Source organism: Sceloporus occidentalis, unplaced genomic scaffold (assembly GCF_023333645.1).
Source record: "Sceloporus occidentalis isolate IW3139 unplaced genomic scaffold, rSceOcc1.0.p SCAF_16, whole genome shotgun sequence".
NCBI classification, from domain to species: domain Eukaryota; kingdom Metazoa; phylum Chordata; class Lepidosauria; order Squamata; family Phrynosomatidae; genus Sceloporus; species Sceloporus occidentalis.
The window spans coordinates 1,980,041-2,118,406 of NW_028316996.1; the positions used below are offsets into that span (position 1 = coordinate 1,980,041).

General features: G+C 37.7%; 1 protein-coding gene across 1 annotated transcript; it reads left to right on the forward strand.

Annotated features, from left to right (window-relative positions):
- The first annotated feature begins 3,591 nt into the window (after positions 1 to 3,591).
- On the forward strand, positions 3,592 to 108,544 carry LOC149302936 (fibrillin-2-like). Its single transcript, XM_089481712.1, has 64 exons — positions 3,592 to 3,667; positions 8,093 to 8,191; positions 8,278 to 8,373; positions 17,750 to 17,845; positions 28,147 to 28,344; positions 38,134 to 38,259; positions 44,538 to 44,663; positions 51,363 to 51,515; positions 52,472 to 52,651; positions 53,057 to 53,194; positions 54,166 to 54,285; positions 55,371 to 55,496; positions 57,229 to 57,351; positions 57,646 to 57,768; positions 58,160 to 58,312; positions 58,615 to 58,668; positions 59,603 to 59,728; positions 62,471 to 62,596; positions 64,672 to 64,791; positions 64,931 to 65,068; positions 65,332 to 65,382; positions 66,739 to 66,864; positions 67,179 to 67,406; positions 68,552 to 68,677; positions 69,346 to 69,474; positions 69,938 to 70,063; positions 70,845 to 70,970; positions 71,556 to 71,678; positions 72,458 to 72,583; positions 75,769 to 75,894; positions 76,841 to 76,963; positions 77,727 to 77,849; positions 79,030 to 79,155; positions 79,329 to 79,451; positions 80,811 to 80,933; positions 81,843 to 82,004; positions 82,244 to 82,312; positions 83,021 to 83,146; positions 83,261 to 83,386; positions 84,644 to 84,796; positions 86,691 to 86,759; positions 86,978 to 87,103; positions 87,923 to 88,048; positions 88,841 to 88,966; positions 89,480 to 89,596; positions 90,555 to 90,683; positions 91,708 to 91,827; positions 93,299 to 93,424; positions 93,970 to 94,122; positions 94,953 to 95,018; positions 95,194 to 95,319; positions 95,460 to 95,579; positions 96,405 to 96,527; positions 96,641 to 96,772; positions 97,153 to 97,278; positions 100,197 to 100,403; positions 100,849 to 100,974; positions 101,540 to 101,662; positions 102,608 to 102,724; positions 104,051 to 104,179; positions 105,017 to 105,136; positions 106,213 to 106,444; positions 107,618 to 107,789; positions 108,173 to 108,544. Exons 2-64 carry the CDS (start codon positions 8,140 to 8,142, stop codon positions 108,542 to 108,544), a joined length of 8,298 nt encoding a protein of 2,765 aa, XP_089337838.1. The 5' UTR covers positions 3,592 to 3,667; positions 8,093 to 8,139.
- Positions 108,545 to 138,366: the final 29,822 nt, after the last annotated feature.

Below are 138,366 nucleotides of genomic sequence, written 5' to 3' on the forward strand. Positions count from 1 at the left end.
TCTGGGGAGCGGGTTTGCATGCAGGATGTCTTTTGTGCGTATGTGTGTGTGTGAGTATGGCCATGGCCAAACACCGCTCCCCTGCTAGGAGATATAAGAGTGTCCTGGGGAAGCACTGCTTCATCCAACAATAGTGAGTAAAACTCATAGCGTTCCCAGGTATGCACATGGATTTAAGAAGTATTTCATATATCTGTATACCATGATCACTGATTTGAAAAGTGGGGGAAGTGATAGTTTGAGGCACACAACAACTTGCTCCTTCCTGCTAGCCAAAGTTATCTGAGTCTCTGTATATTTCCAGCCTCCTTCCATATAGGTATGATTATGGAGCCTCAAATTATTCTGACACAAAGTCCTCTGCAGCTTAATTAAGTATCTAACTTAAGCCAACACATTGATTTAAAGGTTTATTAACCAGCAAGAATGTTGTAACGGTGCTGGAATTGCAATTTAACACGCTACCTGGATAACAATTAGATACAAATTGTTTCTATATGAAAACACGTTCAATAACAATGTGGTAGTTTCCATAATTTAGTTTATCCTTTTCTGCAGGATAGGGGAAGAAAATAATATTTTTTTTATTCTTTAAGAGCACATCTGGAGCTCATTCAGAAGTCTGATGGTAATTGGAAACGAGAATTTAAAAAAGCGTAAATCCCCGTTGCAGATATATGTAAACGCTTATCTTATCTTCCATCAAGGAATAGTTCATTAAATTTGACAGTAAATAAGAGGCATTTGGTCCATCTGATTTGCCTTTTTTACCTACCGTAAGGTTTCAAACTATAATCACTGAGGCTGTGTTGAAAAGTGGGTTAAATGCTTGATATGATAATTCCCAGGTAAAATCTAGGAATGGCCAGTACTTAATTGGATATCACTTTGGTCTAGCACCATACTCAACAGACTACAGTATGCATATGAGCTTACTCCAGGCTCCAGCTATCCAGGGCCTCCATTTTCAAGAAGTGGGTAGGCAGTCCCACTGAAGACAGTGGGCGGTCCCACTGATGTCAGTTGTCGGTCAGAGGAAAACTGGCTGTGATTGGAGGGAAAGTGGGCAAGGAGTAGGACGTGCCACAATGCCGCTTCAGCAAGGAGATTCTCTGTAGTCTCTGGGTAAAACCCAAAAGTTTCTAGGTATAAATACTAGACTAGGCTAAGTTCAATAGCAAACTCCTTTTATCTTATGTAAATTACGTACAATATGATCCCATACAATATAGGGATCTAGTTAGTGGCTGTCTATGAGGTGAGTCTGTCGGGTTGCGGCATATTACATAAAATTGTTTAATTGCAGGAACCAAGAACTATTGGGTCATCCATGGTAGAGTTCAAGCATTGCTTGTAAATGAATGTTAGATGAGTATAAATTGTTTCTCAACCATTTAAAAAAAACAGCTATTATCATAAATCACATTTGTGTCCAAATTTCTAATCTTGGTACAATTGTTTGTCTAAATAAATACCTCTAAGCTCTTCCCTACCAAATATCTTAGTATGTGACACCTGTCATTTCTATGTTTCACTTAATCATGTTTTCCCATGATCCTCTGCTATTTTGAGAAGCTAATTCTAACAATTTGAAACCTTCCTGAAGATCAGAACATGGCACGTGATGCAGGGCACAACATAATCATGTGAATATTTATGATGCAAATGGCGTCAAACGCCTTTATGCAAGCCACACGTTGTCACAAAAACAACAAAACTCAAGTTTCATGTGCAGTGGTTCTTGGAGCAGGGGTCTCCAAACTTTTCAGTATAAGGGCCACCTTGTATATTTTACACATTTTTGTGGGCCAAAGAAAAAAGTTTTCTAAATTAATGAATATGTTTTATTTGGATCAGCTGAAAAACACATGCAAATTCTGCTTTGCGGGTGTAGATCAAATAAAGACCACATGGAAACAGAGCTCAGCTGAATATCACATGCAAACCCCGCATTGTGTGTATAGATCAAATGAAAACCACATAGAGATCAACTGGGTATCTTGTGCAAACTCTGCATTGTGTGTATGGATCAAATGAGAACCACATGGAAACATAGAGATCAACTAAATAACATGTGCAAACCCTGCATCGTGTGTATAGATCAAATGAGAACCACATGGAAACATAGAGATCAACCGAACAACATGTGCAAACCCTGCATTGCAGGTTTAGATCAACCTAGAAACATAGATTAAAAGAAATGCCTACATTTAAAAAACAAATATCTTAATATGTGTGTGTGCATATATATAACCACCATATTCATACCTCCCACCATCATCATCATATTCCTCCCTACCATCATTATCACCCAGTATTTCACCAAAGTCATCCCCCTTCATCTCTATACTGAGCCTTATTTGCCCTTCATACCCTCAAGACCAGCCCCAAGTGAAATGGCCTACTGGCTATCGAGGTAGCCCAGTTGCTGCAGGCCGCATAAAAACTTGTGGCTGGCCGGATGTGGCCCTCAGGCTGTACTTTTGAGACTCCTGTCTTGGAATATGAAGTCATAGTAGGAAATGTGACACATCTGTAGCAAAACTGACTGTACTGCATTTAAATCACACTGGGAAAACAATAACTAATTAACTCCCAGACAAAATATTATGTAAGTTGCCTCAAGCTACAAAAACCTCCTTAGCACACATTGCTAGGGACCCTACTTACAAAATAAGTATGCTACATACAATGAGGGCATAAATGTTGTAGTACATTTTGTAAAGTATAAGAAAAGCATCAAAGCAAGGGGACACGTGGCACAAAAAGAAAATACTAATAAATCCTCCCTCCAGGGCTAAGATTTATTCCCTTAGAGACTGCCACCCAACGACATCACTTATGAGAGAGTTTACCATAGAGCAGAATAAAGGCTAATGTGTCTGCCCCATAGGCTAGACGGTACATTTTATACACAGTAGAGAATTATTTCAGCAGACTTAAAGCAGTTCTGTTGTGCTAGTTAAGTACTGATCCTTTGGGGTATACATGAGCTCATATATCTGTTATAAAGGGCAGGAGTCATTTAATGTTCTACCACTATGAACCATGAGTGAACATATGGACTTTGACTTAAAGAGCTCTGGGTTGGAAATGCACCTGGCTCTGTTTTCCTTTATTTCATTGGGGATGGGGGTTCAATGTGCTGACATTGTTATAGAGGCAAAATAAACTATATCTCATTTCAAATATATTCTCCTATAGATCGTAACTTATGTCTTCATCGGACTTGAATCTAATTGACTTCTAATGTTTCAGCAGGGCCCTCCTTACCTGTTGTTTCTGTAAGTCAAATTGTTATGTTATATACTACTTGTTTACCCATTGTACAGAGCTACGGAATATGATGCCACTATATAAAACAATACATAATAATAATGGTGCTGTAAGTCAATAAATAATACTAATAGCTAGTCATACACTTTTTAGAAGTGATTGCAAATGCATTTCCCAATACTTTTTTCTTGCCCATCTCTGGGTACAAATTGGAAACCACAAATCGTTCCATTTCATTTTAAATTGATATCACTGCTAATTAATTTAATTAATAGATGTTATTTCATAGCTGTGTTTGTTTTCAAAAGGCCAAATGTATGTGGATCGAGATTCCAGTCCTTTTGTTGCCCTGGATGGAAAACACTACCTGGAGGAAACCAGTGCATTGTCCGTAAGTGAATGTTTTCTTCCACATCTTGCTTTCTCTGTCTCTGCTAAAGCAATTAAATGTTACACTTGAAATCCAACTCCCTATTAATACTTATTTGTGCAAATCAAATGAGGAACATGTAAAAGAATGACTTCTTTTTTAAAGGTGGTGTTACACTAGTATGTTAAGCAAATAAACCTTAGCATATCTGTCATTTTATTCTTCTTTGAATTTTTAATCACAAAAATCTTTTTGGCTTCTATGGCAACAATCACTGCCATCTTTTGAGTCGCATGACAAGTGTTCCCAGCAAAAATGATGAATGAAACAAAAGTACTTAATTATTTTAAGTGTTTCGGTATGCAACATTAGAAATGAATGGGCATGAACTCATAGACAGATTCCCATCCACATGGAAGATTTAGCATGCCTCTTGTGTATATATATATATATATATATATATATATATACACACATACAATAAGATTTAAATATATGTGTTGGGTTTAAATAAGCCAGGAGCCTAGACATCGAGTTAATGCAGGTATTGAGAGGAAAGGCATATTAAATATATTGATTTGTTATGGGTTTTAGCTGTTATGACCATCCCCTGGGGAAGTTCTTGCTGTCCCCTTTTCTCTTACCCTGTCTGCCATGCTGCAGGCATACAACAGGAATCCTCTGTGCAGATTTTCAGTAGAATTACATTGCCTGTAGTTCTGAGAAGCATGCATGCGCGTGCTACTCATTAGCATTAAAAGCAACAAACCACCTGCTTTATATTTTAAATGGGTACTCATGCTTAGTTTTAATTGATGGGTGTGTACTTCCTTTCCCTTAAATATCCGCACTGTTCTTGTAGCCATTTCCCATGCAAGGGCCGTTTATACTCTCTGCATGTGATTCTCTGATATTACCTTGTTCTGAGTCCTGCACCAGTTTAAAGTTTGCCTTGCCTTGACCAGAAGTTTGCCTTATCCTATGGTACTGTTGCCTTTGGATCTTGAACTATGACACAAACCTCTGCTTGAACTTCACCTTAGTTCAGGGGCATAATTAGAAATTACAGGGCACTGGTGTGAAAATTGCCCGGGGGCACCCAACCTCAACAACTGGTCTGTACCATCATTTCCCCCAAACAACTTGTCTGTGCCTTCTTTGCCCCTTGCCCCCCTTACAACATACACTCTGGCACACACACAAATTACACACACGTACACATTCATTCTACACGTTCACATACAATTACACAATTGTGTTCACTCTCACACACAATTACACCTCCATTCTCACACACACACAATTACACATCCATGCTCACATACATACATATACACAAACACACATACATACCCCTCGCCCCTGCTTATCTCTTAACTCTCTAGCAGCTTCCTGTCCGGCTGCTCGCACACTGTGGGGTCACCACAGGGGTCATGTGACATAACGTGGCCCTGATACATTCTTGTCTCCCCATGCTGGTTCAAAATTGTTTAAAAAGGGCCCTACTTACCTGGACCCCCCCTGTAGTCACGCCACTGACTTTGTTCCTGCCTTATCCCTGTATCCTGATGACTTAAGACCTACTCCGGTATACTTGACCTTGGCCTGCCTTGACTACGATCCTGTTATTTCTGAGCTCTGTATCAGGTGATACCAACTCTGCATTATGGATCCTTATTCTGGCAGCTATACTTGGTGTGACATTAGCATAGCATAATCATACTTTATATTTAAATATCCCTTCCTAAGTGAATTAGGGATTGTGTATTTATTCCTGAGTTGTTTATATAATCTATAGGAGAAGCAATATACATGGAAGAGCAAATAGAGAAATATATTGCTACCATAACTAGTGGCAGTTATTACTTTTTGGCTTATGCAAACGATCCTTTAATTAGATAACTTTCATAAATCATAGATAAGTATCTTCACAATCCTCTGATGGAATCAAGAAAGCCCCCTACTGGTCGTGAACACACAGCACTTGTGTAGTGTGGTTAGCTAATGTTACACTGCAGAATAGCTTATTCATTATGGTTTATTAAAACAAACATTTCAGTTCCACTTAGGAACAAATGCCTAGAAGCACACTTTGCAACCCAAATCTATGTGTTCATTTAATCAGGGAAATCACTTAGTAATGCACTGCACTGGGGTCAAAGCTATGAGGCTTGAAATGTGTACACACACACACACACACACATATATATATATATATATATATATATATATATATATATATATATGTTTATATACACCGATCAGCAAATAAAATTAGGACCACTGAAATAAATAACACAAATAATCTTGTTATCATGGCATCTGTCAGCGGGTGGGATAATTTGGGCATCAAGTGAACATTTCATCATCAAAGTTGATGTGTTACAAGTAGGAAAAATGGACAAGCGTAAGGATCTGAGCGACTTTGACAAGGGCCAAATTGTGATGGCAAGACGACTGGGTCAGAGCATCTCCAAAACTGCTAAAAGCACCTACAATGGGCACATGAGCATAAGAAGTGGACCAAGGAGCAATGGAAGAAGGCTGCCTGCTCTGATGCATCACGTTTTCTTTTACATCACATGAATTGTCTGGTGTGTGTGCTGCTTACCTGGAGAACACATATCACAGGATGCATCCATGGAGGCCCGCCTTGCAACTTACAGGTCTTAAAGGATCTGCTGCTAATGTCTTGGTTCCAGATACCACAGCACACCTTCAGAGGTCTAGTGAAGTCCATATCTCAAATATTAGGCAGGTGGTCATAATGTTATGGCTCTTCTGTGTATGTATATGTGTGTATGTATACATATTTCTGAATTTCTGCGCATTAATCTAGTAGAGCATTTGTCAGCACAGATGTTGGACGAGGCCTGGCTCACTTTCCCACAAAGTGGGAAGCATAGCATTGTCTCAAATGACTTGGTATGCTCAGGCATTAAGATTTCCCTTCACTGTAAGTAAGGAGCCCAACCTCTGAAAAACAGCCCCATACCATTATCCCGCCTGCACCAAACTTTACACAATGCAGTCAGGCAGGTAATGTTCTCCTGGCATCCGCCCATCAGACAGATACCAAACAGAGAATTGTGATTTGTCACTCCACGAAACACGTTTCCGCTGCTTCAGAGTTCAGTGGCGGCGTGCTTTACACCACTGTTTGGGATTGTACTTGGTGATGTGCGGCTTGAATGCAGGTGCTTGGCCATGGAAACCCATCCCATGAAGCTCCCACAGCACAGTTTTTGTGGTGATATTAATGCTAGTGGAAGTTTGGAACGCTTCAGCTTGGAATCATCAGAGCATTGGTGACTTATACGCAGCATGCACTTGTCTATGCCGCTCTGGGACTTTGCGTGTTCTTCCGCTAAGTTGCTGAGTTTCGTTAACGGTTCCACTTTAAAATAACCACTTACAGTTGACTGGAAAATCTGTAAGGATAAAATTTCATGAACTACCTTATTGCAAAGGTGGCATCCTATCACAGTACCACACTTGAATTCATTGAACTCTTCAGAATTAACCATTTTTTCCTCACAAATGGTTGTAAATGCAGATTGATTTTATACACAGGTCTGATTGAAACACACAAATTCAAAAAATATATATATTAGTAAATATTAATTCACAAGTAAACTATTTTTTCATATTAAATAAAAACTATGATTGAGAAAAAATATTTTTTTGTTTTTATTTCCTTTTATTTGCTACTCTGCCCCCAGTTACGCACATCTGCCCCCCCCAGATATACCTTATAACCCCCTATATGCCACTCTCCTTGATATGCCTTTTAACCCCCTATTTGCCACTCTGGCCACCTTGATATGCCTTAAACACCCCTATATGCCACTCTGCCTCCCTGACATGCCTTTTAACCCCTTATTTGCCACTATGCCCCCCCCCGATATCCCTTACAGCCTTATATGCCACTCAGCCTCACTTATATGCCTTTTAACGACCAATAGAGTCGCTTGTACGGACTTTTAACTCGTGGAGTGGGGACACCATGGTCTCCCCAGGCCAAGTTCCCCGTCAGGAGTTAAAGGGCCGTGCAAGCTACTCTATTGGTCGCCTGCAGGGGCCTCCTCTGGCATCAACCAATTGGTTGATGCCAGAGGAAGCCCCTGCAGGCGACCAACAGACTCACTCGCACAGCCCTTTAACTCCTGATGGCGCAATTTGGCCAATATGTATAGGCATTGCCTGCTTACCCTTAAGTCCTCATAAATTATTACTCCAAAAGCTATATTTTGCCTTTGGATTTAACACAAGTGTGTATTCAATTTATCAACAGTAAACTGCAGCCCTCACTCTTTCGACCATTTTTTCTAATAAGCCATTAAGTTTTTTCGATCAGGAATGTCTGTCCTTAGATATTTGTGTCTGCAAAAAGAATTGGTCAAAAAGCATGTCTTGTAGTAAATGCTCCTCATTTTTTTTTCTCAGCAATTTGTAGAAATAGTTGTGGCGATGGATTCTGTTCACGCCCGAACATGTGCACGTGTTCCAGTGGACAAATATCCCCAACCTGTGGCGCTAAAAGCGGTAAGTTTCTCCTTTTCCGTTTCCTTTTTAGGAGTTGTGAGAGTGTCCAACACAATTTAACATTCAATCCTGACATTTTCTTACAGGACAGCAGTGTAGCATCCGTTGTATGAATGGAGGAACATGTGTTGAGGAACATTGTCAGTGCCAAAAAGGTTATGTCGGAGCACACTGTGGACAACGTGAGTATAAACACCATGTCTATCGCTTTATGTTTTGTTTTATTTGCAATAACTTTTACAAATAGATCGCCGAATTAACTACAATGAGGTAAAAAAAAATTGATGTGACGGTTATTACTACTTATTATAAATCATCTCAAAACCACAGTAACTACACCATTGTTAATTAGACTTTAACTTTTATTGCCTTTAACACTTCTATCCTCTTCATTATCTCTGTTAGCAATGTTGTCATTTTCTTTTGCTGTTGGCCAAGCTTTTGATCTGAATGTAACCTGGCATGTAAAATGTAAATCCTTTTACAGGGGCCTTCTCCAAAAGAAGCAGATGCAGGGGGGTCACAACCTTCATATATCTACATATGTTTCCATTACTGTGTAATACGTATGTGTGAAACTGGGCTCTTCCTAACCTTTTTACTACACGTGAAGTACTTAGATTTCTCAACAAGGGCTTAGCTTAGTATGAAAGACTTTTTTTGGCACTGTGACACTTTAACTGGCCTGTACCAAAGGCCCCCTGCCTTTAACATGCTCACTCTTACAATTCAGTTAATCTGTCTTCTCTATGTATTTCACCATCACTTTTTAAAAACATCTGGATAGACTTTCATATTATTTACAATGGGCTATAAATTTGGTTGATTCTTAAATTGCAGGCACTTTTAGTGACTCGAACAGCTTTTGTATTTAGTGATCTGAAATAATAATGCTAACTAATAAGAAACATTGTAAATACTGATAAAATAAGGAGCACATGCACAATATGGTAAATGTAAATATCGGTACTAAAAATAATTGCATTTATTGGATACTTGCTATAATAAATAAAACTTCCATGGAAATAACTCATATTTATTAGGTAGGTTGAAGTTCCATTGTATAGAAAAAAAGGAACCAGTGTAATCAAAATATAAAAATATGATTATTTCATTATTTTCATTCATGATGGCTTCACATTCTGTATCAAACTTTAGGAATGTGATTTATTCTTCTATGAATATATTATATATCTGACTAATGGGGCAGTGTGTTGGTTTCCTCAATGGCAATTCAAGTTTGGAATTCAGCCCAGAAACATTTCCCAAGAATGAGGGTTCATGTTCATGTCTTTGTCAGGCAGAATAATTTTAACATGCAAAGCAAATTAGAATGTATGGCATATGTGGGTCCATCTAACTATGCCTATTTATTTCCATGCAAATTCACTTTATACTTACAACATAAGTCCTTACTCTAAGTACACTATGTCAGCATAGAACTATAAAGGAAAACCTATGCCAAGAGAGGTAATTATCTGTGGAATCTTTACACTCTTCTATAACAGAGTGCAGGAATCATTTGAAGATTATTGGGTCCATTCACTTGAAGTTAAGTGTTCATTCGAGATAGGGGTTAACTTGACTGACCACTCTCTGTTGAGGTTAAATGCCATCGCAATGCAAATTGTTTGTGTATACATGAGAGTTTAAGGGGAGGGAATGCAAGTTAACTAAAATTTTGCATATTCTCTTATTAAACTCACTAAATTTGCTAACATCATCTGCCTTGTAATCTTCATTTTTCTATGTTTAGTGTCCCCACAATGTTTTTTTTCTCAAGGACATATATAGCTTTCTTGATACCATTTTTAAAGGTATAGTCCATCATTTAGTATGAATAATAATGTATAAAAATAAAAAAAAGGACAAATTAAAAACCCTAGCTTAGGCTATTTTACTGTTGATGGGAGATCCTAGGTTGTGTTATGACCCTAGGTATGTGTTTGCTCTCCCATGTTATGACAACAAGCCCCCCCCCTTTGCAAAAAGATGGCATACTATTTCTTTCATCGAAGGTAGTGTTCACATTAAGCAAAATATGAATTTTGCTCTTCTGCATGTTACATAACTAAATCAGTGTGGATTTGTCATTGTTCTCTTTTCTATTAAGATTTAATCACAATCAACATTTTAAGACACATTTTCATTTGCTATCAACAACCTATCACTTTTTACTACCAAATATATAGATTTATAAGGAACAATGTTTAAGAAAGGAATGTGGCATGTTTAGAGGACAGGATCTCTTTAATAGTAGGAAAATAAAAAATAAAAACTTATGAGAAGACCCTAGTACACATTTGCAGGGTTTACAATATATACGGCAATTAGAGTTTACAGTATTAATACATAGAAAAGGACACAGTGTTAATTGGTTATACTTGGTTTTGGTCTTTTAGCTTGAACCAATTTATGAAACAGCATGTGTATCATATTACCTTCTACTTTTGATGTAGTTATGAGCCAAGGCGCCTGTACAGACACAGACTTGGCTGGAGATTGTTTTGGTCTATTGGAGACCCAAACTTGTATTGGGGACATTCCTTTTAGTTACAATCATGGATACACTCATGAAAGGGTAGTCTGTCTTTAGTCTATACCTGCCCTAGATAGGAACCTAATGATCATGGCCACCTATTCAATACTATTCAGGAGACACTGCTGCAAATATGATTTACAATTTAGTCCCTGAATTGAAATAATAGACATTTTAACACATGCAAGCAGTTTGCCATAAACTTGAAGATTATCCTCTAGACAGATTTTAGAAACATAGAATTTGATGGCAGATAAGAACCATTCTGCCCATCTGATCTGTCATCAGGAAAAAAGAACTGTGCAAGACACTTTTTGTCATAAATGATATACAGTCCTTCTTCATAATATTCTATATTGAGTTACATTTATACACGTGAGTGAAACAGAATTTGTCTACAAACATTCTAGTTTGACCATTTTTTCCTGATTTAACGAGTCAAACCTTTATAAGTTATTGGTCTTATCTTAGATTCAGAATAGCCATATGTATATACCATTCCTTTTTACATTCCCTCGCTTTATTAGTCACTACCACTTCTGTTGGGAGGCTGTTCCATTTATCTAACACCCTCTCATTCTTACATCACATCTGGCCCATCTTGCTCCATTTAACTGAAAACATCTATTGTTGACTATTTGTCAGTAACAACTTGACAATGACCTAGTCAGGTTCACCTGTAGCAGGTAAAGTTAGTACAGGCATTATTTGTCTGTATATGAGTAATGCATATGTGTGTGTTAGGGCAGTGTAAGTGTATATGTGTCTGTGTAAGCAGGCATGTGTAAGGGCATTGTATGTGTATATGTGTGTGTATGGGCAGGCAATTGTAGGGCAATGTATGTGTATGTGTGTGTATGGGCAGTGTATGTATTTGTGTATATGGGCAGTGTATGTGTGTGTAGAGGCAAATGTGTGTGTATATGTGTGTATGGGCAGGCATGTGTAAAGGCAGTGTATATGTGTGTATGTATGGGCAGGCGTGTGTAGGGTCCATTCATATGTGTGTGCATTGGCAGGCATGTGTAAGGGCAATGTATGTGTATTTGTGTGTATGGGCAGGTGTTTGTAAGGGCAGCGTACGTGTATATGTTTTTATGGGTAGGCATTTGTAAGGGCAGTGTATATGTGTGTGTATAGGCAGGTGTCTGTAATGGCAGTGTATATCTGTGTGTATGGGCAGTACATATGGGTGTATATGGCAGACATGTGTAGGGGCAGTGTATGTGTATACGTGTGTGTATGGGCAGGCATTTGTAAGGGCATTGGATATGTACATGTCTATGGGTAGGCCTTTGTAAGGGCAGTGTATGCGGATATGTGTGTGTAAGGGCAGTGTAAGTATATGTGTGTATGGGCAGTGCATATGTGTGTATGGGCAGGCATTTGTAAGGGCAGTGTATGTATATATATATATATATATATATATATGTCTATGTGTGTGGGTATAGGCAGGCATGTGTAAGGACAGTGTATGTGTATATGTGTGTGTATGGGCAGGTGTGTGTGTAAGGGCAGTGTATTGTATTTTATATGTGTGTGTAAATGCAGTGTACTGTATATGTATATGTGTGTTTATGGATAGATGTGTGTAAGGCCAATGTACTGTATGTTTATATGTGTGTGTATGGGCAGGCATCTGTAAGGCAGTGTATGTGTATATGTATGTGTATGGGCATCCACTGTGTGACATCATATCCTTGCCTGCCAGACTGAAAGAAGCTAGTCCACCCACCATATATATATATATATATATATATATATATATATATGCATTTTTTATTGGGGTAGGGGCCCGAGTGCATTATCGAGGCAGAGGTTCTACTTTAGTTGTCTAAGGTAAAGACAAATAAGTCGATGGGGCCTGATGGGATACACCCCCAAGTTATTAAAAGAGCTTGGTGATGTACTAGCAAAACCGTTAAATGATTTATTTAACGAATCATTGGTAACCGGAATCGTCCCAGGGGATTGGAAATTAGCGAATTGTTGTGCCCATTCACAAAAAAGGCAGTAGGGAGGAGTCAAGCAAATACAGGCCAGTAAGTATTACATCTGTAGTATGGAAATTAATGAAACAATGTTAAATGACAGGATTGTTGAACATCTAAAGTCACATGGGTTTCAAGATCAAAAACGTAGGGGTATGTAGAAGCATTATTAAACACTCATCTACAAACACCGGACAAGCCAGAAGGCTTGTTGTTCCCTCAGAAATCTCATGGTGCTGCCACAACCACAAGGGATTCTGGGTAGGCGCATGCAAATAAGGTGAAGATTTATCACCTTTTCCCTCTATAAGATCAAACACAACATGGGTTTTCCTCAGGAAGATCATGCCAAACGAATCTTATTGATTTTTTTGATTGGGTGACTAAAGTTATTGATCAAGGTGGTGCAGTAGACATTGCGTATTTGGATTTCAGTAAGGCCTTTGACACTGTCCCACATAGAAGACTTATAAATAAACTGCAATCTCTGGGTTTAGATCCCAATGTTGTTGAATGGATTAGGGAGTGGCTGAGTGACAGACAACAGAGGGTTGTAGTGAATGGCGTATATTCAGAACAAGGTCTTGTTACCAGTGGGATACCTCAGGGATCTGTACTTGGACCCATTCCCTAATATTTTTATTAGTGATATTTCAGAAGATGGTAAGATATGTCTATTTGCTGATGATATGAAAATTTGCAACAGGGTTGATGTTCCTGTAGGGAGAAGCCAAATAGCAGGGGGGGTATGATAGAAACATTTAAATACTTAAAGGGAATCAACAAGATAAAGGAAGAGAGTTTATTTAAAAGGAGAAATACTACCACAAGAAGAGTACATAGTCATAAGCTAGAGGGGCAAATGTTTAATGGTAACATCAGGAAATATTACTTCAGAAAGGGTAGTGGACACATGGAATAGCCTTCCAACAGAAGTGGTAGATGTTAATACAGTAAAGACATTTAAGCAAGCATGGGATAGGCATAAGGCCAAGCTAGATATAGGATAAGGTACAAAGGAAATTACTCAGAGGTTGGGCAGACTGGATGGGCCTAATGGTTCTTACCTGCCGTCACTTTTAATGTTTTTTTTAAGGTCCTTTCCCAGGGCCTACAATGTTATTAAAACAGCCCTGTGCAGGTCCATAGGTTAAGGCTAATGATGCTTTGACATTAATTAATACATTTGGACTTTTACTACATTTTCATATAGAACAGTGTGTGTGCTTTTTGCTTCCAGCCCAGTTCAGGATAGAGTGAATTGTAGCCATATGAAAAAAAATATCATTCAAGATTAGGTTCGTTAAGTATAAGATTAAAGTCTATCCGCTCATGTTGTCTATCTGTAGTGCATTGTTATAATGTATGCACACACACAAATGTTTCAACTACTTTTTTTTGCAGCACAATTACACACTAAAACAAAACACATTGAACTTGGTCCTTGTAAGCTGATATTTCCTTTGAAATTATGGAATCTCAATAAAAATGTTTCATGGCTAAGAGATACACAGAGCTGTAGACATAAACATATGTGTTGCATTCACATATCATGCAGGTGACCTCACTGTCTAATAATACATAAACATATGTTTACAGTGTTTGCCAATTTGGTAGCTTAGAGACGGTTGAACCCTCTTCCAAATTGAGAGCATATAGATAAAAGACCTGACCAATATATAAACAGAAATAACTGTTGTATTGAAATTAAATGTACATTAATTTCATTTCATGTAATATTTGATAGCCACACGCTTGTCAATAGCTCTACGGGCGGAGTAGTTAAGGCCTTCTTTTTCTGATGACCATTATAAGTCAGATGCTCAAGGTAGGGAATCATGGTCTAGCCAGCCTTTAGATAAGCTGAGCACTACATACAGACTCATGTCTTTCATGAGCAAAAGAACCCTTAGCTATCTACTCAATTTCCTCTAACTCTAGAGATAGGTCCCCTTATTCTATAAAATAGTAAAGCAAAGAATAAAGCAATATTCCAAAAGAGTCACCAAGAGTGAAACTTTTAATCTCGTGGTTCCTATACTCATACATGAGAACTTCCTAGTTGTGCTCCCCTGGGCCAACCCCATGCTTTATATAAGCATGATTTTGTCAGGGTAGAGCAAATGGTTGAATATTGGGTAGATATGCCAATATATCCCTAACATTCAGAATGACGGAAAGTGATCTTGTCTTCCCATTTGTGGGCAGAATTACTATATTTCATATAATTTTATGGTACTTTAAAGAAACTTCGCCTCCCCCAGTATGTTTTTCAGCTTTCAGAATTTATGTCGTTTTTAACACTTAGTTTACGTGGGGAAAAAAAGAACAGAAGTAGGTATAGGTACAATTTACAGTATAGCTCTTTCAAAGGGGCTGTGTTTCTCTGCATCAAGAAACATATTAATGAAAAAGCAGTTTGCGAAGGATAGCTGTTATAAATACATCATAGCCTACATATGGCTTTCAGACTGAAGTGCACCATATGTCATAATAAACCTGGACCTAATATAGATGACTTTCCATTGTTTAGACACTTCTTTTGTAGACATCCCTATGCTAAATACAGCTGGAAACTAACCTTCTCTCTGTGTTTAATACATTCGATGACTAAATGTTTACAGTGCCTTCTTGTACTCACTTTTTCTCAGAGATAGAACAGAAGAACCATGTTTTGCCTATATGCACAAACATTTTTGGCAACATCCATATGTATATGTTTTCAACATTATACATTGGATAATTCTAAATGTTTGAAATGGCTCTTGTGTTCCATGAAGCCAGGTGAAGCATTTCTCCTTCACACCCTTTCCTTCCTGCTGTATAATTCATCAGTTTACTCTTCAGTTAGTAGACTACTCTTAGCAAAGGCTAGCACGTATAGAAATTCTAAGTTATCTGAAATTGTTGCCACGTCTGAGACATAAAGATATCTATCAATTTAACAAAACTGCTCTTTCATAGAGGATAAGCCTGTGTTTTAGGATATGTTTCCCTTTAGGGACAACAGGGTGTGCTATATATAATAAAAGCACATGAGTATGGCTTATACTATTAACTATGCAGTCTGTGCCAGCATGGAAACTAATGGCTAGACACGCCAGTCTTGTGGATTCCTGGGTTTGCTACAAGTTGGCACAGGACCTTTGGCATGCTGGAATCTGTTCATTTATACATTTACTACATTTCATACAGAACAACGTGTGTGCTTTTTGTTTCCAGCACAGTACAGGACGAGACATATTTTTCACTGAATTGTAGCCACATGGCTGTTTAACAAAGCTATTTGATGCCATGCCATAGATCTTAACATTGCTGTTCGCAATGATATATGCTCAGCAGAGAAGAAGCTAAAAGGAGACACAGTTATTAGAGTTTCCAGCTAGAGAATAGTGCATATCACCTAAAAACTCCATGTATGTAGGTAGTGTGTACCGTGCATTGTAAACCCGATACCATTTAACCCACCAAATAACGACACGGAGACAATTTTATTATAAACCATAAAACACTGTGTTGGCCCAAAACACCATAAACCAATAACAAGAATATACAATAACCGATAAATAATAAATACAAATATACAAATATACATAACACATTACCATAACATGTTCAAACATAACCAACACAGGAATCGAATTAACCCCGTCCTTTCCGGCCTCTCACACTGCACAATCCAGACCACAGGTACTCACCTCCCCCCTCATCCAAACAAAATTGACAGCTACCTTTCGCTGTCCCACCACCAATGCTAACCACCAGCCGTCCACAAGCTCGGTGGGCACGTCCAATAAAACACCAGAGGTTAGGGGAGGATTGAGCCTTCCATTACACCATCATCCAAACTCCATCACTTACCAAAACCAGACCGGCAAGGACACACAAACCGCCAGCTGTGACAAAAGAAAGAAAGTTAGTACACAAGAAATAGGGAGGGAGGGTGGGAAGCAGGTAAGACTGTTGGCCGTGTCTGTAAAAAAGGGACAGTGACCGGGGTCACCCATAGGGCACCTTATATCACCTAGGGTCTCCCGCCCCTCAATTAACATACCCCAATCAAAACACGGACATGCCCTGAGCATGCCATAACCCACACACATACATGCTCCCTGTCCATTTAGCTACGCTGATTCCCAGGGGCCTTCTCTCCTGTACATTAAATGCGCTGAAAAAAATCCAATATATGTCACTAGCTTATTAACATTAGCCACTGAATACCAACTGATGGGTAATGTTTCCTCTACTGTCATAGAGGTGTGATAAAAACATTATTTGTCAGCTTGAATATGAGTATTCTTAGGATAATAGAGTTTTTGTTTCTATCTTTTCTTTTTTTTGGAAAACCTGATCTACAAATTGAGTAAAGTCTCCCATTTCCGTTCTATGAATAAGACTTCAGTCCCCATTGGTTACAATTCGCATGAACATTGTGGGAACTGTAGCCTACATCAGTAGGAGTGCCACAGACTGCTTTATTCATGGAACGGTTAAATGTCATATTCATTATATATATATCTTTATATATATAGTTAGAGATATATCTATCTATATATATATATATATATATATATATATATATATATATATATATATATGTATATGTATATTCCTGTATGATATTTCAGTACCAAATATTTTGGGGGGCTTTTGTACATAAATCTCGAGATTATTGACTCATAGAAACATGCCCATTCTCCTGCTTTTTTAATAATGCTCTGTTGCAAAGTAATAAAAAAGGCAATAAAAAAAAAACTAATAAGCCTATTTAGTTAAGTTTTTACGCTGGGCAAATGCATAGGGGTATTCTGATGTATCTGCCATGTATTTTACATGTATTTGCAAAGATGTGGCATTCATTTAATCACATTAAAATGCAGATGGTGGCTGGGGTGTCCTTTTAGTAAGAAACCTATTGTTTTTGTTTCTGCTGAATGGGTTTGAGTTGAATATCTATAATAGAGTAGGATTTTATTTTACTTGATAACCCAAAGATGTTTTAAAAAAAATTTTTTTTCTTGTTGACAGCTGTGTGTGAAAATGGCTGCCAGAATGGAGGACGCTGCATTGGACCTAATCGATGCATGTGTGTGTACGGCTTTACTGGCCCACAGTGCGAAAGAGGTAAGTGGGTTTATATATAAATAAAAAATTATGCTTCTTGTAACAAAGCAACCTGGAAGATTTTCTACTGAAGATCATGAATTCCAATTTATATTAGGGCAAGCAGAGCCTTGGTTAAAAAAAACCCAAAAAAACCCAAACCCCCGACTTGGAATCTGCTATACCAGCCTCAACTATCCTTTGAATACATGCATCATCAAGCTAAGCATTCAATAAACTGGAACAAGGGCTACTTAATGTATTTTTTGAAACTTGGGGACATTTAGCCTTTGTCCCTTATATGGCTGTAATCTGATCTTTAAAAGCACATGGTATGGTTCTGTTTGACCTAAGAAAGATTACTTTGCAATATATTTGAAGGCACAAGTGAAAGGCGATGTGTTCCTAAAATATTGTGTACAACAGAACAAATATGATTGGTCGACGTATGACACATTCAAGAAGGTTGTATAGAACAAAACAATGATGTGATCTGAAGTTTATGTGCATATGTGCAATATAATGTATTTCATTAGTGGATACTATGTAGTACAGATCAGGGTTCAGCATCTTCAACCTTACAATTCATTCAGCCAACATCTAGCTAAGGTAAATTAAGTGGCAGTCCAACGTTGACTAGAGTGCCACATACTCCCCTATGCTTGCTATAAATTGACTAGTGACTGGAAACTTATATTAAAACTAACATTAGGTTAGAGTGTGTGGTCCTATAACTGAGCCATGAAGCTTGTTTAATGTGATAATGAGTTCAACAGTAGTGAAAACATATGCCAAATAGCAGTCATTATTGCCGCTAAATGATTTGGGCAACACACAAAGAAAATAAAACCATCACAAGAAGTATACTATGTACCAAATGGTTCTGGATACAAATTACCTAGAGTAAACTGTAAATGTAGGGGTCATTTGCTGAAGAAGTGCTGTATTAATAGCATAAAAATATTCTTGTAACTGCTGATTTATCATTAGAGTCTACTATCACCTTAAGACAGCAGAAACCATTTCTCTGCTGAGAGTATCTAAGACAAAAGTTGTAGCTTGATAAGTAGACATGTGGTTGTTCGAAATTGGGTCAAGATGGGTTCCTGATACATTCGGAAGTCACTAAACTCTACCTCTGAACTTCACAGGAACTGATCTGACAAGTTGTGCTAGGCAGCAGTCAGTGGACAACTTTGCAGAACTTTGACAGTTAAGTCTAGAGTTAGATCTCCTTTTTATATATTAAAGTTGATAAGCTTACTGGGTTGTTAACAACATTTGAAAATTGTGTTAATTCATACGAATGTCCAAAATTAAGAGGGACTCCCAATGAAAAAAACGGAAATGAAGAAGAGATATCCTAATTTTCATTTGCATTTCATGTTTTTTTCATTCTCACGCTCTTACACTCTCTCTCAATGTCTCCCTAACTTCTCTGCCAAATGCTTCAGCGTCCCTGTCTCCTTTTCCTCAGCACTGCTTTTTGTGTTTCTTCTTCTTGTTCTTCTGTATTTTGTCTTCTTTCTTGATCCACTTTGCCCCGCTATCTGTTCGGTTAACCTGGCCTCCTGGAGAACTTTTGATTGGCCCTGTTAACGAAGTACTACACCAGATCATGTGTTTCTACCGTTCTCTTTCTCTGCTGATCCGTCTGCATTATCGTGATCTCTTGGAGTACTTCCGGAAAAGTGCCGAATCCCTCTGTAGGCCTAGATAACTCAGTGGATAGTGCAAAAAGTGAACCAAGGAAGAGGGCAGAAGACAGAAAATGTGAAGAACAAGAGAAGGCTAGACAAGAAACAGCTGTGGAAAACAAGATGGGGACACTGAAGCGTTTGGCAGAGAAGTTAGGAAGAGATTCAAAGAGACAGTGAGAGAGAATGTGAGAGAGTAAATGAGGGTGAGCGACAACAAATTTTAATTTCAAAATTGGAAAAGCCATCTGAATTTAATCTGAACTGAAAGGGCAGGAAATACAAATTGTTATACTCTATCAAGCATACTATAAGCGAAAATCTAAGTTAATTACCATTTAAAGTGTAATACATTAAGACTAGAAGTTGTAATGCATTAGATAAGGTGTTTGCATTATAAATACACGTTTGCCCCTAAATTATTATTTTGTAAACTATTACGGCTATATATACAATTGCCAAGAAAAATTACATACACTTAATAAATGAATAATATTTCTTCCAATATTTCTTTATAACTGCACATCATAATATGGCCCTCTATGTTCTAAATCATAGACATGTTCATACAACTTACATGCAAATGAGAAATGACTTTTGGTGAACACACAGCACTCTAAGCCATCATGAGTATAATCCATAATGTCCTAAATGTTACCTGTATCATAATGCAGAGAGGCATTTATTGATGGATTGATTCTCCATATGTCAGTGTGATGGCTACCACATAAATGAGTCGCTGACCTATGCTTAAATATTGTATTCCTGTAATTTGCTGTACTATATAAATGACATCACCTGCATAGTTCTGTACATTGAATTGTCTAATCCGCACCTCTTAAACATAGTAATTTTCTTTAATTTTGAACACATGTAGCTTTCCTTTAGTTGGCCTCTCGTGCTTAACTGTATGATAAATCCTGACTAGTTCTTCAGCTATCTGAAGGTCTCGCAGACTAATTTCCGGCCTGGAGACAGAGAAATGAACAGTAACTAATCACTGGCGGGATTACAGGCGCTTGTAGTCTTACTTCTGTTGTACTTGAAAACAGTATATCTTTTTAAACTTTGACTCTATCTCACTGGCCTGCATAAGTATGTATTTAATTTGGATCTTGCTTATATAAAAGGATGCCAGGTGATATTAATTATATATAAACATTTGTGTAGTTTAAAGTCAAGAAACTCCTTTTGTTACCCTTCTTCCATAACATATATATTTCTAAGCAAATACCTGTTTGACTTCCTTTAAAATGGAATTTTGATTTTAAATTAGTATGTTCCATTAATCTCCATGGTCTTCTATAGCAGGCAAACCCGAAATATTTTGTTCAGTGTTATTGCTGCATAGGTGTGATAAAATTGACCACAGATATAGATAGATATTGATGGATGAGCTCTATTTTAAGTGCATTAAGTGTATGTCTGGGCCACCATATTGGTAGGGCATTTGGAAATGTTCTCATAGGAACCATAAAGGTTTTGGGAACAAATATTTGTATCCTAATATTTAGATTTAACTGTTTACTAGCCACAAGTGATCACATTGACCTTTTTTTTTCTTTTCTAATTACTGAAAGTACCCACAATGGCCAGTTTGGAATTAAAACTATTTTTACAAAATAAAGTATGAAGCCTCTTGTTTGTTGTAATGTTGTAAAGCAATAGTTTTATGATGCTTGGTAAATATAAAGAATGACATTTTTAGGGCTAGTGTAGCTTCTCTAGAGTATCTCATGACATGTTAAAAGTTAGGAGCTCTTATGAATTCTTAACTCCTGGACCTATTCTCAGTGACTCCTGACTCACGATCACCTTAGTATTAATATGATTATAAAACGGCAATTTTGATCCTCTAAAGTGTGCCACGGTATATATGTGTAAGCCCTTTAAGAGGGGATCGATATAATGCTTGGCTATCTGGTGATGTGAGAAGGAATGTCCTCCTTTTCCAGGATTTTCTTGCAGTTAATATGTGGTGAGTCACTTTTAGCTTTGCGGCATATGAATTTGAAGACCTTACCATCTGTGGAAAAATGCTGGTGTGGTGGTTAGGGATAAATGTATTAGGAAAAGCTTTGGGTGTGGGGCTGAAAACCTGGATAAGTCATGGAAATAAATGTTCTGAAAGAAAAGTCAATTTTATTTTCGAGGAATTCATCATTCATTACTAATATTACAAAAAATAGTTTCACTTTCAGGATGAGTGGTTAGAGTGAATTAATGTACTTGTTCATAGTCCACACGTATACACCGATCAGCCATAACATTAAGACGCACACGCACCTGGCTATCCACGTGATGTAAAAGAAAATGTGATTCGACAGACCAGGCCACTTTCTTCCATTGCTCCGTGGTCCAGTTCTTATGGTCATGTGCCCATTGTAGGCACTTTCGCCAGTGGACAGGGGTCAGCATGGGCACTGTGTGTTCTGACACCTTTCTATAAGAACCAGCATTCGGTTTTTCAGCAATTTGAGCTACAGTAGCTTGTCTGTTAGATTTGACCACACGGTCCACCCTTTGCCCCCACGTGAATTGAGCCCTGTTCTGGAGCCTCGTTTAAAGCACTTTAGTTATGTTAAAATGGCTCTGCTAACTACACTTACCTCCAATTTACAGTTGTATAATTAAACACTATTGTGACAGTCATTAAGTTTCTCCAATGAACACAAAATAAACATGGTTCTATTACCTTATTTACCCTTTCAGGACTAGAGTTGTGACCAAAACCTTGAATAATACTTCACCTGACCATTAACTTTGAATGACCTTATACATTAAGTGACTTTACTGAAATAATATGCGCCCCACGCCAGAGTAACAAGCCTTGGCTGGTACTTCATAATACATTTTAAAACCAGTGAGGTACATTTTGTGCATATGTCAGGCTAATTAATATATGGAATCCTCAATATTTATGCTTACAATATTTTGATGCTTTTAATTTGCTGCATGTCCAGTTATTTCTTGCTTTGTTGTATGGGGTTATTATTATTTATTGTTTTATATACAATTATCATATTCTGTAGCGCTCATATAGCCAAGCAGGGGCGTTGCTAGGTCTCCAAAAGATCCTGGTCTAGAGGCCACAGCAGACTGCATAGCAGTGGAGTCCGCTTTGGGAGCGGTCAATATTATGATTTCTTCATTTCTAACAACCTCTGTGAAATATGCTACAGAGTGCTTTAGACATCTGAGTCTCTCCTCTATTCTTTACCTCTCTCCCTTCTTTTTGATTCCCTTTTTCGTCTCTTTAGCTCTCGTTTCTATCTTGTCCATTTCTGTTTATTTCTTTCCTTTCTTTTTATCAAATCACCTTTCTCTTTATCATTCTTCCTTTTTCTCTTTTTACCTCACTTGTTTCCTATCTCTCGCCTTTATGTATATCTCCCCTCCTCTTCTTCTCTATTTCATACTTTTCTCACCCCTCTTCTTTCTCTCGTCCCTTTCTCTTTTAATTCCCCCCTTTCCTTTGACCTCCTTTCTCATTTCTACTTATCTAATCTCTTCCATTCCTCTTCATCTCTTCTCTGATTTCACTTTATACCTCCCTCTTCTCTCTGTTTTCACCACTTCTCATTAGCTCTTCCATTCTCAATACCCTTCCTACTTCCATTTCTCCGCCTCCATCTCATTATCTCTTTTATTTCTCCCTTTCTCTCCTCTTATTCATTATTATATTTGCATCTCATATCTTTTCTTTGCCTCTGCCCCAGTAACTTACATATGTAGTGGCATACATTTTTTACACACACTCTCACATGTGAACAGACACAATCATGCCAATACACATGCACACCTGCTCACTAACACTCACTTATATAAACACATCCATGGTCACACACACTTACACATACACATCCATGCTCACATATACATATACACATCTGTACTCACACATACACATCCATGCTCACACACATCCACACTCTGTTCCTGGCCCATGAGTCAGGAACAGATTGTAGTGAAGGTGTGATTGGCACCCTGGGTGTACCGCCCCCTTGGCTTAAACGGCTGTTGCAGAGCTCCAGGATATGGCATTATGCCCCAGCCCTCGGCTTTAGCCCCAGAGTCGCGGGGCTTCAGCCCCAGCAGTCCCCTAGGTGATGCCCCTGTTGCCAAGGTAAAAAAATGGGAAGGTATGTTTGCAACAGGTCAATTCATATTTTTAGTATAATAGGGAGTGAAATCATAGTTTAAAAACTGTATTCGTAATGGAAGGACTACCACATGAAACAGATGTATTAGTTTTCCATTTAACTCAATCCTGTAGTACATTTTCTTGGCAGCATATGAGGATGGATCTCTAGCTTGTAGCAGATTAAGTGCAATTTACTTGCGATTAAGGGCCATTTGCTTTGTGATCTTCTAGGTAATCCATCTATCTTAAGAGTGTTCTGTATATGGGTATGTTTGGATATATAGAAGAAATGCTATGAACATGACGCCTAGAAAGGGCATAGTGGAAATGTTAGTTGCCTGATTTGCTCACGTGTGTATATATATATATATATATATATATAATGGATTTCATGTTTTTGAAAACACACGAAAATAATATTTAAAAAAAATGCTCAAAACTGCATGATGACGGCAATGTATAAATGGTACAATTTTCTAGTATTCCTCAGTCACGCCGAAAAGCAAATCTGTTAACTGTGCCTTAGGAAAACTAACCATAAAAATATAATTCTTTTTATTTACCAAGCATTGTAAAACTATTGCTTTACAACATTTCAATAAGAGGCTTCATACTTTATTTTGTAAAAATGCCTTTAAACACGTACAGGGCCAGTTGAATTAATCCTTCACTATCTTAATTTTTAAGTTGACTCATATGGAAGAAAACAACGGAAGACAGAATAGCCGCCAATAAATATAAAACTATCCTGACCCCAACTATGACCTTTTGGAAAAACAAAAAAATACGGCTCTGGTGATGTACTACCTTTGTCCTAGTAATCCAAAGACTAGATTGTAATATTATTTGAGGATATATCTACCACATGATCTAATATCAATTTTATAATATCGGTCTTAAGAATAGTGAGCTCTTTACAGGTGAAAAATGTTGCATGGAGTAGCATATAAAAAACAAAATTATTTTAAATTGCCCAAGAACAAGTACAAATTCTTCCATTTGGAAGCCATAAATTATGGAAAACACAAAAATCATAGTATGGGAGTATATATTATATAACTTGGTTTACATGTATAGAATGTCAGCAGATTACATAGGACTATTGCAATCAGGGAGATTGCAAAAGTAGCAATAACATTATGTGTGACAACATATAAAATTAACACTAACATGCATAATAAAGTAACACTAAATTTAAACTTTTTTAATTTAATTTTTTATGTTTCAATCATAATTTAAAAAAAGCTGTTCCACTGAAATAAGTGTGAGAGCTTTCTGTACATGTGAACAAGGGGGTTCATTCCAGCACTGGAGATCAATAATGATTAGTAAACCATGTGTCAGACGATGTGTTTGAATGAACATATCTCCTGCATGGCAGACAGCTGGGGAGTGTGAAGAGGGGGGATTCATGCATTTGCAAGGGGTCACCAAGTAAACTTAAATAGTCTTTTACATTATCGTAGCTTGAATGTCCCTTTAAAAGTTTGCAATGTATTGATGTGACAAAAAGCAAAGTGTGTTTGCTTAATATCCTAGAAAGCTCAAATAATGTTTCAAAATGTAATTGTTTTATTGATTAAATAATAAAAGACTGGCTTCGTGAACAGTATAACAATTTAACTATATTTTTTGTTCTTGTTATGATATAAAACATTGGAAGTGTTATGTACTATGTAGGGTGACCGCATCAGCCATGTTTTCCAGGACACACATCATTTGTACATATTGCTGACCAGCAAATGCTGCCCTGAAATATGGAGGATGTATAAGTGACTAATGGGTGTCCTTCTGTAAGTCTCTACACCCCCATACTGCAGGGCAGCATTTTATCTGGGCTGGTATATGTAAAAATTATGTGTCCTGGAAAACATGGCTGATGTGGTCAACCTGGTACTATGATTCAGTAATACTGGACCAGTTAACAATTTGTAAATGCAATCCAGTAATACTTGACCAGTTAACAATTTGATTAACTCTAACCATTAATCTATCTTTTGGGTTTCAGGTGACAAGAGGGCGTATTTTACCACTTGAATTTCTACTATTCTTAACTTAAACAGAATTCAGTGGGATAATCATGTTTCTGTTATTTCAGTTTTGGTTTGCTTAATGTGCACATTTGCCTTGAAACGTATAACTTTCAACAATAAACTTCTGAGAAAGTTATACATCTGAAAGAGAATGTTTCTAATGACAAATACAGAACTTGAACATTATGTCAAGCAAGTTATAAACAGTATAAGTCGAAAAGGTTATATAATATACTTCACATAACTATATTATATGTGATGTAAAAATATTAATGTGTAGATGTGGTATGGTTATCCTAGACAGAAGGAAGTAAAAAGCTTGTGTGGTGGCAGAAGGGATGGATCAAGGTCAGAGAGGCCCTAGGTCAACACTGTTACAAGGGGCCCCTTCCAGAATAAATGATACATAATATAATACTATATAAAGTATAACAGATACTTTATATCTGCCTGTTTGATGGCTATTTTCTGCTCTATACTACCGGTAATTCCAGAAGCAAGAGAGCACATTAGAATTTTTTAGACATTGTATACATATTTTAGTTGAAATTTATCTTACAAAACTTCTTCTATTGAGAAATAAAGAGAAAATGTTTCCGTTACTATATATTGCTAGTTGATCCAATGCTGGAATAATTGCTTGGATATGATACATATCTGGATTAAAACATAATGAATTAGTATAAAACAAAGATGGTGGAATATTTTTTTAATAAGTGTAATGTCTTTGTAGAGTATAGATGCCTTTATTGGTGCCTTTATTCATTATGTCTTGAATGAATAATTAGTTTTTTTTAATTTACGTTAAAACACATTTGTATTTGGGTTCTATACAATGCATCATTTCGATTAAATGCATTTATAAATCTGGTGCCTTAAATATCCGTATAGTTTCTGTTGTGTCCCTTTAATATTACATTCTTGTCCAGTGTGTTCAGAAGTGGTTATATTCTTAATGAGATAAATTCTCATATCCGCAAACTTGATAAAAGGGTAACAAGATGATGACAATACGATAACCAGACCGCTATGTTTTGCTGATGTCACCTGAAGGTCTTTAACTGTTAATTGCATTAAATCTAGAATACCAAAAATACCTAGAACAGAATATGTGGATGGGATCAGCATTTCATAAGAATATTATTATTATTTCTTTATTTCTATAGCACCATGATATTCTTCAATTCTGTACAATAAATTGAGACAGGGCTTTTTCCCAGCTGTTGCATGCAATTTTTTTATTTGGTGTAAAAGACTAAACACTCCAATGAACCATAAAGACATAAACGACTATAACAGAAAACAGCCTATAATGTTGGCATGTAATAATAAGTTGTAACAGTCAGCTCTGCGATATATAAGGTAAGAAATCACAAAAGATATTGAGCGTCACAACTACAATACAACTATATTTCTGAAAGCATATTTTGCATAGATGACATGATCATAGTTTTGACATGTACTATAATATGGTTGGAAGAACATTGTTGGCTGCATTGTTATAGACTATGTAGGCAATGCACTGAAGTATATATGTTGGTCTGCTGTATTACCGTATTTGCTCAATTATAAGACGACCCCCCAAAATCTGAATATTAGTTTATGAAAAAAGAAAAAGCCTGAATATAAGACGACCCTATAGGAAAAAAGTTTCAGCAGTAAATGTTAATTCATGTAAACTATGTGAACAATTTTTTTTAATAAAAGCTATGATTGAGAAAAATATTTTGTTTTTATTTCCTTTTTTTTTCAACCTGCCCCCCCCAGTTATGCACATCTGCCCTCTGGCTTGCCACTCTGCCCCAGAAATGATATGCATTTTGACCCCCTATGTGCCACTCTGCCTCCAGAATTGCCTTATACCACTATATGCCACTCTGGCATTTAGGGGGTTAAAGGGCTGGGCTTATGGGGCAGAGTGGCATATAGGGAGCTACAAGGCATTTCAGGAGGCAGAGTGGGGTATAGAGGGTTAAAAGGCATTTCTGGAGGCAGAGTGGCATTAAGGGGGATAAAAGGCATTTCACAGAGCACTCTGCCTCCAGAAATGCCTTATGCCCCCCATTTAACACTCCCCCCCCCTCCCTCCTCCAAACTTACCGGAGCGTCTCAGTCCCCGGTGCGTAGTCCGGGCAGCGTGTAGAGCTCTACCCGATTCCCCTTCATCGCTGCGGGGGATCTGGATCTTAGTCTCATAGTCAGACCTAGTTGAGGTCTGATTATAAGACGACCCCGATTATAAGACGAGAAAAAACCTCGTCTTATAATCGAGCAAATACGGCACATCCAATATTATACAGACACAATATACAATATTTTGTGGGACACTCAAAGTTCTCACATTCCGCTTAACATTTAGCTTTCCAACTCAAACATTTCATGGTCCAATATACTTAATGTATATGAAAAATGATGTGGTGCTCATTAAACTGTATTATGTTTTTGCAGATTACAGGACAGGACCTTGTTTTACCCAAGTCATCAATCAAATGTGTCAGGGACAGGTGACCGGAATTGTTTGCACCAAAACACTCTGCTGTGCTACAATTGGACGTGCCTGGGGACACCCGTGTGAAATGTGCCCTGCCCAACCACAACCCTGCCGGCGGGGCTTTATTCCCAACATTCGTAGTGGAGCATGTCAAGGTAATTCCATATTAAAGTATACATTTCAGAATAAACACTTCTGCAGAATAACAGAATCTATATATAAGATATGCTGTCCTAGAGACAGTTTTTTAAACAATCAAATCATACATTCCCCACTACAGGGAATAGAGTGACTCGGGAGGTGTTACGCCTATGATTACTGAAATTATTATTAATGTATGAATTACCAAGGATATAAAGGGATGTAACATTGGCCTCTGCAGCCAGTGTAATGCAGACACGAGTCTTGGGTATGAGGGAACCTGATGGCTTTGGGGTACACAAGAAGACTCTTTGAACCCAACACTAATGACACCTGCCACTTATATATTCTTCAATTATTTATCATCCAGCATGCAAAATGTGTTAGGAATTTGTAACTTAAATAATTTGTTCATTAATATTGCAACACATAAACGAGCACCAATTTCATGCAATGCCATGTTTGAAGACACAGCCATTTAGATGCAGACAGGATACATATGTGGGTAGCCAGGCTCCACAAGAGCTAAATACAATCCCCTTAGCCCTACAGGAGTCAATATGAGGGGTCATGTACATTAAAATCAGAACTAAATTACCCTGCTGATTAAATGCAATAGTTTTATGTAAGTCAAGTAGTGCTCTGGTTCATATCCATGTCATTTCGGTGTTGTCATCGAATCAAAAGGCTTTGAATACTACAAGTTTTTGGTTTGTTTAATAGGGACTAAAGTTTTGTATGTATAGCAAAAATGATTTTAAACAGTTATTTAATTAATGTTCTCCATTATTTCCAATAAATCCTGAAAAAAATGTTCATTAGTTTTGCCAGAAGATCTGACTATGACTTGCGTGTGATATTAACGATGACATTTCTGCAATTCATTGTATGTATACATTTCTAAAAAGTCATTTCTTAAACAAATGCATAACTGAGGCTGGATCATCTTATCAGACATAAACACAAACACACGGAAAGAAGGCTTTGCCAGAAGTAAATTTATACTGAAAAAAATTGAAGTTAAGACAGATTAACCTGTTGGTTGCCAGAGCTGTGATGAGCGCATGGTAAAATGCCACTTCTGTTTATCAGAGGGTTAGGGATCCCCAAAAATGTATGACCAAAATGTCATCCTCTGCAGAAGTACTTTCAGAGAAATTAAATAAAAGTAAGGCCTGGAAAGTACAGAATAGCTTAATTATTTGGCTAAATGTTTTAGTTTAGATGTTTAGTACATCTTGATTTAAAACAGTATTATTCCTGAATTTGAAATGAGGTGCCACACGTCTTTGAAATACTGTTATATACCGTAATACGATACAAATTAAGTAATGATCGGAACATATTTTTATTTCCTTGATGAGCCATGGTCTGCTGAGATTTCTCTTTAATGCATGTTTACTTTGAAAATGGACTGGATGTTTCAACAGAGATCAAACACATAACTGAGTGGTAAAGTAATAGGCAGGGGGGCGGATTTGTCAAAGGTTTGAATGGACATGAAAAAACAAGGTCATCAAAATAACATGGATTTTTAAATAATTATCTTTTGTTAATTAAAAACAGTTCTATTGTGTAACTGAACCTTTTCTGCAATATTGCGGAATTTTCTTAAATGGAGAGAGGAATATTGTTTATCAATAGATCAGTAGGGTTGTGTAATAGATACAGGGCAAGTCATTGACCAAACAACCTTGGAGAGAAGCTATTCTGTGGCCTCCCACACGCCATGCCTTTTTTAACATTTCCAATGGCAATATACATTGTGCATGTCTCCCACACACTTGTGAAATTTCCATTGCGCCTCTGGCAGGTGCCAGAACCACACATTGAAGATATTTTCTAGGGTGAGAGCCGAAGCCTTCTTCCCGTTCATGGTGTCCCAGGCAGCTCCATGGGTTGTCTGGAATGGTTATTTTCTGTACAGTATACTATGACTATACTTTAAGTAACAATAGCATCTGGACTAGTAAAATGTCACACTTCAAGAAAAGATATATCCCATGTGATAACAACATCAAAAAGACATATGTAATTACAAAATGCATGACAGATGTAGCTTTGACTCACGGGCCAGGCTTGGCTCATTTGCTCAATTAAATAAAACACCAACACACAAGATGGGTTTGAAAAGGCCACAGCCGTTTTATTTAACAGTCATTGTCCTTTAAAACCTGAAATAATAAACATAGATGCGTTAACAGAGACAATGACGTAACCAAAACCAACCTAGCTTGCCAAGTTATCCAGGTACCATACCACACACCAATTTTGGGAGGGGACATACCAGGATGCCCCAACCCGGACCTGAGGTTCCGAGCACCACTCCTTGCAAGGAACCTCCCACCGGTTATGACCACCAATGATCATACCACCACATTAACCCCATGGATACCTGGCAAGCTACCGCCCACGACTGTGACTAATGCAGCAACACCATACCATACACCAATTTGGGAAGGGACATACCAGGATGCCCCAACCCGGACCCGAGGTTCCGAGCACCACTCCTTGCAAGGAACCTCCCACCAGTTATGACCACCAAGGATCATACCACCACATTAACCCCATGGATACCTGGCAAGCTACCGCCCACAACTGTGACTAATGCAGCAACACTACTCCACAAACTCAACCACATAATGGGAGGGAGGGTGGGACAAACACCACCAGGTAAGGTTAAACAAAATGGATCCTTACCCCTGTGATCACCAAACTTAAATATCCTCCTACCAAAACTCCTCCCCTAAAATCCACAATTCCTGCCTTAGCCTAGCCCTGCTCAGCACTCTGTCAGGGCCCACTCTAGTCCATTCTGGCCCCCGTGGGCTTCATGACAGATGTAGCTTTGACTCACGGGCCAGGCTTGGCTCATTTGCTCAATTAAATAAAACACCAACACACAAGATGGATTTGAAAAGGCCACAGCCGTTTTATTTAACAGTCATTGTCCTGTAAAACCTGAAATAATAAACATAGATGCGTTAACAGAGACAATGACGTAACCAAAACCAACCTAGCTTGCCAAGTTATCCAGGTACCATACCACACACCAATTTTGGGAGGGGACATACCAGGATGCCCCAACCCGGACCTGAGGTTCCGAGCACCACTCCTTGCAAGGAACCTCCCACCGGTTATGACCACCAATGATCATACCACCACATTAACCCCTTGGATACCTGGCAAGCTACCGCCATGAGCCCATCCATTGACACCTCAAGCCGGATGGGCTCCCCCCACAAAAGAAAGCTTGGCCCGTTCAAAACCCACCGCCACTCACAGAAACAAGAAATCTGCGCCAAATGCCTACAAAAACCTATCCAGCACCACAAACCAGCCCATCCGCCTTTGCTGCCTCTGGACAAAGCACACCAGCAGCATAACCATGACGCCCAGGCAATGCTCAATACCCCTCTAACTCACGTAAGGTGCTAACAACAGGCACGGAACCCTTTACAAACCAAATCAACCGTCTCACGGTGACCAACCCCCACATCAGCAACATAAATGAACAAACTCATAACTGAACAAGTTTTGTAATGTTGAGCCACCAAGGTCCAACAACCCACACCAAAATTTCCATCCCACAAGCACCAAAACCCTCCGGGTAACACAGCTGCACAAACGCTATGCCCAACTGCGGCCCCCACCGACGGGCTCAGTTCTCCAACCACAGTTCCGCCACATCCCAAAAACTAGTGAATGCCGATAGGTGACCCCCACAAACCGGCACCCCCCCAGCAAGAAGAAGAACAAAAACAATCTTACTCATAACCAAAATTGTGTAATGGCAACCACCACCAAAAACTCCATCACCAAGCACCAAAACCCCTGGGAGACCCAGCTGCAAACCGCTATACCTAACTGCGGTCCCCGTCGGGGTCATTACTGTTGAGAATGGCTGATAACCCGCCTACCAAAAGAGGCCCGAAGAAAAAACCCACAGAGGGGAGAAGCAACCCGAGCTCCCCCCCCCCACCACCAGCCTCAAACACCATTTGCATGGTGAGGCGGCCAAGCAGACCGAGCCAACATCCATCCTCATGTACCCGGAAGAACACAATCCGCTGATATAACCCCCAAAAGCCCATCCACATGGCATCATCGGGCACAGTAGACAAACCAAACCAGCCCACCAAGACATCCGCACCAGCACTATCGCACAGCAACGTCCAAAGCAAGATTAGACAGTGAAACCTCAGTAACCGCCTCCCACAAATCCCAATAGGGGGGGGGGTAGGAACGCCCACCACTTGATCCCACATCCACAAACTAAGGAGCGCATCACCCAGCCCTAACCCATAGACCTGGGAAGGGGTCGCCCCTGCCAGGAACCACCTGAACATGGCTACGTGGGCCACCCACTGAATATACTGCCACCGCAAACAATCCCACCAATGCCAATATTTGTGACCTCGGGAGTCCACTATACTGCCAGGCAAGGCAAGCCCCCGAATGGCGTACCCCCAACTTCATCTGCCGAGGCCACTTCCAACGAAGCAAGAACAAGAATCAGCGATACTTCTATGCAACACCCGAACGAAAACAAGCACCACCAAGCACAAAAACATCCACCAAAGCCACCAACCATAAGAACCAAAGTGCCCTTCCTCCGATATAGCTCCATCAAAACCACCCTACCAATCCCCTGCCAACTCCCCAAAAAACAGGGCCAACACTAAGTGGAACGGTTCAAAGAAAACAAGGAGAGGGCGAATATATCCCAGACCTCAGGCCATACTAACATGAACCAATGGCCCCCTGGACAACCCCGTCACCAATTGTCCCAAACACTTCCCCGCAGCCTGTGCAGCAAGAGCTCACTGACCAGCAAGTCAGCTCTCAGCACCTGCTTAACCCCACCACACACAGTTACCCGAATCAGAGCCCTCCAGCTCCCGAAAAGCCAAACCGAATCAAGACCAGGGAAATTTAACAAACCTATGCACCAGCAAGTTTCCAATCGCACAGAGTAAGTGCACGAAAAACCGAAGGAACCCAGAAAAGACATTGAACACCACCACCCCTCTCCAAAGATGGTGACCTCTTAGACGTACCAGAAGCAGATCAAAATCAGACAGCGGCACCCAAAACAGGAGACTCGCCCCGCAGCCCGACTAAATCACCTTGGGCCATGTAGTACATACCCCAGCCTGCTTGAAGTCTTCGGACAAACCGTAGACTCCATGGCCCCGGGAAATGCTGACAGGCAATCTTCCTGCAACGAATCAACCATCCCAACAGAATCAGCTTCAAACCCCATGACGGAACCATTTGGTCCCCCACCGCTATCCCCTAGGCACCAACAAAACAGCTCTCTCTATGGCGACCCCACCAAAAACGTTACCCCCATACAACAAACCTGACAAACAGAGCAGATCCCTAGTCAGGAGACTACCTCCAATACATCTCACCCCAGTCATGCCGAACCCCAGTACCGAAAGTTTCAGAAAACCGCGGTACCGTAGCCCCCTTTCCTTAACCTCATCCCATCCATGCTTCCCAGAGGAAGCCAGAAACAATTTCCCTCATGCCTCTTGTCCCCCTCCTCCATCTTAATACGACCCCCAGGCTAACCGGGGACACCGTTCAGAAAAAACAACCATCAACATCGCCTTACTGCTGCAACCCTTCAACGATGCAATTTGTCACATCAACAGATAACCCTTACCCCCTCACCCCAAAACCCCAGCATGACCCTACGTGATTGCAAGCGACCTGGACAAATGCAGCTTCACACCACAACAAAGCAAGTGTTCCCTGTGTAAAGCTGCCTGTGCAACCCACTCAAGAAGCAGCTACAGGAGGGGGCAATAAAGGGGGGGGGACACACAAACATTTCCAACACACCGTAACATATAAAAACTTAGAAAGTGACAGCAGATAATAACCATTAGGCCCATCCAGTCTGCCCAATCTCTGAGTACTTTCCTTAGTACCTGCCCTTATCATATATCTAACTCTGTCCTATGCCTATCCCATGCCTGGCCAAACGTTTGCACCGTATTAACATCTACCACTTCTGCTGGAAGGCTATGCCATGCATCCACTACCCTTTCCAGTAAGTAATATTTCCTGATGGTACCTTTAAACCATTGCCCCTCTAGCTTATGAATATGTCCTCTTGCAGTGGTAGTACTTACTTTAAAAGAAACTCTCCCTTTAACTTGTTGATTCCCCTTAAGCATTTAAACGTTACTAACATATCCCCCCATCACGTCTGTCTACCAAGTTCCACCTCCCTCCAACCACCGATTAGACTGACAGCTCTCAAGAGCCATGCTTTCCCCCTGCAGTTGTCCGTCAGTAACCGTGACCTAAAACCATTCCATTGCCTCCAAATAAAACATTGCTACGGAACCTGCCAGAACCACACAAACAAATGCAATGTAACCTGCAAAGAATCTCAAGCCCAGCACATCTATAAACTTCCCAGGAAACTCCCCACTATACACGCCATAGATACCACACTACAGCCCCCGAAAAACATCTCAGCATCAACCCACACATGTGCACCCGATGGAAATAACACGCAAAAAAGAAACCTTAATAATGGACCCCTTGGCCGTCCCGTACAGCAAGGTCGTATGATCCTGCGCCGCCGCAGAGAAACACCGCAGGAGTGGCAGCACCAAAACCACCTCCTTGGTGTGCAGATTCCCACCAACACATCCCATCCTGATGGATGCATCAATTAGGGTGTGCCTGCGTGTGTCTGTGCGAGGGATGGGGTGCTGCAGCCGGAAACCCCCCATATGCCACTTCAGGATGGAGATTGGAAAAAAGAGGGGCCTCCCCAGCCCCCCTGCTCCACAGCCAAAACCTCCTGCCCCACGGCAGCTGCCCCAGGTAACTGCCTAGGCCTCTCTCCGGTGTCTCCCTACCTTGACATCTGCACAGGCTGCAGTGCAGGCTGCACCCGGCCCTCCTGCCAGCTTCTCTGCCTCCCTGGACGACTCCTGGAGGACCCACATCTGGGGAAACACTGCGGTAGGCCTCAGAGGCCTATACCAGGCCGAACCACCTCCTGCAACTGTTGACTCCTTGCACTCTGTGCCCCCTTTTCCATCTGGGGAGCGGCCAGCAGCCACAGGACACCCAGCTGGGCCATCTGAAATCACTGCCTTCCCATGGGCCCTTCTGGCCCGCTGTGATGGAACGCTGCGAGGGCCAAAGCCTCCTCCATGCCGTTGCACTGCACACTAGTATGCCTCTGAAGGCCTGCAAATGGGTTGCTTTGACTCCCAGGCCCCGTCCTGGGTTATCTGCGTCATCCTCCTCAGGTCTGCCTCTGCTCCTATGCTCCAACGCTGCTGCAGTCCTCCATGCCAGCCTTCAGGAACATTCCAGCCGGATCCAGCATGTGGCCTAGTCACTCCTGCAGCCACAAGGTCCAACAGCTGCTGCAGAACCTCAAATCCATACAGACACCTGCAGGGGACAAGAAGAGGGGAGAGAAAAAAGGGGGGGAACAAAGAAAGAACAGACAGGCACACAAAAAAGAGCCCCAGATAAAAAGGAAAAGACTCAGACACAAAAAACACAGAAACAAGACAGACCCAAACACAAAATGACACAAAAAACAAAGACACGCCAGGACACAAGAGAGAAACAGACAGCAAAGGAACACAAAAGAAACAGCCAAGTATACAAGAGAGACAACAAGAGATAGACAGGGAAAGACAAACACCACCAGGTAAGGTTAAACAAAATGGATCCTTACCCCTGTGATCACCAAACTTAAATATCCTCCTACCAAAACTCCTCCCCTAAAATCCACAATTCCTGCCTTAGCCTAGCCCTGCTCAGCACTCTGTCAGGGCCCACTCTAGTCCATTCTGGCCCCCGTGGGCTTCAATACCTACATTATGAAATTAACCTACATACAATTGTTTCTGAAACACCAAGTTACATTTAAGGCCTAGAATAAAGCTTGAAAGTTCAGACAACTGAGACTTTTATGTAATTAGAACCTTTAGATGGTTGGTCTAGAATATTTGTAATAGACAAGTTTGACCAAAAGCAGATTATCTTGGACGGTAGTGTATGGCATTCATGGACAGTTATTGATGAATAATCGGCTTTGATGCTTGGAAAAGTACGGTAGTTAAAACTGTATTATGTGAAATGTCTTCATTACTTTAATTGTTGGAAATTATACATGTACACCAGTATGTTAGTGAAATAACATTGATAACAGGTGGTTAGAAAATACAGTATTTTCTTACATACAAGTCCATAAAATATCAGTTCTGTCTTCCCTTAATTATTCAGATGTCTTACTTACTTATAGTCAATCACTGCATAAGTAATACATAAAAACCCAGTGTATTCTATTAAATAACTGTAATGTACAGCAGTTAGTTTTTTCCATTGCTGAGATATTCCATATACAACCTTAAGAAAATCTGTTTTTCCCATGGAAAAAAAATGTTTCTTCTTAAGCATAAAATACAGCACTGTATAAAAAAAATTTGGTTTTATCTAATTCAGTTCCAATAAGCTTTCTTTATCTGCATAACTGGAGGCTGCCATTTTTGTCGGTCATGTGATATTTTGGGTGACTTTCCCAGCTCAATAACCACACTGAAATGATCCTTTGTGGCAATGCTAATGAAGTCCATTCCACAGGCAGTAGGATAAATCCTTGAGGTATTTGCCGAATAGATTGGGCTAAAGTAACGTAGCTAGAACACATACAAATGACTAATATGCAGCTGCGTGAAAAGATTATAATATACAAAAAGTAGAACAGTAATAAAAAAAATAGGGGGAGTTTTCCTTTAAAATGAAAGACCTGCGATAAAGTGCATGAACTTATAATGAAATATTAAAAGTTTCTTTCATCTTTAATAACGTCACATCTTCGTTTTATCAGCATTTGCTGCTGTGCATCTGCTGTTAATCAGTAAACAAGGAAAGGAAGTAGACAGAGTGGGAGAAAACGAGGAATACATCAGGAAAATCCAGTGGTGTTATGTAATGGAAATACTTTTTCGTATAATAATAAAGAACTAAATTTAAGACAAAAGAGAAAATATAGCTAAATTAAAGTTGACCTTTCCCACTTTTTCCAATCCTGCGGTTTCTATATCAGCATATTAAATAAACATAAGTAATGATATTTACAATGTTAATTGTTACAATGTTAGTATACATATTCATATGATGGAGTCTGCTAATGCTTTATAGGTAAAATGTAGTGCAATATATTATTTATTGTCACAAAGCTACCTTATGTGTATATCATAGGAACAGCCACCTTATCTTACTGCTTTCAGGATCTATATGATAATTCCTCCCCATTAAGTTAAATCTCCCCTTTTGTTAAGTTGTTGAATATCTTTGATTGTACCAATCATAGATATTCAACAACTTAACAAAAGGCAGCCTTTTTAAAGGTGGCTAAGTTGACGTGAGGAAATTTCAGGTCAAGGTATTGACTAGATAATGTTAGTCCTGCCACGGAAGAAATCCTGAGGTAGATGACATATATAAAAAAGAAAACTGATTGAAGAAGAAAACAGTACACGCTATCAGTTGTCTAAATACATTTTTCACAACTGGTGTTCTATATATATATAAAAAAACAGTCTACCATAACCTTATAAATAGACCACATTCAAAATAGTGGAATCTGAAAAAGCTTCATCCTTGTGGAAGTGCTACATTTGGGAGCTTCTGCCCTAACATTAATTTATGATGTATGATAAATATCTTAAGCTGTATAATTTCAGAATATAGAATTTTACTTGTTTTTATTTGTATTTGTACTTAATAAATTATTTTTAATTTCATAGACGTTGATGAATGTCAAGCAATACCGGGGCTGTGTCAAGGAGGAACCTGCATAAACACTGATGGATCGTATGAGTGTAGATGTCCTGCTGGCCATAAACAAAGCGAGACAACTCAGAAATGTGAAGGTATGTATTCCACGATGAGGCTAATAAAACAAGTAAAAGAATGACTGTGGAAATAACCCAATGTAGTAAATCTTGCTTTGTATTATAAACAGGGATACATTATGTCTCACTTTAATGGGCAGCAGCAGGCCAGAAAATTTAAAACTAAGAGCAAAATACCAAATCCAAACCAATAAATACATACTTTAAGTAACTACAAGGCTTTACTACTGTATTTAACCTTATATTTGTCAAATTTGTCGATTTGTACAAAGCCACGGAAATGAGGCCTCCAGGAAATCAGACAAAAACAAAGCAAAAAGCTCAGAATTTTTGTCCAAAATGTTTGGGCCCTTTCACTTCTCACACTCACTCTCTCATGCTTCTGCTACTGCCGACCACTTCTGCTTCTCTCTATCATCTTTTCTATTTTATCTTCTATCTTTGTTCACATTTCCGTGGACATAACCTGACGCAAACTAAGGCCAAAAGGGCAGTGTGTAAGTGAATGAGAGTGTGTAAGTGAATGACCGGGCAATACATTTGGTTCCCCAATTAAAAATTCCCCCTGATTTTCGTCCGAACCGAATGGGCAGGGAATGTAATTCACTGTACGAAAATAGATGGGCCAAAAAGAACAGATTTATCTGAATCGTTTTTGGTCCATTTGCGTGTTTAGTATCTAGTGTGCTGACAGAGGAGTGCGCTATGAGAGTTGTTGCATTGTATCTGTCAGTGAGGAACTAGCTATATAGTCTCGCTACACAGCCTTCTCTCTGCAAAAACAGTTATATTAAATAGATTTTTGAAAAATGTGGTTTTGTACGTACAATTTATTTACAATTGATACATATTTAGGTGTATTTACATTCTAAATGCTTTGTACTCTAGAATTTGATGTGTTAAACTAACTATAACAAAGGGCATGCCAACAGTACACAAGCAGAAATGCTGTACACAGTAAACAACCACTGTTCTTCCAGACGTTTCATTCCAAGGACAGCTGAAAAGTGTTATACTCTTGGTTTTTCGCACAAGAGGCACAGCAACTGTTTCAGTAATCAACATTGTTTACTCCTTGTATTCAGTTATATCCCTTGAGATTTGAATACATCATTATCCTACATGTTGAAAGACAATAGATATATAACATTTTGATTGAATTTGTAGGATGAATGTTAAAGACCTATTACGTATGACGGAGAGGTTGTTTCAAGAGGCCTGTTCATTTGCCCAATTTTAACTAATTTATAAATCAGGCGTAGTTTGCTGGGAGCATCCCATGTTGTTCAAGTTTTAAAAAAACAAAGATTTCAATGGGATCTCAACTCAGGAGGCCAGCTTACAGAAAATGCTCCAAAGTTGCCCTGAATTGTACCCCTAGCTGCAGATGCTGCAGGGTCGCCAGGTTTTAAGCTTCTTACCATGACATGGTTTTTAAAGGGACAGTTTACTGACCCATGCACTAAAGACATACTTTGTAACTACTTTTAATTTACATTCTTTAAAATATACAAGTACTTACCTTAAGTAGAAGTTGCAGCTCTTAAACTGCAGTTACCTGCCTCCTCTGTGGTCAGCTAAACATATCTCCTGCGTGAAAAATATGTGTAGCTGGGGGCAGCCAAAGGGACAAATGCAGAATTAATCCTTTTGTTTAGACTTGTTTTATACACATGCATGTGTGCAATATCTTCCAATTTTATGTCAGTTTTATATCTTCAGCCTTTTGATGTTTAAATGTTGAATCAATGTGGAATTTATGTGTGTAACGAGCCACTTGCCTGCTTTTTCACTTAAATAAGCACCATATGAGATGATGCTGCTTGTTGATTTGAGCATTTAGCTTAATAACTTGATGAAGAATATCGACTGCACCAGTCGATGTGATTGAATTACTTTGTTTTCTAGCAAATAATTGGTTAATGGCCAATGGCAGAACCTCCGGCTACCTCGCTGCATGGACGTTATCACATGTTTTATGATGCTGGCTAATTCTTAGACATTTGTTATAATAGATTTGTTTGTAATTAATCTCTACCTGAACTGTTTTAGCAGACTGTTCATGAACCTCTAACATGGGAATTCCGAACAACTGTTACAAATTCTTACTTTAGCAGACAGCGGGATTCCAACGCAATCTTCATTAAAGGTTGATGGGAAATTAAGGAAAAGTTTGCATGAGTTGTCCTGTTTCGGCCTTTGAGGGAGAGAGCTGGATTGGTAGGAAATTGCAAACCCTTTTCAATAACAATTGAACAGTAAATGAAAAATATTATAACAAACCAGTTATTTGGGGTTTTCAGTACCCACAGTTTCGTAGAATCAAATTATTACTCTTGTCAGTGCAATATAGAATACTCAGTTGGCCCCTATTTCTTTCTAGTAAATCAACTAAAAAAACTTGTGATGATTTTAGCTGATAATTGTATTCATTTCATATTATACATGGGAACATATATGAGTAAAAAAAAAAAAACACCAAATGATAATTTTTTTGCACCAAGCAATGGTTTTGTTAACTCCCATATACTTTACATTTTTGTAACTGTGATCTATGCACTGTGCTTTAACAGTTGACAATACCGAGTACAGAACAACAAAATAAGTGGTTTATAATAGGTGCAAGATCAGTGAATGCATAACATATGGAAAGGGTGGCCCTGCACGAATGGATCATATTATAAGTGATGTGATATGTGCCATATGCACTCAGGATATTTTAGAATAGTTCAACAGTGCTACAGTAGTTGGGAATTCAGTGGCTTTAAGGGAGAATTCTTCCATGAGTTTTTACTTCTATTGGCTTTTGGTGCCAGAAATTTTCCCCAAATAAACAAATGTGTAGGGAATTGTTTGAACTGGGCATGAGAAGAAGGGAATTATTATTGTGATTGGGAATAAATGCATGGGAGATACTAATATGGAGAAAAGGAAAAGGGTGGCCATAATATATGGAGAAATTATTGACCTGACTCTGAGGATGGCGAAATGGTAGGATAGAGAATTAAACAGCTGAGGTCATGTATATGTATAATATATATATATATATATGTGTGTGTGTGTGTGTGTGTGTGAAATGATATGGGTGAAAACAACAAAATTGTTGCATGGGAGAAAGGAAAAAGTTCATCAGTAAGCAAATGCTGGTGTAAATTAGTTTATAAAATAAAGAAGATAAAATGATTGGCTGTGGAAGTAATTAGTAAGCAAATGGTCACTTGGTGCTGGGTACAAAATATAATACTTTATGAGAATGGCTTGGCCAGATACTAAGTGGCAGCAGGCCATGAATGATTAATTTAAATTACACCTAAAAAGGATGCGAAATCACTTAAACATTTGTGAAAATTGATACATTATACTTATTTTCTATCAAAATGTGGCCCTTGGGAAATGACATGGTTTCGTTGCGTGGGTGAGTTTTGACGCATCTTAAAGCCTGTGACATAACCTCTACTGTTTTGCTATGGAGAATTCTAGAATAATAACTGAAGTAACAGATTCCCCCCCATGCTGATGTAAATTATGAGGCTATGTCACAGCAACTCAATGAAACTTAGAAAAAACATACAGTGAAGGAAAAAATTATTTGATCCCCTGCTGATTTTGTACATTTGCCCACTGACAAAGACATGATCAGTCTATAATTTTAAAGGTAGATTTATTTGAACAGTGAGAGACAGAAAAACAATGCATAAAATCCAGAATAATGCATCTCAAATAAGTTATAAATTTGCATTTTACTCAGTGAAATAAGTATTTGACCCCTTGCAAAACATGACTTAGTACTTGGTAGCAAAACCCTTGTTGACAATCACAGAGGTCAGAGGTTTCTTGTAGTTGGCCACCAGGTTTGCACACTTCTCAGGAGCCCAAGACCGAGTGAGACTGACAGTTATTTTGTGTTTCTTCGATTTGCGAATAATCGCACACAACTGTTGTCACCTTCTCACCAAGCTGCTTGGAGATGGTCTTGTAGCCCATTCCAGACTTGTGTAGGTCTACAATCTTGTCCCTGACATCCTTGGACAGCTCTTTGGTCTTGGCCATGGTGGAGAGTTTTTTAAATCTGATTGATTGCTCCTGTGGACAGGTGTCTTTTATACAGGTAAGAGAGTGCTCCTAATCTCAGCTGGTTACCTGTATAAAAGACACCTGGTAGACAGACATCTTGCTGATTGATAGGAGAGCAAATACTAATCTCACTGAGTAAAATGCAAATCAATTTATATCTTATTTGAAGTGCGTTATTCTGGATTTTTATGTTGTTATTCTGTCTCTCACTGTTCAAAAAAACCTACCATTGTGAAGGATGGGGAGTGGGTGGGGAGTGGGTGTGGCCAAACAATGCTTTCCTGCTTGGAGGAAAAGGAAATTCACCAGGAGACTCCTTGTCAAACCTGGAGAGTACTCAGGAATGCATGCTATCACTACTATTGTCTACTGGTGAAATAGGCCATATGAGGCGTGTGTTTCTTAAAATGGAATTAACACTACAACTACAACTGGTATAAAAAGTACATACTGGTTTTTGGAATAAGGACTTCAGTCACCAGAAAGTTCTGTGATTGCATTGTAAATGATGATGCTATACACAAAGTGATTCCAAATTGGTCACAAATATCCAAGTGACATGGAAAAACAGAGTCTCCTGTATTGTTACATTATACATGCGCTTTAAATAAAACTGTAATGAGGACCAATGTGAACACATAAGATCTGGCAACTAAGCAAAATCAGACAACATTGCTATTACTGTGATTGCTATTCTTACATTAGATTTTATTTGTAGAGCTCCAGCAGATTTCATAGTCCTATTATTATTATAATTATTATGTTCCTTTAAATCAATGTCTATTACTATATATATAAAATTAGCATGTCCAGATACTGAGAACAGATAGAGCGGTATATATAAAATCATATAATCCTATATTTTCGTGAAATTGCAATATTTCCCTTTAAGAGAACCTGCTAAAATAATGATAATACAGAGCATGATTCTGAACTTTGTTACGTTCCCGGGCAGTTTTTTTTTTTCTCTAGAAGATTAAGTGAAAAGGCATTTCCTTCAACACGTTTTGCTTTTGGCCTTAATGTGGTCAGTTCATGTAAGGTTTCTGGGATTCTTGGACATTGCAAAGTTTTGGAATTTACAACTATTAGCTTTATTTCAAGTGTTTGGCTTTGTATCCCACAATGCAGATTCTATTTCAAAGACTGTTTTTATTTGGAAGATGGAACAGCCCATTCCAAAAACATGCATATCCTGTAACTTTCCAAATTGCAGATATAATTTCCATGATATTTTAAAAGCTGCCAGTGAGGGAAGCAGGATAATATATCTCAATGTAAAAGAATCCACTTAAATCTTTAAAAGTAATTTTTAAGATTAATTTTAAGTTTGTTTTAAGATGTTAAAGTATATATTAAAATACACTAGCCAGAATTTTCTTTTTGGGAATATTTGGTGCTCAAGTAATATAGAGTTAGTTAGACAAAACATGGCCACGTTGAGTTAATAAAAATATATCAAATTGTTTTGTGATTTAAATTGTGTATTCTATAAATATATTGACAGCATTAAAGTATATGCTTCCAACAATTTGAAAATTAATATACTAGTACTTTTTAATGACTAATTTATTAATTTTGGGAATGAGAACAATGAGATTATTAAAAAGTAACATGTGGTGACATCACTTTAAATCACTTTAGGAATATAATATCTTGCCTAATGTGGCCCTGGTCTATCATTATGAAAACTTCAGTGACAAAGATCATATCATGTTGCTTGTGAATGTTTCCTGTGTCTCCCAAGAAGCTTTATTTTTAATCAAAGTCAACATTTATATATAGACTAAAACATCACAATTACTTTATACTTTATATAAAATATATATTATATGAGAATCAAAAAATTGACTGAAACTAAATTATGCTTATATTGCGATCAGTGTAAGGATTTGTCATCACAATGGTCTCTTTTTCCAATTCTACAAAAGTTGCCACTAAAGAGAGGCATACATTTAACAGGTGACATTTACTTTTATGGGGAGAAATTATCATCCAAATTCTGGTTTAAGTTGTTAAAATAGCTGTTCTCTGCTGTATCTAAATGTAGGCTTCTAAGATATTTTAAGATTGTTTCTTATTTTCTTATTTTCTTTTGTAGGCACATATTGCATATGGTAATTGAATACACTTAACTATAAAATGTAGGATTTGGGAATCATCCTTAATCCTTAAACATCCTTTAATCTGTTGTTTTTCTGTATGTTTGATTTTCTTTTCAGATATTGATGAGTGCACCACCATTCCTGGCATTTGCGATGGAGGAGAGTGCTCAAATACCATCGGCAGTTACTACTGCATCTGTCCTCGTGGATATGTTACATCTGTTGATGGCTCACATTGCATTGGTAAGAACATTAATCTACTAGTGTTCATTGCCTCATTAAACACTGTGTCATATGTGGGAGCCAAATGCTTCTGTGACTCTTTCTTCCGTTGATGTCCCTCTTTTCTACAAGTCAAAATGTTTGATGGGTATGAAAATCAAAGTGTTCTACAGCCCTAAATGCCATCAGATCTCCATAAGATCACCAAATTGCCTTAGTAATAACATTTCTGATACAAATGGCAACTGTAAATAGAAAAGGGTACACTCCCAAAAACTATGTTTAATTGGTAATTTTATTGAGAAAAGTATGAATATAAAGATCAAAAGAAAGGAGTCCCTCCAGTATCACGATAGTATGTATAGCCATTTGGAACCTGGCAAATAGTGAACTTCAACTAAATGTTATATGTCTGATAGTACAGGTTATTTATGTAGTAGCATATATGGGCCTAGGCTGACTTGCTTTAGGGGAGCAGGTCCTGAGGGATGACAGCTGCTCAATAGACTGGTTGGAGAGATCTCCCTTGTAACCAGCCCAGTTATACTATGGAGACTTATGCCAAGCTGGTAGAAGTGTGGTAGAAGGATTCACAAAGTATTTTCGATATTAATAAGATCTGTTGTGGACCTTTAGCAGCAAGTGGGGCCTTATATGTGCTCACATATAGGAATTGAAAGTTAAGTCCAAAGCAGAGAAGAATAATAGGTGTCACTTCCACTAAGGAACCTGGAAGCTAAAGAAAAACGTTATTGGGTAAGCTTTAGTCTTTATGCTAATTTCACAGTCAAAAAAATTATCATTATTTTTTGAGAAAGTTAATTACTTGAAAAGTTCAAAATTAAAAAGATTATTTGGGAAATAACAATCATCTGGTGAGTGGTGAACCGAACAAATTCCCTGGTTTAAAAAACAAAAGTATTTTCAATTGAACTACGTAAACATGTTGTAAATATCAAACTATCTAGACATTCATGCCATGGTAAAAAAACGTAAATTATACTAAAAAAAATGTGTGGATGATTCAAATGTAATAAATTAAGAGGTAAATACTGAAACACTTATCTGAAAGGTAATAAACCTTGTTCAATCACATTTGATCCTGGCCCTGAAGGCAAGGTATAATATAGACGATGTAGAGAAGTGCACGTGAATTAGCAAGGCATGCTTAACCTTAACATGCTTATGATCAGGTTTATACATGTCTCTGTGTTTTTACAAACATTGATTTAAGGATGAAATTAAAGGAATTAATGATGATTCAGTAGCGCACCTTACAAGATTTGGCCAATGTTTTCTTCTATATTTAGCACCTACCGTACAAAACTCCATGTTGTGTTGTGGATTTCATTGAAATTATAGTCATGTTTACTGAATGAAGATGCCCTAGACCTTTATTTTACCCAATAACTTATGTAAGTCTACATACCGTGGTTACAATTTCTTCAAGATGTTGTTAGACATCTTTTTTATACTTAATGCTGTTACTTGACAAGGTTATTTTAAACCTAAGTTACATCACACATAGTTTCACATAAGATGAAAGCTATTTGGCCCCTCTTCTGTGCCCATTTTTTCTAAATTCTGCAAACCTCAATTCTTATATGGTCCTTAAGCCTTGTCGTATGCCTATTTCATGAATGCTTATTCTTTCAATGTATTGATCTATGTCATTTCTGCATTTATCTGTGTCCCTGTTTCCTTTTCCACAGCTCTGCTAGCCTCTTCTTGTTCTTCTGTCTTCTTTTTTGTCTGCTGCTCCCTGATATCAGCTCTGTTATTTTGGTACCTCGGAAAAGGAAACACTACAAGAGCCCAGAACATTACTGACAGATTCATGGAGAAAGAGGCGCAGATGCGCTTCTTTCTCCACAAAACTGTCTGCAATATTTTGGCCACTGGAAGTACTTCGACAAAGGGGCCATGGTGCCCACCACATTCCTCCAATCAGGGGGAAGCGGACGAAGAAAGATAACAATAAGAGGCAAGAGAAGAAGTGGAGCTGTGAAAAAAGGAGATAGGGGCATGGAAGCTTTTGGTGGGGAAGGCAGGGAGAAATTAAAAGTGAATGAGTGTGAGAGAAAGTGAATGAGTGTGTGAGAGAGGTGTGTGTGAGGGTGAGTGACAAGCCTTTAGGCTTAGTCGACTGTGTGTCATTTTTCAGATGTTTTTCTTTAAACCTTGTTTTATAATATGGGATATATATATATATATATATATATATATATATATATATACGTACAATAATATATAACTTGAAACACTGGTAAAAATAATGTACGTTTAATACATTAACTATAGGAAGAAACAGCTATTTATTTTTTTTAATATTGAAATATTGGACCCTAGGCAAGCATTTCCTTGGGCCCAACTCAGGTTCCCTAGCACGCAATCACTCCCTCCACTCCCACATCAAAAAATATATATTTGCCGCACTGAGTGCAGATTAATGGAAGACTGTGAGAGTCAGTGCAGAGTTCCCTTCTTCTGACCCTACCGTGACATTGAGAGGTCCTCTCCCCCGTAATCATCCCCAGAGTCCCTTTGTCCCCTCATTCACTAGGCCATACCTCTCTTTCACTTACTCCCTGTAGTTCAGGTATAGATCAAATAAACACATTTAAACAGCACTGCAAGTATAGATCAACTATATATACAATAATAATGTATGGAAACATAGCATAGCAGGTATAGATCAAGCGAACACACAAACTCAGCATTGCAGGTATAGATCAACTGGAAATCACATGTAAACTCAGCACTGAAGGTATAGATCAAATAAACAACACATGAAACAGCACGTGCATGTATAGATCAACTGAATAAGACATACAAACCCTATATTTGCAGGTATACATAAATAATGTATGGAAACATAGCATAGCAGATACAGATCAACAGAATAACACATAAACCCAGCTTTGCGGGTATAAATCAACTGGAATTCACATAAAAACTCATTAAAGGTATAGATAAAACCCCCTAAATTACAGGCATAGATCACAGGTCTCACACCCCAAAGGCCAGCCCTGGCGTTCACATTCCCCACATAGAACCTGACCAGTACCCAGATTACACAAACAGATTACAGTCTGGAGTGAGCCAACGTTGTCCCCAAACAGCCCAGCGTGAGCCAACTTTGTCCCTAAACAGCCCAGCGTGAGTCATCTTTGTCCCTAAACAGCCCGCCCTGCGCCATCTTTGTCTCATAAATACCCTGTCTCTGCCATCTTGGTCCCCAAGGCTCACACACCCTGCTTAATCGATCTTTGCCTTTCCTTAAATCACATCCATGATACACATATCCATTAATGCATTCTTACAAATCATTAAAGCATTCCATCCATACATTAATTCATTCTCTCACTCATTCACACAATTCATCCACACATTCATTCATTCTCTCACTCATTCACACAATTCATCCACACATTCATTCTCTTACTCATTCAAACAGTTCATCCACATATTAATTAATTCATTCTTTCTAATTCTTACTCTTTATTTCAATATTCTTAATACCCCATCTTACTATCTACCCCCTCTCACTCCTTCTCACTATCTACCACCTCTCCCCTTCTCACTATCTACTCTCTCCCTACACCCACCCTTTGTAGTTCACTTACCGTGCTGAAGTCCTGTGGTGGGAGCACTAGGCCTCTGTCTCGCTGCTCTGCCGCAGTGCGCGTGGCGTCACTGCTGAGCGTCAGCATATGACGTCATATTTCGGCACTCAGCGTGAAGCGCTGGCACCAGGAAAGAGGGCTTGCGCTCCCACCGCTGCAGTCAGGGCAGCGCTGAGGCGGGTGGCAGCAGGGAGCAGAGGAGACAGAGGGGCACCGAGCGGTTGTTGAAAACTCTTTCATGAGCGACTGCTCGGCTCCCCCCCTCTCTCTCCTCCGCCTAGGTACCGTACAATGTTTTTTAGATTTGGGGGGATTCATACGGCCCTGGGGGGGATTTCTTCATTATTGCCCCCCCATGATTTACTGGGGGGGAACTGAAGCCCCCCCCGTTCCTACGCCCTTGATACTGAGCTTATAAATTCTGAGTTTTATATACAAGATTGATTGTTGACCTAGTGGAACACAGAGAAATGTAGGTTTCAGCTGTGGTTGTATATGTTTGGCTGGTCAGAGCTGCTGAGTAGTTTGTGTATTGCAGCAAATTGATGAAATCTGTCTCCTCCAAAGGATTTGGTTTGGAAGACAACCAGAAAGATTTTGCAAGTGCGGTGATTGAAATACAGAAGATTAACATCAAGTAATGTTGCAAGTGCTTCTATGCTGACAGAGATCTCTGGAGCCAAGTTAGGATAGTGTGTGCTGACAGGAAAATGCAGACCGCATGTGCAGACTTTAAAATGTTTTGACCTCTGTGGTGTATACAAAACACGCATCAACACGTACAGACTGGTCAATAAAATAAGACTGGTACACAATAGTACAAAGGCTCGTTCTCACAGCTTTCCAGTGGAACAAAATAGTATTTGATAAACAACCTGAAGAAATCCAATCTTTAGTCTGAGGGAATTCTAAATGTTAAAAATCTTCTTTTCTGTTTGCCAAAAAATCACAGTATATATTTTTGTAGCGGAGTATATTTTATTGTGATCTGCCTGTATTTTTCTATGTATTTGGAAACCAGATGACTTATTTTACCAAGGTAAAAAGGTATCATGAAGGGCAGTTAAATATTTTCAGTATGGGTTCCGAATTCAAGTTAGAATGTAGACACTTAAATGTACTGTATGTGTACTGGGTACATATGAACACGTGCCATTTATATGCGTATATGGGTATCTATATTTAAAGATTGCATATACAATATTCATAGAATAATTTCATTAGTCACTATTGACAGGATTAGTTCCGGATGATTGGAAGTTAGCAAAATTAAGCTTCACAAGAAAAATCACAGAGAAGGCTCCAGTAAGTCTCATGAGTAGTTAATATAGTAACCACCTGGGAGCATAAAATCCAAGGTAGAATATAATACTAATGGTGTGGTATAGCAGCAATAACAAAATAACAAAAGAGAGGGATTTGGGAGTAATTCTTTCCAACTTAGTGGCTGCAGGACAATCTTACAAGGCAGGATTTTGGGATGTACAGCCAGAAGCATTAGTAGAAAGAAGTATGTAGTCATGCCATTTAACAGATCTCTTGCAATACCTAGTATATTATGTACAGTACTGGAGACTCTATCTGTAGAAGCATATAGACATTCTGGTTTGATCCCAAGCATGGGCTATCAAAACGATGCTCACTTTATAAGGTAAAACAACCAATACGTTTGGGAGGAAAGACAACAGGATGGGGATGTGATAGAAGCAGTCAAATAAATAATAGGTTAAAACAAAATGCAAGAGTGGAGAAGTGCTTGGACAAGATGTCATTGCCAAACAGAGCTACAACGTTAATGTATAACTTCACTGATAGGATGGTGGATCCATAGAACTGCCTTCAAGCAAAAGTAGCAGCAGTTAATATATCGAGGGAATGTATGCATCCATGGGATAGGCATATAAGAATAATACACAAAAAACAAAAACTGTCTGCGCTTCTCAACCTAATTAAGGTGGCAACAAATATATAAACATAATCTAAATCTTTTGGTTATATGAGTTGGCCAAAGCATAATATAATAAGCTCACCCGCCACGTCAAGGTACACTCTCAATAGGGTTAGAACCTACTCGCACCTCCTACATAGTGGGCATTGTTGACCTTATTTGCATGCGCCTACCCAGAATCCTATGTGGTCGTGACAGCACCATGAGATTTCTGAGGGAAAAACAAGCCTTCTGGCTTGTCTGGTGTCTGTAGATGAGTGTTTAATAATGCTTCTACTACCCCTTAATTTTAAGTGGAAGGGTTTTCCATCACCTTTTCCCACCATAACTTTTGTAATGGTGTGTGTATATATATATATATATATATATATATATATATATATATAATATCCAAAAATAGATGTCCTGATGAAAGTCTAATAAACAGACTGAAACGTTGATTGGAAAACTGGAGTTTCTCGAGTGATTATTTAGAGAAGTCCCTGGAGTGCCGGTAACTATTTTTGGATATTATATGAATTGCTGTTGCAGTTACTTGGCACCGGGCAGAAAAAGTGGTAATTGGAGTGCAATTGTTAATTTTGGATTTTATATATATATATATATATATATATATATATATATATATATATATATATTTCTCCTTTTATAAGTCAGATAAATACAGATAAATAGACCGTGCCAAGCACATCTCATACTTCCCTGTGTATATAGGGAAAAATCATTGCCATCTGTCAAAATGAATTCTAAATTGTTAAAAATTTTCTTTATGTTTTAGGATTTGCACATTAATTAAAAAAATATATATAGAATGTCTTATTTAAGACATCTGATATGTTGTTTGCTTTAGGTCCTCTTACCATGAAATTGTGGTCATTTGAGTAACTTCGTGGCTAGTGTATAGAGACTTTTAGAAAATGATTTTAATCCTGTTATTGCCCCTATTTTTCCAGTATATTTTGTCTCTAATAGTATATGCACTTTAAATCAAACATATCTAGGATTAACTTGTCTAAAATTATATTCCAAACACACCTCTTGAAGCCTAGATAATGAGAAAATCTGCTTATTTAACTGTGCTGGCTATAATATGCATATAACAACAGCTCCATGTAATTTATATGACAATTGCTTTTTTATGTGCAGATCAGAGAGCGGGTGTATGTTTCTCTAGCCTCGTAAATGGACATTGTGCCCAGGAGCTGGCAGGAAGATTTACCAAAATGCAGTGCTGCTGTGAATCAGGTCGATGCTGGGCCTTGGCTTCTATACCTGAAATGTGTCCCATTAGAGGATCTGGTGAGTGTCAATTCAGTGTCAATTAAAGGCCATAGAGGGTTAATTCTTGTAAAATGAGTTGCACCAGTGCACTGGTAATAGATTGTATTGATTAAACAGCAAATGAAGGGTCAGTGATGTCATGCATTACCAGCATTGCATGGGCTGCATCATGATGTCCCACCCGCATAATGTCCAATTCAGACATTGTGTATGCAGAGGTGCCAACCATCATGATATCTGGCACAGCTGACAATTTAAGCCCGACTGAGGGACTATCCCAGCAATTTCAGAACTGTTGGCCAGAAGCAAAATAAACCATTCAACCTCACTAACTTCATTATGCACTATGAAGGACCCAGCTCATTAATTTACCCCAACAGAGGCAGAGGAGATGGGTTGACCCTACATTATTTTTACTTATACATCTGGGAATTATACAAGGTAAACTTCTCTTGCAGGAAATATCCCCTTGGTTTTCCTCCTTCATAATCCATAGTGGAAGCACTGAGATTAAATGTTTAACCTCAATTCATTTATAACAGACCGTTTACTAAATAAACTGTAATATGTCCCCAGACAACCCCGTGCATTCTCTAATTTGTTAGTGTGAGGATTTGCTAAACAAATCCTTTGACGGATCAGAGAAAAATAAATATTTAATGTATATCCCAAGTACTTTATATATTTAAAGGTGCTTATTTTTAGCATGTCTGGATAATATCCTCAGGTGACCTGGTAGAATTTCTCAAACTACCAATGTTATGCCTAGATGTTTAATTTACATTAATGCAACTAGCAAAGGCATTCATTATGTTCTTCTTACAGTCTGCTCAAAAGACATAAAGTTATAAGTGTTCTCTGATTTCTCACTGTTTGAAACTGCGAAAAAAACCTTTTACGTAAAAACACTTATAATCAGTATTCAAAATGCAATCATTCATTAACTCCCTTTACCTTTTTTTGTTTTGATATAGATGAATATCGTAGGCTTTGCATTGACGGTGTTCCGTTTGGTGGCCCCAGACCAGGGGTTCCGGGGGGATTTGGCCCCGGGGGGACTGGATACATACCTCTACCAGGTGGTAATGGCTTTCACCCTGGTGTAATTGGAACTGGAGTAGATGGACAAGGCACAGTTATTGATGGAGGAGTGGGTGAGTTGAGGGTTGATATTATTAAAACCTTTGTTTAGCATCCATACCAACTAGGAAATATCCTGGCTTAAAATGAATGTGCAAATAATTTCATTTACTTCTAGTAAGGGAATTTAAACATGCATTAGATAGGTATGTGGATATCTTGAACCTAAGATGAAACCAAGGAATGATTAATGTTTGAGTCTTTACATCAAGGAAAATGCGAAGACTAGATAAGCCTAATTGTTCTTATCTGCCGCCAAGTTCTATGTTTATATAATATATATATATATATGTACTGTACATCAATAACTGTATTTATAAATGTCAAAACGTGACTTGTTGATGTGTGTACCTAATCTTACATATAAGAAATAAATTCTTGGTTGAAACAAATGTAATCTTTACTTGCGTGTTTTTCAGCAACACTAAATCAAACTATTGATATTTGCAAACAATATCCCAATCTTTGTTTAAATGGACGCTGCATCCCCAATCTTGGCAGTTTTCGTTGTGAATGCAATATGGGCTATAAACAGGATACCCCGACTGAATGTAATGGTATGTACATGGGATCATTCTACCATTGTGTATGTCTATATATGAAAAAATGTCATATCTCTGTACACTACCTGAAAGCTTTCAGTGTCTTAATTCCTGTCTTAGTGTTTCAGGGTAATAGGACACATTTTAAAGGTCACACAGCCTGGAGCTGACTCTCATGTTCAACACAACTTTTACACTATCTGGTCCTCTCTGTTTTTCTTTACTCTGATGTGTTTTTCTTTCTATTATGTTTTTTAATTAAAATTTCTGCTCCAAATAAGTTAATTCACTGAAAGATACAGATTGAATTCCTAAGAGCCTGAGAATATGAGAACACCTAAATATAAGAATGATTTCATTATCAAGAGAATTGCTATAACAACAATTTGGTTACCACTTCTGTTTTCTTTTCTTTTTGGGACCTTTGCAATAGTTTACTAAATGGCTACCAATTTTAAGACGATATCTATTAGCTCATCTCCACCTAAGACACATTTGCTTTTATGATACTTTTTAAAGAAACTGTTGGCATTACATAAGTAAAATATAATAATAAATAACATTTTTTTTATCACTATGGAGTAACACTCAAAGCTGTTACTTTCTCATTATAGTACTGAAAAACTATTAGGCTTTAAAAATAAATCTTGCTTCTTTAGAGGTTTTTCAGTACACTTTGGAATTACAGCTTTCTCCTTTTGCCAGCTGTTTAGATTTGTTATTACAATCTGTACAAACTTGTTTGTCAAATTACCATTTTGTGAAACCCTCCAAAACGACTTAATTTACAGCACCAGGCATGTTGTAGCAGAATAGCTAATTTCATGTCATTAATGAGGCCAGGTAAGAAAAATAGCGGTTTCTTTCAGCGCTCTGGCCTTTTTGTGTGAAAGGGAACACTGCAGTTTTACAGTTAGCTATTTACCATGACATGCTTTCAAATTCACTATTCTGGATTTTAATTATCTATTTATGACTTCAAACAGATGTTGATGAGTGTACATCAAACCCTTGTACTAATGGTGATTGTGTTAACACACCTGGATCATATTATTGTAAATGCCATTCAGGGTTTCAAAGAACTCCCACAAAACAAGCCTGCGTTGGTAAGTCATGTTAATGAACTTTTGAGGCCAAGATTAACAGATGTTGAGTTCAAAGGATTAGCTAGAAAGTTCAGAAATGAATGTCAAGTATATAACGATAGGATTAAGCTAGTAACAATTGTAAACAAAACTTTTATTAATATTTTTTAAAGTCATTGAGAACATTGTGTGCATTATTATTTGTCATATATGTTATTTTTACAATTTTTTGTGTCCAGATGAAATAAATGGTAGGCAAGATTTTGTAGTTTAAATTAAATTATATCATTTGTAAAATATTTAATTCATGAGTATTTTGTAATGTATATGGAGATATTATCTATAATGAAGACAAAAGCCTCTTCTGGCACTTTAAGAAGCAGAGGATGGCTGGTCACTTCTTAGTCTCATCATCCTGGTGGCTACATATGGAATTAAATGTTAATCATAAAATAAAGCTGAAGCTGCCCTGGAATCTTTAAATTGACCCCCTGGCCCCTTCCAACTCTGCCACGAATGAAGCATAGATTAGGAGGTACAACCTGCACATCTTCTATTTCTTCTAGTTTGTAAAATTATTTTAATGTTGCATTAACATGAGGCTGTCCGATAGGAGACAGAACCTACCAGGCAACTCTTCTTCTGATGTAGTTGTGGTAGGAAATGAGAAAGTAAAGTTCTTGATAAACAATATTGCAGAGACAATATAGTTGAATGATGAATGAGTTGTGTGTAATGAGCTGATGAATGAGTTGTGTGTAAATATGCAAATATTACATTCACAAATATTCGCTTATTTAGAAAAATAATATAGTTGACAGCACACTTTGGCTCAACATGGGCACCATGAAGTTAGAAAACCCAACACAAGTTTTAACAGAACTCAACTTTACCACAAAAAAAGTAAAAGTTAGTTGAAATTTTAGTGAGTACTTTAATGTGGCATCTCAAAAAATCCACGGGGATGGCAAAAAAAACCAAATGTCCCAAAAAACCTGATATTAATCCAGCACCTCATTCATGCATGTTTCTGTATTGCACTTTGTAACTATACTTTATTACAAATAACGTCATCAATTGATCTGTTACTTCTTCTCACAACATAGATATCGACGAATGCATTCAGAATGGTATTCTTTGTAAACATGGCCGTTGTGTTAACACAGAGGGCAGTTTCCAGTGTATTTGTAATGCTGGGTTTGAACTTACGCCCGATGGGAAAAACTGTGCAGGTAAACATTTCTTATTATTACATACATACTGAATATACTTACATATACCTCACAGTAATAACAGATTATTTGGTTTCTACTTTTTTTTAATATAAGGAAGTAATTGAAATGTATTAACGCAAAGTACTTTTAATAAAAGGATTATGTATGAAGCAATTAAAATGAGACATCTATAAACATATTATTTTTATAAAATGTTTTCATTGTTTTATATGATGTTATCTGGAGACATCATGGCGGATTATGAGCAGTTCTTAATATTTATTAAATCCCCAATGTAGATTCCAAGGCTTACATATTTCTTGATTTCTGGGAAAAAAAACTAAGGATGTTTACTGACCTAGCAAAGTTCCTCAAAATATTATTTTATTTATAATGTTACTCTCCTTCTTTATCAGGACTCATGACATCCATTACTTAAAACCAGTTGCATTCTTCACAATGTTGACATCACAGAAACCATTTGATATTTATTTAATATATGTTTTCACTTTTAATACACAACAATCATGGCTCCTGTTTCAATATTTATTCATTTTCACTTGTTTTCATTATATTTTACTCAAATGTTATTTATTTTTTTGAAGCAGAAAAAAATCTCCCTATCTGGTTGTTACATGGTTATCATGGGGCTTCTGCTTTAATATTGATTCTCATTTTTTAAAAGATTGCAGTTGGTAAGCTATTTCTTAAGGAAAGTTTAAGCATGTTGTATTGCACTCTTTCTATAAGGAGAGACTAGTGATGTTCCCAAGGGGGTCACCTTTTCAGTGGTGTCAGTAAAATGATAGCCTGCCTATTCCTATTTATTGCACTCCCATTCTGGTTGCGCGCCACCTGTTTTAAAACATACTCCGTGCAACTTTGCCTTTAGAGGACCAGTAATCTCACCAAATGGTGAGTTTGCAGTAAAGTTGCGGTTTCACTGACTTCACTTTACATTATGAAGAGCCAGTGTGATTTTGTACCAGAAATGTGACATTTAAATTTCTATCAGTTAGATTTGTTCTAAGTCATCTCACTGATTATACATTATACACTGAAGTATACATTATACAACTCAATCCGCTTACAGATAAACTTGCCAGGAAAGGCCTATTATAATGGATAGTGAATTCACAAAGTTAGAAGCATACTATTCTCTAAAATATCTTTGTATGCAGTAGCATTAACATTATCCGTCACTGGAACTAAGGGACCCAAACCCTTCAACCTGGCCCGACCTTTATCCCTCTTCCACCAAACTTTACAGTAGGAACTACATATTCCTGTAGGTAGTATTCTAAACCACATAAGTGAATCAATCCCTTTGTGCCTATGGAGAGAAGGGGCAGGCTGGCCCGAGGAACAGGTGGGGCAATTGCTATAGTGTGTGCTAGTTTGTATGTTACTGGGGGGTGGGGAATGGGTTGGGGGGCCACTCAGCTGTACCTGCCTCCCCCTTCCAGAAAATGCCAGCCCCCACCCTATGGAGACAGCAATGTAAATCCAGCAATGAATTAATTATAACTCTGTTCGTTATAATGTGAGTTAACGTGAGCTGCAGCTCAGGAGCTTCTAGTACCAGAGTGACCAGATGTCCCCTCTAACCAAACATTCTTACAAAAAATGAAGACCTATTCAGCATTCATTTTTTTTATCAGTTCTCATTCTAAATTATTATTTTTTTATATGAAACAGCTTAATTTAATGGCTAATCAGCATTTAAACTTTAATACTCCAATGTTTCTAGATCATGATGAATGTGCCACAACAAATATGTGTTTAAACGGCATGTGTATAAACGAGGATGGCAGCTTCAAATGCATCTGTAAACCTGGCTTTGTGCTTGCTGGAAATGGGCGCTATTGTACTGGTATGTATAACAAATAAGTAAAACCTTAGTTGCGGCAAAATAGTATGTTGACCTTAAATTGTTGTAGCACCCTTTTTCTGAATCTTTTTTCGTTGAGATCAAAGCATTATGTGGTTCTCTTTATTACTTTTTTGAGCACTAACCAGGCCATGGTGCAGCCAAAGTGCTGTTTATTGTCAATGTAACAAGGGCTGTCTGCACTCTGTACTTATTTGTGGCGACGTAGGATTCCGAGTTAGAACAATGGATCCTTATTGCAGATTTTTCTAATTTTATTATATACAATTCCTTTAGACGTAGACGAATGTCAGACACCAGGCATTTGCATGAATGGACATTGTATCAACACTGAAGGCTCTTTCCGGTGTGATTGTCCACCAGGACTAGTTGTTGGAGTAGATGGTCGTGTTTGTGTGGGTAAGTCATTTATTACAGACACATCATATGGTATTTTTATAGCAAACTCTATGATACATAGACTCCAATATAAAAGTAAGGCTTGATTGCCAAATATGGATTCAAATATATAAAAATGTAAGTGTTTTTCAACAAGCCAGAGAAACAGCTTTACTTCAATAACATTGTTTTCTAGGTAGGATGGTTTGAGCACAGCTGGAAGTGCATATTTTTTAAATATTTAATTCATGTTTATTATTTCCAATTCATTAGGCATTTTTGTCTATTGTTTTGATCTGTAACCAAATGGATGTCAATTGCTATTGCAGCCTTTTATTAATCTGTTTTATATTAACATTAATTTGACAGACTTGAAAAATGGTTTTCTTTTTGTTTTTTTTTAATCCTTTAGATACACATATGCGCAGCACCTGCTACGGAGCGATCAAGAAAGGACTTTGTGTTCGTCCTTTTCCAGGAGCTGTGACCAAATCTGAATGTTGCTGTGCTAATCCAGATTATGGGTTTGGAGAACCTTGCCATCCATGCCCTCCACGAAATTCTGGTGAGTTGCTGATTTGACAAAATCCTATTTTTCTTATTAAGCAGTTGTTAGATAGTTGCCTCATCAAGGCCACTATTATGGAGGTACAGCTTTGTGGAACACTTCCACACTGCAATGGGCACTTGAAGAATATTGTGAAAAGAAGGGAAATAACAATGAAGGATGGATTCAGAGGAACAGGTAGAATAGTAAGAAACGTAAAAGAAAAAAAGGGTGAGAGGGGAAATACAAGACAGGGAGCCTGAAAGAGAAGAGGTGTACCATATCCCTTGTTCTAAACCGTGTTTTATTTTGCAATACAGATGAATTTCAAGGACTATGCAGTGGCGGCATTGGTCTAACTGTCGATGGACGAGGTAATGTGAAATAATTTACTAGACTGAAGTGTACATAAATTGAATATTTATTTACAATGTTTTGTTTTATTGCAGTCGAAATATGACACAAGTGATATAGAATGCAATTCATTTACATAATTAGCGATTTGTTCTCATGCAATTTAGAATTTGAGGCATGAATCAAGCACAGTTTTTCCGTCGAGGCACAGAAAAGCAGCTATAACACAAGTAACAGATATTTTAAAAGATAAACACTAATAGCCCAATTGAGACAACAGGCATTCAAAGTGCATGCTGGGGAATGCTTTGACCCACCCAGATGGTAGTTTTTTCTTAGCATTTTGGAACACAAAAAATTATATTTTATTTATAATTAATTCTGGTAAGCAATTATCGACAACATGGTAGACATAATAAAAATGAATGTTTCTGCTCCTTTAAATTTTTTTTAAAGTTATTCTTAATTACCTTTTCTTTCATCCTTCTCTTTCCTATATTTCTCACCAATGATGGTGTCTCTGCTTCTGTTATCTAATTTGTATCCTGCTGTCAGTTTGCTGTGGCATTTTGCTAAGGTGAGATACTTAGCACAATTGATTTATTAAGTGGTAAGAATCTTACTACTTATAGTTATTCCAAATATCATTCATTAGTCATTCACTCAAACCATTACCCACTTAGTTAATTTTTTGCTTCATTTGAATGGGTATTAGTGAATATTGGTCTTCCTCATCATCACATTCCTTATCCTAATGCTTGTTCTTACATTATATTGCATTTTGCATTTCTTGAGGTATATCTAACATTTAAGGTTTACCAGTTCTTGTATTCTTAGATAAGGAAAAATGTTTTCAGTCGAATGCATATTCATGTCGAATTGCTTACATTACTGATTTGCACTTGTCAAAATTCAAATCTGTATGAAACCCGTAAAATGAATGTTCTATTATAGACATCAATGAATGTGCACTGGACCCTGACATCTGTTCTAATGGGGTTTGTGAAAACCTACATGGGGGGTTCCGCTGTAATTGCAATAGCGGCTACGAATCTGATTCTTCTGGAAGAGCTTGTATTGGTGAGTTAATAGATATCACTTAAACATGTCAATCCTTTTTTATTTTTTTTATGTCCAAAAAAAGTTTGTTGATTTGGATTGTTGATCTCAGATAAGAATGCACAACTCCAGTCGTCAAGGGCCACAAGCAGGCAATTCCTGTTTGCCTAACTACAATATAACAGCTATATTTACATTTTCTTCCCCCTCCCTTGAAAATTATTGGGATAAACAATCAGCATGTAATATAATCTAGATAAATAGTAGAGTCAATAGTATTTGTGCTGATTGTCATGAGGGTCGCACCAAGTTGATGACCCTGTTCAATTTAGAAATATAGTTGCTGGTATAGCTGTTGAAGGACAACACTCTTTCCATGTTTCCAGTACGTCACATATACACACATCATTCAGCAAGTAGGAGACAGTTCACATGCCACTTTACTAAATAAGCCTGAATTTGTTTTTTTTCCCAGGACATCTTTTATGCAATTATATGTTTAACCAATATTGTCTTGCTATGGCTGGACAGAAACATGGATAAAATGTAACAGCATGTTTTGTAGTGTGTTAATGATAGTTTCACTCTCCCCTATTGTAATAGAGATATGGTGTCTTCAGGCGCTTTACATAAATGCAGTGGCGTCACAACCCAGGTGCGGGGGGTGCGGACCGCACCCGGGTGACACCTTACTGGGGGTGACACCACACCAGGCAGGGAACTCTCTGCGTTTGACCCGGAGATTGCCGGGTGAGCGATGCTCCTCCGGTTCTTCGGGTCAAGACCTGAATCATCCAGGTCGCTGGAGTGGGCTCTTCACACGCCCCGCTCCCTGCCCATTTTTTCCTTCAAATGGGGGTGTTTCCACCGATGTCAGCGTGACCACCCACCAATGTCAGTGACACCAACCCTAGTGACACCACTGCGTAAATGTAATGTATTGGATGTCTAGTAGAACTTTGGTGTCTTAACTTAAACATAATTTAAGACAGGGGGTGACTTTTTTTATTTATCCAAAGTGGGACAGTTTGCAAACATGCTTACATTTTTCCCCAGATTTCATATGACCAAACCTCACTACTTTAAGTACATTTTATGGCATTGGAAGCATTTTGGAAATATAATTGACCTTTACCAAGTAGTTTGCAGGGGACTATTCCATAGATAAATTTCAGTCTGATTCATGGGACTGTGCTCTGAAAAGGCTCACGCAGACCTGTACCTTTTTATTAGAAAAGTTACCCTTTGTTTAGTATGCTTTGGGATCTTTGGGAACCTTTTTTTACATCATACCCAAAAAGCTGGTGGTCCTCAATCCAGTTCTTGAAGTCCAACGGTATCACATTTTTCCTGGATATCTCTACTGGATGGATAACAGTTTGTTCATGAATAGTGAATAAAGCAGCACTACATTATGTTGTAATGCAATATATAAACACTTTGTCAACTCAACCCTTTATTTCCTATTCGTTTGAAAACACTTCTAGTGCACCTAGACATCTTACTGTCAAAAAGGTTACGTTTTAAACAGCCTTTTTGGAACAGTTAGCAGAATTGTGGCAGTAAAAACAAATGATTCCACAAAATAAATATTAAAAAAGACCAATGCTACAGCTAACATTTGAAGATTCAAAAATATAGAGCTATGCATTTTGGCACCTGAGTTTTTTTTGGCTGGATATCATTTTTTAATCTTTTGTCGTAAAATATTGTGCTTTTGCGGTGAAGAGCAAAAAGGCTAGACCATTAAATGTGGTTTTCTTTCAATTCCGTGCATATTTTGTGGCAATGCAAACAAACAGATATTTCTTGGCATCTGTTTGGAATTTTGCAGCTGTTAACTTGAACGTATTATAGATCAAGTGATCTTTTTTGACACATGAAGCATTTTCATCATAATATACAGTTAAGATGATATTTAATCGTGTCATTTTCATCAACTCACATGAGGCCAAAGGGCTGATTGAAAATATTGTAGCATTTTTAAAAGGTTTTTTTTTTTGCTTACTGAAGGCAAATTTACCATTTTTTTTATATCTTATTTTATGTTCTAATGCATGTTAGAGTCATTTTTAAATGGTCTTTTATCCTATGGTGCTCACCTCTGCTAAACACAGCTTTTAGCATATATAAATTCCTTTACTTATGCTATTGTTGTGCTTTTCATAATTAGATTCAAGAATATAAGGTTTAAAGTTTGCAAAGTGGAATCTAAGGTCAGCAGCTAAACATGGCCCCCTTGGCTGGCTCCCTTAATCTTTTTTAAGTTTTATAGGTTTATTTTGTTCAAAATTTGTAGAAGAAGAAACTTTGTTTTATTCCCAAACAGTGAGAGGGTTATCCTGTAGAAGTATCCACAGTTCCAAATGTGTTAACATTTCTATTGACAAGCCCAAGTTTCATTGTAATATTTTTTCTCAATACAGCCTACTAGTTCTTCCATGTTTTTGGCCCTTTCCCCATCCCCTTACTAGTTGCTGTACAGGCAATGTGTTTGACCAACACATCTCTTGCCATGTAATATACTTACCACCAGTCAGCTCCAGCTTAGGCTCAGTGAACACTGTGGGATCTAACATTGCCTAAGAATCCATGTTAAAGTACTCACAACAAATGTAATATAAATTCTTCTTTGGTGAGGCTGCCTTGGACAAAAAACGACCCCTTTAGGGGATGATGTGTTATGATGGTTTTAAACTATTCACTTTTTTGAGCTAACCAGATTTTGTTTGAGAAGACTCACTATGCCATTTTCTTTTGCAGACATTGATGAATGCTTAGTGAACAGACTGCTTTGTGACAATGGACTCTGCCGGAATACACCAGGAAGTTACAATTGTGTTTGCCCCAAAGGATACTTGTTTAGAACGGATTCTGAAACCTGCGAAGGTAACAGCTTTTTCCAAGAGACTAGTTATTTTTGCTTTTATTACTCTTATTGTCTTACTTGTTACAACTTTATAAGGCTTATAAGATGATTCCTACACAAAACCTAGACACAGTCAATTTTTCTCAGAAGTCATATTTGTTTGGTTTAAAATGTCTGTCCACCTACAATATCACATTGTAAATGTTTATTGTAAATCCTACATGATCTTCTTTTAAATTATAGTTAATAGAATATTATCTAGCAGGGCTTTCTTTACCCTTGTCGCAGTGTAGCTGTATAATGCCAGCTTTGTTTTTATAGCTTTCATTTGTTATGGTTGTTTGATTATGGATTGATATTTTAGATTTTATCAGGCCATTTAAGGAAAAATAATTGTATACATTTGAAAGATAATTTACTTTTAAGCTAAATATGGGTTCAGGGGAAATTTTCAGGTAAAAATAATACCCAGGAATATTCCGGGCCCAAGACATAGTGCTGCCTGAGTCCAAGGATAAAATGCTGCTCCTCCACCAAAACCATGCCCACCAAAACCAGACCCACTTCCATTATGTTATATCATCTGTAACAAGGTGCGGGGTGTTGTCGTGGAAGGGGTATACATTCCCCCTCGATTTTGCAGGGTTTTCTACGACATATAGGGCAGGCTGGTGCTCCACCCCGCAGTTTACATGCACCTGGACTGACACGGGTTCCAGGCCGGGAGTTTAAGCTGACTCCAATGCACTGGTCAGCTGCAAGTAATTAGCTGCACTGACTGCAATATAACCTGACCTGCTGGACAGAGGGGGAGAGAGAGTTTGTTTGGAAGCAGCAGAGCTTGCTATGCACAAAGGAGACCATCAAAGAGGTTGGTGGGATTATGTTTTGTTTTAGTTTAGACCCTTAGTAGTGAGGGAGTTATATGTTAGTAAGCGACGAGCTCAGACGAGCTAGGCTTTTGTTTGTAGCGAATTTGTGTTCTATGTAATCCTGTAAATATCTTCATACGTGGACTACAAATAAATCGTGGGTGATTACCTAACTGAGATGTGGCGTTAATACCCTAGAGGACCGTGCTGTTTGGTACCCTGTGTGGGTGCAGGATCACAACTCATTAATAAATTCTCATGCTCTCACACTCACTAACGCACTCTCATACTCTCATTGACACTCACTCTCTCAATGTCTTTCTACCTTCTCTGCCGACTGCCCCTTCCCCACAGCTCAGCTTCTTCGCTTGTCTCTTCTTGTTCCTCTATCTTATTTCTTCATTCTTCGTCCTTTTCTCCCTGTGTCTTCTTTCTTTGTCCACTTCTTCAGGAACCTAGCCGTGAATCTATCCAGATTATTCTGGCCTCTCCGTGCACTTCCGCAAAAAGGGCAGAGTATAATGCAGATAGATTTGCGGACGCTTCGCCTTCTCAATTAATCTATCCTGAAAATGAACATGCCTTGGGTGGCAAGTTGTTGCCCCTGTCAAAGTGCTGCCTGGGTCCCATGGACCCACCAGGACTCATGTAAAGGCTGCCTCTGCCCAGGGACAAAGGTCTCAATTAGGGGACTGTCCCATGAAAGTGGAGACATCTGGTCACCAAATCCTAACTTCTATTAACATTTGTGAAAACGGGATCATTGTTCAGACAAAATCATCAGAGTACAATATGAAATTTTGTGCCCGTAGATTTAAATAATGTGCCCAAAAGCTGGTGGAGTCTGGCAGAAAATGATTGAAACAATAGAGTCTTTCTGTTTGTGCACAGCACGATATGACACAGAATGAACAACCCTTCCATGAAAACTGAGCTTCATGTCTCAAAAGACAATTAGTTTTGAATCCCGATTTAAAAAAAAATCTGTCTCAGGCTACTCAGCCAAAATTTTATTATATGTCAAAATATAAAATGTCGGTTTTAGTTATACACACATCATTATGCTAAACCCTACCACAACACATAACAAAATCCCTTAAGAAATGTACACTGAAGATTAGGCAGACATTTTGGCATGCATTTTAATATATTCATTTCAACTTTTTCCACATAAGGCGTCTATAACAATAATGTTGTTTTTTTTCCGTATATGTATTTTGCAGACATAAATGAATGTGAAAGTAGTCCATGTGTTAATGGGGCTTGCAGAAATATCCTAGGTTCTTTCAATTGTGAATGTTCTCCTGGAAGCAAGTTGGATTCTACTGGTCTGATCTGCATAGGTAAATATCATCTGTAGGTTTGTCACAATCCCATATTTTACCGGAAGGCTGTAATTGTATTAAATGTTGAAAAGCCTTACAGAAACAATCTTGTTTAAGCATAAACTTTATATTTTCTCATTTATTTTGGTCACTGCAGATAGCCTTAAGGGAACATGTTGGCTCAATATTCAAGATGGCAGATGTGAAGTTAACATTAATGGAGCAACACTGAAATCTGAATGTTGTGCTACCCTTGGAGCAGCATGGGGAAGCCCTTGTGAACGATGTGAAATAGGTAACATAACAAAGATATATACTGCTAATTTAAATTGATTTGCAATTTGAGACAAAGTATACAATATTTTGTGAGAAAAGTGTATTTATTGATAATTATGTTTGGAGGTACTCTTTGCTCATACAAAGATAATATTAAGATTAAAGGGAGTTAGGCTCAAAATTGGGAATTATAAAGTGCAGGTTTATATATATATATATATATATATATATATATATATATAATACTAAAATTTTCATTTTATTTTTGTCTTAACATTTTAGATACTGCCTGCCCACGAGGATTTGCCCGGGTCAAAGGTGTTTCATGCGAAGGTGACTTTTTGATTCATTTAGCATCTAAATACTGACGTGATCAATATTTGTTCATGCACAATGGCAGATGTGGAGGACTTCACAAAAGAATAATACTTGACGTGGTTTATAAATTACTTACTCAAACTCTTTCACGCACTCACTCATTCTCACTTCTCAGCTCCTGTTCTTGCCTCATCTTCTTCTGTCTTCTTTCATCGTCCGCTTATCCCTGGTATCAGCTCAACTGACCAGGCCTCACGGATCACTTCCTCAAAAGGGCGACGTAAACCCTCTCCCCTGATTGGAGGAACAGGGTAGATTGAAGATGTGGCTCCTCCCTTTTGCGGAAGTACTCTAGGAGGCCTGCTTAATGGAGCTGATACTAGGGAGAAGTGGATGAAGAATGAAGATAGGAAAAGAAGAAGCAAGAGAAAAAGTAGAGCTGTGGGAGACAGAACCATGGGAGCGGTCGGTGGAGAAGGTAGGGAGACATTGAGAGATAGGAGATTTCCAGAAGACTTGGGACCTCTGTGTGGCAGTGTGGCACGCCTCTGATGTGTGAACTGATTTATCCATGTGCTTATTACACACATAAATACACCGTATTCAATAACACAAGAGTATACAGGAAAGTTGAACATTCATCTACCTGGCTTCACTATAAATAAACAGGAGTAACGCAAACCTTCACCTGCAGGAGTGACAGCTAGTGATTCAAGGAAACTTGCCACGTTAACTATACGTTATATAGGACCAGCTCAGCCCTTCAGAAAGTGAGCTCAGGAAAATTTCAGCTCCTCTGGTGAATGCAGTCATCTAATTTCTGATAGTTAGGACTGACAATCTTTGATGTTCCAGCAAACTCTCACTCTTGCCATCAGTACTCAAAAGGAGTTCCAGAATTCACTAGTTTATTTGAGGAAATACACTTTTAGATCTGTCTCAGAAAGAGTACTGGAATTCATCTTCCCAGTATCGAACTCTGCCAACACTTATTTTGAAGGATATATACGCTAGTTCAGAACTTAGACATGGAAAGGTAGTATTACTTCTGGTAATCCGCACAAATTGAGAGGCAAGTGCAGGTAGATTATTGATACTGGCCAGCCCATTAGCTAGACAATGTATAGTGTGATTCACTGGGGAGGAAATATGGACTGAGGCATGTACGACTATAGCTAGGGGTATCAAAATACTATTATTTTCCTGGGCAAAATAAGAGAATGTAGGTCACTCCAGGAGAAAAATTAAATAACCTCATTGATGGTACATTGTCTTCGTACTACCCTATTTATAGCACTAACTTGGCGGAACTCAATGCCAGAAGTAAGCATCAAGAAAAACAATATTTAATATGTTTTAATATGTTTTTAGATGTCAATGAGTGTGAAGTGTTTCCCGGTGTGTGTCCCAATGGGCTCTGTGTTAACACTAAAGGATCTTTCATATGTGAATGCCCAGATGGGCTGACCTTGGATGGAACAGGACGACTCTGTATAGGTAATACAAAATTCCTCTCTCTTGTGTTAGAAAGTAATTAAATAAGTTACTCTTTATATGAGTTGGTTTTAATTCACATGGTTGTCAATCTAACTGACTTTTATTATGTTCCCTGATTTTTTTTGTATCCTTACATAAATTGTGAACTCTTTGTTTTGTTTCTGAGTTAGACCCTTATATATGCATCAATATTGGCTTTTCTTTACACCAGGTACATATATGTTGCCTTAACCATGTCTCTATTCAATCCCATACGAAATCTGGTCCTTCTCATTGGTATTTCTTCAATTTTGTTTCTTCAACATTCCTTGCAGACCTGCGCATGGAGCAGTGCTTCCTGAAATGGGATGAGGATGAATGTGTTCACCCAGTTCCTGGCAGATTTCGTCTTGATGCTTGTTGTTGCGCTGTTGGAGCAGCTTGGGGTGCAGAATGCGAGGCTTGTCCAAAGCCGGGCACTAATGAATATGTGGCGCTATGTCCTAGAGGTCCTGGCTTTACTAACAGAGGAGATGTACTTTCCGGAAGACCATTTTATAAAGGTAAACAAAACAAATATTTTTTTATAAAGTTACTTTGTTTTATTGACAAGAATACTAGATGAATATATTATCATCATTTTATAAATGTAACTAATTTCCTCCTCCAGAATGTATGTCTGACCCAATTATAATACTTAGAAGCTAAGCTCCACGGGACAGGAACCTCCTTCCCTAATATGTAGCCTAGTGTACCCCAATCATAATGTCTCACTATTGTACTGCGTTTGTTGCACCTCACACCTTTGTCACACTGTAAGGCACCAAGTACATTTGTTAGCACTATATAAGTTAAAATACACACATACATACATACAGTAAAATGTCTGGTATAATAGTCATTATGATTAAGCCATTTTAAGAGTCCTGAAAAGTAGGGCGCAGAGTCAAATATGCTTCCTGGTCTCCGCAGCAGATGATCTCTCCCCCTCTCATCAGTGAGAGTCAGAGAAAGAGAGAGATCATGCAGGTAAAAAACACACATACACATTATTCATAAAAATAAATAATTATTTGTACATTTTATTACATAACTGATTACTATCTGATCACAGATTAGCGTCCTTTTAGGTCAAATTCACAGATCAATGTCAGTGGCCTAAACTAACAGGTGATCTGAGTGTGGTTACAGTTTTTTTTTCCATGTTACAATATTTATTTTATTTTTAAAAGCTCTTAAACTAACATTATTACCTAACCAATTACTAATGACCCTTTAAGGCACTGAGCATTGATTAGTCTCACCAGTCACCAGCCAGTGACCTAATCTGGCGGGTGCGTACTTCATTTTTTCCTACAAAAATTGAGTTTAAAGTTATACCTGTGTATTATGCACAGGTGGTTATCACAGTATATATTAAGTACTTGTAGGTTTGTCTTACTAAATTCCCAAGTAGAATTAGATATCGTGTAACATAAATGCTTTTTATAAATAATAGTGAACAATTCTGCGTTATATATTTCCATACATAATTATGGAATAATATTGGTAGAGTAATTGCCTTATTAAGTTATTAAAGTATGTTGTTTTGCTTTTTTGGGCAAAAAGGAATACACATACATGTGTGAAAAATGAAGATTTCAACTGAAGAATTTTTAATAATTTCGTTTTTAGATTTAGATATGAAAATAGTTTCTTCTTCTTACAGATGTCAATGAGTGTAAAGCTTTCCCTGGAATATGCACTAATGGGAAATGCAGAAACACAATCGGAAGCTTTAAATGCAAGTGCAACAGTGGATTTGCGTTGGATATGGAGGAAAGAAACTGCACAGGTAAAAACATATACTCCAGTTTAGTCCGCTTTCCAGGCAGGCTTTTTTTTGCATGTACAAATATTCACTGTCCATTATTGTTAAGCTATACAGTTTTCATATTTAACTCATTAGGAGCTGCAACTAATGGTCCTCTACAGAGTACTTAAAGCGGTCTTTTCACCAGAGCAGTGGGAAGATTCAATCAGCACAGCTGTTTCATTCTTTGCAATATCCTTTATATCAGATAGACCGTAATGCATTGGGACGATTAAAAAAATGATTGGCAATGAGGCTTTTTTCTTTTAATGACTAATTATTATTTTTTTGCCTTATCTAATCAAGACACAAAATTTCTTTTGAAGGAGCCTTCCCTAACAATGTGACCCAGAGATAAAGTGTGCATTAAGATACAGTCAATACTGTAACATAAATGGAATGCTGCTTTAGAAATGTCTGGATGATCTGACACTACCAAATGTTTTATAATACAGCAAATGTGTTTTCCAAAGATGGCCATATTAACACATTTGAAGGCAATGGGTGGCTAGTTTGTGATGCTTGAGCAACCATGTATTCATAGCCAAGTAGGTCTGAAGAGTCTGGTATAGGTGACTTTTAGACCGCATTACACCAGTTTAAAAAAAATATTTACATGATATTCATTATATCGCCTTTTTTTAAACTAGATATTGATGAATGCCGTATCTCTCCTGACCTGTGTGGTAGTGGTACTTGTGTCAACACACCAGGCAGCTTTGAGTGTGAATGCTTTGAAGGCTTTGAAAGTGGCTTCATGATGATGAAGAACTGCATGGGTAAGTTGGAGAACTGCATTTTTTAAGTAATGTATTAAGTGTAATATTTATTTCCAGGAAAAGTATGTTTCCCTCTTGGTTCCAATTATTTACCACTTTTATCTGAAAATGACATGAAATCACGCACTATAAAAAAAAAAGTCTGTTCCTTGAGGGCCATAATTCCACCAGCTGCAGATTTTCTCTTGTAGACTTGTGATAAAAAATAACATTACAATTATTATATAGTACTAATAATTGTGTTTTAAATGCAGTCTGTTACTGGGTTTTTGGGGGGTTATTTATAAAGTGCTATTCTGGTACAAAGTTTTAAAACTTGTCACCAGATCAGCCGGTCTGGATAAAGAATTGTCCTTTAGAGGCTGTGACCACTAGTTGGTGGTTTAATTTTAAGAGTTATTCAGACTTTTTACTATGTGGTTAGTATGACTTGCCCATTCAACATGTTTTCTTTTTGCTTCAGATATTGATGAATGTGAGAGAAACCCTTTACTTTGCAGAGGTGGGGAATGTGTTAACACAGAAGGGAGCTTTTTGTGCAACTGCCCCAGTGGGCATGAACTGACACCATCAGGAGATGCCTGTGTAGGTAAGTTACCAAAAGTCAAACTACTTGTTTGAGGCACAAATTAAGGTTCTGATCCTACGCAAAAGTCTTTGGCATAAATGGGAAAATGAGCCCGAGATGTTCAGCCTTAAATAAATAGTACATTGAGAGTGTCTTTGGCCTCGTACACAAGGGTAATGAAGCTGCACACAGCTGCGCAAAACTGAGATAAAGACATTGTTTGGGATAAGTTTTATGACTTAAATTACTGGAATCCTGAAGGACTTTTCACAACTGCTTAAAGGTCATAAAAACAGCACTGCATTCCAATAAGCAGTTTTAAGATGACCTTACAAAGGCAAGGGCCCATGTGATAACATTCTGGCATTTAAAACCAAATGCTCCACAATGTAAAACTATAGATCATTTGTTATTTATATTACATTTTAATTATAACTTTATCATTACATTTTCAGTTTGTTTTAGTTACTAATTATTATTGGACTGCAGTTGGTTATATGAAAGAAACATCATAAACAGCCCTGCTAAAAAATTGTGAAGCCTACTATAAGGAGCCAGGGATATCCCTGACACTCCAGAAAGACACTATTGCACTCATGCAAGATGCTCAGTTCCAACTGCATTGCATATTAGAACATTATATTCAATTCTTAGATCTATGTCTTAATCTCTATGAGTTTATGGTTTTAATCAGGTTAAATGTCTATTCAAATATCATCTCAAGTTATTTCAATAACCAAATGATGGAATTTTGTAGTGTTTATATATTCTTGGAAGTTTATGTGCTATGCCTTCCATGCAGATATTAATGAGTGCTCTCTGAGTGACAGTCTCTGCAGAAATGGAAGGTGTGTGAACATGATTGGTACCTATCAGTGTTCCTGCAATCCAGGATACCAAGCTACTCTGGACAGACTCGGCTGTATAGGTATGTCTGAGTTAAACCATAGGCTATTCAGCCAACTAGAACAGTACATTTAGGTGACTAGTGTTTGATTATTTGACAGTTTGATTTAAAATTATCATATTGTGGAAATTTGAAATGAAACCAAACTACTAACGGTTAATTGTCCATAACACAGCTTGTATGAAAAATTGCGTGATATACCTACATCAAGGGGTTTGTTGCTCCAGTCCATGGTGGGCTAGTGGTAGCAACTATGAGCAATATACTGCTTCTAAACATACCATAGACCCTGCTCTATCTACTCTATTTACTCGCAATAACCATGCCATGATGCCCCTGGCATCCCGAGTCACTTCTATTGCTAACGTAAAAGGAAGCAAAGACACATTCAGCGCAACCAGAGAACATATGACTCTGCTTTCATCCAGTAGACTACCTGTTATATCAAAATTATTCTTGCTATGGTTTAGTTATGGATTCACAAATATCATCTGATGTTTGCCTGCTTCTCTGTCTTGCAATTTTGTCTTAATGTAGATCTGAGTTAATGCATGAAATTTAATGTGAAGATGTACTGACCATAATCTCATAATCCTCATTTCCCAGATATTGATGAATGTACAATAATGAATGGAGGATGTGACAGCTACTGTACTAACTCAGAGGGCAGTTATGAGTGCAGTTGTCTCGATGGATATTCCCTGATGCCAGATAAGATGACCTGTGGAGGTAATAATCTTTGGGACATTGCATTCAATGAACTGCATGAAACCTTGGGATAAGTATAAAACGCTGTAGCATTGAAACTGTCCAGCAAATCTGTATGGTGCTTTAACTACAATAATAATTGTCATATGGAATCATGCTAAAATGCTACATTCTGACAGAGTAATAAAACAAATGTACAAGCTGTATCAACATACAGATACATATGCACTTCTTCAATAGAAAGACCTTAAATTAATACCTAAATTTATATACTTTTAAATATGGGATATCACCAGCCAGTGTGAATGCTATTGATTCAGATTAGGAAATTAAAATGCATTTAAAAAGAAATGTTAAAATGAATGAGATATTATCTGCTTAATATTATATCACATTTGATACACTGCAAGGTTTGTATCTTTTGCATCTTAAGTCCAGACTTTAGGAGGCAGAAGCAGTTTATCCCTTAACATCTGTATCTTAATTACAGTCGTCAATTACTTAATGTAGAACCTTTGATAAGAATATGAATTGGAATTTGCAGGGTGATTCGTTTCCATTTATAAAACTGATTAATAATTAGACTAAAAAAGATTTGCTGCTAAAGGATTGGTTGTAGGTGAAAGTTGTTTTTGATATTATATATTATAGATTCAATCAGACAACGAAGCATAACATTTTAGCAAGCTTTCCCACCTTTATGTTTGCTAAAATTATTGTCTGAATTGAACCATTTCTACAGCTATGTTCTAAAAGATTACAGAAAGTAAATTTGGAATTTTCATGTTATACTCAACTAGATATTGATGAATGTGAAGACAACCCAGAAATCTGTGATGGAGGACAGTGTACCAACATACCTGGAGAATACCGGTGCTTGTGCTTTGATGGATTTATGGCTAGCATGGATATGAAGACATGTATTGGTAAGAGTGAAATCCCTTTGCAGATATATCCGTATAAACAATGTACACAAACTACTTTCTCCATCATAGTCATTCCTGTCATTGCACTAGACATCAGGTGGCCACTACACAGCTGAAGATGCCATATTTCATTTTTAAATACAACCCATTGGTTCCTATTTATTACAGCTAATTTTAGAGCTCACAATGGGAAATCAATGCTGTTTATTGTTGAAATTATTGAATTTATAATAAATGTTGCAATGGGGAAAAATATACTATTTCTAATAAATTAAATCTAACCCCCCAAAAAAGTCAGATGGTTTAATTATTGAAACCGGTGCAGTCTCAAACAGTTTCCAGGTATGTTCAAAAAATCCAATGTAGCCAAATTAAATATTTAAAAGGAAAACCTTTTTGGTTTTGAATGTAAGATACTATTTCGGGATACAGTTCAGTACAAGGACACCTAGCCAAACACAGTATTGTGGAAAACACTGAACTTTGAAAGTCCTATGTTATCTTATGAAATGTAAGTACTAAGTAGTAATATGAGATATTATTTATTTCACTTTAGTAGCTAGAGGTTAAAACATTTATGTTTGATCCTGAAGGCTGGAAATTCCCCCTACTAATCACAAATAAGCACATATTCTTGTATGAAGCATTAAATCATAGCTGAGAGGAATGCAAAAAAAGTTGAATTATCTGTGAAAGGGAATGTCATGTTTGTTAATTGAAAATATAAAGTTTAAAACAAGCATACAGCTTCCAGCCCATAGGGCTAGCTCTAGATCTATACAATTTCTGCCTCTCACAATCCCAGCATGGTGTGTGAGCCTCCAGTCCACTAAAAAAAACAACTCAATACAACATTATAGAAACAATTGGAGGAAGTTGGCTACCTTAAATTGTAGATGTCCTTTACCTCTGAAAAACAAAATGTCTTTCCTATCATTGTTGGTTGTCACCATGATAGTACGGTAATTGAAAAACATGTCAGATCAGATCATGTGATCTTTTATGGTAATGCCTATAATGAAAAGTACTGCTGGATCCCCAGTGGAGTTACAGATCATCTTTTTATGTTGCAATCAACTACCGTAAGTCAAAAAATGAAAATGGATCTTCTCTTTACTAACAACGTGCATAATATTTATGGGATTAATTACAATCTTTCAGCCTATTGAAACAATTCTGAGTTCCATTTGCACTCTTGCCAGTTTTGTCATTGACGTGACTTACAAATGCCTTACGAATTTTTTAACAATTTTGATTGCATAATGATTACAGTAAAATTGGTTGTTATTAAGTAAACTTTAAATAACTCTTTCATCTAAATATAAAAACTTTATTCGCTAGAATAGGGAATTTCCTCAGAGACTTAAGTGTGTTTTTCTTTGCATAACTGTGTTAGCTGGAAATCTAATTCCTGTAATTTCCATAGCTCAGTGTTTATAACATCCTGTTAATTCCCAGTAATCCAGAAGCAAGAGCTGGACAAAAAAAAACCCTGAAACATTAAATGACCAAGAGTTCATTATGACTCTTTATGACGCTTTATTTATCATAATTACCACCATGTTATATAAACTTACACGAATATGTTGACAATGTCCATGGATAAGCTCACTGCATTTTATAATTTTATAGAAAAAATAGAGGCACCCTTAAAAAAGCATGAAATGTCAAGAAATGTGCCAATATTAACAAAAGTTAAATAAATAATACAATATAGTTTGAAAAAGTCTCTTAACTTTAGCAAGGTCATATTTGTCTAATATCGTCTAATATTTAATTGCTATATTCCACATATTTTATTTTTATGATCCCTTTTGAATGGTAATATTTTACTTAAAATTATCATATAAAAATGGCCTCTTCCTCTGAGAAGACTATATAATTTAGGTTCAATAAGTACAAGAATTGCTACAAAAGCACAAAATAGTTTAGTTCAAATGGAAAATGAAACATTATTGCATATACCTAAGGGTTTTAAGACTCACTCAAGGTAATATTTTAGAAAATGTGTAGCTAACACAGAAGCCATAGCCAGACTCAAGATAACTAAGGCACCAGACCAGGTGACATTCTCACAAGTTTTTTTGAGAGCTTACTAAAGTAATTGCCAGACCTCTTTTTTAATATTCAGAGGCCCCATTTCCTCTGGCTTATTTCCACGGGTCTGGAGAAAAGCCAGTTTGGTACAATTATATTAAAAAGGATCAAGAACATAGCCTGGGAATCACAAACCAGGATGTTTGATATCAATTGAGGGGAAACTATTTGGACAAGTTAAAAGGCATGTCACGTTAGAAAATATTGTGGAAAACAAGCTTATTCATGTGAATCAGCATGGCTTTCTGAAGCATAGGCTTTGCTAAATGAAGATCTGTGGTTTCTGCAAATAAGGGGGTAGGAACCAAAATCATGGAAATCCATTCAATGAAGTTTGCCACACCGGAGATTGGCTTTAAGAATAAGGGACCTAGTCCAGGAGGGCAACATTTGGCACCATTGTTTCTGTAGACTCTAATTCCCGTTGGGGATTTTCAGACAGCAGCAGGCTGGAGCCAAAGTCCCCAGTCTGGAGGTTGGAGCTTTCATTGATTAAAATCTTTGTTGCTAAAAATATTTTTTTTTGTGGCTGATATGGATTTTTAAATGAAAACTTTTTTAGACAAGAGTTTCAACTGGGATAATATTTTTTTTTCTGAAATGTGGAGGTTTCATTAAGGAGAGCCCAATACATAATGCTAATGAGGATATTGAATACATTGTGACATGGTGAAAATCAGAAGCCATTTTTTAAAAGTAAAATATTACAGCTTCAACAAACAAATGCTTTATTTTAGTTTTTGTTTTAAGAAACCTAAGCTATGTGCTAACTCATCATGAATGAATTCTGGTGTAAACAGAAATGAAATGTACCTGCAGTGTCTGCGAGACATAGTATATGCGGAAAATAGACTGTGTGGTGTGTACTATAGATATTACACTGCAACCGGAGTTTTTAAGTCAATCTACCATAAAATTACATAATTGGGCATCTGTTATGCAATTTAAATCTAACGGTGAATTTGTTAAAACGCTTTACATGATTTGCAGTGCATTCGATTTTCTGGTACTTTAATGTAACAACAATCTTTAATAGTTAATACATCATACTAATGTAACGATACTAATTCTGATCTATTGCTCCACAGATGTCAATGAGTGTGACATAAATTCCAATGTCTGCATGTTTGGTGATTGCGAGAATACTAAAGGATCATTTGTGTGCCACTGTCAGGTTGGGTACTCCGTGAAAAAGGGAACAACAGGATGCACAGGTATATCTTATATCCCTTACCATTTTAATTTATATATATATATTCCTGTCATTTTCCATGTTTGATGTATGCAGACACATACAAATATTCATACTTGGGGTAGGATACTCAGAGATGCCCCACTTCTGGGCAAGTGGCTTTTTGAAGGGGCAGACCAACCATGCATGGGGTTGGCTAACTCCAGAGCAGCTTTAGATTTAGTGGGTTGGAAGTCGGTGGCCATAAGGCAGGGACTGGTTAGGGTATTGACATGGTCAAATACTCCTCCTCTGCCTGAAGAAAGAAGAAACTGACCTAAAGAACAGGTCAAGCCTGGAATGTTCCCAGTTGTGCAAATAGTTTAGCTACTTAATCAGTAGAAAATAAAGATGGCATAAAGTGTGAAACCAGCCAACAAACTTTTATTGCATAGCTTAATATACACCCAACTAACCAAGTTTTTTCGACTCCAATTCTTTACCTCTCTTCAGTCTGGATTCTGTTTTCAACATTCAACTGAAACCATTCTTGCTAAAGTGACCAAATATTTACTCACTGCTCTTTTGATATCCTTCTGGACATTTTGACTTCTTTTGACAGTGTCTACCACCCTTTTCTTCTATAAACCCTTTGCAAATCATGATCCACCTGGCAGTGTTCTTTCCTAGTTAATTGCCTACCTTTCTGACTTCATCATCTCCCTTTCCAGGGCAAACTAATTTCATCCTTTGGCTTTCAGTTCCACCTGTTTGCCGATGACATTCAGATCTTCCTATACTCCTTCAATTTTTCTCCCTCTTAGATCGTGTCACTAACTGCCTTGTCTACACATTTCCAATGCTAACACTCCTTCAACAGTTTCCCTTAGTGTCATCTATCATTACCCCTTCTATCAAAATGCTCATCTAGCCTAAAGATTGACAATATGTTTAACTTTATTTAATTATCAGTTATGTATTCTTTTTAGATGTGGATGAATGTGAAATTGGTGCCCACAACTGTGACCTGCACGCCACATGTCTTAATGTTCCAGGAAGCTTCAAGTGTACATGTAAGGAAGGCTGGATTGGGAATGGTATATCATGTCATGGTGAGTACAAGGAAGCTATTCTCCTGTGTATTTTATTATAGGAGTACTCCAGTGAAATTATTAAGCCCCACTCACAAAGAATGTATATTAAAGTACTTTAAAGTCCTCGCTGCCTGTATCAGGAAAGTTACTTTAGTAATAATTCAGGCAGGAAAGTCCTCATACTGAACTCATGTATTCAGGAGGTTTCTTTAGACCCTCTTGCAAGCGAGTGCCGCAGCTGGCTGGAGGTGAGTGTAGTGCACATGCGCAGTTATAAGCTAAGAAGCTGGGGACTGGGGAAAGAGGACATAGCAGGAGTGGTAGAGGCTCCAGCAGAAGGGGTAGAGACTAATACAGTTAACACACATAGGTTAGGTAAAAAACTATCCTGAATCTAAGACAAGACCAATGACCAATTAAGATCTTAGTCTTAACATCAGGAAAAAATGGACATTGTAAATGGGCCAAATGGTTCTTATTTGCTGTCAAATTATATATTTTATCCTGCTAAACCCATCCATGCATTAGCAAGGGGAAATTATTCCTTTAAAGGTGACCCTCAGATATCTTTTGCATTAAAAATACTGTGTTTATTTAGTGTAAAATGTTGGTGGTGCGTGATTGCCAACTCACATTGCCGTCCAGGGTTAGATTTTTATCTCAGGGGCCCTGTGTCACAAACACCACATATACTTAATACCAACATAGAATTACACAAAACAAATGAATACGAGGGGGAAATGAGTTGGCACATAAACATTCATTGTCTCTGTCAATGTAGATCTTGATGAATGTTCAAATGGAACCCATCAGTGCAGTGCATCCGCTCATTGCTTAAATACCCCTGGATCATACAGGTGTACCTGCATACAGGGGTACACAGGAGATGGATTTACCTGTTCAGGTAAGAAAACTCAATGTAATGGCTCCTCTTGTAGGGTCTTTTACTTATATTTAGTGACTTGAACATTTTGGCATACGGTTATTTACATTTCGTCAAATATTTCACATATGAAAAACTAACTATGCAAATGTGAATATTTTTTATATGTTTTTAATATGTTTCATTAAAATATTTTGCTTTAACAATGAGGAATATGTACCAAATATGTATATTATGATTTTGTTATGTACTGTAATTTAATACTATTTATTACTATTTACCGGGTAAACCTACTTAGCAAATAAAAATATAGTTATGGGTTCAACGGACCAATTGCTGTAGTAGGGAGTGCAATATAGCTCTGAAGCCTGCAGTCCCCTACTCATGGTCCAGTGTGAGGGAGTCAGATGTATTTTAACCTTACAGGACCATTGCAGTAATGAATAAACGTGTTTTAGTTTGACATTATATTCTGAAACGTGAATTCACTATTTTGTGAAGGCCTGGGGAAGACATGTCTGACTGTTTCCCCAAAATAAACAAATAAACATAACAATGTGTAATGGGGTGATACATGAGCCGTATATCTTTTGTGCCACCACTAAACCAGAACATTGTTGGTCCTGAAGATGAAACCATATCCAGGTTAACTATTAAATGGTAGCAATAGGTAATCGCACATATTTTTTTAAGCCACGTGCTTAAAAAATCCTAAGAAGTATAAAAAAACAAACTTTGTTGACCACTGAAATGTCAAATGTTGTTACAGTTAAGAAATTGCACACTGTAAGACCTTCTTAACCTATTCTTGTAAATGAATGAAAACCACTCACCTGCTGTTACATGAACACCCCTACATAGCTTTTTGGAAAACGTATTATAATTGAGATGCATTGATCTCTCTTCTCTGTTAAAGACCTTCAAACGAATAGGGGCCCTAAGAAGCTAGCTATGAAGTATGTGCATACTTGTCCCACTTCTAAATATGTGTGTTGTATCCAATTTATTATTTTTGAGTTTTTACAGTTCTTACATTTTTAAATATATCTTGGGTCATCATAAAAATAAACAAATGCCCATAGCCAAGAAGTCCTGGTAATCTGCCAACCCAGTTAATCTGTGTGATGAAAACAGAAAGAAAAATGGCCTTCATAATAAAATGGAATGCAGTAGTTCACCTTCCCTTTCTTTTCACTCGCAGATGTTGATGAGTGTGCGGAGAATATTAATCTATGTGAGAATGGGCAATGCCTCAATATCCCCAGCTCATATCGATGTGAATGTGAGATGGGCTTCACTCCAGCGGTAGATAGCAAGTCCTGCCAAGGTAAATCAGCATGTGTTTAATTTCCCATTAATCTTATGTTGTTTTAGGCCCTCTTTTTCCTTGAATACACAAAAATAAGTTGTGTTATTATTACCTACCAGATCGTGGTAGTAGTATTTTATCGCTAATATAGGATAATTGAACAAGAAACATAATTGTCTTTCGCCCAACAGATATTGATGAGTGCTCTTTCCAGAACATATGTGTATTTGGAACATGTAGCAACCTACCCGGAATGTTCCGATGCATTTGTGATGATGGATATGAACTGGACCGAACTGGAGGGAATTGCACAGGTCTGTATATTGGTTTATCCGCTGGTTCTACACAGCAGTTTTCAACCATGAATCATTTTTTCCCATAATTCATTTTGTTAATACAAAGAAAATTTATGCTGTAATATATAATAGTAATATACAATCTTAATGAGCTTTGAATTTATAGAAGGACCATAAAATAAATAAAAGTCCCCCCAAAAAGCGGCAGGAAAACGCTAATATCTACCGTATTTGCTCGAATATAAGACGACCCTGATTATAAGACGACCCCCCAAACTCTGAATATTAACTTAGGAAAAAAAGAAAAAGCCTGAATATAAGACGACCCTAAAGGACAAAAGTTTTACCAGTAAATGTTAATTCATATAAACTATTTTTTTAATAAAAGCTATGATTGAGAAAATATTCTGGTTTTATTTCCTTCTATTTTCCAACCTGCCCCCCCCAGTTATGCACATCTGCCCCAGAAATGTCTTATACCCCTATATGCCACTGTGCCCCATGATATTCCTTTTAACCCTCTAAATGCCACTGTGCCCCATGATATGCCTTTTAACCCAATATGCCACTGTTCCCCATTATATGCCTTTTGACCCCCTATGTGCCACTCTGCCTCCAGAAATGCCTTATACCCCTATATGCCACTCTGGCATTTAGAGGGTTAAAAGGCATATTATGGGGTAGAGTGGCATATAGGGAGGTTTAAGGCATTTCAGGAGGCAGAGTGGCGTATAGAGGGTTAAAAAGGCATTTCTGGAGGCAGAGCGGCATTAAGGGGGTTAAAAGGCATTTCACAGACCTTCCCCGACTGTCAGAGAGAATTCCCTGCACCGGTGCCGGTGCCGCACCGGTGCGGGGAACTCTGATCTCTGACAGCCGGGGAAGGTCTGCGCGATGGACGCAGACAACCCCCGCTGCTAGCCACACCTCCTTCCGGCTGCAGCGTAAGTTGTCTACGCGAATCGCCGGCTACAGACCGGGGACTCAGAAGCACCGGTAAGTGGGACGGGGGAGACAGGAGGATCCAGGTCCCCTGCAGCTGCGGGGGATCTGGATCTTAGTCGTCTCATAGTCAGACCTATTTGAGGTCTGATTATAAGACGACCCCGATTATAAGACGAGGGGTATTTTTCAGAGCATTTGCTCTGAAAAAAACCTCGTCTTATAATCGAGCAAATACGGTATATATAAAATCAGAATGTTGTCTGCTGTGTGGTCTCCAGTGCTTTATTATTATGATATAATGGTAGAAAAGTCCAAACAATTTCTTGGCTATCCCAAATCCGTTTTTAAGTATAGTTATAGTCCCAGACTATTACCCATAAATACCCAAGTAAATTCGGCTTTTTGTTAAATCTACCATTTTTTTTTTTACAGATGTGGATGAATGTGCTGATCCAATCAATTGTGTTAATGGCTTTTGTGTCAACTCTCCCGGGCGATATGAATGTAATTGTCCACCTGACTTTCAGCTGAACCCAACGGGAGTGGGCTGTGTTGGTAAGGTTTCCATTGTGTGTCAAACAAGCTCCACTGAAAATGTATAGCCGTATATATTCATAATTCAAGCTTTATGACTTCATTCATTTCATATTCTTTAATGATTGGTTCGTCAGGTTAGCAATTAGATATGGAAACGTGTAAGCGATATTTAAAGCTTAGTTCTCGTTAAAAATGAACAATGAAAGTGAAAAATTGCTATTTTAAAAGACTAGACATACCTCTTCATATATAACAAGGCCGTCTGCCTTACCACGCATTAGAAAAAGCCTCCAATAATAAAACTTTAGGACTTCATTTAATTGCGTTCAGGTGCACAGTGTAGTAATATTTAACAAAGCTAATTTTACTTGAGCTATTTTCTAGGGAAATTTCTCTTTTTTTATTTAATTGAAAAGAAAAATAGTACAAGCCATTTTCGTTGTGTAAGGAAGCAGACATCGGGATCTTGGCATTTCATGAAAGCTTACAGTTTAATTGGAACAATGTTCAGAAGCTGCTCTGGACTGCAATCAAAGTACGATGATAATATGGTACAGAACTACGAGGAAAAGTTTTAGGTTCCTACATTTTGAGTACAGACATTTCTCTCCAGCCGAAAAAATACAAAGAGAAGTTACATGTTTATGATAATAAATATCTAACAATTGTGAAGGAATATAATATCCTCGAATGAAACCAGTTGTTCACTTGGAAGCCAGTCTTTCCTACAGCATAGAAAACCCAGGATTTATATCTACGCATACTTTTTCTACTAAAAAGAGGATATCATTACTCAATAGATCACTGAGAATTATATTACTATTGCAATTTTTTCCAAAGTATCATTTTGTGTGACTATTTCAAACATCCTTCATATAATAACAAGTCTGAAATGTAATATGAGATTACATTTGCCTGTTGTTACAGATACACGAGTTGGTAATTGCTATCTAAACCACGGTCCTCGTGGGGATGGAAGTATATCCTGCAATACTGAAATTGGTGTTGGTGTGAGTCGCTCATCATGCTGCTGTTCTCTTGGAAAGGCATGGGGCAACCCATGTGAAATTTGCCCCCCTGTTAACAGCTGTAAGTGTTGATTATATATCCCCGTTTTAGGAACATAAGATCAGGTGACCTTTTAAATACAGTACTGAAATTTTGAAGACAAACATACATAGAAAACATGCTGCCAGTCCAGAATCAAATGTTTATATGTAACCCAAGCCCCATATAGCCAACTCTGAAGCACTGCCACATGCTTGTTTATTTAGCATATACATAATGTAGTCATCTGCTAGTAAATGTAACTATCTTTCTGATTTCAGCTGAATATAACACATTGTGTCCAGGAGGAGAAGGATTCAGACCCAACCCTATTACTATAATTTTAGAAGGTGAGCGTTTTATAAAGTGGTTTATTGATTTTGTAAAGCTGCGACCTTTCATAATCCCGTATTAGAATATTAGTTACTTATTTCTGTAAGTGGAGAAACTCTCAAAACGATCTTAAATAATTAAAATATCCAGCCTTTCTGTTAATGTGTCTGCTTGTTTCCATGGTAAATGTAACATCATATTTGGTACTTTCATTTCTAATGCTTACTTAAAGTGTGCCAGTTGGAACATACTCTAAACCTTCTTATTTAAATTGAATAAACGGTGCCTGGATTGTCCGCCTGCTGTGACTTCCAGTGTCGGGTCCAGCCCTAACGCCTGGCGGATCTACAATACTGAGCTTTTCCTGTTGCATCAGGCTTTGTGGCAGGAGTCTGTGTGGTTTGGAAAATGATATGCAAACCTAGACTATTTGGACCATACCATTTGTGAATTCTATGAACCCTGTCACAAATCTACTGAATCTGAAATAAAACATTACTCTGTAACTGTTGAGCTGGATTTACTCTGCCATATATATGTTTTCCAAAATGCCATTGTCTATGCACTAAAGATAAAAGGTCGAGTTTACAGGACAGTTACTAGTATTTATTAGACGTAGATGTGAACACATATCCTTTTTGAGATTTGGAATATTTGCGTGTTATAGTTTGCATTTTGTGAATGTTCTTTCATTATGCATTGCTTATCCTGTGTCATATATCTAGATATTGATGAGTGCCAGGAGTTGCCAGGTCTCTGCCAAGGTGGGAACTGCATTAACACATTTGGAAGCTTCCAATGCGAGTGTCCACAAGGCTACTACCTTAGTGAGGAAACCCGCCTCTGCGAAGGTAAGTGCGCCTTCTTAATGAAACAAGAAAAGATTATTTAACATACTGTTTTTCCTCGGATTCTAAATTATAACATTTAAGAGGAACTAACTTATTTTTCCCTTTCGGTTTTAGATATAGATGAATGCTATACACACCCAGGTGTCTGTGGACCAGGAACTTGCTACAATACTTTGGGGAACTACACCTGCATATGCCCTCCAGAATACATGCAGGTTAATGGAGGACACAACTGCATGGGTAAGCAGCCATGGCACATTGGGATTAGGATTATTTAATACCATACTGCAGTCTTTTTGTTTGAATTGACTGTCAATAACAGTGAATGGTTTTTGAAAAGAAGAGATGTATGTATAGCTGGCAGATGTACAGACCTCCAACTCTGCCACACTGTAGCTGGTACACTGGGGGTAAAAGGGAGGCTTGCCCAGGACCCCATTATTATTAAAAGATGGCCTTGCTAATTGGTAAATACATGGGAAGCTAAATCAGGAAATCAATATAATTATCTTTACAATGTTATTGTTTTGATATTTTTTCTTGCATTTCTGATTTACTACAAATTTTTAGAACATTGAAATATATATATTTATAAAACTTATTTTTTGTTCACTATGATCCTCTGTATAGGCCAGCTGGCTACATGCATTTGACCGTCATTTTGAAAAAATACATGTTTTATTAATTTTTGAAACATGCAAGAGGCAGTGATTCATAATCGTATCCATTTGACTTATCTTTGCTAATTAAACCATTTTATGTATTTGAGGAGTGCTGTCTCACATTCCGGCTTGGAGGGATTTAAGAGTGAGTGGGGATCAGCCAAAATGGAAAGAGGGAGAATCCTGCTCTCCTAACAAAGAGATTTTACAACCGCAGTTTAGAAGAGAATAGTACAAACATATATCAGTCTAACTATATGCATACGGTTACAGGTAGCTCTAGTTTCTCTATCACTAAATGTTTTCTTTGGTGAGTTGAATAATTTTAAATCCAGGATCAAACTATTGTTTGTCGTGAAAAATCTGGTGTCCCAAAACACAAAAGAGGCTTATTACTTCACATCACTTTAGTTAGTTATGTATCTGTTTGCTGTAGACTTTTTATAGGCTTGTATAAACATGTTCCATCCCACATCGTTTAGTTCCGTCTTTCCCAAATTAAGGCAATGGAAGTCTTATGCAGCATGAAAGTCTTACATCATTTTCATGCATTTTGTTATAATAACTTAAGGTCCCTTTGTTTAATTTATATTTTAGAAACAATTATTCACAAATTCAAAGCTTACCCAAGTTTAGAGAGTTAAGTCACTGTGAGCCCAATTTGGGAATACTAGGAATATTAGGGAAAAGTTGCTAAACAATATTTTTTATGATACTTACATGCGTCAGGAGTTTCTTTGAAGCATCTGACTTCAAATATGCAGTCCAGGTTTTGGAGTAAAAAGATCTGCTTTGCAGCCGCTGTTTTTAACTAAAGCATGTGTATTTATTATAGATATGAGGAAGAGTTACTGCTACAGAACCTACAATGGAACTTCATGTGACAATGAACTCCCTTTTAACGTCACAAAAAAGATGTGCTGTTGCACTTATAACATTGGCAAAGCTTGGAGCAAACCATGTGAACCTTGCCCAGTCCCTGGAACAGGTATAGAGCTTGCCACATTTAATTTCTGTTTCTGTTCTAAGTTTGGTTATTATTTGAAGGTATTTGCAACAAACTTTGTATCGTATACCCTGTACTGTATTGTACACTATGTAATTTTTTTGTTCTGTTTCTTTGCTGATCTACAGTCAAGGTCTTCACGTGGGTAGACATGCCTAGAACAGGAACAGAGATGTCCCCCGACCCACACACCCTTATATGCCTCACAACTTCTAGACTGTTGTTTGTTTTGCGAACTCAAAATTTAAGAAATACCAATATGAGCGTAGACTTTTTCAACCATTCTAATATGGACTCAAGCTTTTGCATTATCAATGTTTTTGCTTGTTTGATGTACACAGACCTACATTGAATTTATTAACATCCCATAGCGGTGATGGCATAGTTGGCAATGGACCAGAAACTGCAGGATGTTCTTTTAATAATTCGTACAAATTGAAACATCTCTCTCCATGGGAATTGGATTCTTTCAAAACAGGCCTCACGCAAATCACATTCAAACACTGCTCTGTAATTATGTTAATGGTCTTTGTGATTAATTGTACTATGTCAGCGGGTAGTAAAGAAGTGTTTTGGAAGTAATTTTCTTCAGTGGAAAAAGCTTGCCAATCTTTGAAGGAAATTTTTCTGCTCCTTCCAAAACTAAGCCAACATGAGCTTGGAAATATTTTACATTTGTAGGAAAGGGGAAACTGGTGCTATATGTTGAGCATTCTAGACACTACTTCATTCTTTATGAAATTTTGAGAGAAATCCGTATTTGTTTCCAAAGGAAAATTACTTTTGGAAACAATAGTCACTATTCATAGAAATAACACTCTCCTCACCTCGGTCACCTGTTAAAATGCTTTTGTAGGAATGTCCACCATTTTGTGCATTTGTCCGCAGGGTTAATTCGCTAGAATGAAGACTGAGAAATATTTGCTAAATGTGTTTGACCATCAACCTCAGGAGGGTTTTTCTGGATCATTCTAGGTTCAGTGGGAAACCTGCAGAGGAACTACTGTTTAAACCTAAAAGTAAAATTAGAACTTTACAGTTAAGAACTACATATAGGCATTTTTATGTTTATGTTTAGACTTTTACAAACCTTATTTTACTTCAACAATCAAAGCTGCTAAAGGTCTAGAAGTTCTCATCAGTTGTAGCTGGGGCACCACATTGAATGATGCATCATCATGATTAAAGAAGCAAATTCTGTTATTCTGTAAATGGCAGTGATTTGACATACAGAACAAATCCTTCATAATACCAGCTCAGTTTATACATGTGACTTGGAATATCCTGTTATTCGTTATTATTATTATTATTATTATTATTATTATTATTATTTTTACATTTTATTTTTATAGCACCAGCAGATTTTATAGCACTTTGTATCTTTTTTCCCATAAACAGGCATATGATTAGGCAGCTCACTTAATATTTAAGTATTAAAAGGTTTGGGTTAGAAACATGTCAGGCTGGATGAGCAAAATAGCTCTTATAAGTGGACGTGGCTGTTTTCTCTAGTTTCACTATACCACCTTTAATAGACAACCATAACAAAATCATATTCTCCGTGTCAAGGATAACCAACAAAATGACAGCATTGTAAGAGGAGCAAAGTTAATAATGTGTATAAGGGATTATTTTAACAAAATAGGATGCATTACCTTTTTTCTCTGAAGGCTTTTCAGAATACAATGATCCGCTTGGTCAGTTCTAAGGCCACTAATGCCACCTTGAGTTTACGCCTACATGAATTTATAAAAATAAAAAAACTGTAGTCATGAATAATTGACAAAATTACCAAACGTTCATTTTTGTCACATTGTTTTAAAGTAATATTAACAATTTATTTACCTTTTTGTTGTTTTTATCCTTTTCTCAAAAGCCAATTTCAAAAACCTCTGTGGCACCATACCCGGTTTCACCTTTGATATACACACTGGCAAAGCTGTGGGTAAGTTCCATGATACTCACATACTACTTGAATACATGTACTTGTAAAAGAAGTAATACAATCATTTGATCTTCTGTGATCAATAGGGTGGCTTTGTACCCTCATGAGATTTAATAATTAAGAAATGATAAGCACTTAACTAGTATATATATTTAGTTTAATGGTCACTTTATTTATTTGCATTTGTTTTTCAACAATAAAGTTTTTTGCAATTTTAGATATTGACGAATGCAAAGAAATCCCTGGTATTTGTGCCAATGGTGTTTGCATTAATCAGATTGGCAGTTTCCGCTGTGAATGCCCAACTGGGTTCAGTTATAATGACTTGCTCTTGATCTGTGAAGGTACGTAGTGAAGAGAACTCTGCCTTAAAGAAAATGAGATTAAGTGCGTGTAATGTAGTACATGGAAGAATTATAACGCTACTTATATGTAATTGTGTAAAACAGCACTCCTGTTATTGTTACATTTTTGTGTCCAAGTGTAAATACTATATAACTGCAGAATACTTTTTTAAAAGACCCTTGTTGGTATAATAACTCTGTAAGTAGATATAAAAGAGGAAATGCTCAAGTGCTAATAACGCCTTGATAAGGCTACAAGAGATCTAGAACCTGATGAACTGTATAACCAGATTGGTGTCCTGTTCATTTTAATTCAGCTTCGTCGTAACTATTGATTAAAGTTGTCAAGGCAGGCTCATAAAATCATAAGATTAAACAGTGGCACTGGGGACATCAAACGCAGGGCGCTGCTTTTTTAAACAACTTTGATGCCTACATATAAGAACATATTGAGTAGTACAGTTGAATCCAATTTTGAGATCCCGTCGAGCTTGCAAACCTGATTACATTACCAAGAACTTCAAATATGGTGACTCCAGTATAAAGCCAATTGGCAAAGTAAGGTGCAAAAACTGAGCATATCGTGAACATAGGAATTCACATATGTTATAAGATAATGAAAAACGAAAGGTCTTGCTTGGCACAACTGCCTATAAAGCACTATACAACCACATGTTAAATATGGTCTCAGTTAATGAATATAGTACATTTTCCTGACTCTTCCCACAAGTAGTTTGTGTTAGTTCTTTTGATAGTGGGTTATGTGGTAAACCATTTCTGTCGCATCTGTGACCTAATCCTTTGTGCTTCATATTTCAGACATCGATGAGTGCAACAGCGGAGATTATTTTTGCCAGAGAAATGCAGATTGCATAAATAGTCCTGGTACCTACCGCTGCGAATGTTCAGCAGGCTTCAAACTCTTACCCAACGGAGCTTGTATAGGTAAGAAAGTATCTTGCGGCGTGATCTGATTTCGATCTGATTGTGAGCATTAAAAATATATTACAGAATATATTTGTATATTCTTCCACGAAAATGAGAGTAGTCTTTTTAAGTGGCCATTGATAGGTTAATTGTGTTGAATCTGCCGGCGCTTTATAAATAAATGTAATGTAATGTTGTATCGCTACTAATATAGTTGAATATTTTCCATTAGCAAAAAAAATCTCTATATCATAAGATGAAGTGCATACGTCATGCCCTGATTTGAAAAATGTTATCTCTCGGCTTAGCCATTTAATAATATATAATATTAGTTATATTAAGGTAGTTTTATCAGAGTCTGTACAGACATTTAAACAACAGTTGGATGTATACTTGCAAAAACATAATATTCAGGTATACATTATTTAAATTATTGGGAAACAGCTTCTTGATCCAAGGAGAGATCTGACTGCCATTCTGGGGTCAAGAAGGAATTTTGTTTCCCTAGTTTGTGCCAAAATACGTTCCAAAATACGGGCAACATTTATTCCAAAATGGAGTCCCTGTGTTTACCCTGCGCAATTTTTATGATGTTGAGATTTAGAAGAGAAAGATGTTTAATGAGAATGTCCTGGAAGGATCATTGAGAGGCCCCTCCAGTGGAATGTTTTTGCCAAAGCTGAACTACGTTGCTAGTTCATATTATATTGTACGGAAAACTACATAGAGACCTGTGCTAAAGTGTAAAGGCCAAAGGTGGCACCAGTAGATCTATTTTATAATGCAGATTTTTTTCCTGCTCATTTGCAGACCGTAATGAATGCCTAGAAATCCCGAATGTCTGCAGCCACGGCACATGCGAGGACACTGAAGGGAGTTATCGGTGTATATGCAACAATGGATTCAAGGCATCGGCTGACCAGACTATGTGCATGGGTATTCACCGAATTACATTATTTAGATACATTTTCCAGTAGACGACTTTCAATGTACTACTTGCCTATTAAGTGAATTTAGTGAAGAAATAGGTTACTAGAAATAGGTTATTAGAAATTAGGTTAGCAAGATATGCAATGCCTTTAAATTGTATAAAAGGTAGTTATTACAATGAAGTGTGGATCCATACTTACCTTTAAGGTTGTACAATGTACATTGTGTATATGTATGTTGAGCTACATTCAAGCCCTGGCAGGTAATTGTAAATACAAATAAGACAGTAAGAAAATAATACTCTATCGTACACATAAGAAGTAGGGTTATGCATGTAGTGTTGATTTTCTCAAGCACCCATAAAATTGTGGCAGTTACACACGGCGCTTTGATGGGAATCTCGTAAGGTTGTTGCAGATGGTAGGAGGTAAGAAAAGAACATTTGTGTCATCAAACTGAATGTAACCACAGACAGCTGGAAGAATACGTCCTTTGGGTTCACATCCATGTTTCTTGCAGATATCGATGAGTGCGAGAGGCAGCCGTGTGGGAACGGAACCTGTAAAAACACCGTGGGATCATATAACTGTCTGTGCTACCCAGGGTTTGAGCTTACACACAATAATGACTGCATGGGTAAGTTCTTCCTGCCACAGACACTCCAATTAACGCTCTGATGACACAACAATTCCGAAAAAGACTTGCCATTTCCAAAGTTAGCGTGAATCTGAAAGCTGAAGCTTTTATGCATGTATTTAAATAACCAGAACAGAAACATATAATAACACTCACCAATATTATAAGTATTATATTAATGTAACAAACTAGTTAAAAATAGAATGCACACGGAATTCATCACTTTTAAGTTGTGTTTCCAAAAGGTGCAGCTTGAAATGATGTGTAAGGTATCAAGATATAATTATTTAAGGCTAATGGTGTAAAGGCAATAACATGAAAGATTTCTGGGTTGGGTTTTCAGCTCTTTGGAACTTTTCAATAACAAATATGCATATTGCAGTATTGTCATGTCAGTGAATTCATATTTTTAAGTAAAACATATTTATTCAACGCGCTATTATATATTATATATATTATATTTTATAATAACATGTTGACAAAGTAGATCTATCAATTTAAAAATGCAATTATTTATTGCATAGTTGTAAAATCATTATATATAATCGTATATTATCTGGTTTCTTTGTTCCATTGCAGTGAAACTTAATCCAATGGCCACGCAATTCTCTTAATATACAACCTTTCTATGTTTTAAAGAAAACTGACCCCCCTGTAATCTTGTGATTTATGATCACAACATTGCCTAACACCAAATAATGGAAGGATTAACTTCATAAGTATTAAAGGTCTCTTTTTTTATTGCAAAATATTCAACAGATGTGTGGGTTACTCCAGCATTTGAACATTTATGTGTATTCTTTAAAAGGATAACTAGGATAATTAGGATTTAAGAACAACTGTAAGTATGTTGATTTGGGCTCAATTTACATAAACTATAAAAATTAATTAGTATTAACAGGCTTTCATGTGGGTCACAAGTTCATGTGACTTTTTAACATTTTTGCTTTGTTTTCAGATATTGATGAGTGCAGCTCCTTTTTTGGCCAGGTATGCAGGAATGGACAGTGTTTTAACCAAATTGGCTCCTTCATTTGTTTATGTAATGAAGGATACGAACTCACTGCGGACTTCAAAAATTGCGTAGGTGAGTCTCCGTTAGTTGAACAGTCCCATGGAAAAAGTAACATTTTTCTTTGTCATTGTATTTGTTTGCCACAAAGGAGGCTCATAGGGAGTCTGTTCATTTAATAGAATGAGTTAAGATAACTGATACAAATGGCTAATTTTGCAGCTATGCAAACATATGAAATCACATTAAAAATAGAACACTGCCCAATGTTTTTAAGAACTCATCATTTCTGTCCCTCTCTCCAGTTATATATGTACTGTATAAACAAAGAGGGAGATTGTATACAATATTATACTGTGTTTCATTTAAGGAGGGGAAAAGGGAATGAAATTGGCATTTTATACCCTGAAACGATGGGTAGCATAGTAATTTAGGTTAAAAAAATATACAACTTCTCCAAGATCAACCTCGCTGTCGATCTAGAAGAAGGCAAAAACCCAGACTGAAGCAAATCCCAGCTTTGCCTCAAAAAGGTCACCAGGCCAGTTTTTAACCATTTTTTGCAGAATCTCTGCCGTTCCAGATGCCATATGTAGGGAACAGCAGATTTTTTAAAAGTCAAGTGGGAATGGTTCACATTTTCTCAAACACAGAAACATTTGAGTAATCTCAATGTAAAAATAAGACAAGTGCCTGTATCCCTCTGATTTTTTTTTTTCTTGAAATGGGATTGGATTTACAGTGTGCGTGATCTTGAAATGGAAACCAAATATAAAACAAAATTTAGTTAATTTTTAAGTAACAGTAACAATTGGACCTAATCGATCACTGAGGATAACACAGTCAATAAAAGCCAGTCGGTGAAAGACTTCAAAATGAAAGTTAGCTGTTATAAGAATCAAATATCCCACTCGCTCTGTTAGCTACACGGTGGATTCTGTCATACGTCCAACCATTCTGGATACAGAAATTCCTGTTTGATGGTTGCCTTAGAATTACCTGAAGGGTGAGAACAGGGTTATAAGCATTGTATTTATTATTATAGTTGCGGTATATAGAGAAAGAAGTTTCTAATAGTTTATGTTTACCTCTATTTCAGATATTAATGAATGTGTGACATATCCCGGCTCATGCTCACCTGGTACATGTCAGAATTTAGAAGGCTCGTTCAGATGCATATGCCCTCCTGGATACGAGGTTGAGGGAGACAACTGTATAGGTAAGGTTACATGTTCATTAAAAGCTAGCACATTCATCTATATTCCCTTTAAAATGATTTGCATTGTTTTTTCCCTGCATTTAAAATGTAGCGTTACTTTTATTTTATGTGTGTGGTGTGATCAAAATCCAAGGGGAGAGGGCATCGGCATATCCCGGAACACTCTGGGTAAAGCCTATTTTCCCTTTTTTGGGTCAGTTTCCCCTTTTTCCACGCAAGAGAATGGTGTGGGTCTTGTACTACACCCAACCCAATAAAAAAATTAATAGTTTTTAATTGTAAAACAAAATAATGTCTCTATTGATATTGCTGCCAAATGATACAAAAAGTCAACAAGGAAATGTGAAATAATAGCATAAGACTTACACTCTATCGGTTTTCCCTTTATTCGGGAGTTGCGGAAATGTTATTTAAGTAGAACCTTTGGGTCTGATGAGCGCTTTTTCTTTTTCTCTGTCCTTTTTTAGCTAATTGTTTGTGCATATGTCAAAGGCAGACGGTCTAGTTGTCAGTGTCTGCAGAACTGTAATGTTTGGCACGAATCACATGAAACAACTATTAGCGGTGTAAAAGGCTAAGATTTTTTTTTGAAGCATTTAAAGGCTTTTCATCTTAGAAGTGAGGGGAATACTATAGGACAAATACAATTCCCTGAAATATACCTAGTATTGGTTAATAACTGGCTATTATATTATAAAATTGAAGAAGTTCAGGTATTTCACTTTCCAATTAGATGATGATACAGAATACTTAATCATATATTTTAGACTACTTTATTTGTAGGTTAAGATTCCATCTATATTAGAATTACATAGCCTTGTGCAGTATACGTTTGCAAGAAGTATACGTATAACGTATTTTTCTTGTAGGTATCAATCATGTATAAAGTACTTGATATAGTGTGCTTATTTTTCTTTGTATTAGTCTTTTCTCGTAGTGTTCTTGGTTTGGTATTACTGACAAACCCAAGCCATGCCAAACCCAGGCAGTAGATTGTACTCTGAACATACATTTATATATTTATATTTGGAACTGAGTGATTAAATTATGCTTTTTCTTTAATATCAAAATAGCAAAATTTAAAATGTATTTCCCACAGTAGAACACATTGCAAAAAAGGGAGACTTATTATTTGTTCCTTGGTTTTCCCACTTTTCTGTTTCCCCTTTATTCTGCTATTGGCTCTTCTTTTCTTATTTTCATGAAGTATAGCAAAAAGTAAATTACAAAAGCTTTATTTTGATCAGCAATATAATATTCATATGCAAGATGATATCATAGTAAAGAAAAGATGTCTTACTGGTCCATATGGTAATCTTTATGTTTTACTTCCCCTTACCTATTTCCTTATTCCTGGCTATTTTTAATTTCTTCTCCATGCTGTCCCATTATGCAGTCAGCCTTTTAAATATAAATATAAATAAAATGTTGAAAATACTGAAGAAGGTGCCAAAACTGTATTTTTTTGTAGATATTGATGAATGCAGTGAAGAACCCAATATCTGTCTTTTTGGGACTTGCTTTAACACTCCAGGAAGCTTTCAGTGCATCTGTCCTCCAGGTTTTGTGCTGTCTGAAAATGGAAGAAGGTGCTTCGGTAAGCATCATTGAACACAGAAATTGAAATCAAACAGGTTCCAGAAGGATAAAATGGCAAATGCATTTCACATTATGTTTTAAATAAGCCTGCTTTCTGTAGGAGTCTTCTTGGAAGGGCCAGGCCAATCATGACACAAAATTTTAAGTAAGCCTGATTTTGACAAGATTTGTCTTAGAAATCTTGGAAAGGTTTGGCCAATATCGTTACCATTCAATATAAATTGCGGTGACATTAAAAACTATAACCCAAAGCATTCCCTTTGTCTTGATGAACCATGCAATTGGCTGCTATTTGAATATTTTTTGCCTAGACATTTATCAATGTCTAGTGCCTTTTAGATAAAGGCACTGTCCTTCTGGCAACTTCTTAGTAACTCAAGGTTCCATGGCTTCTTAGATGAAATCAAAACCTAGTTTTCTACCTTAAATAATTTTACCTAAACAAGCACTATATATAATATATATTATATTATTATATATATATATTATTATTATTATTATGTTTTATCCAGCAAGCAATATTTTGTTTTATTTTCTCATTAGACACTCGACAAAGTTTCTGTTTTACCAAATTTGAAAATGGGAAGTGCTCTGTACCCAAAGCATACAACAGCACCAAGGCCAAATGTTGTTGCAGTAAAATGCCAGGAGAAGGCTGGGGTGATCCTTGTGAGCTGTGTCCAAAGGAAGGAGAAGGTATGTAGTAAGCCAGCCCATAATATATCAATGCCTTCTGCTTGATTGTAGTCGTATGTTGACTACTATAAGTCATATGTTGACTCATTCTAAGAATATTCCCCACTCTATTTAACAACAAATGATACTCCTCAACCCCTGTGATTATAGTGATTAGTTAGAGAGAGAAAAATGTACTAGACATGTGTATGCTAATTGGCATGCAAAGGAAAAAACTCAGTAGCAATCATCTGATTACATGATTTTATTAAAGTACAACTTGGTCACACAAAATTTTATTAATATGATTAATGTTTAAGGTATATTGATCTGTGGTTGACCAAAATAATTATTTACATTGAGAATTCAAAACTACTGGTAAAGAAATGTGTATGGATTATGCTCACATATTCAATTTGTATTTGGTCTTCATTGGATATTCAGGTAGATGTGAATGAAGGATGCCAACTCAAGGAACTTGCACGTTCTTGCCAAAGTTGAGACTGCTTGGCGATGAAGAAAGGCCAAGCCACATTTTTTACATTGAATAATATGGAAAACAAGATGATAGAATTTAGCCATCTGCCCTTTCAGCTGGCTCTTCTTAACTTGGGCCATGCCAAACCTCTGTTCTCTGATGTAGTTTGGCTGCATTTCCAATACTTTGTCTTGCCTACCATTATGTCAGTGATATTTGCCTTTACATAAAGAATTCTTTGACATTCTGTCAAAGCTTAACTCTTACCAGCATATATTTCACCTTGTATTGTTCCCCACAAAAAATATAAATGTGACTTGAAAGTTATGTTTCTGGCCTTGAATATATTTTGTTAACATTCTGTTTTTGACAGTGGCATTTCAGGATCTTTGTCCATTTGGACATGGGACTATCCCAGGGATTGGAGATACAAGAGAAGGTAATCATTTAAAGTTACTTTAAAAAGCAAAAAAAAAAGCTTATTTTGTCAATGATTCAAGAAAGTTTAGAGAGGTTGCTCTAAGTTGTACCAACTTTACTGATGCATTTGTAAACTCTTTTTTTTATTTTTGCATTTTTGTGTGGCCTTCAATATTGTGATTTATCATTTTTAGATGTGAATGAATGCCTTGAAAACCCAGGAATTTGTGCACATGGCCACTGCATTAATACAGATGGATCATTTCGATGCGAGTGCCCCATGGGGTATAACTTGGATTATACTGGAGTAAATTGTGTAGGTATGTACCGTGTTTTACATTTCAACTTTATCACCTTGTCCTTAAACATAAACCATTTTTGAGTCTTGTGTGTGTGTGTGTGAGTGGAGTAGTATTTATAGATATATATGTGAATTTGATTGTAACTTTGCATCTTCCAGACACTGATGAATGTTCCATTGGTAATCCATGTGGTAACGGCACTTGCACAAATGTCGTTGGTACTTTTGAGTGTTCCTGTGACGACGGATTTGAACCTGGGCCGATGATGAACTGTGAAGGTAACTAACAGAAAGAGTTAAGTGGGGGCTCATTCACACCAGATCTAGTGTAAGCTTCAGCCATACAGCTTTTTCTTCTTGGCACATTATATTGCCGAACACAGATCCCAGTGAATCACATAAAGGGGATCATCTTACAATCAAAGACTTTTTACAGGCATAAAATATGGAGTTTTGTGCAGTTAATCTTTTTATTGTCCGCTTACTACAGAATGTGGATACTGGACAAAACTTACTAAAAAGGGTTACATACAGAGGCTTAGAAGTGATGTAGGGACATTTTATGTCACTGAGAGGGTGTAAGCTAAGTGAAACAGCCTCCCAGAAGAAGTGGTTTGGGTTAATACAGTGATTAAAATTTAAACATGCACGCACAGAATAAGAAAAAGGCTATCCTGGATCTTAGACAAGGACTGGATATGATTATTTTCACAGCGTGGAAAATGGGCAGACCAGATGGGCCACATAGTTATTTTCTGTTGTCGTAGTCCGTGTTTCTGTTTATTATATCATTGCTTGCTATACCTGTACATGATATGGTGACTTTTGGGGCTGTAGGTTATTGTGATACACCCATACCCAGCAAATGTTATGCGCTACTGGAAAAATGGGGAGTAGAGAGTGGCAGACTGATTTGTCTCACGGGGTATGTTGTGGTAAAATGTAACAATTAATTAACAATTTACACAACTTGCTTCTTATTCCATTTACATCCGGTACGTCTCTATGGACCAGTGAAGTACTGGAATGTTCCTTCGCTTTCCACATAATATAAACTTTAGTAAAGGTGAAATATAATAAAATGTAATATTTTCTCCATTTTAGATATCAATGAATGTACATCAAACCCACTTCTGTGTGCATTCCGTTGTATAAATACATATGGATCCTATGAATGCACGTGTCCTGCAGGGTATACTCTCAGAGAAGACCATAAGATGTGTAAAGGTATTTTTTTTAATGTTTTCTGGTGTTATCTTCACTATTATATGACTGTATATATATAAAATACAACTTTGCAGTGGCCTGACAATGCTGAAGGCAGATTCTGTTTTTCTCAGATCTTGATGAGTGCTTAGAAGGGTTTCATGATTGTGAATCTCGGGGGATGCTTTGCAAAAACCTGATTGGGACTTTTATGTGCATTTGTCCTCCTGGAATGACACGAAGACCTGATGGAGAAGGATGTATGGGTAAGTATTTATTATTATTATTATTATTTTTTGTTTTATATAGCGCCATCAAATTCTGTAGCGCTGTACAATGGGTGGACAGGACACAACAAGTAGCCCTGCTCAAACAAGCTTACAGTCTAGAGATTGTTATTAATGTATACATCAAATGATATAATTCATGATATATATATATATATATATATAGATATAGATTTTTTAATTAGGTCTTGGGTTTGCCTTAACCAGCGTAATGAGAAATTTGCTCAAGATAGAGCTGAATGCAACAGTAATATGTAATACCTCAGATTCTCTTTTGTAGTGAATAAACCTAACAATCTTTACTTTCACTTAAAATATATTTTTTTATCAATTGTGTTTGTCCAATTTGTATCTTAAAGATGAGAATGAATGCCGCACCAAGCCAGGCATCTGTGAGAACAGCCGCTGTGTCAATACCGTTGGAAGCTATCGGTGTGAATGCAATGAAGGGTTTCAGTCCACTCCATCAGGGACTGAATGTATCGGTTAGTGCAGCGTTCTCTTTGTCCTGTTATTCTGAATATTAATAAACATTAACATAAATAACTCATCTATGTTCACAGTCCTACCTACCATAAACATGGGCATACCTGTAACTGTTTTCCATCTTACGTTGGTAAATAAGGCTCCCATTATCATCTAGTAGTCTAGGCATGCGACAGACTTTTTATTTATAATTACCACACAGGTAATTTACTTGTCTTTTCTTCTCGACAGAATCTCTCCCCAATTGTCTTCCAAAAGTATTTCCTGCTAACAAAATACAAGGTTTTAAGGCATTTTAAGGATAATGCTTACAGAATAAAAATGCATTTCACGTTTTTAATGTTCAGTTTTCAATTTGCACATAACGTTTTAACTTATGTTGGCAAGACAGCCTGAGGATTGGCTGTGTGAGTTAAAGAATTAAGTTAATTTGAACCAGTTTTATGAAAAAAAAATATACATGCTAATGTGAAATTGAAATGAATGATGGCTGGATATGGAGGGACTATGTTATTTTTCAATACTAGAGATAAAACCATAAGATGTGTTAGTTAACCCTGATCATAAGCAGTGCGGGCAGGTTTTTGCTCTTGGAATATGTTATTAATAACCCTATGTGTACCCAGACAGGGATATAATACCATATAAACAGAATAAGCAGTGGTTTATATAGTCCCTATTTGTGTAGGAGATCCCCCCTAGAGGATGATGTATTAAGACCAATACAAGTGGGACCGATTCATCATATACTTATGTCACTATTAGGTATTTTTAAAACATATTGATCATTAATATTGCATTCCTTAGTTTATGTATAATTATTCCTGTTAATATTTGAGCCTCTGGAAAAAATGCCCAGAGCCCCAGAGTTTAAAATCAGTAACCCACTTTGTGTCCTGACCAGCATGATAAAGGCTTGTAATTGAGTGGTATGTTGGTTTAGTGTAGTGTTATCTTTACTTATCACAGGCCTTTAATAATATCATCATTTTTTCATATTGTTACAGTCTACAGTGTTGATGCATAGGCAATCTAGGTGCCAGGGACATCACTAGACTTATATATAAGGTCTACAATTTGAGCACATATAGAACTTTAACTATGGCAGTTTCTCTCTCCTCTCCTATTCTCTCTCTCTCATTAGGTGAGGATATATTACATAATAGGTAAATGTCTGAGGGGAACAAACACAACTGTGTGACAGTATAAATATTGTTTAAACAAGTGATGTTACTAGACTTAGTAGACATATGATGGGAGACACCTGTTAGCAGGAGTAAGGAAGGCAGCGGTTGATTAGAAGAGTTAACCTGCAAGTGGACAGGCTTCCTTGAAGAAGATAAAGGGAGAGAGCAGAAGACGTCAAAGATAGATAAGATGATGGGCAGAGTAGGTGTGTACTTGGAAGATTTCCCACGCAGACTTGTAATATCAACTGTGTAAATTAATATTACAATGTGTAAATAAATAGAAAGCAAGTTACCCCTACCATTCAATTTATGGATTAGTTCTACTTCATGCTGCTTAAGGGTTAACAGTGGGACTTGTAGAGTCACAGTGTAACACACTTTAATTCTTTTTGAATGAAGGGGGTTTTTTTGTACTCCATGCCACTAAAGTCAAGATTTCCTTCAATATATTATTTCCATACATGTCTATGAAACGTAAGCCACAAAAATGCTCCGAAGAGTAAGTGTGGGGTACATTCCTCCAGCTTCATGTATCCCATGGTTTTCCTTTTCTAGCTGTGCAAAAGACATGCTGGTTACATTTTCCAGGATTAAGATAAATTATACTTCACAGGAGATTGTAAGAAAAAGAAAAATATTTCCTAGCTGAGACATATTATTTAAGCAAAATGCTACATTGAATTGAAAAGTGATAACTTGTTAAAGTATTTAAGCTGCCATTGGTCATAAGAAAACCAAGAGAACAAGCAAAGTTGAAAAGACATCTTATCACAATAGCAACTAGTGAAAGCCTGCTAATTGGAGGGCATAGTGTTGCCCTCTTAAGATAAAAATATGTGTACATCTTTGAAAACATTGGCTCTGGAGTGCTGAAGGCTTCGGTAACTTTACATCTTGTATGAATATGTTGTCCCTTTATGTAGAACCAGCAACTTATAAAGATTGTAAATGTATTCACACAAACCCAGACTGTAGGGCTACGTGTAGGTCAATAAACTATATCTGCCAATGGCAAATGAGCACAAGGGTAAAATATGAGAACCATTGAATTATTGATGCTTGTTACTATTTGATTAAGAAAGTGTTCCCCCGAAAAATAAAAACCCAAACACTGTGAGATATAAATCAGACAGCAGTGGGTTGCAATCTGTTTGAGAGCACTCTGAGCTTTTATACAACAATTCTTCCAAAGATGTAAATTATGGTATTCTAGCATAATGCATAGATGGGGGCCATTACAGAGAGAGAGAGAAAAGACAAGTCAAGTTGGGCATGATGATAAAGTGAGATAAGTGGTTGAGAGAAGTAGATTGGGGAACAAAAGAACGACAGAATATGTGTTGATAAAATAAATAAATGATGATGATGATGACATAAGAGCATAAACATAAACGGCAGAATATAATTCGAAGGGATCTGGTAAGGTAAGAAGCTCTAGGATGAGAAGGGGAACGGCAAGAACCTGACAACGAGGAGACATAATTCATATTATCGTACTATAACATCCATATTTGCAATGCCTCCTTATCGCTGACAATAAGTGTTTTATTAAACATAAGGAACATATTGTAATTCTGTTTTATTTGCAAATATGTATGGACCATTCTATAAATATTTTACATCCTTATATATGTATATAGGAATATTATTTTTGATATTGCTTTAAAAATGTATATTCTTGGTGGTAATCTTTATGTCCCTTATTTGTTCTATCATTCTCTCCCCAGACACACGCCAGGGATTTTGCTTTTCTGAGGTCTTACAGACAATGTGCCAAATGTCATCAAGCAGTCGTAACCACGTCACTAAATCTGAGTGCTGCTGCAATGGTGGAAGAGGCTGGGGAAACCAGTGTGAAATTTGCCCACTTCCTAGTACCACTCCATACAAGAAGCTATGCCCACATGGTCCTGGATATACCACTGATGGAAAAGGTGTGGTTGTGTGTATAATACTTAGCTAAATAGTTAGAATTTTTTTTAAAAGAAGAAACATAAATCTATTCTGTGATTGTGTTGATCCAGATGGAAAAAAAAAATCATACTCCGGTTTTGTTTGAAAAGAAGGAAAACCTAATCCCTGGATTAAAATGTTGCTAGTTTTGTTTACTTAATATTGCACTTAATTTAACAGCAATGTATGGTTATTACACGTTATAATAATTTGGGGTAGTTCAGCAATAACCCTTAGGCATTATAAAGCTTATGTTCAACATCCAATGTATCTTGGTCATATCACATAAAGGTTATCATATCCTCTGAAGCAACAGCTTACCATAAATCTGTTTAAATGACACATACACAAATGTTGAAACTAAAGAATAAAATTAGCTTTTTTATGTTTGATCATCACGATACTAAATGTCGCATTTATCCACAGATATAGATGAATGTAACGTGATGCCAAATTTGTGTCAGAACGGTCAGTGCATCAATACCATTGGCTCTTTTAGATGTTTCTGCAAGCCTGGGTACACAACTGACATTGCGGGAACCTCCTGTGTTGGTAAGATATGTCATCATCAGTAAGCCTAAAAACCCAACTGTCCTAAGAGTTATTAGACATACCTATTAGTGTATTAAGTATGCTTTATTGACGTTTAGTGTTATGTTCAGGTTTTCCCTGTACGACTATACTCCCCTATAACCCACCTTTTACCAGTCCTTGTGAAATTAAACGCATATGTGCCATCACGGATCATTGAGCCATTTATATAAAATGTTGCAGGCTCTAATCAAATCAGTATGGTATAGAAGTGATTGCTAAAAAACAATTGTAGAAGGAGCCCTGTCCAGTAAATAATTTTTCAGCTGTATTATATCAATTGAATACAGTTTTCTTATAAATCTAGTTGCAACTTTCAGGCACAAGGAAGTTAAACTTAAATTGATGACAAAGCTAATAAAACAGATGTGTTTTTGAAAATGATTACCTTCCCACGCAAGACATGTTTTACAGAGTGTTTTTGTGTGTCCGAACAGATTTATGTGCTTTTATTATTAGTTTATTGACCTCTCAGCTATTTGTAATAATTTCAATTTAACTTCACGTAATTTCAACTGCTTTTTAGATCTTGATGAATGCTCACAGTCCCCCAAACCTTGCAACTACATATGTAAGAACACAGAGGGCAGCTACCAGTGCTCCTGTCCTCGAGGTTATATCCTACAAGAAGACGGAAAAACCTGTAAAGGTAAGCATAGCAGAACATGTTCTCTATACATGTTTTGTATAGGGTTTCATTTGAGCGCAATATTATTCACAAATAATTATTACAAAATATTCTTGTAATAAAGCAAAATGTAACCCTCTTTGACCATGTCATAAACCCTAATTTAGCCATACTTGAATTGCTGTTATGGACATAAAAAGGTCTATTCACTAAGAAGTTGAGTGGTTATTCAAGGGTTAATTAGATTGACCAGATGTGACTGAGGTCTGTGAAGTTGTTGGAGGATGCAATGCAGCTTCCAAACACTGGGTGCGCTGGTGCACAACAATATATTTATACTGTGTATATATATATATATATATATATATACACCCCTTTTGTTGCCATGAAACAAAAATGGATTATTTTTTTACATATTTGGCAAATTCACATTTTGGGCCGATTCACAATTACTCACAGTTTAGTGAATAGACCCAATACAAGATTATCCATAATATAACTTTTTAATGCAACTTTAAAATGACAGCAATACATCATGCAGATAGTATGCGCATTATTAAGGTGGATTGGTAGACCACAGTCTGGAGCAATAACTAATAGTAGGAATGCACTTGTAGTCGTTGAGGAAACATGCTTAGAGATTTGATAAGTAGATCTTGGCTTGTTTTCCCACTGAAAATAATACATGAAATACAGGATTTAGCCTGATGAAAACTACCTGAATGGGAGCTGTCATAACCTACTACTTGGATTTCATAAACATGTTCAAGCCTAAATGTCTCTACTCCTGTGGTCTAATACAGGAAATAAGTCAGAAATGCATTGGGTCTACTGGCAATTGTAAAACGTCTGCAAAAATTCTAGACAAAAACACTATCAACTGCTTAAGCACCTGTTTGTGGCTGAAATAGAAATAATGGGTATGTGGCCAAAAACTGCTTAACCGAGGTCTCTTGTTTATTTTAGATCTTGATGAATGTCAAAGCAAACAGCACAACTGCCAGTTCCTCTGTGTCAACACCGTCGGAGGTTTCACTTGTAAATGTCCTCCAGGCTTTACGCAGCATCATACAGCTTGTATTGGTGAGAGCAAACTTGGATGAACAAGTATATGTGAACATCTGTGCAGGCGAATAGCTCTGCTTCCTGATTCTGCATTACATTGCTATGTCATTCCAAAGCCTCTGGTGTCTTCTTTCCAAAATTTCCATTTTCGGATAAGGATTTTCTGTTATTCACCACAGGTGTCTTAGTGAAAAAGAATAGGATGCCTGGGAAATAATAATGTCATGAACATTTTATATTCTTCCTCTTGATATTTGGGATTCTTTAAATGCTATTCCGTAAGAAAACATTATGTGTATTAGCAGTCCGCAAAAGTAGAATGCATAATGTACGAGATACGACATTAGTACCGCCTGTTGAGGTCTTCGAAATAACCTTTCCTAATAATACTAACGTGAGCTGGACACCTTGTACTCAAGCTGCTCATATTGAGCATCCTTCATTCTTGTGAATCGCATAAAACAGCTTCATAAACCTGAGGATAATAAAACACAAGGTCAAGTTTTATCCCAGTTGACAGTGTATTATTTATATATGATGTGAAACTAAAACCTTACACTCTATCAATCCATATTAACTTTTAATGTACAACATTTTGAGCAAGTTACATTTTAACTCAAGTTATAGTAATAGGCTTACGTTTATATTTATGGCAGAGATTAAATTTTGAAAATGTTTTATTGTCTTGATATCGCTGTCACGGGGAAGGATAATAGGTCAGGTGGTGGAAGGATTTGAGAGACGCTTGATGGGATTCTGTAAGTTGAGTATACAATGTGTGTACAGATTTGAGTGTTGGCACATCTGTAAGGGTTGCATGGAGTGCCTTTTCAAGCAGGTCACCAGTCCTAGGGACTAAGTCACACCTTGTCCCTGGTGGTGTAGTGCTGGCAAAGGAGATCTTCTGATCCCTGCGATTTGCCTAGGATACTCAGAGCATCTGGCAACCTGTTTTGAGCAGAAAAAGAGAGTTTTGTATTAGCAGAGACACCAAACTCCCTGTTTTTATAGACCCATGGTGCTCCTTCATACAATGAGACACTCCTTAAAATAAGGTATTTTTTCAAGTTAACGGGTTTTAATGTACTTGACCCATAAGTAATTACCATAGTAATTGTAATTGAATTTTCATTCGTGCCAACCAGGTTTTATGAATGGGGACAGCACATGTCTGTATTCTATCCCAATTTGCTGGGCAGCAATGACGTGAAATGTTGCAAGCTAAGGCAAATCCGAATCTGTTTTTATGAATGGTTTACATTGCACATATGATTTTATTGATGTATTTGTAGTGATCCAAATCCTCTGAAGTCACTGTATAAAATAGCACACTATGTTTTCTAGATAATAATGAGTGTGGTTCGCAGCCTAATTTATGTGGCCCTAGAGGAGCCTGCCAAAATTCACCTGGAAGCTTTACTTGCGAATGCCAAAGAGGATTTTCATTAGATTCCACCGGGTTAAATTGTGACGGTAAGTTCTGAATGTAATCTGTAACTACCACGTATATTTAAAGAGTTTTACTCATTTCTAACCTAGTCGTGCATATTCATCCAGCACATTACATTACATTTTTAAAACACCAGCAGATATCATAGGATTATTAAAATAGAGTGAAAGCTAACAATAGCAAATTGACACTATACAAACATTAAGACATTGATACAGGATAAGAATAGCACCCTTGCACTCCTCTCAAATCACAGCCAGAAATAATTCTGTTTTTAAGATTCTTAGGACCCATTCAGTAATTAACGACCGCATATCATTTCCTATAATGTGATAAAACAAAATAAATTAAAAGCCACCACACCAATAGCGTTCTGAGGATGCTCTGACTACCAGCCCACTTTGGATGTGCAAGTCTTAATACACGTGTTGGCTGCATACTGTAATATGATAAAAGAAAATGATATAAACTATGAGAATGTTGGGTACATTTTATTGTCTTTATTATTATTTTTTTTAATTATTATTTATTGTTTTATATAGCGCCATCAAATTCTGTAGCGCTGGCTTTATATCCTTGCACTGTTTGATTTAGGCTTCTATCACTTAACTTATTTTCTTTGGCTCCACTTATCATTAGTTTGGATTATTTATTTGTAGATGATAAATAAGTTGGAAACCATAAATGTTGTACACTACTTTGTTCACTTGAGCCTTAGCCACGTGTATTTTGACTTAAATTGGTAGATACATAAGTAGATTTTTACATAATGCCTTCTATCAAGTGAATTAAAATAGAAATGCTGCCTCGGCAAACAGAAACATTATAATATCTTATTAATACTTTGTCCATTTCTGTAGATGTTGATGAGTGTGATGGAAGCCATAGATGTCAGCACGGCTGCCAGAACGTAGTTGGTGGTTACAGGTGTAGTTGTCCACAGGGATATATACAGCACTACCAGTGGAACCAATGCGTTGGTAAGACAATGTGTTGGCAATATGGCAATACCCTGTTTTGTAATGATTTTATGTTTTTGGAGGTGGGCAAAATCTAGAAATCTCACTTTCCTGGTTCCCGCTTCTATTTGCCATCCACTTTTCCAAACTTCCAACCTGATTCAAGGTACTGACTGACCTCTTGTTAGAGCTGTTATGCATGGACATTATTTAAAAAAAGATTTCCATTAAAATTGGACACACATACATATAGCCAGTGTATAACCCTCTAAGAAACGGTTTGTCCGTAGATATTTCGCAGCCATTCTGCTATCAGAGTATAGTAACACAGAGTAAGAGAAATATCACCGGTAGCAGGAAAGTGATAATTAAAGACGTTTTATGCCCTAACATAGGATTGTTGGCACCGCCAAAATACTGTCCTAACAACAATGTTGGGTTTACCTAAGTGGTCCCATGTGACCTTCTGCACAACCAACTCCAAATCTGAATAAAGTCCAATTCAGAAATATGGACACCCTTGAGAAGACCACCAGGGCATAACTGAACCGATGGATTCCTCTGGAATCCCAGTTAGTCATAGTGTTAGACCACCATGATATTGAAATCTTTTTCTGACAGATTTATTTCAAATAGTTTTTACAGGATTTTAATGCCCTCCTACTCTGTGTCACTTTAAGCACATTTTTTCACTGTTTAATAGCAGCAGTTAAGCTGTTAGTGCTGGCAGCTTCTTCAAAGGGTAAAATATGTCTGGCTTTTTGTGGGTTATTTTTTCTTTGTGCCTTCTTATTTCTATTATTATTTTTGACTCAGCTTTTAGTTCATTAATGACCAACCACAAAAGACCTATGGAGCCCTAAAAATTGGAAAAACAAATCAATGATACTTAACCATTTATCAAGTTATCTTTGAGAAGGAGAGTATGCCAACACTTAAATGAAATATATGGTTTTGGTAAATTATGTTATACTTGATACTATGTATAAACTCCAATCATTCCTTGGGGAAAGTAATTACCGCATATGGCATATGTGTTTTTTAGGTTGTATAAGATATATGACCTAAGCCTGTTAATTCTATACTTTTTCCCATAGATGAAAATGAATGCACTACAGCAAACACATGTGGTTCTGCTTCATGTTACAATACATTGGGCAGCTACAAATGTGCCTGTCCACCTGGATTCTCCTTCGAACAGTTTTCTGCCTCTTGCCGTGATGTGAATGAATGCACAAGTTCAAAAAATCCTTGCAACTATGGTTGTTCCAATACAGATGGGGGGTATCTTTGCGGATGTCCCCCAGGATATTACAGAGTCGGACAGGGGTAAGAAATGACTGGTTAAATTATTAAATTTACATTTATTTATTTTTTGGTAAGATGTATTTAATCAGTTGTGCTCTGTATACATCCAAACAAATATATCCTCAATCAGAAGATATGCAAACATAATACTCAAATAAACCAGTCACTTCCGCAACTTCACAAAAAGGCCAAGTGTGGACATCAGGCAAGCCAGGCAAACCTGGTGGGCTCCACTTGTGGAGGAGATCCGGTTCCTTGATGCTGATCGCTTGCTGGATACACAAAGCCACACATTGCAACAGCAACATTTATTGGCCACTGAACTTAAAGTGGCGGGCTGATTTTATTCCCCAGTCCAGCTTTGTTCACAATTTTTTTTAAAATATCAATAATGTGGGTAGGGCTAATATTTAGCTTATCTCACTTTGTGCATTGGATACATGTCTCCCAAACTTAAGGTTTCACAAAACATCTAACTTAAAAACACATCACAATATGATTTTTTCCCCATATCATTAGGATTTTAGAACTTCTGAGTGCTGTAAAATTGGGTCTGTAAGCATGAAGCCAATAACACAGCACTCAAGTATGTGCAATATGAGCTGCTTACACTCTGGTCTGGATCCTTCACATGGCCAGGAGCAACACACACCTGGCACCTGCCTAGGGTTAACCCTGTTCATTTTTTTAAGGACTAGCTAAATACATGCTTAAATTAAAATTCACTGAGAACATTTGTAGAACCAATGACTCTATCAGGCTCTGCTATAAATGCAACCGTGCACATGGTCCAAATAATCCACTAATCCTCAAGTTTTATGAATAATGTAGCTAATCATAGGCAAAAAATGACCAATACAACCAGAAAACATGTAGTTTGGAGGTGATCAAAAACTTAGTGGATGAAATTCAAAAGGGAGTACAGCTGTATTCCATCACTTCATAGACTGAACTTTGAGCCTGCCAAGTGCCAAATCAACACAGCCAACTTCCAACTATATGAGAGTTGCTACTCAGTCCATTTTTTTAATCTGTAAATTATCAGAAAAGTCTGAATTTGGGCCAATTTAGCAAATAGATACAAAAACTAATCATGTTTAGAGCCAAATTTCATTTTCAAACATAATGTTAACACGACTGGAAACAAACCCACACAAATAAGTGATTATAATTAAAGATTCCTGTTTGTTACAGGCACTGTGTGTCTGCAATAGGTTTTAACAGAGGCCAGTATCTGTCTGCGGACAGAGAGGAAGGTGAAGCCAATGCACTCTCTCCAGAAGCGTGTTATGAATGTCAGGTCAATGGTTACTCAAAGAAAACTGGAAGGAGGAAAAGAAATGCCAATGACACACAGCCTATAATGGTAAGACCAGTAAGTCATTCTGTTAAGAAGAACGTAAAATGATCTTATGTTTCATAGCACAGAAACCCCTATTCCCATACTTTCTCTCTTTCACTATCCTTGTAGACTTTTTGCTGAACCCCCTGAGTGGGCTGCTGTCAGTTGTGGTGCTGGAATATGATTTCATATCCGGTAACACTGCTGACAATGAGACCTCAAAAGGGTAGAGATCAGAGATGTGGTATAGCTCTCATGCTCCACCTGTTAGACAATCCGTTTAAATTGTTAGAAATATTATCACTTTAGTAGATTTTTTGTTTGTATTGTTTTTATTAGTGGTAAAGGTGGTAAAGGTAACATTCTATCTCATCCTCTATTTACTTGTTCCATTCTCTTTTACACAGAATGGGCCTATTAGTCTAAAGAGCCTTGATATGGATGTGCCACTCAAACTGGTTCTAAACATTTCTCAACTCAATATAAAGAAGCACATACTGGAAATTATCCCAGCCATTCAACCACTTAATAACCACATCCGTTATATTATCTCACAAGGCAATGACACTATGTTCCACATTAACCAGAGGGACGGACTCAGCTACCTCCATGCAGCGCAAAAGAAACTTAGTCCTGGGACTTACACACTGGAAATCACCAGCATTCCCCTTTATAAGACAACTGAATTGAGGAGATTGGAAGAGAAAAACGATGAAAACTACCTCCTAGGCGAGCTCGGGGAAACACTCAAAATGAGGTTACAAATTGAGCTTTCTTAGAAAAGCAAATCAAACTCAGACCAGGGCATCAGTCACATACAACAAATTTTATTTATCCACCAGAGCATGTCTTCTTTTTGAAAGCTTTATGAAATCAATGAACATTTGTTATGGACCTTTGTTTTATGTCTCCTCCACAATCATCCCACAAGAAAGATGGAGACACCGCTCCAGAAAAAGTTTGTACTTATGAAAATGGTTGTTGTATTTTCTTTGTAGCCTCCAATAAATATACCTGCACACATGTAATTTTGTAAGTAGGGTTAGACATTTAAACTGTATTGGCATGATACATGCTCCTCAACAACAGGCAAGGAACTCTACCTTATTATTTATACAGCAATTGGGAATTTAATCTGATTTGCTGAATCAGTCATGACATGTTACAGCTTATTAGATTCCACTTATGTTTCTCAAAAATAAGCATTCAATGATAAAATAACGTTCTTTGCTAAGGAGACCACACAAGCTGAGCTAAACCGAATTGGCGGGCAACATGTATGTATTATATAATTTGGGTAACAAAAAATGTGTACTATACTATGACCTAGTCTAACATCACAACTGGTTGGTTCCAGTTGTAAAAGAACATAATTGAAAACCAGCATATACCAAAGTTGAAAATACTATTCACTGCCAGTAACTATTTAAGACACTCTGAGGGGTGCATAAGACTCCAACTAAGGGAAGTGGAAATTTGTACTTAGCAATTTGGTGTTTGTTTCATAACAAACAAAAGATTTCTTTACAAAAAAGCCAACTCTAAATTTATGGACATGGAAAGCCCCTTCTGATATATTAGTTCTGACACTCATTAAGTAGTAAGAAAAAAAAACGTATCCAACTTAAAATAAAAACAAAATCAAAAGAACCTTCCAGACGTTGAGATATTTTGTTAGCAATCTACAGTTCTTGTGGATAGTCCCCTCTAAATGTAAATATGTATGTTTGCAGTAATATATGGAACACACAGTGAAACATGTTTGATAACAAGGGGGCTTGTTTTTTTGTATTTTTATCCGTTTAGATGTTTCAATTGAGCCATCCTATTGCATTCACATTTTTGAACAAAATTATCAAATGTACTGGTTCCATTAATGTTGAGTGCTTTATGTCCATATTTCTTAATATGATGCCTGTACATCTTGGGGAACTTCTGATGGTCCAAAGGGACTTAAAATCGAAAGGTAACGATATTTAATAGAAAACTTATAAAACAAGGCGGTACTTTGTGAGGACAACGTTAACTTGAAGTGAAGTATTTGGTTAGAAAAAAGAAAACTAGAAACACTGTTTTAAATGGCATTTACAGATATTTCAGATATTTTTGGAAACTTCAGTAGCACAGATATAGAAGTCCATAATATCAGACACTGGACGAAACTTGGGCGAAAGGCACTTAACATGAAACATTATGTTCACCTGCTGTAGCAAAGTACCATGACTGCCTGGTGTACCCTCAGTATTGTAATTCAAAACGATGTACTGTAATTCCTGCCTCGTGTGTAGGAGTATGTTTAACAAGGTGCTTCATATAACTCATCTGTTGTTGGCAGCTCATTATGAGAAAGGTGATATCTGGTGTAGAATAAGACTGGGCAGCTTGAGATCCAGATACTAGCTCTAAGTCTGACCATCCCTTCTGATAGATACTCCTGTCAGCTGTCTTCCAGCTGAGGACCTCTGCCTTTCATGGAGACTTAGCATGGCTCACTCAACATTTCCACAACACAAGTTAGGCTCAGGCTTGGCCCTATCTCATCTTATGGTTTGAATAATCGATAGCATAATAATGTTTAGGTATAGTCTCAAAGCACATAAGGCATTTTTAGAGCTAACGTTTAAGGGATGCAAATGGGTGCAGTCTTCCATTGTCTCCACCTGCTACTCAGCATTCTCACCACTCTTTTGACCTTGCTATACCCACTGGGGCCTGCCTGCAAGTAGACACCAGTCATTTTATGTACCTAGGGGAACCTGGGATAATCAAGCCATGCTTGGTTAGTTAATTCAAGAAAATGTGTGTATTTGAATTTTGTGTAGACATTTGTCACTATTAGCTTAGTTACACAATATACATCAGCTAATAATCGTTGAGTTTTTCCACAACATATTGGAAGTATATTTATATTAAATACTATCCCTTTTCCTTACGAAAGGGTAAATCAGTATTACATTATTTGGACAACTGGGGGCCATAACTAGTAATATGAAAGAAGAGAAACCTATCATAAAAACCTCAGCCACGCATAGAGACATTATGTAATTCATATGTGTACACCAAAGACTGTTTTTAAAAACAGAAATTGTTGTTTCCCTTGTTTAGGAAACATAACTGTGTCCACATCTGACAAATGTTAAATGTGTAAAACATTTGGGTTTTTATAACAATGCAATATCTGTCTAGTTGACATCAGTGTTCTTGCAATAAAGCTTATTTTGGGGTAATTGTGTGTTTGTTAATTTGCCTTTGGCTATCATGAATATAAGCCAAAACCAAGGACTGAATAAGATTTGAGGTATTTACAGCAGGAAAAGGAAAACAAGAGGAACCCGTGGTTATTATATACAAATTCGAAGAGACAATGGCCCTAAATGCAGTCAGAAACCACTATTTTTAGTACATACGGTGCATTAGCCCTGGACTTTCTGCCCAGGTCACATCTAGCAAAAAACTGAATCACCCAGCACCCACTTCCACTTTAAAACAGCACCTATAAATGATTCAGCACACATAGTATAGCAGGACTTTAGTCACAAAACAGAGAACTTTTTGACCAAGTAAAGGATTTGTTGAGACACGCTGAAACTCTAGAAAGATCAAAACATTGTCCAGTTCTGGGATTTCATAACATTTACTAAACTCTTCTTCATCTGCATCATAGGGTTTCTTGTATGTTTCTGGTTTTCATTGTGGTCATCATTATGCCCCGTACCTGAGTCACCAACATTTCCAGGTCTTATGTGAAAATTAGGAATGGTATTTTTACATACACAATCCATCCACCATCCACACAACCAACCAACCAAACATAACACACACAATAACACAGTGACATAATACATAACACATATAACACACAGTGACAACACACAACACACATAACACATACACGTACAATGCACAAATCACAAGGACCTTTCCTCTTGTTATTTGTCCTGGCCTTCACTTCTACACTCACTAGCATTAACGCTATAACTCACACTTCATACTATAACATTTTTCCATCCACATACCTGCCAACAGACCCAACTTTTTCAGGGACAGTCCTGCTTTTTTCCAGTCCTGTCCCATCTAATTTAGCTATCTAGGTATGCAAATACACGTTGATAGTTATAGCTCGGTAGGTAGCACTAGTATAAACATTAAATAAATATAATAAAGTACTAAATAATAAATCTAACTTTAAAATACATTTAAATAAACCCCTTCATTTTTTAAAACCCATTAAAATTAAAATTAAATTATTATTTAGACATAATACATCTTTAACCAAACCAGTGCACTGCTACTAATCTTAAACATAACCGTACATTAACCCTAAGCTATTTTTTAGTTCTTGTCCAACATTTTTCCATCCGCATACCTGCCAACACACCTAAGATTTTGGTGGACAGTCCTGCTTTTTTCCAGTCCTGTCCAGTAAAAGTTGGGTTGTTGCAAAGTATGCCATTGTGAATAGTTAGCAAATGTTAGGCATGTATTACAAGCAGGGGCGGACTGGGCAGGGGGGCAATTGCCCCCCAGGCCGCCCTAAATCCGGGCCGGTGGGCCGGACTGACGAGCATTCAATGCGGCTGCGGCCGCAAAGTTAAAAACTAAGTGGCCGCGAGCAGGATTGAATGCGGCCGTCATGCGTACCTGGCGTGGGGGGGAGGGGGGCGGTCCGCCCCGGCTGCCGCTCATCTGAGGGGTGCCACCATGCCGGCACGCCTTCAGAAACGATGCGCGCGGCACAACATTGAAGCCACGCCCATCGTCTTCCGCGCTCAGTGCACCGGAAGGACAGGAAGAAGAAGAAGAGGAGGAGGAGGAAAAGTGAGAGTGAAAGAAGAAAAGGTAGGAAAGAGTGGATTAGTAAGTGTGTGAGAGTGATGGGTGTTATGCTGAATGTAAGTGTGTGAGAGTGATGGGTGTTATGCTGAATGTAAGTGTGTGAGAGTGATGGGTGTTATGCTGAATGTAAGTGTGTGAGAGTTATGGGTGTTATGCTGAATGTAAGTGTGTGAGAGTGATGGGTGTTATGCTGAATGTAAGTGTGTGAGAGTGATGGGTGTTATGCTGAATGTAAGTGTGTGAGAGTTATGGGTGTTATGCTGAATGTAAGTGTGTGAGAGTGATGGGTGTTATGCTGAATGTAAGTGTGTGAGAGTGATGGGTGTTATGCTGAATGTAAGTGTGTGAGAGTGATGGGTGTTATGCTGAATGTTTGTGAATGAGGGTTTCAGATAGCATGGATGTGTAAGTGTTGGGGGATAGCTTGGCATAGGGAGTCCGTAATCACATTCCTTTCATGCCCAGATTCCAGCATGTAGTGGCTGCCTAGGCATGATAGGAGTGTGATTGCTGTTATAAATTATTTTTTGGTCCAACTTCGGTGTGTTAACACTTTTATTGGACAGAATAATTCAATGACAGTATTAATATATATATATATATATATATATAATTGCAAACAGCAATCACACTCCTATCATGCTAAGTCAGCCAGCACATGCTAGAACCTGGGCATGATAGGATTGTGATTGTTGTTATATATATGTGTGTTTGTGTGTATATATATGTTAATATTGTTGTTGATTTTTTTGTCTAATTTTGGAGTTACTTTTAATAAAGTATTTTAAAGTTTTTTTTTGTTTTTTTTTTCAGTTTTGGCCAAGTGAATGCTGAATTTTTAGTTTCAGTCCAGAATTTTCATTTCGTTGCATCCCTACTATATACTATGCCAGTCACTAAAGTGGTAAGCCTACACCACATCAATGTTTGGCTTAGTATATAGTGATAGGGGTTGTCAGTGTCTGGCTCAATGTATAGGCACACATTGACGGTGGTACCGCATAATCCCTAAGCATATACTGATAACAAATATGCTGTACCCCTGTCAATGTTTGCCTAACCATAGACACTATGCAGTTTTAAAGTGTGTGTGTGGGGGGGGGGGTGCCACATACAGGGTCTGCCACAGGTGCCAAATACTCTAGGTACCCCCTGCATCATGCGGCTGTCAGACCCAATGGCCATGCCTCAGCTCCTCTTCCCACGTCTTAAAAGTGGTGGGATGAAGAGCTGAGGCATGCGGTGCGTGCACGCCGGCCACTTTAATTTCATTAGGCGCTGGTGGAGTGACTGCCGCACGACGGCCGCTTTCAATGTCGCTCGCAGCCGCTTTGATGGTGCAACGGGCCAGTTGACTAGACTTGCCCCCCAGGCCTTAGGCTGCCAGCCCTCCCCTGATTACAAGTGGTCCAAAATCAATTTAAAAATGTAAAATAATCCCTATTCTTTTATTAAACATCTATGGATGTGTGACTGTGTATGATAAACGGAGGCCAAGTTCCTTGGAGCATTTGTCTCTAGGTCATTTTGTGTACAGTACACCTCAGTACGTGTGTGCAACTCTATTGGTCGTTTCGGCAGGGGGCTGGCCTGCCATCAACGAATGAAGTGCGTTCTGCAATTCACTTGTTGATGCCAGACCAGCCCCCTGCCGAAACGACCAATAGAGTTGCACACACGTTCCTTCACGGCAGCTGCTGCTGCTCCGATGTGTTGTTAACCCCGTATTAACCCCTGCTAGGCAACCGGGAAGGAAACGAAGATTAAACGAGCACGAAGAATGTCCGCGAATATTCGCCCGAAGAGAAGACAGGAACGGGCGAATATTCGCGGAATACGAAGGTTTTTTTCCCCCCGAAGACGAGCACGAAGACGAACACGAAGAGCCCCCTGGTGCCCAAGTCTAATAAATATCTTTATTCTTAATCAAACATTAAATAGGACGCTAAGCCAGACATGTTTAACGGGTTTCGTGTGCTTAATCACAAGCTGATTTGTCTGACCCAAAAAACACATTTAAATGTCTCAGCAATTAAGTCATCTATAATGGGTATGCAATTTGTATATTATTAGGGAGGGGGTTGCACAGCCGATTAATGTTAAAGTAAAATAAGTACTAGTTAATATAAATAATAAGATAAGTGCCTTGTTTATTAATGAAAATATAATAAACAAGTTATAGTGAAAAAAGACTTTAAATCATGTAATGAAAAGTATAATAATTTGCAGATCTTCGTGGATCAGGAAATGGATGCATTGTACTTCTGACACCATTCATTCATTAGCTGTACACTGGGTACTTTGCCATAAGTTTGTTATTTTCATTCATAAACACTGTCAGCCAAGGCAGCAGAGTGCAGCAGAAAACACTTCCTCCTCTAAGCTCCACCCCTTCCCGTGACATTGCCGGCGGGAGCGGTGGGATGACACCTGAGAAAAAATAATTTGTAGAAAGCAAAGTTTTAATATATATTTAAGCAGCCGTATAAGTGTTCTGTTTTACCTACCTCTGCAACTGAGTACATTACAGTTTATTACTAGTTACGCTATAATATATACAGGGAAATTAAGTAACTCTAGTAGAAACTATCTTACTGTATTTTATTTTACTTCTAGAGACTGAAAAGTGGCATTTTCCTGGAAAGGAGTGTCTTTTTCCAGTGTGCCAAGTTCCATTCAGTACAGGCAATGCAATTAATGCCAGATCCATATGAGTAGTGCGCCCCTGGCACAATGCTATAGTTAATCTGTTCAACACGGGAATGCATGTCAGTACATACTAAGCCAGATGCTCAAATTATTTACTTAGCCATTAAACGGAGGCACTCTCCATGTGCACGTGTGCCCTGAGGGACAGCAGGGGTTAATCAGGGATGCCAACACGCCACATACACTGTACCAGGTCAATTAAATTACCTCTGAAGAATAATGCACCGGTTAATAAGGGATGTTGAAAGGAAGTGCACAAATCTTTGCTGCTAGGGTTTCATGACGAGTTTGTGGATATTTTATCTCTTTTGATTTTTTTGTTGAAGCTGGAAAAAGAGGATGACGGAAAGTGACCTAGGTCCTTTAACAACTGGGTTACAGGCTTTCTGTAATTTTTTTTTCCGAGCATTTAATGAACCCCTTTTGTGAACACCTTGAATCTATATTGGAGGCATATAGACATTTGGGAGGATTAGCCTAGTATAATTACAATACATTTTTCCATCAGAAATTATCGTGGTATGAAAGACGTGGGTTACTGGGTGACCATTATGTTACCCAGCAGGGGCAGCTCATAATATTTGCATGTGTATGTTTCAACCAATCACACAGCAGTATTCAAAGTGTGTTATGATATATAGCATATCTAGTTTCAGTTGAGGCAGTTGGAAGTCTCTCTGTGAGCAATAGTTATTTACAGATCTTGTTGTTGTTTTAATAAACCTACATCAGCTTACCCACAACTGGCACCTGAGTTTTCTTGGTATACATATGCTGATATGTTACAACGTTCCAGAGAAAGGGGTGTCAAGCTTAGACCATTTCCGCCAAAGAAATCTCCTTACAACTGATGGAATAAAACATGATCCTGCTAAAATCACTGCTGTGAGAACCACCATAAGACAAAGGTGAAGTAAAAGACAATACTAGGCATGATCAACTACCTCTCAAAATTCGCACCAAACCTTTCTGACGTCATGTCACCTTTGCGACTTCTAAACTTCTAAAGAAATAATTTGTTTGGGACACACAGCAAGAGGAAGCCTTCAACAAAATAAAAGAGCTGATTACATGTGAGTCAGGACCAGTATTAGCATATATATATCCTCAAAAAGAACTAAAACTACAGGCTGATGCTTCCACGTATGAAGCGGTATTGTTACAAGATGGAATATCTATCACGTAGGCTTCAAAATCACTCACAGAAAGTGACTACAAACAAATCGAAAAAGAGCTTTTGTCATATTGTTTGGCTCTAAGCGTTTTTATCAATAATCTATGGCTGCCATATCATCTTGAAAAGTGACCATAAACCCTTAGAGTACATCACGTGCAAATCAATGGCATAAAGTCCACCAAGGCTACAACGAATTATTCTACAGCCTCAAAGATATAACTTCACTATCACGCACCGACCATGCGAAAGGCATTCCAAATGCAGACACCTTGTGGCAATGTTTAGATTCAACTACAGGCTCTTTTTCAAGCCATACTTTTCCATGGGTTGGTTGCTCTGCATTCTGTCTTGATTTGAAAGCTTTGCATGTTTTTTTAGAATGGGTTCTTAATGCAGATGACCATCCACTATCTGGATGATTTTTTGTTAAGAGGTAAGACAGGTTCTTCACACTGTCTTAAATTATTACAATGTTTCATGTTCATGGCTCAACAATTTGACATTCCGCTGACACATTAAAAAAACTGTTTTGCCTACTACCTGCAATTATTAGGAATTACCATTGACAAGATGGAGTTCCGGCTCCCCGAGGACAAGATTAATAGAATGAAAAGTGAATTTTCTCCTTAATGAGGGTTGGAAAAAAACTACTGTTAAAAAGTTGTAGTCTGTCGTGCCTCTTGAACTTTGTAGCACTAGTAATGCCAATGGAGAGAGTTTTTTTCCCAGACGTATTTTAAGATCTATTGCAGGTATGAAAAACTTACGTCATTGCTTGTGAATTTGCAAGCAAATCAAGGAGGATTCTTCAGTTTGGAATATGTTTCTAAACAACTACAATGGTGCCACTATTTGGCAATGTGACTTTCTTTCAGATCATACCTGTCAAGGTAAAAGCTAAAAACTCAAGAGTTATTTCTGACTGTGGCAGCTCTGGAGGTTAGGGGGGTTGAATTGGCCAACAAAAGAATCACGTTTCACTGTGACAAGGGGTAGTGTGGGTTATTAATTCTCTTCATGCTAGAACTATCCCGGGTGATTCTTTTATTGAGGTTGGTGTTAGTGTGCTTGGTGAATAAGATATGGATTAAAGCTAAGCACATAAGGGGTAAATTGAATTACAATGCTGATGCTTTGTCCCATTTTGATTTTAAGACTTTAAGTTCACTTGCACCACTAGTAGAAGAAATTTTAGCGGCAACAAGAGGGTTAAAAAATACAGATCTCTGTTAAGTACAAAGTTTACATATGTGAGGGGAACTAAAAAAGTAAATTGTGCTTTCCTATTTATCCCACAACCGCGACGAAGATGTGGAGATATCTTCAGCATTGTTCTGTGTAATATTATCTGAACACTCTTAAGGATTTATATTAAAAGTTACGTTTTAAATTAATTTGTCCTTCTGGGTACTTTCTATTCAGTCTTTGTTAGGATTTAGTTCACTTTCATTGGTGGCCTGTATTATATTATTTTACTTCATTTTCAGATCAGAAACCATATTCATACCTGGGAACTTCCCATTTTATTCTGTAATCATTCTATAGCATATGTATATGAATAAATCAGGAAAGTGCTGAAAACTCACACAAGGTAATCACTGGAAGTGCAACCTTATCAAAAAGACTAAGTGGCTGCATAAAATCTGGATTGGTCTAATCTCTATCATTATTTAAAATAATACCTAACGCTTTAGTTTCTGTATAATGAATAATTCTTGTTATTGCTTATGCGAGAAGTGACACTTAACAAAATAATTTTGCTTTTGGCCCTTAAAAACCTAGTGCTACCCCAAATGGAGCTCCCTTTCCCCTCAGCATGAGCCTTGACACCTGGAATAATTAACAGAATTCTAATTGTCCACGTACAGCCTGAGCTCTTCCAAGTGTTCTAAACAGCAAACTATAGTACAAATTTATGTTTTTTTCACACACTTCTATATTTTGACATGGAACACATGTTGGTTCTTGACAGGTGAAGCTTGTTTCATGTCCAACTACAGAAAAAGGCTTTCAATGTGGAAAAAGTGAAGTACTCGTGTAACATCATTAATAAAAGCTAAATGTCTCAAAAACACGTAGGATTTTTGACTCAGTGTAAAAAGAGCTGGTAGAAGAATGCCATATTTGGAAAGGTTAATTTCAGATTTTTCCAGTAGGCAACCTACAGAGCCACCGCTTTCGTGACACTTCCAATTCGATGGTTGAGGTTGCTGGAACTTGTATTCCAGAAGGTCTTGTTTGCCACGCGTTATTAGGGCTAGTTGAGGACAAGTTGTGTTTTAGCTACAAGCTAATAAAATAATGGATGCATTCATGCTTCATACTTCATTTATTTAGGACAGACCCATATAACATAGAAAGCAGCGAGGGCCATAGTGCCTTGGGAAAACAGTGATAGGTCTCATGGGGCAGGCTGTGGCACTACACCTTATTTTCATTTATTTCATTCTTTGGGGTTTTTGGGCAGCAAAAAAATATTTTAATTTTATATATCTAATGTTAAGAGCATAAGCTGTTTATGGTTTTGTTTAGTTGTTCATGTTTTTTTTTTGTAATATTTTGTTTAACCTTTTCAATGTATTATCGCACTGCCCTTGTTGGAGGGCAGTGAAGCATAGCTAAAGATCCCATTGGGGCCTCTAGAACTGTAGATTCTATTACTCTCTCTCTTGTAACTAGAGAGTACCCTGAATTTTTGATGGCATCTCTAGCGACCCTTTAAACAATATGTTTCATGTTAAGTTATTATTTATTACTTCTATTTTCCATTGCTCATACAGACATTTAACTAATTGAACAGGGAGGGAGACCAGTGGGATGTGCCGGGTAAGTTACGGCACCAGGAGTTTAACAGTCTGTACGAGCGACCCTATTGGTCGCCATTGGTTGATGGCAGACGAGCCCCCTGCTGATGACCAATAGAGTTGCTCATACGTACATTTAAACTCCTGGCGCCAGAGCTGCATTAACCCCGTATTAACCCCTTAACCGGGAAAACGAAGAAAAACCGAACACGAAGAATGTCCACGAATATTCGCCCGAAGAGAAGACAGAAACAGGCGAATATACGAAGATTCCCCCCGCCCCCGAAGACGAGCACGAAGACGAACACGAAGAGCCCCCTGGTGCCCAAGTCTACTAGGAATCCCAAAAAGCTCTAGGGGTCCCCAGTTCTTGACTGCATAATCCAGCCACCGAACCCACATTGGCCTCATAGTAGTAGTAGAAGCCATTCAGGCTACAATAGTCAGGAGTCAGGTTCTCTGTGTAGTCACACTACATGCACTATTCAAAGCAGCCGTTTGCACTGTGTGAGGAGGAATAAAGCCAGATGCCTGAATTGTTGTATGTATTGCTTTCATTTCACTGGGTTTTCCCTATGTGAAGTCTTAAATAACTGTTTTAACGAAGGCAACAGCACCATCTAGTGGCAACCTCACTTATATATCTTCTCATAAAAATGCAATGCCGGTAATGATAAGGATTGTTTTAAATATACTGCATACAGATAACTGTACAACGACCGGTGTGGAAAAATGCAGCGGCGGTAAAATGTAGACGGAGAAGAAGACACACACACGAAGAATCTTTGTGATCGTCTTCGTCTACTAATCTCACTGTCCCTTCCCCATCTAGCCTACCTTATCTTCGCGGCATCGCGGGGCATGACGGAAGCGGAACTCCGTAGGTTTGCCGTCAGGGGTTACAGGGCAGTGCGAGTGAGCCTAGTGGTCGCCCAATTGGTTGATGCCAGAGGAAGACCCTGCAGGTGACCAATAGGCTCACTCTCACGGCCTTTTTAACTCCTGACAGAGAACCTACGGATTTCCGCTCCTGTTAACCCCTGCGATGCTGCGTTAGATAACGGGAGCAGAAATCCGTAGGTTAAAGGGCCGTGCAAGCGACCAATAGGCTCACTCGCACTGCCCCTTAACTCCTTAAGGTGCAACCTGACCACTGGTCTCCCTGCAGCAACAGTTAAAAGTCCGTACGAACGACCAATAAAGTCGCTTGTACGGACATTTAACTGATAGAGCAGGGAGAGCAGGGAGACCAGTGGTTTCTCCCGGCCAAGTTACGGCACCAGGAGTTTAAAAGTCCTTTTAAAATCCTAATGCAGCAACTTGTCCGACAGAGACCAGTGGCCCAAAAAATTAGAAAATGAGACATCGTGACAAAAATCAATTCTTACATGCTGTCCCTCTTAAACATTGCTTTAGAGCAGACTGAACACTATTCCACTTTATGAGTACAATAGACTACAACTCTTAAAATGTGTTTATTGAAAACAAGGTTTAAAAACACTTTCTTTAGAAAACTATGAGTACTAAATCGATTGCCGTTCTATGGATTATTGAACGATTTTTTATACGGTAGAGGCTGAACCCTCCTTGGCTTTCCTCACATAGTCTGTTGTTACACCCAAGATCTTGAACAGGTATTTTATATAAGAAGACACCCATTGTTCTTTTAGATCAAGAGTGATAATAAGATTAGGAAGGTTATCTTGCATGAAAAACATATAAAACATATATAACAGACCCTTTCAGGACATTTAGCCGACCCCAAAAAATATTTAAGAAGTGCATTATGCAATTAAATTGCCTACTAAAAGAAAAATGCTTTGAAAAAAAGCTAATAATACATTTCTTAATAGAAAAATACATTCTGCCACTTGCGGTTTCACCATGTGCCACTGAAATACAGACATTGTTTATTTTAATAAGTCATTAATATTGGGGGGGGGGTATAAATTGAACTTGCAAAAGTGACCAGTGACACCTTTTGGGCCTTAAATGGATCATTTCTCATGTAAGTTCTAACTGTAAAATGTCATGTACTTTTTCAGTTTACAGGTGACAGCCTATAATACTGTACCTTTTGAGGCAAGCATTGAAAGGGCTTTGCACAATTCAACATTCATGTTCCGACTGTTCAAAAGGTAACGCCATTGATTTGTTTACAGACGTGGTCTGCTCCATTACCTCAACTCTCTCTGGACAATGTCTGATATGTTAACCTCATCATTTGCTTACGTCAGCTCTACATGTTTTTCCTAATCTTAAATCACCACTTTCTTTTCACCATCAACCCTAAAACACATGCATAGCACTGAGCTGCCAGGAAATGTATCTTAACGAAGCAGGGAAACAGATTGGATTTAAAGGAACATTTTATTTGTAATCTTGGAGGCTCCTTCCTAGAAATCACATCAATGATGTGAGAGTAGACTGTGCTGCTGCAGACTTGTAGGATATTGTGACAAGTATTAATTATGAGAATATTATAAAGAATTCCTCATGTTTTGGTATTAATATTTTTAATTTCAGCTAAACCCATATTGCACCCTAAAATACCTCATGTCTTGTCATGTATGATCAGCATTGTTCCTGATGGAGTTTGGATTGAGGCCAAGGACTTGTCACCTCGCCTACATTACTTGGCATGACCTGCAGCTCTTTACCATATTAGGGATCCAGTATCATTTTGTCATTAAACTAACCAATTTTTAATGGCCAACTTATGTGTCACTTAACAAAATGTCAAGCAAACTCTTCAGAGCAGTCAAGGCACAGACCACTACCTTTTTTTATCCAAAGACATGTCCCAACCCATCACAAAATTATAATTTGTATTAAATATTAAGAAAGCTTGAGCTTGAACTTGAACGCTAACCAAAGTGCATGGGCAATTATTATCCTTTACCTTTTGATATATTCTCTAGAGTTGAATACATGTTCCAAAAAGAACAGGATCTCCACAGAGCTCAATGAGATAATGTGCAGGTTACTCAACATGATGTTAAGTAGCTTAGACATTTGCATTAATGGGATACTAGGTGATATATCTGCCATTTAACCTAAAAGCCCTCAGAAAATCCCCAGATGCTTCTTTCACCTAGTTCCTGAGCTATTTTGGAGGACAAAAGTATAATAAATTCAAAATAACAATCATCTTCCTTACAACAAGCTTTGGTAGTAATAAAGAATACTAATTATTGTTATTATTATTATTTTAACTCAATTAGCTAAGCTTGCACAGATGAAGACAAGCATAGTCAGTGAAGTTTGTAAACTCTGAGAAAAGAGATGATATGATTACCATCTAAAGTCCAGTGGAGTATAGCCAAGGTCAATACAAATATCTCTAAATGGATTGAACTTTAAGTTTAACAAGCAAATTTAGAGGCCCATTCACAACTTTCCCTTTCCCCTCTGATTTTCCACCGACCATACCTGTGAACTCTCCGGGTCAAATCCCGAATCCTCCGGGTTGTGGGAGCTTGACACGCCAGCTGGCAGTCTTGGCCATGTCCCGCAAGGATAGGCTCCGGGTAGCCGGAGTGAAGAAGTTTGGCCTGTTTGGCTCCTGTGTGTTAGAGCAGCGGTCCCCAACCTTTTTGGCACCAGGGACCGGTTATGTGGAAGACAATTTTTCCACAGACCGCGGGCAGGTTTTTTTGTTTCGATTCAAGTGCATTACATTTATTGTGCATTTTACTTCTATTATTATTACATTTAAAATATAATGAAATATATTTGCAACGTCCCTTCCCCATAAAATGCACATAAAATTGTGCCACTCTGCTCCCCAGATATGCTTTATGTCCCCCCAGATATGCTTTATGCTCCCTTAGATATGCCACTCTGCCTCCTGATATGCTTTATGCCCCTAGGTATGCCACTCTGACCCCCCCTGACTTACCAATGCACCCCCAGACTCCCTGGTGCCTAGTGGGGGCAGCCGATGTACGTCTGCGCAATGACAACATCTGCTGCTGCTCGTCACATCAGTCGGGGCCGGCGCTCCGTCATAGAAACCAATAGTGCCAGCAGCAGCGGAAGTTGTCTGCGTGCATCTGTGATTCGCTCAGACAACCTCCACTGCTGCCAGGTCTTCTATGGTGGAGCACCGGAAGGTCATGTAACGCTGGCGCTCCTTCATAGAAGCCCGGCGGAAGTGCAGACAGCAGCGGGGTTGTCTGCATCGCACAGATGTCCACCGCTACTAGAGAGAAGGATCCAGGTCCCCTGCAGCGCTGCGGGTGATCTGGATCCTCACCCTGCTGTTTGCCAGCAGCAGGGCTAAAGAAAAAAAACACATGCCCGGCGCCCGGAACTGCAGTGCGGCCCGGTTGCTTATAGGCCACGGACCGGTACCGGTCCACGGCCCAGTGGTTGGGGACCCCTGTGTTAGAGTATAAACAAAGGCAGGGAAAGGGCAGGGGAAACTATATAAAACCAAGAAGCATATAAACCACCTCCCTCCTTCAAGTGGCTTGTTCTATGTGCACTACCTGTCTGCGGTGTGAGCAGAGACTGCAACCTGTGACAAGATGTGTGTCTTATACAGTGGCAAGAAGAAGTGAACCCTTAGAAATTATCTGGTATTCTATATTAATTGTTCATAAACTGTGACCTGATCTACATCTAAATCACAAGTATAAACAAACACAATGCACTTAAGCTAATTTAATGACACACAAATAATGATAATCTTTCATGTCATTGAACACACCCGCTAAACATCCACAGTGCTGGTGGAAAAAATAAATGAAACCTTGGTGTTAATAACTGGTTGAACCTCTTTTAGCAACGATAACTTCAAACAAGCGCTTCCGGTAGCTGCGGATCAGATCTGCACGACATTCAGCCATATTCCTAGGATGTCTGTGTAAACGACTCTCTTGAGGTCATTCCATGGCATCTCTAATGGGTTACAGTCTGGTCTGGGCCACTCCAAAAGGTGGTTTTTCTTTTTTTTTTAAATCATTCTGTAGTAGGTTTACTTTGATGTTCATGCTCATTTGGTCATTGTCAAGCTTCAGCTGGTGGACCACCCCCCTGACATAATCCTGTATGATACCTTGTTAGACTTGGGAATTCATTGTCTCCTTGATGATGGCAAGCTGTCTAGACCCTGAGGCAGCAATGCACTAGGGTTCCAGCTTACCTCATTAATAATTCTGCTTTTTGCCCTTGGTGTCAAAATGGCCTGACTCCCACTTCTAGGAGAAGTAGCCACAGCACTAAACTGATGAATATGTAAACTCTTTGAGATTACTTTGTAACTCTTTCTTATTTTATGCAAATCAACAGTTCTTAAGGGTAGGTATTCTGAGAATTATTTTTGTAAGGTTCACATCAGCAGATGTTTCTTGAGAAAAGCAAACTCAAAATATTTGTAGTAGCTCTAAAACACATCTCCAATCCGGTTTCATTGATTCGATTCCAGGTTTGCCAACTCCTGACTCCAAATAGCTTTTCCAATCCAAACTGTGAACGTGTGAACAATGGATTAAATATGGACAAGAACTATACAATAATTTGTGTGTTATTAACACTGGTTGCATTCAGGGGAGGGCTGGCAGCCTAAGGCCTGGGGGGCCAGTCTAGTCAACTGGCCCATTGCACCATCAAAGCGGCTGCGAGCGACATTGAAAGCGGACGTCGTGCGGCAGTCACTCCACCAGCGCCTAATGAAATTAAAGTGGCCGGTGTGCACACACCGCATGCCTCAGCTCTTCATCATACCCCTTTTAAGACGTGGGAAGAGGAGCTGAGGCATGGCCGTTGGGTCTGACAGCCGCATGATGCAGGGGAATACCTAGAGTATTTGGCACCTGTGGCAGATCCTGTATGTGGCACCCCCCCCACACACACACACTTTAAAACTGCATAGTTTCTATGGTTAGGCAAACATTGACAGGGGTACAGCAAAATTGTTATCATTATATACTTAGGGATTATGTGGTACCACCGTCAATGTGTGCCTATACATTGAGCCAGACACTGACAACCCCTATCACTATATACTAAGCCAAACATTGATGTGGTGTAGGCTTACCACTTTAGTGACTGGCATAGTATATAGTAGGGATGCACCGAAATGAAAATTATGGACTGAAACTGAAAATTCAGCATTCACTTGGCCAAAACTGAAAAAAAAACACAAAAAAAACCTTTAAAATACTTTATTAAAAGTAACACCAAAATTAGACAAAAAAATCAATAACAATATTAACATATATATATATATATATATATATATATATATATACACACACATATATATAACAACAATCACGATCCTATCATGCCCAGGTTCTAGCATGTGCTGGCTGACTTAGCATGATAGGAGTGTGATTGCTGTTTGCAATTATATATATATATATTAATACTGTCATTGAATTATTCTGTCCAATAAAAGTGTTAACACACCAAAGTTGGACCAAAAAATAATTTATAACAGCAATCACGCTCCTATCATGCCTAGGCAGCCACTACATGCTGGAATCTGGGCATGAAAGGAATGTGATTATGAACTCCCTATGCCAAGCTATCCCCCAACACTTACACATCCATGCTATCTGAAACCCTCATTCACAAACATTCAGCATAACACCCATCACTCTCACACACTTACATTCAGCATAACACCCATCACTCTCACACACTTACTAATCCACTCTCCCTGAATCTTGTCCTACCTTTTCTTCTTTCACTCTCACTTTTCCTCCTCCTCCTCCTCCTCCTCTTCTTCTTCTACTTCTTCTTCTTCTTCCTGTCCTTCCGGTGTACTGAGCGCTGAAGACGGTGGGCGTGGCTTCAGTGTTTGACATCAAGTCCCGGCGCACAGCCACAGTTGCCGCGCACATCGTTTCTGAAGGCGTGCCGGCATGGTGGCCCCCCTCAGATGAGCGGCAGCCAGGGCAGACCGCCCCCCCCCCCGCCAGGTACGCTACTGGCATGACGGCCGCATTCAATCTTGCTTGCAGCCGCTTAGTTTTCAACTTTGCGGCTGCATTGAATGCTCGTCTGCCGGTCGTCCGTCCGGTCCACCGGCATAGATTTAGGGCGGCCTGGGGGGCAATTGCCCTCCTGCCCCCCGGCCCAGCCCGCCCCTGGTTGCATTTGTTCCCTATTGTAACTTAGATGAAGATCATATATTTTAAGACAAATTTATACATAAATGCTGGTAATTCCAAAGGGTTTACTTACTTTTTCTTGCCACTGTATATTCCTAAGGTTTTGACAGTGTTGAATATATCTACTATGTCCACAAATAAAGGTATACAGATTGGACCAAGAGATCTCCATATTAAACTATATCTGTTTGGTGTACAGGCATAGTTTACATTAATGTACACAATGGGTCCAGAGCATGTATGTAAAATGAAAATATGCTTAAAGTGAACACTACCTTTTTTAACTTAACAATGCATTAGAAAAGACCTCCCTTCCTTACAACTCCCTCCTACACCACTCAACACCACTCTCTCCACTCCTACTATACTAACTGCCTTTTCCCCTACAACCGAAGAAGAGATAGCCACTCTTCTTTCTTCCTCTCACCCAACAACCTGTCCCCTCGACCCCATCCCTTCACACCTCACAAAGTCTCTATATCCATCCCTTGGTCCATCACTTACCCACCTATTTAATCTTACTCTATCATCTGGAACTGTACCATCTGCCTTCAAGCATGCGCTAATCACACCAATTCTAAAGAATCCTTCCTCAGATCCCGTCTGTTTGACTAACTACCGCCCTATCTCTCTGCTTCCTTTTATCTCTAAGCTGCTTGAACGGATTGTGTACAACCGCCTCAATAACTTCCTCTCCTCTAATTCCCTCCTTGACCCTCTACAGTCTGGTTTCAAACCCCTTCACTCTACTGAAACAGCTCTAACAAAAGTCTCCAATGACTTGCTCTCTGCCAAAGCAAAAGGTCACTACTCTATTCTAATTCTACTGGATCTCTCTGCTGCTTTCGATACTGTTGATCACCACCTTCTTCTAGACTCACTTGCTTCTATAGGCATTCGAGATACAGCTCTCTCCTGGATCTCCTCATATCTGTCTAACCATTCCTTCTCTGTCAAGACATCACCACCCCTTCCACTTTCGGTTGGTGTCCCCCAAGGTTCAGTCCTTGGCCCTCTGCTGTTCTCTCTTTATACTTCCTCTTCTTGTCTTGTCATATCCCTTGAATTTATGTATTGAATTAAGCGCTGCGTAAACTGTTGGCGCTATATAAATAAAGGATAATAATAATAATAAGTACTGCACTGCAATCGTCAGGTCATTTCCACCACGAGAATGCAAAATACTCAAAAGACACTAAAAAGAAGCTCAAAAGACACTAAAAAGAAGCTCAAAAGACAAACAGATGTGCTGATATCATGCTGTTATTTGTCTGTTCTTTTAAAGCGAGTGTACATAAACAGAGGAATGGTTGCGCCGTAACTATGTCCTTACTCGCAAGTGTCCTTAAAGTGAAGGTCCTTAAACCGGGGTATGCCTGTATTTTAGTGTTTTTATTCAGTAAAGTTGTGATTTATTTTATTTTTTCTGCTCTACTTACCCCTAACTTTTGAAAATAAACAAGTTTTAAGTACTCTGTTGACCAATCGGTATTCCAGTGGTTACACAAACAGTTTTTATATGACCATATCCATTATTATAAAATAGAATAAATACATAGTGCTTGTGATATATCTGTCTCTAAATATTAGCAGCTTTCTAAGCTCATCAAACGTGCCGTCTCCTTGAACGTTCTTATACTTTGTTATTGTGAAGCAATTGTTTAATCAAGGTGGTTCACGTGGGTTTACATTGTCAACAAAAAAGTACAAAACAAAGCCAAAACTCAAATGTCACATGTGCTATGAAGAATATATAAAACATTTAACCTCTTGATTGTAATTAACTAGGGTTTAATTTGGAAAAAAAGTTTCTAATGAAAACAGAATCAGTCTGTAATCTGCAAAATATTCATGCTTTATGCATTAAGAAGGGTCAGCTCCAGTGGGGTGTTCTCCTTCACGAATCACCAATCTGTCTCTTTGTATTGAATAATAGGTGATATTTCTTGAATGTTAAAGATAAAGCTATGTATAACACAGGGATGTTCAGTTGTTCTTGTAGGAGAAGATGTTGGACTTATAACGGAATGCAATTTACGCAGATGGCATTTAAGACAAAGCAATAAATATTAATCATAGCACAAAGCAGATTGTGTTACCCTGTACATACTTTCCATTCACTCGCCTTCTAAAATCTCCACAGTCTCTATTCTCAAGAACAGAAACTAAGGACAAACCATATAGTTTTTCTTCTATTTGGGGGGGTAATTAGATATCAAGCACAAATGGAATTATTATATGTTCCGGTCACAATAAATGGAATGCTTGGAAACATAGCTGATGTGGCCTCTCCCCAAGTGGCCCCATCATAAGTGGCTATTTAAGAGTTACACTGGACTATGCAGACATCCATCCCTGGTCTTCATGCTTTTATCCAACTACTCCTCTGGCAATCACTAATGTCTGCCATATCTCCTTCTCTTACAGGTATGAATATCCCACATTTCATTTGAACCCCTCATCTCCTGCTGTTACCCTTTGTTTTCCCCCGGGTATGTCTGTATCCTGCCTGTCTCCACACCCTGCTGCTATCAAAGGGTTACATTTGGTGCCCTCTAGTCTAACCTAATTGCATTTGTTAGCCAGGGTGTGAAACATCTGCCTCCTGTATGCAATCACCTTATCTGATCACTTGTGAGGAAGCCCTATAAATTCCCAGGCCTCACTTGGAAACAAGCTTGCTTGGAAATGTAGCTGCTGTGGCCTCTTCCCATGTGGCCTCCTCATAAGCGGCTATTTAAGAGATAAACCGGAGGGAAACGACACCAAGTAGCACTGCAGAAAGCGGCTTCAACACATCATTGGAACCAGATCAACTCATCCCCATCCAAGCAGTCCTCTCCTATTGTCTCACTCCCCTCAACCACCGACTAGATTGTAAGCTCGCAAGAGCAGGGCCCTCTTCTCCTTTTGCACCAGTTTGTTATTGTATGTGTTATTGTATGTGAAATTGTTCTACTGACTGTAACATCGCTGCGGAATCTGCCAGCGCTTTATAAATGTAATGTAATGTAGATAATAAACATCATACATAATAACTTGCTTTACTCACTTTGTATCTCCAGAAACCAGAAGGTACATGAACTTCCACAGAATAAATAACACACTGAATAAAACTATGATTCATGTGAGGTTTCTGGTGGAAGGGTTTTAGGGTTTGTGGGAATCTAGCATTTCCAATAACAAAGTCCAGATACAGGGGAGCAAAAAAAAAAAAAAGTACATGACTATTTGTGCATACTGGGATACTTTTCCATACTTAATACATTTCAAAATATACTTATTGCCCACTAGATGGAGACCCAGGTATTTTTATCACAATTACAAGCGTCAGAGGAAACAAACCCAATGTTGCCACTATAGTGTTTATTCCTTACTGCACAAGCGGAAAACTTAAGAACGGGACAGTTTTGTTCCGTCATGATTACAGCGTATTAAGATTAAAAATGTACTACGATATACTTTACCGTGAAACAAAAACTATAACTTATTTTGATGTTGTGTGAGATTTTTGTTACCGTTACTAAATGTTGAATAAACCATAAGAATATAAGTGGCATACAGAATAGAAATGTGACGCGCATGCTATTGAATCTCATGCCACTTGCAGTCCACACATGGCACCAGTGATACTATAATGTATTAAAAGAACATCTACCAACAAGGCCATGACTCAGCCAAGAGACAGAGTAATTCCAAGACTGTTTAGTGACTAGTTTTAATAGTTTATAATCCCAGATGCCAATTTGGATTTATAGGAAGTATTAGATGAAATGTGTCGTATGTGCCGACCTAGGAGGAGAAAGGAGGAGTCTTTTTACTACCCGGAATTCTGTTCACGGAAAAGTGCGGGCTGCCCCGAATCGGCATACCATTTGAAACATCGAACTCTCCACATTGATTTTTTTTGTTTTTAATTTATTAAAATCATTCTCAATTCTTATGGTGTATTCAACATTTAATAACAGACTTTAAGAACATAAATCTCACACATCAAATTAATTAATATTGTTTGTTTCACAGTAAAATATATTGTAATTCATTTTTAGTCTTAATACACTGTAATTGTAACTCAACAATATTGCCCAGTTCTTACATTTTCTCATAGAATCCAAGAGCGCCTTGTGTTATTGTACCCTTTATGTAATATGTAAGAAAATGTAGACCATGAAACTTTCTTTGATGTAGCAAATATGTAGAAATATTGTTACACCTAATAGAGCTGTGTGAAAGAAGCAGTGAGTACAAGGTCCTTCATAGTTGAAATTGCTAGCATCAGCAACCTTGTGACCCAGTGTTCCTCACAGTAACCCACTAGGTAAAGGCCCCAAACACTTTTGACTGGCAATGATGAAGCATCTCTGGCACTTTAAGACCACCGGCCGACAGATGGCATAAGTGTGGTCCATGGCTTGATATGGCGCACTACTTTTTTTTATGCTTATTTACCTGGTGTGCCAGATTGCCATTCCAGGTCTGGCTGTTGAGGCCCCATGCCTTATACTGCTTTAATTAACACTTTAAAAACAAACATTTATAGAAGCCAGATGCAAGTGCTTCCATTTTGAGGGAAGAGGTGGGGGAGGAAACAAAAGTTTCAAGGAGGAGCCACAGTAGATCACCAGATGTCAAATCTTCAGCTTCAAGGTCCAGCTTCTAGGTCTAAGTACATGGGAGGGCTAGATCATCTTTATCACCCTCCAAAGAGGGGAACCACTGAAGTAGTCAAGGGGTGGTAGCCAAAAAGGACAACCTACCTCCTCCATCAAAAACCGAATCTTCTGGAATACAGCCCCACTATGGCTAAAATCAAGTTCTGTAACACTTCTGTTCCATCATTTTTGTTGGAAGGAAAACAAACCACACAAGTGATAAAGTATGCAATACACAAGGGAACATAAAGTGCGATATAGGTGCTATAAGACATATATTAATCATTAATATACAATAACCGGCCATTTCATAACAGATTCAAAAGAACAAAACGTGACTCAGAATAAAAACTAAAAGTATAATCTGTTGATGTGAGAATTGTAATTGCTACAAATATGGGGGGCTACTAAAAAAATTATGGTGGCTAGGAGTTTCCCAGCAGCCCACTCCTGATGTTACTGCTTGCAGTCTCTTCAGGCTGTGCTGTGACCGTTGATTATCTATACCTTTGCGACCCATTTTCATTTCACAGAAAATTTAAACATTACACCAAAAACCTGTATAAAATAATACTTATATGTACAAATTTATAAAGGGATACTAAAACACTAAAGCACACCAAAGCACGAATAAAATGAAGAATAGCTATAAAAAAAAAATCTTTGCCAAAAAAAGTCAACTCACCAATGAGACATGGAAATACAAAATGTACTGATCAAAAAGTAAATTTCAAGTATTAATACAGCCTGGAATAAACCCAGGGTTGGTAACTTTTCACGATAGGTAGCAATCATAACAATGGGAAGTTCCTTTAATGACTTTATATGTGACCTGCAGTGTTGTGGGGACATTGAAGTACATTTGTGCAACCATCATGCATAAACCATCGCCACCGATTTAGTTTCTTAAGACATGCACCCAATATAGCAAGAATGACATTTGCTTACACATGCTCAAAATAGGAAGAGGTTGTATTACAGGGATGACCACGGAGAATTTTAGATGTAGTTCCCGGAGTCTTGAAATTCTAGAAAATAGGACATATCCTATGTCATCTACTGTGTGCGCGTTCTAAAAGCAAGAGGACTGTAAAATGTGGTGGAAAACATGATTTAGAAAGATAATTATGCTTAATTTGTATTATTTGAGTGTCACTTGAAATAGATGTCTCTTTATAGTTCTCATAACTTTCTCAGATTTCCTTTAACAGAATGTCAAGAAGATGCCCGTTTCCAGCTCAATGTTGATGATCTTTAAAATAGTTCACAATATTAAAACTTCTGATCACATGGATGTAAAACTTATTTCATACATTCACTTATCTCTAGAAGAGAGGCAGCCAGGGGTGATGATCCAGGGCACCGGCGCGAGTATATAAAGCTAAAGTATACTATAAAGCTCTAGTGTGAAACACTTTAATGTATATTGGACATAGCAAGGAAGAAATACAATATATTGTTTCTTTATACATTTTTTTCCTGTTAATCTTGCCTCCTAGCATATCTTCGGAGCACCCCATTTCTTGGATCCTGCAATGAGTCGCTTTCAGTATTTATGTTTACCTAACATGTTACCATCTTCGAATACTTTTTTAATGAAAACATTTAAATGTTTTCTTTTATGGCAATTTAAACCCGTTTCACCATTTTCATATAAAGATGCAAGGTTTTTACGGGCTCTCTTCAAGAGACCAGTAGTTGGGATGTTCACACACTCTTAAATTTGTTAGCAGTGACTCCTTTTGGAATATAACCAGTCACTGGTTTTAAGGCCTACTTTTAACAGTGCAGCTGAACGTCATCTTATCTGACATTACCCGAGGTGACCCCGGCAGATGCATATTTTACTTTGTTTTGTAAAACAAATTTACAACTTCCATCTACAAGTGTAGGCAGTTGTAGCCATACATTTAATACAAATGCTGTAACCATTTGTTTACACACAGTTATATTTTGTTTACACTTATCGCAGCAACGCCTGGGACAACATTAAAGTGAGTAAATCCTGCTTGTTCACCTATCAGTGGCTGCCTGCTTGCATCTGTCATTCAGTAATGCTAAATCTCCTAGCATGACAACACAGGAATCCGTAACACACACTCTAAATATATTCTCCCCCAGTGGCTTCATTATTTTTTATACCTGTGCCAGAACACTAAAAGGCGATAAAAGCTCTTTAGAATGTTTAGTGTAAACACTTTACTCTGCTGGGAACAGGGAGGCTGAATGAACTTAAAATTAAAGGGATTGTCTTCTGCAAACAGCCTGAACAATGATGAATGTATAGCAAGTACCAATCCTTAATCAAATTAATGGGATTGCTTCATGCGCATGCTTATTTCCCCTCCCAAATGTCACAATGGCCAAAGCTAGAAGTTGCTGGTAGTGAGTATCCACTCATGTGCACTGGTTAATGGTGTAAGATGGAATGCATGTCCTGCAAGGCAAATGGCTAAAGGCAGGGAAACAGTAAATAAATGCATAGATTCTGATAAATCCCTCTTTGCATTTGCATGCCAAACAAGGCAAAATATATGGTGACCCAGAAATATCATATGAATTGAAGTGCATAAGATGGCTGGAGGTCACCTTTATATCAGAAACAGTCGTGTAGAATATGGTCCTGATAATTGGCCATTTACAGTTCTCCAAGTTTTATCAGAGCACAAAAAATGTGCAACATTGTTCTTCTGTTAACATTTTTTGCATTAGAAGGAATAAAACCCACTAGGGCAGATCTTAAACATTGTGGCAACTAAAGCCTGGCAAGCTAATGTGGCCTTCAACCCAGCTCTTAGCCTTAAGTCTATTTGTAAGGACACTTATGAGGACCTGTGCATCTGAAGACCAAATCTAGCTCATGGCACCCCATGGCCGCCTCCTCTCACCACAAGCTTTAACCTTTCTCTTGGAATTTAGAGAATCTAGCTCAAAATCCAGACACAATAAACATCCTATATAATTGACTTGCTACATGTGCGTATGTGTAGAAGTTCTCCTGGTTATTAACACACAATGATTCATGTGTCCACATTTCCACAAATTACAAGTTAACCTGAAAACAGTAAGCGATAAAGCACTGAATATCAAAAGTCAGTGTTAAAGCTCTTATTAAAACAGTACACCAAAATAACCAGAAACATTATGCTTTAATTTGTTCCATTAGTTCTGCATTGTTTTATTACTGTCCAATGTCTGGAATGCATATAAAAATAAGTTTTGAAAAGGAAAGGTAATGTTCTAAAAATTCCAAACATAAGAGTACAACTTTTCAAAAGAAATCATAAATAAGGAGCTATCGTTTACAATCACTAGCATATCTTGATGAAATTAAATTAGGCATAATCATGTAACAATTCTTTTGCTAAAAAGACTTAAAACGCAGTGTTAATTTTATTAACATGTAAGTTTACATAACGAAACAGACACTCTACTATTATATCTTACCAAATGGTGTAGTTGAAAATGCTATTAAGGTGTCCAAAAGTTTTGGAAATGTATTTGTGAACGTGCTCAGAGTAATTACGAGGATAAATATTATACCCCAAGGTTTGCATCATAGAAATATGTTTACATATGTTTTTATATATATATATATATAAACTTGCACACACATTTATTTTTCATTTACACATTAGTGTTGGGTACATAGAAACATGTAGGCAGTTATACCTCCCTGCACAGGTGGTGCTGGACAGCAGCTAAATGGGCATCAAAAGACTACGAGAAACATTCAAGACTTTCTTAGAAAACTTTGTCATGGCCCTTGGCTGTTAATCCTTGGCTGTGCATCTACGTTACTGGGTTTTTACATACATACATTTGAAGCGAGCTGTATGTGTATGTCTATTATAAATGCAAAACACACACACGCTTACAATGTGGGTCAAACTGCATCCCAAAAGGTTTCTGGTTGTAGTTGTGGGACACTAACATATGATGCGGGGGGGGGGTATAGCTTCATTTTAGGTTGTTTTACATATATTTATTACCAAAAGCAAATTTGTGAATAGGTATATTTTTGGGTGGCAAGTACCTTTAAGGTACATATTTTATGGCACCTCTGTATGTCTATACATACATGCTTATAGAAGGCGGACAAGTTGCAGACATATTGGATTAAGTATTCTAATATTTAAGTTGTTGTTCTTGTAGTTATAGCAATGGCCCCAGGACTGCAAGTCTTTTTAGTAGTGCTGTTAACCCAGTCCTGATGTACAGCCAGCAGCCCTGGGATTTTAGGATCTCCTTAGAGATGGGAATTCCATTAAACCCTATATTTAAAGAGAGTGTTGATTTCAATGTGCATTTTAAATGGAGAATAAAATCATGTCACTGTATTGTCAATCCAACATGTCCAGTGGATTGGGATAGGGCACTCTGGGCATGTAACACAACACAGTCCATAAAGCAGAAGTTTTTTATTCTGATTTAAAGTACCTCAATATATCAACTGGCTAACATAGTACTTTGATTACATTGCAGTCACGACACGTATCCCTGATGCAGACAGATCTCTCAATGTCCTGACACTGCTGTTCGCATGTTTGTTAAGGAGGTCTGAAAAAAGTCCGACTTGCTGGCCACCTTACACTTACAGGGCACAACAGACGTGCTAACTGGGAAAAACACATCAATAGCTATAACCGTTAATCCTAAACTATTAACAAATGTTTCAAAAATGTAAAAACCCTGTCCTAAAAGTAGAACCAATATGTAACCCATGTAACTACAATCCACCAGCCCACTCGCTGAGACAATCAGGATTTACATGTAACATATAAAGGCACAGCCACGTAATAAACCGCATATGGCAGAGAGGTGATTAATGGGGCAAAAGTAGGCGACTGATCAGTACAATATTTTAAACGGTTTGTGTCAAGAAATTGTTTTAAACTCCTTACAAGAATTATATGGAGATTATGAGTTGAGAAGGGGAGGGAGAAACAGAAAAAAGGGGGTGCAGAAGGGGGAAAAAAATAAATAAAAAAAAAAAAAGTATGATCACTGAAGAATGTGCCGTCTCAAAGATGAATACACTAGCAATTAAGATTTCTAGTAATAAGCAGCTGTTTTTGATGGTATAGTATGATATTTCAATTTCACGGCATTCATCTAATCGCCTACTTTCACCCCAACTCACTGCAAAAAATCAGGTCTACAAAACACTACAGAGTTTGGAGTCACAATGAAATTATTTTCCCCATCAAACACGGCAGAGAATTATACCCAGAATCTGTATTCAAAGATCTGTGTTGGATTCACTGCAAGACAGATAAATCCAAGCAGCAAAAATAGATCGCTACACACTGACTTGTACACGAGTAACACACGACACCGCCATTACTGCATATGCTTCACGCTCCAGTTACAAACTACTTTAGTAAACATTGCTCATCACTGAAGCTAAACAGCGTTTGTCCTTTTAAATAAAAATATATGATTTTTAGTGAAAATAAAATTAAAAACATATGCTCAAGTTATTTAGAACACACAAACTGAAACTTGCGAATCAGATGTACGTTATTTTTTTTTTCCTTTAAGTATTAAAGCAAAAAAAACATGAAATGTTTCAAAATATTTCTTAATATTCATATTAGATATTCATTGCCCCTAATATAGGCTTTTGCCCCAGTTTAAAACAGCAGCAGCAACACGTAGGGAATAATTTAAAGACGGAAATCAATTTCCCATATTAAATCGGTAACATCTGTAACAATACCCATTTTGCCATTAGCTCTCAAACTCATCAAGAACACAACAGATTGAATAATTCTGCAACTGTGCAATCCACACATAAAATGCAGGACGCCCGGGGCTGGAAGCCAGTAATGTGACATTATAGCAAACTATTAATAACCGCAGTGTAAAATTACACACACCAGTACTCGCGGAATATTGTGTCACTAGCACCTCTGATGGAATAAATGGCAATCTCCAGTTACGAGTAATTTTTACTGGGATGTATGGAAAAGACTACTTTATTAGGTGGCCACCGCTTGCATCATCTATGTTTAAAAGATCAGAAGCGAACAAGTCCATTCAGACAAAATGTGTCAAATCTGCTGGATGATCAAACCCGAGTAATGATATAAACATCTGCTACTTCATGCGCTGACCCTCACCAGCTTGTAAAATAACAAAGGCGGCCCTGCGTATCGGTACATTAGTTCTTCAGCACAGATCAGCTTGTCTGAAAGCTCACATTCAGAGATGTTCCAATGCATGTGTAAATAGTATGATGCCGAGATCATTCTTCGTTTTAATGCTCCACCTTACAACAGCCATTAGTTTATTCTCATTTGTGTATTTTCTGGCCAGCTACACATGTAACCGCCCCCCCCCCCACTGCCCCCCGGCTAAAAACACCAAGGTGCCAGATCCAACTTTGACTTAAAACGCATTTGTCGTTCTTCCGATGTTTATTTTCCGGATGCGCCCAATGCTTTTATTTATGGTAAGGCATTGCTGATCTTTACAAATGGCATTCGAGCGCTCGGAGAAGCTTCTTAAGATGCATACTAGTATGACATACGAGAGTAAAAGCATGGCCATTATTCACTCCCGCGTAACCATGGCTTACATTAACTCTTTCAAACCCAGGAGGGTTGCCGACAATAACTGCCCCCCTTTGCAGATTAAAAGGGGTGCAATAATGTGAACGAAAAGTGTTATTTTAGGCTCAAATGAAAAAACTCATAGAAATGTGCCTCCAGGCAGCTGCATATGCCGACTGTTAATCACAGGCAACGCTACAGCGTTACATCAAAGGCCGGTTCCGAGTATAAGAGGAATGATAAATGCATAATACTTGCCGCATAGCGAAATTCAAATTTTTCACCGGGTTAAAAAATATATTTAAAAAAATAAAATGTCAGTTGTTCACATACATCAATCGTGTTACTTGTGTATTTTTTTAGCTTTTTATTACTGAAATAACTGGCTTGTGTCAAACCCCCTTAGTATTACTTAACAGATATCATTAAGAACAAAGGAGAACTAAATCACTTATGACATAAAATAGGTGAAAATAGCTTGATGGAAGACGGAAAAAAGCAGCATAAGTTATCGTCAAGGTGGAAGAGACTAGAAATTAGAAGGGTTTGAGCTAGAGTCCTAGTTGAAGGCAGATTGTACATTCTATACAAGTTTATAAAAAAGGGGTATGGATGAAGTTTGGTTAATTTCAAAAAGGCACCTCAAGGTCTAAAGGCTTTTACAAATCTAGAATCCTTTCAATGATCAAAATAAAAACAAACACACTTTTATTGCTGCTGTTCAAGTAGCAGAGAAAATTAA

Coding starts and splice junctions, on each gene's coding strand:
- LOC149302936 (XM_089481712.1), top strand. CDS start 8,140: ATGTGCACGTGTTCCAGTGGACAAATATCCCCAACCTGTGGCGCTAAA. Junction 62,597..64,671: donor GGATTCTGAAACCTGCGAAG/GTAACAGCTTTT, acceptor TGTATTTTGCAG/ACATAAATGAATGTGAAAGT. Junction 76,964..77,726: donor GAATGGTATATCATGTCATG/GTGAGTACAAGG, acceptor CTGTCAATGTAG/ATCTTGATGAATGTTCAAAT.